The 144179-nt window shown below is 44.2% G+C and overlaps 3 protein-coding genes across 5 annotated transcripts; 1 reads left to right on the top strand and 2 right to left on the bottom strand.

The window, feature by feature from the left end:
- Positions 1-54654: 54654 nt before the first annotated feature.
- Positions 54655-125042, bottom strand: kif23 (kinesin family member 23). 3 transcript variants are annotated; one of them, XM_039017811.1, is made up of 23 exons: positions 124933-125042; positions 124650-124716; positions 123895-124023; positions 121695-121800; positions 116692-116828; positions 116398-116510; positions 110531-110701; positions 107865-107912; positions 100018-100130; positions 97597-97718; positions 92602-92704; positions 90963-91042; positions 87863-87982; positions 86825-86984; positions 84135-84299; positions 82748-82914; positions 77811-77984; positions 64894-65094; positions 62972-63208; positions 60861-60949; positions 58527-58608; positions 55630-55700; positions 54655-54745 (listed from the first exon to the last, which is right to left on the bottom strand). In XM_039017811.1, exons 1-23 carry the CDS (start codon positions 124944-124946, stop codon positions 54730-54732), a joined length of 2685 nt encoding a protein of 894 aa, XP_038873739.1. In that variant the 5' UTR covers positions 124947-125042; the 3' UTR covers positions 54655-54729. The 3 variants fall into 3 exon arrangements, with proteins under 3 accessions (XP_038873739.1, XP_038873741.1, XP_038873742.1); XM_039017813.1 differs by lacking the exon at positions 107865-107912; XM_039017814.1 differs by lacking the exons at positions 54655-54745; positions 55630-55700; positions 58527-58608; positions 60861-60949; positions 62972-63208 and adding an exon at positions 63220-64005.
- A 5003-nt stretch (positions 125043-130045) lies between these two features.
- LOC120066445 (protein FAM180A) lies at positions 130046-134012 on the bottom strand. Its single transcript, XM_039017810.1, has 3 exons — positions 133098-134012; positions 132759-132838; positions 130046-130446 (listed from the first exon to the last, which is right to left on the bottom strand). Exons 1-3 carry the CDS (start codon positions 133204-133206, stop codon positions 130093-130095), a joined length of 543 nt encoding a protein of 180 aa, XP_038873738.1. The 5' UTR covers positions 133207-134012; the 3' UTR covers positions 130046-130092.
- kbtbd4 (kelch repeat and BTB (POZ) domain containing 4) lies at positions 133683-138712 on the top strand. Its single transcript, XM_039017809.1, has 7 exons — positions 133683-133724; positions 134330-134498; positions 134767-134921; positions 135067-135238; positions 135478-135619; positions 135756-135862; positions 136111-138712. Exons 2-7 carry the CDS (start codon positions 134352-134354, stop codon positions 136969-136971), a joined length of 1584 nt encoding a protein of 527 aa, XP_038873737.1. The 5' UTR covers positions 133683-133724; positions 134330-134351; the 3' UTR covers positions 136972-138712.
- Positions 138713-144179: the final 5467 nt, after the last annotated feature.

Here is a 144179-nt window from a genome sequence, read left to right as displayed (position 1 = left end):
ATGTCTGTGTATAATGTAGTAGAGTCTGGTCCAGAGGTGCGTTCAGTTCGCTTGAACGTTTGCTATGTTGCGGAACGGTTTGTACTGAATGACACGTTTTCCCCCCCAAAAATTATTAAATAGACTTTGAGGTATTTTAACTCCCGTTTGGTGGTCGTGGCAAGGTGTGGCTTGAAGTAATGTGTGACGTACTCAAAGGGCGGTGGCCATGCTGACAGCGTTCCCCAACCCACAACCCATCACTTCCTAGTTTGTCAACTGGCCATTCAGTACAGCACCGCTTCCGTTCAATTGAACGTCAACAGAACTTAAAAAACGTGCTGAATGCAGCCCTGGATAAGACTGACTCGTTTTTCTATTTATTTATTCGGTTTTATATACTGCAGTGTCTATTTAATCAGCCAAACACACGGGCCACTTTCCCACTCTATATTGCTATAGAATCATTCCCCCAAAATTCTATCAAAGTATGAAAACGATCAAATGTAAGATGTCACTTCTCAGAAAATGTATTATTCTTCCTGGGGGTGTATATGATTTCATGTGGCTAAAACACTATCAGTTCCACTTTAAAGTCATATGCTATTGAGCTCCTCTAAAGCATGACAAAATGTAATATTCAATAGTTTTATTTTTCTGTATTTTCATTACATCATTCAAAATGTGCCAGAATATAAAGAGGGTTAAAAGAACACCAACCAAACTCAATTTAACTCATTAAGTAAATAACTCAGAAGTGCTTAAACATTTATGGTTCTAGGTGATTGTTCTGCTGGATGGACCGTTGGATCTGCCTCCTCATCCACGTGTCTCATCAATTCTGGAGGGGGTTAGGTGGAGGGGGTTAGGGCTGAAAGGCGGAAGGGGTTAGGGCTGAGAGGTGGAGGGGGTTAGGGTTAGGGCTGAGAGGTGGAGGGGGTTAGGACTGAGAGGTGGAGGGGGTTAGGGCTGAGAGGTGGAGGGGGTTAGGGTTAGGGCTGAGAGGTGGAGGGGGTTAGGGTTAGGGCTGAGAGGTGGAGGGGGTTAGGACTGAGAGGTGGAGGGGGTTAGGGCTGAGAGGTGGAGGGGGTTAGGGTTAGGGCTGAGAATTTATATGTTTATAGTAATGACTAAAGAATTCCACCCTGAAACGTAATTAACTATGTGAAATGTATTAGGATTATTAGACTATAATCCAATAATGTATGTTTGAGACAAGTTAAGGGTGAGAAATGTGTGGTTGAGAAAACAAAGAACAAATTGACCTAAACATGACCTGGTTGGAACTCTGAAGAACCTACGACAGGAAAGAGGCCCTGTCAAGACCCCTCTAATCTAGGGTGAATAGAATGTTTCAGATTTCCTCATTCCACCATGATGATACCTTTCATGCTGTTGATATATTTCTACAGCTACTTATTAATATGAATATTTCTACAGCTAGTTATTATATGAATATTTCTTTAGCTAGTTATTATATGAATATTTCTTTAGCTACTTATTTTCTCTGTTGTCCCGGTTGTGTTGGTTGTGCTCTGGACAAAACACAGAGGTTAGAGTTAGGGTTGGAGATATTTTGTATTTATTAGGATCCCCATTATCTGTTGCAAAAGCAGCAGCCACTCTTCCTGGGGTCCACACAAAACATGAAACATGACATAATACACAACATTAATAGACAAGAACAGCTCAAGGACAGAACTACATAAATTCAAAAATTGCACGCATAGCCTACATATCAATACATACACACAAACTATCTAGATCAAAAAGGGGAGAGGCGTTGTGCCGTGAGGTGTTGCTTTATCTGTTTTTTGAAACCAGGTTTGCTTTTTATTTGAGCAATATGAGATGGAACTGTAGATCTCGTACAACGCTGTGTACTCCCTTCACAGAACAGCGCAAACTGGCTCTAACCAGAATAGAAAGAGGAGTGGGAGGCCCCGGGGCACAACTGAGCCAGAGGACACGTACATTAGAGTGTCTAGTTTGAGAAACAGACGCCTCACAAGTCCTCAACTGGCAGCTTCATTAAATAGTACCCACAAAACCCCAGTCTCAACGTCAACAGTGAAGAGGCGACTCCGGGATGCTGGAGTTGCAAAGAAAAAGCCATATCTCAGACTGGCCAATAAAAAGAAAAGATTAAGATGGGCAAATGAACAGAAAGAAAAACAAGGACATTTCTAAGTGACCCCAAGTTTTCTCAACAACAGGTTATGGTCAATAATATCTAAGGCTGCACTGAAATCTAACAGTACAGCTCCCACTATCTTCTTATTATCAATTTCTTTCAACCAATCATCAGTCATTTGTGTCAGTGCTATACATGTTGAGTGCCCTTCTCTATAAGCATGCTGAAAGTCTGTTGTTCATTTGTTTACAGAGAAATAGCATTGTACTTGGATCAAACACCATTTGTTTCCAACAGTTTGCTAAGAGCTGGCAGCAAGCTGATAGGTCTGCTGTTAGGACCAGTAAAGACCGCTTCACCACTCTTGGGTAGCAGAATGACTTTGGCTTCCCTCCAGGCCTGAGGACAAAGACTTCCCTCCAGGCCTGAGGACAAAGACTTTCCTCTAGGCTCAGATTAAAGATATGACAGATAGGAGTGGCTATAGAGTCAGCTACCATCCTCAGTAGCTTTCCATCTAAGTTGTCAATGCCAGGAGGTTTGTCATGATTGATCGATAACAGTAATTGTTCCCACCTCTCCAACACTAACTTTACAAAATTCAAACTTGCAATTCTTTTCTTTCATTATTAGTTTTTTTATGCAGAAATATAAGGCTGACTGATCGTTGTTGGCATTTTGCCCAAGTTTGCCCACTTTGCCAATGAAATAATCATAAAAATCATTGGCAACATCAAATGGTTTTGTGATGAATAAAACATCTGACTCGATGAAAGATGGAGTGGAATTTGTCTTTCTGCCCATAATTTAATTTAAAGTTTTTTATATCATAATCTGCACATCATAAATTGTAATTATTTTCACCTCTATGGCCTATTTATTGCCTTACCTCCCTACTCTTCTACATTTGCACACACTGTATACAGATTTTTCTATTGTATTATTGATTGTACATTTGTTTATCCCATGTGTAACTCTGTGTTGTTGTTTGTGTCACACTGCTTTGCTTTATCTTGACCAGGTCGCAGTTGTAAATGAGAACTTGTTCTCTACTGGCCGACCTGGTTAAATAAAGGTGACATAAAATAAAAAAATGTAATGTTTATCTTGGCTTCATAATACAGTTTCTTCTTCTTTTTGTTGAGTTTAGTCACATACTTTTTCCATTTGCAGTAAGTAAGCCAGTCAGATGTGCAGCCAGACTTATTAGCCACTCCTTTTGCCCCATCTCTTTCAACCATACAGTTTTCCAATTCCTCATCAATCTATGGAGCCTTAACACTTCTAACATTCAGTTTCTTAACAGGTGCATGTTTATCAATAATTGGAAGAACCAATTTCATAAATTGTGCAGCGTCTGGATGCTCCTCATCAATCACATCACACATTTTAATTAACATCATCCACATAAGAGTCACAGCAAAATATTTTGTATGATCTCTTATACACTATTTTAGGGCCAGCTGTTGGAACTTTCCTAGATATAGCCACTATATTGTGATCACTGCATCCAATGGGTACAGATACAGCATTCAAACAAAGTTCTACAGTATTAGTAAAAATGTGATCGATACATGTGGATGATCTTGTTCCTGTAGTGTTTGTAAACACACTGGTAGGTTGATTAATAACCTGAACCAGATTACAGGCACTGGTTACAGTGAGAAGCTTCCTCTTGAGCGGACAGCTTGATGAAAACCTGTCAATATTCAGGTCCCCAAGAAAGTAGACCTCTCTGTTTACATCACATACACTATCAAGCATTTCACACATATTATTAAGATACTGACTGTTAGCACTTGGTGGCCTATAGCAACACCCCAAAAGAAAAGGCTTTAGATTTGCCAAGTGAACCTGCAACCACAACACTTCAATAACACTTGACATGAGATCTTCCCTAAGCATTACAGGGATATGGCTCTGAATATATACAGTAACACCTCCCCCATAAGCATTACAGGGATATGGCTCTGAATATATACAGTAACACCTCCCCCATAAGCATTACAGGGATATGGCTCTGAATATATACAGCAACACCTCCCCCATAAGCATTACAGGGATATGGCTCTGAATATATACAGTAACACCTCCCCCATAAGCATTTCTGTCTCTTCTATAGATGTTATATCCTTGTATTGCTCCAGCTGTATCATCAAATGAATTGAGGGGTATGTCTCATGATTAACAACTTATGGTGTGATCGTGGTAACATACAGGAAGTCCGGAATACCTCACCATCAAATGCCAACTTCATTGCCTTCTAAGATCATTTTCTTTGGTTATTGTCACTGACGTGTATATTTTCCCCTAAGTCAACACTGCGACGGCTCTCAAGGAACTACGACTACGGCAAACTGAAACAGCATATCCTGAGGCCGCATTTATTGTAGCTGTGGACTATAAAGGAAATCTGAGGAGAACACTATCAACACATATCTATCATATATGATTCTATCTTTCACATATCTATCATATATCTATCTATCTTTCACATATCTATCATCTATCTATCTATCTTTCACATATCTATCTATCTTTCGCATATCTATCATATATCTATCTATCTTTCACATATCTATCATATATCTATCTATCTTTCACATATCTATCTATCTTTCACATATCTATCATATATCTATCTATCTTTCACATATCTATCATATATCTATCTATCTTTCACATGGTAACACACGGAGAGAACACACTTCCTACAAGGCTCTTCCCGCCCTCCCTTCGGCAAATCAGATCACGTCTCCATCCTGCTCCTCCCCACCTATTGGCAGAAACTTAAACAGGAAGCCCCCGTGGTAAGGACTGTTAAACGTTGATCTGACCAATCGAAATCTATGCTTCAAGATGTTTTGATCACGCAGACTGGGAAATATTCCAGCTCGCCTCTGGGAATAGTGTCAGCATATACACTGACTCTGTGACTGGGTTCATCAGGAAGTGGATAGAGGATGTTGTTCCTACTGTGACTGGGTTCATCAGGAAGTGGATAGAGGATGTTGTTCCTACTGTGACTGGGTTCATCAGGAAGTGGATAGAGGATGTTGTTCCTACTGTGACTGGGTTCATCAGGAAGTGGATAGAGGATGTTGTTCCTACTGTGACTGGGTTCATCAGGAAGTACATAGAGGATGTTGTTCCTACTGTGACTGGGTTCATCAGGAAGTGGATAGAGGATGTTGTTCCTACTGTGACTGGGTTCATCAGGAAGTGGATAGAGGATGTTGTTCCTACTGCGACTGGGTTCATCAGGAAGTGGATAGAGGATGTTGTTCCTACTGTGACTGGGTTCATCAGGAAGTGGATAGAGGATGTTGTTCCTACTGTGACTGGGTTTATCAGGAAGTGGATAGAGGATGTTGTTCCCACTGTGACTGGGTTCATCAGGAAGTGGATAGAGGATGTTGTTCCTACTGTGACTGGGTTCATCAGGAAGTGGATAGAGGATGTTGTTCCTACTGTGACTGGGTTCATCAGGAAGTGGATAGAGGATGTTGTTCCTACTGTGACTGGGTTCATCAGGAAGTGGATAGAGGATGTTGTTCCTACTGTGACTGGGTTCATCAGGAAGTGGATAGAGGATGTTGTTCCTACTGTGACTGGGTTCATCAGGAAGTGGATAGAGGATGTTGTTCCCACTGTGACTGGGTTCATCAGGAAGTGCATCATAGAGGATGTTGTTCCTACTGTGACTGGGTTCATCAGGAAGTGGATAGAGGATGTTGTTCCCACTGTGACTGGGTTCATCAGGAAGTACATAGAGGATGTTGTTCCTACTGTGACTGGGTTCATCAGGAAGTGGATAGAGGATGTTCCTACTGTGACTGGGTTCATCAGGAAGTGGATAGAGGATGTTGTTCCTACTGTGACTGGGTTCATCAGGAAGTGGATAGAGGGTGTTGTTACCACTGTGACTGGGTTCATCAGGAAGTGGATAGAGGATGTTGTTCCCACTGTGACTGGGTTCATCAGGAAGTGGATAGAGGATGTTGTTCCTACTGTGACTGGGTTCATCAGGAAGTGGATAGAGGATGTTGTTCCTACTGTGACTGGGTTCATCGGGAAGTGGATAGAGGATGTTGTTCCTACTGTGATTGGGTTCATCAGGAAGTGGATAGAGGATGTTGTTCCTACTGTGACTGGGTTCATCAGGAAGTACATAGAGGATGTTGTTCCTACTGTGACTGGGTTCATCAGGAAGTGGATAGAGGATGTTGTTCCTACTGTGACTGGGTTCATCAGGAAGTACATAGAGGATGTTGTTCCTACTGTGACTGGGTTCATCAGGAAGTGGATAGAGGATGTTGTTCCCACTGTGACTGGGTTCATCAGGAAGTGGATAGAGGATGTTGTTCCTACTGTGACTGGGTTCATCAGGAAGTACATAGAGGATGTTGTTCCTACTGTGACTGGGTTCGTCAGGAAGTGGATAGAGGATGTTGTTCCTACTGTGACTGGGTTCATCAGGAAGTGGATAGAGGATGTTGTTCCCACTGTGACTGGGTTCATCAGGAAGTGGATAGAGGATGTTGTTCCTACTGTGACTGGGTTCATCAGGAAGTGGATAGAGGATGTTGTTCCTACTGTGACTGGGTTCATCAGGAAGTGGATAGAGGATGTTGTTCCCACTGTGACTGGGTTCATCAGGAAGTGGATAGAGGATGTTGTTACCACTGTGACTGGGTTCATCAGGAAGTGGATAGAGGATGTTGTTCCCACTGTGACTGGGTTCATCAGGAAGTGGATAGAGGATGTTGTTCCCACTATGACTGGGTTCATCAGGAAGTGGATAGAGGATGTTGTTCCTACTGTGACTGGGTTCATCAGGAAGTGTATAGAGGATGTTGTTCCCACTGTGACTGGGTTTATCAGGAAGTGGATAGAGGATGTTGTTCCCACTGTGACTGGGTTCATCAGGAAGTGGATAGAGGATGTTGTTCCCACTGTGACTGGGTTCATCAGGAAGTGGATAGAGGATGTTGTTCCTACTGTGACTGGGTTCATCAGGAAGTGGATAGAGGATGTTGTTCCTACTGTGACTGGGTTCATCAGGAAGTGGATAGAGGATGTTGTTCCTACTGTGACTGGGTTCATCAGGAAGTGGATAGAGGATGTTGTTCCCACTGTGATGATTACAACTTATCCCAACCAAAAACTGTGGATAGATGGCAGCATTTAACCACAGCAAGATAACCGGGAACATGGGCGAGTAGAAATAGTCTAGCCATGCCCTCCGTAAAGCAATCAAACACTCTCGTTCCGGCCCAGACTGCATCCCAAGCCGTGTCCTCAGAACATGTGCAGACCAGCTGGCTGGAGTGTTTTATGGACATATTCAATCTCTCCCTATGGCAGTCTGTTGTTCCCACTTGCTTCAAAATGTCAACCATTGTTCCTGTACTAAAGAAAGCGAAGGTAATGGAACTAAATGACTATCTCAACGTAGCACTCACTCCTGTCATCAAGAAGTACTTTGAGAGGCTAGTTAAGGATCATATCACCTCCACCTTACCGAACAGATCCACAGACGATGCAATCACCATCGCACTGCACACTGGTCTATCCCACCTGGACAAGAGGAATACCTGTGTAAGAATGCTGTTCATTAACAACCCTGGGTCTGAACCCCTCCCTGTGCAACTGGGTCCTAGACTTTCTGGCAGGCCGACCCCAGGTGGTGAAGGTAGGTAACAACACCACCAACGTGGGGGTGCCCAGCCCCCTCCTGTATTCCCTGTTCACCCATGACTGCGTGGCCACTCAGGTCTCCAACTCAATCAACAAGTTTGCTGACGACACAACAGTGCTAGGCCTGATTACCAACAACGACGTGACAGCCTACGGGGAGGAGGTGAGAGCCCTGGAGGAGTGGTGGCAGGACAGTAACCTCTTCTTCAATGTTAACAAAACAAAAGAGCTGGTCGTGGACTACATCAGATAGCAGAGAGAGCATGCCCCCATCCACATTAACAGGGAGAGGGTCAAAAGCATGGTGAAGAAGGCGCAAAAGCAGGCTGAAGAAATTTGGCTTGGCCCCTAAGACCCTCACAAACTTTTACAGATGCACCATCGAGAGCATCCTGTCGGGCTGTATTACCGCCTGGTACGGTAATTGCAAATACGTGCAGTCAGCCCAAAGCATCTATCAATTTTGCTATGGGGTTTTGTACTGTTTAAATATTAGTATTCTCGACATAGCTCATGCCCTACAGGACATCTACAGCACCCGGTGTCACAGGAAGGCCAAGAGGAGCATCAACGACCTCAGGAAGGCCAAGAAGATCATCAACGACCTCAGGAAGGCCAAGAAGAGCATCAACGACCTCAGGAAGGCCAAGAGGAGCATCAACGACCTCAGGAAGGCCAAGAGGAGCATCAACGGCCTCAGGAAGGCCAAGAGGAGCATCAACGACCTCAGGAAGGCCAAGAGGAGCATCAACGAACTCAGGAAGGCCAAGAAGATCATCAACGACCTCAGGAAGGCCAAGAAGAGCATCAACGACCTCAGCCATCCGAGCCACGGCCTGTTCACCCCGCTACCATCTAGAAGGCGGAGACAGTACAGGTGCATCAAACCTGGGACCAAGAGACTGATAAACAGCTTCTATCTTCAGGCCATCAGACTGTTAAACAGCTTCAATCTCCAGACCATCAGACTGATAAACAGCTTCTATCTTCAGGCCATCAGACTGTTAAACAGCTTCTATTTTCAGGCCATCAGACTGTTAAACAGCTTCTATCTTCAGGCCATCAGACCGTTAAATAGTCACCACTAGTGTTTAATGCTGTTCCAGGACCAAGTTGCACAGCGCGGGGTTCAGACCCAGGGCCCCAAGCTTAATGATGAGTTTGGAGGGTACTATGGTGTTGAATGCTGAGCTGTAGTCAATTAACAGCATTCTTACAGAGGTATTCCTCTTGTCCAGATGGGATAGGGCAGTGTGCAGTCATGATGGCGATTGCATCGTCTGTGGATCTATTGGGGCGGTAAGCAAATTGAAGTGGGTCTAGGGTGGTCGGTAAGATGGAGGTGATATGATCCTTGACTAGTCTCACAAAGCACTTCATGATGACAGAAGTGAGTGCTACGGGGCGATAGTCATTTAGTTCAGTTACCTTTGCTTGCTTGGGAACAGGAACAATGGTGGCCATCTTGAAGTACTCATATTCCATCAATAATACGTCATCAAATAAAACCACTGTATATTTGGCGTATGGTTACAGGTTACAGTAGAGTATATAGAGTATATACAGGAACATGACATTGCAACGTGTACTATTGAACTAACAATGTGTAACAACCCCAACAGGCTCCTCCCTCACGTCCCACTACCAGCGCCGGATTGGCTACACCAGATCATGTGATTTAACTAAAGATTGTTGCATTACTGGGAGTTGCAGGAGAGGTACTGGTTGGTGAAGCACAAAGCATTTTCAACCAACCACAGTGATACTGTCTTTATGTCCTTGATTCGTGGGGAAACAGGAGTCTCATAAAATGTCTGTGTCCAGATGCAGGTCCGTTTTAAATGTTGCGTTATTCAAAATAAATACTCGTTTTCTAAATTCAAACGGACCCCCTGCTGAGGAGAGGAGACAGGCTTGTTGATTGGATGAGAGGAGGAGAGGAGACAGGCTTGTTGATTGGATGAGAGGAGGAAGGGAGACAGACCTGTTGATTGGATGATTCTTCTGTTCTGCCTGTACATGTTTAGTCATCGTCACTCTGCCTCTGAAAGGCTCTGTTCCAGGAGACTGCAGTAGCAGGGCTGCTCATTGGATGATACTTCTGCCTGTACATGTCCGTCTGAATGGCACTTAGTGCTGACAGGCTGTGATGAAACTGAGGGTCCTGTGTGAATGGAGGTTCAGGCCAGAGCATGTTGCTGTCAGCCTGTTTCTGTTGGTTTAACAGCAGGTTTAACAGCAGGTTACACAATGTCTGCTGCTCCATCTCCTCACGAGATCTATCACCTAGGGATTTCATAACATACTACTCCTCCACATTCCTCTGTCTCTCTCTGCCGTGAAACCATGCTCTCACTGAGAGCACGACATTCAGCGTGGGAATGTGGTTATGAATGTATCTCATTGACCTCATTGTCTTCTTGATGAACTGTGTGTATATCCTGTCTATTTAGAGCGGCAGGTAGCTTAGTGGTTAGAGCGTTGGGCCAGTAACCGAAAGGTTGCTGGATGGAACCCCCGAGCTGCCCATGATTAAAGCAGTTAACCCACTGTTCCCCGGTAGGCCGCCATTGTAAATAAGAATTTGTTCTTAACTGACTTGCCTAGTTAAATAAAGGTTACATTTTATTAAATTTTTTATATAACTTAGCTGACAAAGACTATCTGATTGGTCATAAGGCAGGGGAGCCCTTTGTGACCATCTTCAAGGCAGCGGAGGGTCGGAGGGTCGGAGGGGGGTCCGAGGGGCTTACGACCTGCAGCAACCCCACTGCAATGTGACCACTCCCGCTGTCCTCGGCCCTGTACCCTGGTACCCCTGGTCCCCATCTTGGTCCTACACTGGACCCCACCCTGGACCCCACCCTGGTCCCCACACTGGACCCCATCCTGGTCCCCACCCTGGTCCTACACCCCACCCTGGACCCCACACTGGTCCCCACACTGGTCCCCACCCTGGTCCTACACCCCACCCTGGACCCCACACTGGTCCCAAATAGGGTTGAATATTTTCCCGGTATTTTAGAAATGTTTAATTCCTGGAATAAATCACTTTTCTCATTTGGTAACCCGGTATTTCCTGCCAAAATCATAAGTGTCATTCTAAAGCATTATCAATTTGTCTGGATTTAATTAGAGGTTTGATCAGCATAGTCACACTCTTCCTGGTCTTAGCCAGAGTCTTACACATACCCCTGACCTCCCGACCTGCAGCATAGACACACTCTTCCTGGTCTTAGCCCGAGTCTTAAACATACCCCTGACCTCCCGACCTGCAGCATAGACACACTCTTCCTGGTCTTAGCCAGAGTCTTAAACATACCCCTGACCTCCCGACCTGCAGCATGGACACACTCTTCCTGGTCTTAGCCAGAGTCTTAAACATACCCCTGACCTCCCGACCTGCAGCACGGACACACTCTTCCTGGTCTTAGCCCGAGTCTTAAACATACCCCTGACCTCCCGACCTGCAGCACGGACACACTCTTCCTGGTCTTAGCCAGAGTCTTAAACATACCCCTGACCTCCCGACCTGCAGCATGGACACACTCTTCCTGGTCTTAGCCAGAGTCTTAAACATACCCCTGACCTCCCGACCTGCAGCATAGACACACTCTTCCTGGTCTTAGCCCGAGTCTTAAACATACCCCTGACCTCCCGACCTGCAGCATGGACACACTCTTCCTGGTCTTAGCCAGAGTCTTAAACATACCCCTGACCTCCCGACCTGCAGCATGGACACACTCTTCCTGGTCTTAGCCCGAGTCTTAAACATACCCCTGACCTCCCGACCTGCAGCATGGACACACTCTTCCTGGTCTTAGCCCGAGTCTTAAACATACCCCTGACCTCCCGACCTGCAGCATAGACACACTCTTCCTGGTCTTAGCCCGAGTCTTACACATACCCCTGACCTCCCGACCTGCAGCACGGACACACTCTTCCTGGTCTTAGCCCGAGTCTTAAACATACCCCTGACCTCCCGACCTGCAGCACGGACACACTCTTCCTGGTCTTAGCCCGAGTCTTAAACATACCCCTGACCTCCCGACCTGCAGCACGGACACACTCTTCCTGGTCTTAGCCCGATTCTTAAACATACCCCTGACCTCCCGACCTGCAGCACAGACACACTCTTCCTGGTCTTAGCCCGAGTCTTAAACATACCCCTGACCTCCCGACCTGCAGCACGGACACACTCTTCCTGGTCTTAGCCCGAGTCTTAAACATACCCCTGACCTCCCGACCTGCAGCACGGACACACTCTTCCTGGTCTTAGCCCGAGTCTTAAACATACCCCTGACCTCCCGACCTGCAGCATGGACACACTCTTCCTGGTCTTAGCCCGAGTCTTAAACATACCCCTGACCTCCCGACCTGCAGCATAGACACACTCTTCCTGGTCTTAGCCCGAGTCTTAAACATACCCCTGACCTCCCGACCTGCAGCATGGACACACTCTTCCTGGTCTTAGCCAGAGTCTTACACATACCCTTGACCTCCATACCTGCAGCATAGACACACTCTTCCTGGTCTTAGCCCGAGTCTTAAACATACCCCTGACCTCCCGACCTGCAGCATAGACACACTCTTCCTGGTCTTAGCCCGAGTCTTAAACATACCCCTGACCTCCCGACCTGCAGCACAGACACACTCTTCCTGGTCTTAGCCCGAGTCTTAAACATACCCCTGACCTCCCGACCTGCAGCACGGACACACTCTTCCTGGTCTTAGCCAGAGTCTTACACATACCCCTGACCTCCCGACCTGCAGCACGGACACACTCTTCCTGGTCTTAGCCCGAGTCTTAAACATACCCCTGACCTCCCGACCTGCAGCATAGACACACTCTTCCTGGTCTTAGCCCGAGTCTTAAACATACCCCTGACCTCCCGACCTGCAGCATGGACACACTCTTCCTGGTCTTAGCCCGAGTCTTAAACATACCCCTGACCTCCCGACCTGCAGCATAGACACACTCTTCCTGGTCTTAGCCCGAGTCTTAAACATACCCCTGACCTCCGGACCTGCAGCACGGACACACTCTTCCTGGTCTTAGCCCGAGTCTTAAACATACCCCTGACCTCCCGACCTGCAGCATGGACACAAGGTACAGATCCAAACTAGTGATGGGAGAATACAGTTACAGTAATAGTTAGTCGTAATGTTATTTTTGGAGGATATTATATAGATACTTTGACACAAAGCATCAATTTGTTTAAAAAAAAGTAGGGTTAGCTGCAGCTAGTCTGGTTTGGTAAAACTCTGGTTTGGTAAAACGCTGGTTTGGTAAAACGCTGGTTTGGTAAATCTCTGGTTTGGTAAAACGCTGGTTTGGTAAATCTCTGGTTTGGTAAAACGCTGGTTTGGCAAAACGCTGGTTTGGCAAAACGCTGGTTTGGTAAATCTCTGGTTTGGTAAAACGCTGGTTTGGCAAAACGCTGGTTTGGTAAAACGCTGGTTTGGTAAAACGCTGGTTTGGTAAACTGCTGGTTTGGTAAAACTCTGGTTTGGTAAAACTCTGGTTCGGTAAAACTCTGGTATTTTCCATCCTATAGCCTGTTGTCCATCTTCTTTTTAAATAGTGAGCCAACATGTTTTCAGCACTTTTATTTCCCTGCCTGATCGAAACTAGTTTTCTCAGGGCTCCCTCTTGTCTCTCTGCAGCAGACATATAGTGAGAAATATGTTTGGAACATCAAATCGCAATAAAATCACAGTATCAAATTGCATCGTGACAAATGTAAGAATTGCAATACATTATCGTATCGGGCACCTAAGTATTGGGATAATATCGTGATCATTTCGTATCGTGATCATTTCGTATCGTGATCATTTCGTATCGTGATCATTTCGTATCGTGATCATTTCGTACCGTGATCATTTCGTATCGTGATCATTTCGTACCGTGATCATTTCGTATCGTGATCATTTCGCATCGTGATCATTTCGCATCGTGATCATTTCGTATCGTGATCATTTCGTATCGTGATCATTTCGTATCGTGATCATTTCGTATCGTGATCATTTCGTATCGTGATTATTTCGTATCGTGATTATTTCGTATCGTGATCATTTCGTATCGTGATCATTTCGTATCGTGATCATTTCGTATCGTGAGGTCCCTGGCAAATCCCAGCCCTAATCCGAACCTCAATCAGGCTGACAGTGGTGTGATGGCTGTTGGTTGGTTGTCGTCTTTGGTTTATAGTTTATAATAATATAATGCCTTTTAGCAGATGCTTTTATCCAAAACGACTTAGTCACGCGTGCTAACATTTTAAGTATGGGTGACCCCAGCCCCTTTGGAGCTGTAAGCGCCACCGATGCTAACAAAGTGTTACTAAGGTGTCAAAGATGGCAGTTGTATTGTATAGTTTCATGCTAAATGATAGAGTTGAGATGAAACTGGTCGTCCATGGCGGGGCATCATGGAATAATGGAACAGGTCGTGTGTTTGTCTTAAGATTAGTGTTGCCTAGGAAGTCAGTCCACACCCTTCCCCTCCCCCTCTTCCCCTCCCACACAGTAACAGTAACAGCAGGAGTCAGTTAGCCAAGGTAAATACTGTTCGTCAACACCATGTTCTCTACTGTGAGACAGAGCCCCTCCCATGATTATACCTCTTACACTGCCTTCCGAAAGTATTCATACCCATTGACTTATTCCACATTTTGTTGTGTTACAGCCTGAATTCAAAATGGATGACATTAGTTTTTTCCTCAGCTATCTACACACAATACCCCATAATCAACAATGGAAAACATGTTCTAAGAAGTGTTTGCACATTTGTTGAAAATTAAATACAGAAATATTTAATTTACATACATTTTCACATCCCTGAGTCAATACTTTGCAGAAGCACCTTTGGCAGCGATTACAGCTGTGAGTCTTTCTGGGTAATTCTCTAAGAGTGATTACAGCTGTGAGTCTTTCTGGGTAAGTCTCTAAGAGTGATTACAGCTGTGAGTCTTTCTGGGTACGTCTCTAAGAGTGATTACAGCTGTGAGTCTTTCTGGGTAATTCTCTAAGAGTGATTACAGCTGTGAGTCTTTCTCTAAGTCTCTAAGTGATTACAGCTGTGAGTCTTTCTGGGTACGTCTCTAAGAGTGATTACAGCTGTGAGTCTTTCTGGGTAAGTCTCTAAGAGTGATTACAGCTGTGAGTCTTTCTGGGTAATTCTCTTAGAGTGATTACAGCTTTGAGTCTTTCTGGGTACGTCCCTAAGAGTGATTACAGCTGTGAGTCTTTCTGGGTAATTCTCTTAGAGTGATTACAGCTTTGAGTCTTTCTGGGTACGTCCCTAAGAGTGATTACAGCTGTGAGTCTTTCTGGGTACGTCCCTAAGAGTGATTACAGCTGTGAGTCTTTCTGGGTACATCCCTAAGAGTGATTACAGCTGTGAGTCTTTCTCTGTAAGTCTCTAAGAGTGATTATAGCTGTCAGTCTTTCTGGGTACGTCTCTAAGAGTTTTCCACACCTGGTATGTGCAACATTTGCCTATTATTCTTTAAAGAATTCTTCAAGCTCTGTCAAATTGGTTGTTGGTCCTTACTTTACATTTTCAGGTCTTGCAATAGATTTTCAAGCCGATTTAAGTGAAAAGTGTAACTAGGACACTCAGAAACAATCAATGTCATATTTGATATGATTTTCAATACATTTCAGTTAAAACTGCAACTCAGGAACATGATGCAGCAACCACTATGGAGCGTGGTACTCAGTAATGTGTTGTATTGGAGCGTGGTACTCAGTAATGTTTTGTATTGGAGCGTGGTACTCAGTAATGTGTTGTATTGAAGAGTGGTACTCAGTAATGTGTTGTATTGGAGAGTGGTACTCAGTAATGTGTTGTATTGGCTAGTGGTACTCAGTAATGTGTTGTATTGGAGCGTGGTACTCAGTAATGTGTTGTATTGAATAGTGGTACTCAGTAATGTATTGGATTTGCCCCAAACATAACACTTTGTATTCAGGACAAAAAGTGAATTTCTTTGCCACATTTTGTTGCAAACAGGATGCATGTTTTATTGTATTTATTTATTTAACCTTTATTTAACTAGGCAAGTCAGTTAAGAACAAATTATTATTTACAATGACGGCCGACCAAAAGGCAAAAGGACTCCTGCGGTGACGGGGGCTGGGATAAAAAATAAATAAATACAATATAAATATAGGACAAAACACACATCATGACAAGAGAGAGACCTAAGACTACAACACAACATGGCAGCAACATGGTAGCAACACAACATGGTAGCAACACAACATGACAACATGGTAGCAACACAACATGACAACAACATGGTAGCAACACAACATGACAACAACATGGTAGCAACACAACATGACAACAACATGGTAGCAACACAACATGACAACAACATGGTAGCAACACAACATGACAACAACATGGTAGCAACACAACATGACAACAACATGGTAGCAACACAACATGACAACAACATGGTAGCAACACAACATGGTAGCAACACAACATGGTAGCAACACAACATAACAACAACATGGTAGCAACACAACATGGTAGCAACACAACATGGTAGCAACACAACATGGTAGCAACACAACATGACAACATGGTAGCAACACAACATGACAACAACATGGTAGCAACACAACATGACAACAACATGGTAGCAACACAACATGACAACAACATGGTAGCAACACAACATGACAGCAACATGGTAGCAACACAACATGGTAGCAACACAACATGGTAGCAACACAACATGGTAGCAACACAACATGACAACATGGTAGCAACACAACATGACAACAACATGGTAGCAACACAACATGACAACAACATGGTAGCAACACAACATGACAACAACATGGTAGCAACACCACATGACAACAACACCACATGACAACAACATGGTAGCAACACAACATGACAACAACATGGTAGCAACACAACATGGCAGCAACACAACATGACAACAACATGGTAGCAACACAACATGACAACAACATGGTAGCAACACAACATGACAACAACACAACATGACAACAACATGGTAGCAACACAACATGACAACAACATGGTAGCAACACAACATGACAACAACATGGTAACAACACAACATGACAACAACATGGTAGCAACACAACATGGTAGCATCACAACATGACAACAACATGGTAACAACACAACATGACAACAACATGGTAGCAACACAACATGACAACAACATGGTAGCATCACAACATGACAACAACATGGTAGCAACACAACATGACAACAACATGGTAGCAACACAAAACATGGTATAAACATTATTGGACACAGACAACAGCACAAAGGGCAAGAAGGTAGAGACATCAATACATCACGCGAAGCAGCCACAACTGTCAGTAAGAGTGTCCATGATGGAGTCTTTGAATTCAGAGATTAAGATAAAACTGTCCAGTTTGAGTGTTTGTTGCAGCTCATTCCAGTCGCTAGCTGCAGCGAACTGAAAAGAGGAACGACCCAGGGATGTGTGTGCTTTGGGGACCTTTAACAGAATGTGACTGGCAGAACGGGTGTTGTATGTGGAGGATGAGGGCTGCAGTAGATATCTCAGATAGGGGGGAGTGAGGCCAAGAGGGTTTAATAAATAAGCATCAACCAGTGGGTCTTGCGAAAGATATACAGAGATGACCAGTTTACAGAGGAGTATAGAGTGCAGTTATGTGTCCTACAAGGAGCATTGGTGGCAAATCTGAAAGAGGAGAAAAGAGGAGCGATTACGATAGAGGAAACCAAGTCTAGATTTAACTTTAGCCTGCAGCTTTGATATGTGCTGAGAGAACGACAGTGTACAGTCTAGCCATACTCCCAAGTACTTGTATGAGGTGACTACCTCAAGCTCTAAACCCTCAGAGGTAGTAATCACATCTGTGGGGAGAGGGGCATTCTTCTAACCAAACCACACAACCTTTGTTTTGGAGGTGTTCAGAACAAGGTCAAGGGCAGAGAAAGCTTGTTGGACACTAAGAAAGATTTGTTGTAGAGCGTTTAATACAACATCCGGGGAGGGCCAGCTGAGTATAAGACTGTATCATCTGCATATAAATGAATGAGGGAGCTTCCTACTGCCTGAGCTGTTGTTGATGTAAATTGAGAAGAGCGTGGAGCCTAGGATTGAGCCTTGGGGAACTCCCTTGGTGACAGGCAGTGGCTGAGACAGCAGATGTTCTGACATTATACACTGCACTCTTTGAGAGAGGTAGTTAGCAAACCAGGCCAAAGAACCCTCAGAGACACCAATACTCCTTAGCTGGACCACAAGAATGGAATGGTCTACCGTATCAAAAGCTTTGGCCAAGTCAATAAAAATAGCAGCACAACATTGCTTAGAATCAAGGGCAATGGTGACATCATCAAAGAGTTTTGGAATATTTTTTACAGGCTTCCTTCTTTTCACTCTGTCCTTTAGGTTAGTATCGTGGAGTAACTACTATGTTGTTGATCCATCCTCAGTTTTCTCCTATCACAGCCATTAAACTCTGTAACTGTTTTAAAGTCACCAAGGAAGGAAATCCCTGAGCGGTTTCCTTTCTCTCCGGCAACAATAACTTCACCATGCCCAAAGGGATATTCAATGTCTGCTTTTTTTTTTTTTTTTTTACCCATCTACCAATAGGTGCCCTTCTTTACAAGGCATTGGGAAACCTCCCTGGTCTTTGTGGTTGAATCTGTGTTTGAAATTCACTGCTCGACTGGGGGACCTTACAGATAATTGTATGTGTGGGGTACAGAGATGAGGTAGTCATTCAGAAATCATGTTAAACACTATTATTGTACACAGAGTGAGTCCATGACACTTATTACGTGACTCGTTAAGCACATTTTTACTCCTGAACTTACTTAAGGTTGCCATGACAAAGGGATTGAATACTCATTGACTCAAGACATTTCAGCTTTTCATTAATTCATTAATTTGTAAACATTTTGGAAAACATAATTCCACTTTGACATGGTGGGGTATTGTGTGTAGACCAATGACACAACATCTCAATGTAATCCATGTTAAATTCAGGATGTAACACAATGTGGAAGTCAATAGTGTGAATACTTCCTGAAGACACTGTATATTAATATGTAAACAACTGGTTAAATTGAGAATAGTCTGATGGGTGAGAATATTATCAAGTGCTTGTTAAATTGTGAATGAGAGACCGATCAAATCAAATCAAATTGTATTTGTCACAAGCACCAAATACAATAACCGTAAAATAATTACTTACAAGCCCTTAACCAACAATGCATTTAAGAAAAATAAGACTTAATAAAATATTTACTAAATAAAATACAATAAAAATCAAAGAGCAACAATAAAATAACAGTAACGAGGCTATATACAGGGGGTACCGGTACAGAGTCAATGTGGAGGCTATATACAGGGGGTACCGGTACAGAGTCAATGTGGAGGCTATATACAGGGGGTACCGGTACAGAGTCAATGTGGAGGCTATATACAGGGGGTACCGGTACAGAGTCAATGTGGAGGCTATATACAGGGGGTACCGGTACAGAGTCAATGTGGAGCCTATATACAGGGGGTACCAGTACAGAGTCAATGTGGAGGCTATATACAGGGGGTACCGGTACAGAGTCAATGTGGAGGCTATATACAGGGGGTACCGGTACAGAGTCAATGTGGAGGCTATATACAGGGGGTACCGGTACAGAGTCAATGTGGAGCCTATATACAGGGGGTACTGGTACAGAGTCAATGTGGAGGCTATATACAGGGTGTACCGGTACAGAGTCAATGATGAGGCTATATACAGGGGGTACCGGAACAGAGTCAATGTGGAGGCTATATACAGGGGGTACCGGTACAGAGTCAATGTGGAGACTATATACAAGGGGTACCGGTACAGAGTCAGTGTGGAGGCTATATACAGGGGGTACCGGTACAGAGTCAATGTGGAGGCTATATACAGGGGGTACCGGTACCGAGTCAATGTGGAGGCTATATACAGGGGGTACCGGTACAGAGTCAATGATGAGGCTATTTACAGGGGGTACCGGTACAGAGTCAATGTGGAGGCTATATACAGGGGGTACCGGTACAGAGTCAATGTGCGGGGGTACAGGTTAGTTGAGGTAATTGAGATCATATGTACATGTAGGTAGGGGGGAGTCAATGCAAATAGTCTGGGTAGCCATTTGATTAGCTGTTCAGGAGTCTTATGACTTGGGGGTAGAACCTGTTAAGGAGCCTTTTGGACCTAGACTTGGCGCTCCTGTACCGCTTGCCATGCGGTAGCAGAGAGAACAGTCTATGACTAAGGTGGATGGAGTCTTTGGCAATTCTTCGAGCCTTCCTCTAACACCGCCTGGTGTAGAGGTCCTGGATGGCAGGAAGCTTGGCACCAGTGATGTACTGGGCCGTTCGCACTACCCTCTGTAGCGGTGATGCAACCAGACAGGATGCTCTCGACGGTGCAGCTGTAAAACCCTTTGAGGATCTAGAGGACCCATGCCAAATATTTTCAGTCTCCTGAGGGGGAAAAGGTTTTGTCGTGGCCCTCTTCAGGACTATCTTGGTGTGTTTGGACCATGATAGTTTGTTGATGATGTGGACACCAAGGACATTGAAGCTCTCTACCTGATCACAATAGCCCTGTCGATGAGAATGGGGGCGTGCTCGGCCCTCCTTCTCCTGTAGTCCACAATCATCTCCTTTGTCTTGATCACGTTGAGGGAGAGGTTGTTGTCCTGGCACCACACTGCCAGGTCTCTGACCTCCTCCCTATAGGCCGTCTCATTGTTGTCGGTGATCAGGCCTACCACTGTTGTGTCGTCAGAAAACTTAATGATGGTGTTGGAGTTGTGCTTGGCCACACAGTCATTGTGTGAACAGGGAGTACAGGAGGGGACTAAACACATACCCCTGAGGGGCCCCATGTTGAGGAACAGCGTGGCAGATTCGTTGTTGCCTACCCTTACCACCTGGGGGTGGCCCGTCAGGAAGTCCAGGATCCAGTTGCAGATAGAGGTATTTAGTCCCAGGGTCTTTAGCTTAGTGATGAACTTTGTGGGCACTATGGTGTTGAACGCTGAGCTGTAGTCAATGAACATCATTCTCACATAGGTGTTCCTTTTGTCCAGGTTTGAATAGCATTGTGTAGTGCAATAGAGATTGCGTCATCTGTGGATCTATTTTGGTGGTATGCAAATTCGAGTGAGTCAAGGGTTTCTGGGATAATGGTGTTGATGTGAGCCATGACCAGCCTTTCAAAGCACCTCATGACTACAGACGTGAGTGGTACGGGTCAGTAGTCATTTAGACAGGTTACCTTGGTGTTCTTGGGCACAAGGACTATGTTGGTCTGCTTGAAACATGTAGGTATTACAGACTCGGTCAGGGACAGATTGAAAATGTTAGTGAAGACACTTGCCAGTTGGTCAGCGCATGCACGGAGTACACGTCCTGGTAATCCATCTGGTCCTGCGGCCTTGTGAATGTTAATCTTTTTAAAGGTCTTACTCACATCGGCTACGGAGAGCGTTATCACACAGTCGTCCAGAACAGCTGGTGCTCTCATGCATGCTTCAGTGTTGCTTGCCTCGAAGCGAGCATAGAAGTCATTTAGCTCGTCTGGTAGGCTCTTGTCACTGGGCAGTCTTCCCTTTTGTAGTCCGTAATAGTTTGCAAGCCCTACCACATCCGATGAGCGTCGGAGCTGGTGTAGTAGGATTCAATCTTAGTCCTGTATTGATGCTTTGCCTGTTTGATAGTTCATCGGAGGGCATAGCGGGATTTCTTATAAGGGTCTGAGATAGAGTCCCGCACCTTAACAGAGCAGAGCTCATGCCTTTCATGCGAAAAAATCTAAACATATAGCCCAACGTTGGTAGAACAACTGAGGTTACATAAATAACTCTACATGAAGCATATAGGAATACCTGTTTCTTTGTTAACCGCTGAGCACAGAATAGCCGCATGTGCTCACTCCCTCGGAAATCGTTTGGGAAAAATATTATTTATGTTTTATTCAGCTATGTTCAATTCTATTCTTCTAACTATAAAATCATATAAAATAAAGCCACAGGAATTATAAGCAAATCTTGTCTGCTAAATGAACTAGAGTAACCTACAGCCATATGGAATAGCCAGATCAGGGCCGAACGAAAGGAAAACTCAGAATATGCAATTCTGTTCTTCTGAAATAGACTACATTTTCTTCATATCATAATGCTTCTTTAGACCTGTCTAAAATAAATAATGGATTTATTGTGATGGTGGACGCTATATTACATGGATTTATTAGACTTTTTAGGTCCGCATGGAAGCAGGGAGATGTTAAACGTGTTTATGTTCATTAACGGCAATTACCGGGGGACAAAATGTCATGACCGCAACAGCTCTAGTTGTGTTAGTTTTAAGATAGTTACCTAGGCTGGATGTGGCTGGCTGACAGCATGGTATCACTCTGTCATGTCTGAGTTCTTTCTGACAAAGGACCAACTCACACTCATTCTAATCAGGGTGGATGGACTGTTTGGGGATGAGTCCTAATCAGGGTGGATGGACTGTTTGGGGATGAGTACTAATCAGGGTGGGATGGACTACATGGGATAGTGCAAAACACAGTGTGTGTGACAGGCCACCTGTGACAATAATGATTAAAACCAACCAACCAGGGCTCAGGCCCAAGACTAACACCAACCAACCAGGACTCAGGCCCAAGACAAAAACCAACCAACCAGGACTCAGGCCCAAGACAAAAACCAACCAACCAGGACTCAGGCCCAAGACTAACACCAACCAACCAGGACTCAGGCCCAAGACAAAAACCAACCAACCAGGACTCAGGCCCAAGACTAAAACCAACCAACCAGGACTCAGGCCCAAGACTAAAACCAACCAACCAGGACTCAGGCCCAAGACTAACACCAACCAACCAGGGCTCAGGCCCAAGACTAACACCAACCAACCAGGGCTCAGGCCCAAGACTAACACCAACCAACCAGGACTCAGGCCCAAGACTAACACCAACCAACCAGGGCTCAGGCCCAAGACTAACACCAACCAACCAGGGCTCAGGCCCAAGACTAACACCAACCAACCAGGGCTCAGGCCCAAGACTAACACCAACCAACCAGGGCTCAGGCCCAAGACTAACACCAACCAACCAGGACTCAGGCCCAAGACTAACACCAACCAACCAGGGCTCAGGCCCAAGACTAACACCAACCAACCAGGGCTCAGGCCCAAGACTAAAACCAACCAACCAGGACTCAGGCCCAAGACTAAAACCAACCAACCAGGGCTCAGGCCCAAGACTAACACCAACCAACCAGGGCTCAGGCCCAAGACTAACACCAACCAACCAGGGCTCAGGCCCAAGACTAACACCAACCAACCAGGGCTCAGGCCCAAGACTAACACCAACCAACCAGGGCTCAGGCCCAAGACTAACACCAACCAACCAGGGCTCAGGCACAAGACTAACACCAACCAACCAGGGCTCAGGCCCAAGACTAACACCAACCAACCAGGACTCAGGCCCAAGACTAACACCAACCAACCAGGACTCAGGCCCAAGACTAACACCAACCAACCAGGGCTCAGGCCCAAGACTAACACCAACCAACCAGGGCTCAGGCCCAAGACTAACACCAACCAACCAGGACTCAGGCCCAAGACTAAAACCAACCAACCAGGACTCAGGCCCAAGACAAAAACCAACCAACCAGGACTCAGGCCCAAGACTAAAACCAACCAACCAGGACTCAGGCCCAAGACTAAAACCAACCAACCAGGACTCAGGCCCAAGACTAACACCAACCAACCAGGACTCAGGCCCAAGACTAACACCAACCAACCAGGGCTCAGGCCCAAGACTAACACCAACCAACCAGGGCTCAGGCCCAAGACTAAAACAAACCAACCAGGACTCAGGCCCAAGACTAAAACCAACCAACCAGGACTCAGGCCCAAGACTAAAACCAACCAACCAGGACTCAGGCCCAAGACTAACACCAACCAACCAGGGCTCAGGCCCAAGACTAACACCAACCAGGGCTCAGGCCCAAGACTAAAACCAACCAACCAGGACTCAGGCCCAAGACTAACACCAACCAACCAGGACTCAGGCCCAAGACTAACACCAACCAACCAGGACTCAGGCCCAAGACTAACACCAACCAACCAGGGCTCAGGCCCAAGACTAACACCAACCAACCAGGGCTCAGGCCCAAGACTAACACCAACCAACCAGGGCTCAGGCCCAAGACTAACACCAACCAACCAGGGCTCAGGCCCAAGACTAACACCAACCAACCAGGGCTCAGGCCCAAGACTAACACCAACCAACCAGGGCTCAGGCCCAAGACTAACACCAACCAACCAGGGCTCAGGCCCAAGACTAACACCAACCAACCAGGGCTCAGGCACAAGACTAACACCAACCAACCAGGGCTCAGGCCCAAGACTAACACCAACCAACCAGGACTCAGGCCCAAGACTAACACCAACCAACCAGGACTCAGGCCCAAGACTAACACCAACCAACCAGGGCTCAGGCCCAAGACTAACACCAACCAACCAGGGCTCAGGCCCAAGACTAACACCAACCAACCAGGGCTCAGGCCCAAGACTAACACCAACCAACCAGGACTCAGGCCCAAGACAAAAACCAACCAACCAGGACTCAGGCCCAAGACAAAAACCAACCAACCAGGACTCAGGCCCAAGACTAAAACCAACCAACCAGGACTCAGGCCCAAGACTAAAACCAACCAACCAGGACTCAGGCCCAAGACTAACACCAACCAACCAGGACTCAGGCCCAAGACTAACACCAACCAACCAGGGCTCAGGCCCAAGACTAACACCAACCAACCAGGGCTCAGGCCCAAGACTAAAACCAACCAACCAGGACTCAGGCCCAAGACTAAAACCAACCAACCAGGACTCAGGCCCAAGACTAAAACCAACCAACCAGGACTCAGGCCCAAGACTAAAACCAACCAACCAGGACTCAGGCCCAAGACTAACACCAACCAACCAGGGCTCAGGCCCAAGACTAACACCAACCAGGGCTCAGGCCCAAGACTAAAACCAACCAACCAGGACTCAGGCCCAAGACTAACACCAACCAACCAGGACTCAGGCCCAAGACTAACACCAACCAACCAGGGCTCAGGCCCAAGACTAACACCAACCAACCAGGGCTCAGGCCCAAGACTAACACCAACCAACCAGGGCTCAGGCCCAAGACTAACACCAACCAACCAGGGCTCAGGCCCAAGACTAACACCAACCAACCAGGACTCAGGCCCAAGACTAACACCAACCAACCAGGGCTCAGGCCCAAGACTAACACCAACCAACCAGGACTCAGGCCCAAGACTAACACCAACCAACCAGGGCTCAGGCCCAAGACTAACACCAACCAACCAGGACTCAGGCCCAAGACTAACACCAACCAACCAGGACTCAGGCCCAAGACTAACACCAACCAACCAGGGCTCAGGCCCAAGACTAACACCAACCAACCAGGGCTCAGGCCCAAGACAAATGCTGTCTTTATTTGTGTTTGGTATTTTGACGTCAAGATACCAAACACGTCATGATACACATGTCTAGTTAAATAAAGGTGAAATAAACAAAATAAAAATACCAAACACACGTCACAAAGTTTATAGGGCCCCACTGTTTATTAACTATTATTTGACCAGGTATATTGACAGAAAACATGACTTTCTCTTGTACACTAAGGACCCGGGGAAGAGGAGAAGAATGCGCCTAAAAACAATTGTAGCTCGCTATGTTAATGTTTTATGAAGTATCTCATGCTAGAAAAGGTAGGAGACCCTTGCCCTAGGGAGTGTCTAGTATAGTATCATTCAGTAGGTTGGGTTGCTAAGGAGTGTCTGTTCTATGGTAATTTAAAGGAATGCAGTGAGTTCGGCATAGAGAACGGCTACTCAGGGATATTCAAGGTAACTATCAGACCTGTGTGTGTAACAGTCTACTATTAGGCTACATTGTAGCACAGTGTGTAACAGTCTATTAGGCTACATTGTACCACAGTGTGTAACAGTCTACTATTAGGCTACATTGTAGCACAGTGTGTAACAGTCTACTATTAGGCTACATTGTACCACAGTGTGTAACAGTCTATTAGGCTACATTGTACCACAGTGTGTAACAGTCTACTATTAGGCTACATTGTAGCACAGTGTGTAACAGTCTACTATTAGGCTACATTGTAGCACAGTGTGTAACAGTCTACTATTAGGCTACATTGTAGCACAGTGTGTAACAGTCTATTAGGCTACATTGTACCACAGTGTGTAACAGTCTACTATTAGGCTACATTGTAGCACAGTGTGTAACAGTCTATTAGGCTACATTGTAACACAGTGTGTAACAGTCTACTATTAGGCTACATTGTAGCACAGTGTGTAACAGTGTATTAGGCTACATTGTAGCACAGTGTGTAACAGTCTATTAGGCTACATTGTACCACAGTGTGTAACAGTCTACTATTAGGCTACATTGTAGCACAGTGTGTAACAGTCTACTATTAGGCTACATTGTACCACAGTGTGTAACAGTCTATTAGGCTACATTGTACCACAGTGTGTAACAGTCTATTAGGCTACATTGTACCACAGTGTGTAACAGTCTACTATTAGGCTACATTGTAGCACAGTGTGTAACAGTCTACTATTAGGCTACATTGTAGCACAGTGTGTAACAGTCTACTATTAGGCTACATTGTAGCACAGTGTGTAACAGTCTATTAGGATACATTGTACCACAGTGTGTAACAGTCTACTATTAGGCTACATTGTACCACAGTGTGTAACAGTCTATTAGGCTACATTGTAACACAGTGTGTAACAGTCTACTATTAGGCTACATTGTAGCACAGTGTGTAACAGTCTACTATTAGGCTACATTGTAGCACAGTGTGTAACAGTCTACTATTAGGCTACATTGTAGCACAGTGTGTAACAGTCTACTATTAGGCTACATTGTAGCACAGTGTGTAACAGTCTACTATTAGGCTACATTGTAGCACAGTGTGTAACAGTCTACTATTAGGCTACATTGTAGCACAGTGTGTAACAGTCTATTAGGCTACATTGTAGCACAGTGTGTAACAGTCTACTATTAGGCTACATTGTACCACAGTGTGTAACAGTCTACTATTAGGCTACATTGTAGCACAGCGTGTAACAGTCTATTAGGCTACATTGTACCACAGTGTGTAACAGTCTACTATTAGGCTACATTGTAGCACAGTGTGTAACAGTCTACTATTAGGCTACATTGTAGCACAGTGTGTAACAGTCTACTATTAGGCTACATTGTAGCACAGTGTGTAACAGTCTATTAGGCTACATTGTACCACAGTGTGTAACAGTCTACTATTAGGCTACATTGTAGCACAGTGTGTAACAGTCTATTAGGCTACATTGTAACACAGTGTGTAACAGTCTACTATTAGGCTACATTGTAGCACAGTGTGTAACAGTGTATTAGGCTACATTGTAGCACAGTGTGTAACAGTCTATTAGGCTACATTGTACCACAGTGTGTAACAGTCTACTATTAGGCTACATTGTACCACAGTGTGTAACAGTCTACTATTAGGCTACATTGTACCACAGTGTGTAACAGTCTATTAGGCTACATTGTAGCACAGTGTGTAACAGTCTACTATTAGGCTACATTGTAGCACAGTGTGTAACAGTCTACTATTAGGCTACATTGTAGCACAGTGTGTAACAGTCTACTATTAGGCTACATTGTAGCACAGTGTGTAACAGTCTATTAGGCTACATTGTACCACAGTGTGTAACAGTCTACTATTAGGCTACATTGTACCACAGTGTGTAACAGTCTATTAGGCTACATTGTAACACAGTGTGTAACAGTCTACTATTAGGCTACATTGTAGCACAGTGTGTAACAGTCTACTATTAGGCTACATTGTAGCACAGTGTGTAACAGTCTACTATTAGGCTACATTGTAGCACAGCGTGTAACAGTCTACTATTAGGCTACATTGTAGCACAGTGTGTAACAGTCTACTATTAGGCTACATTGTAGCACAGTGTGTAACAGTCTACTATTAGGCTACATTGTAGCACAGTGTGTAACAGTCTATTAGGCTACATTGTAGCACAGTGTGTAACAGTCTACTATTAGGCTACATTGTACCACAGTGTGTAACAGTCTACTATTAGGCTACATTGTAGCACAGTGTGTAACAGTCTACTATTAGGCTACATTGTAGCACAGTGTGTAACAGTCTATTAGGCTACATTGTACCACAGTGTGTAACAGTCTATTAGGCTACATTGTACCACAGTGTGTAACAGTCTACTATTAGGCTACATTGTACCACAGTGTGTAACAGTCTACTATTAGGCTACATTGTAGCACAGTGTGTAACAGTCTACTATTAGGCTACATTGTAGCACAGTGTGTAACAGTGTATTAGGCTACATTGTAGCACAGTGTGTAACAGTCTACTATTAGGCTACATTGTAGCACAGTGTGTAACAGTCTATTAGGCTACATTGTAGCACAGTGTGTAACAGTCTACTATTAGGCTACATTGTAGCACAGTGTGTAACAGACTATTAGGCTACATTGTAGCACAGTGTGTAACAGTCTACTATAGGCTACATTGTAGCACAGTGTGTAACAGTCTATTAGGCTACATTGTAGCACAGTGTGTAACAGTCTACTATTAGGCTACATTGTAGCACAGTGTGTAACAGTCTACTATTAGGCTACATTGTAGCACAGTGTGTAACAGTCTATTAGGCTACATTGTAGCACAGTGTGTAACAGTCTACTATTAGGCTACATTGTAGCACAGTGTGTAACAGTCTACTATTAGGCTACATTGTAACACAGTGTGTAACAGTCTACTATTAGGCTACATTGTAGCACAGTGTGTAACAGTCTATTAGGCTACATTGTAGCACAGTGTGTAACAGTCTACTATTAGGCTACATTGTAGCACAGTGTGTAACAGTCTATTAGGCTACATTGTACCACAGTGTGTAACAGTCTACTATTAGGCTACATTGTAGCACAGTGTGTAACAGTCTATTAGGCTACATTGTAACACAGTGTGTAACAGTCTATTAGGCTACATTGTAGCACAGTGTGTAACAGTCTACTATTATTGACTATGACCTGTAAAACAGTGTCAGTGATAACACCAGGGTGGGTCCCTAACACATTCCTGAGCTACAGATAATGTGAAACTCTCTCAGAGCTCTAGACATCAGATAACATGAAACTCTCTCAGAGCTCTAGACATCAGATAACGTCAAGCAGCACAGAAAAGTCCAACTCTGCGAGGCTGAAACATTAGTTGGTTGATCTCTCACTCCCTCTGTGGTGCATTCTTTAGTTAGACCCATAAATGGCTGTAGTCGTGGCAACAGAGCAAAGTAAACAACCAAACAGTCATGACCAAACAGTCATGTGAGAGCAGTGAGTCACCACCGGGGTATTCCACTGGAGGAGGAGGAGGAGGAAAATGATTAAAAACATTTAGCTAAAACATTCTGTATTTTCTATTCATCCGTTCTGTGCCTCTGGCAGGTCTTGCGTTTTGACTGGAGTAGACTGTGTTCACTGACATCTTACCTATATAGGAGACAGTGCGGAAGTGTAGTATAGTAGCAGTATAGTGGTGTGGTAGTATAGTAGTGCATTGTAGCAGTATAGCAGCTTAGGAATATAGTATTGTGGTAGTATAGTAGTGCATTGTAGTAGTATAGCAGCTTAGTAATATAGTATTGTGGTAGTATAGTAGTGTATTGTAGTAGTATAGCAGCTCAGTATTATAGTATTGTGGTAGTATAGTAGTGTATTGTAGTAGTATAGCAGCTTAGTAATATAGTATTGTGGTAGTATAGTAGTGCATTGTAGTAGTATAGCAGCTTAGTAATATAGTATTGTGGTAGTATAGTAGTGTATTGTAGTAGTATAGCAGCTTAGTAATATAGTAGTGTGGTAGTATAGTAGTGTATTGTAGTAGTATAGCAGCTTAGTAATATAGTATTGTGGTAGTATAGTAGTGTATTGTAGTAGTATAGCAGCTTAGTAATATAGTATTGTGGTAGTATAGTAGTGTATTGTAGTAGTATAGCAGCTTAGTAATATAGTATTGTGGTAGTATAGTAGTGTATTGTAGTAGTATAGCAGCTTAGTAATATAGTATTGTGGTAGTATAGTAGTGCATTGTAGTAGTATAGCAGCTTAGTAATATAGTATTGTGGTAGTATAGTAGTGTATTGTAGTAGTATAGCAGCTTAGTAATATAGTAGTGTGGTAGTATAGTAGTGTATTGTAGTAGTATAGCAGCTTAGTAATATAGTATTGTGGTAGTATAGTATAGCAGTATATTCGTGTAGTAGTATAGAATTGTAACACTATAGGAGTATAGTAGTGCATTGTAGTAGTATAGCAGCTTAGTAATATAGTATTGTGGTAGTATAGCAGCTTAGTAATATAGTATTGTGGTAGTATAGTAGTGCATTGTAGTAGTATAGCAGCTTAGTAATATAGTATTGTGGTAGTATAGTAGTGCATTGTAGTAGTATAGCAGCTTAGTAATATAGTAGTGTGGTAGTATAGTAGTGTATTGTAGCAGTATAGCAGCTCAGTATTATAGTATTGTGGTAGTATAGTAGTGTATTGTAGTAGTATAGCAGCTTAGTAATATAGTAGTGTGGTAGTATAGTAGTGTATTGTAGCAGTATAGCAGCTCAGTATTATAGTATTGTGGTAGTATAGTAGTGCATTGTAGTAGTATAGCAGCTTAGTAATATAGTATTGTGGTAGTATAGTAGTGTATTGTAGTAGTATAGCAGCTTAGTAATATAGTAGTGTGGTAGTATAGTAGTGTATTGTAGTAGTATAGCAGCTCAGTAATATAGTATTGTGGTAGTATAGTAGTGTATTGTAGTAGTATAGCAGCTTAGTAATATAGTAGTGTGGTAGTATAGTAGTGTATTGTAGTAGTATAGCAGCTCAGTAATATAGTATTGTGGTAGTATAGTAGTGCATTGTAGTAGTATAGCAGCTTAGTAATATAATATTGTGGTAGTATAGTAGTGTATTGTAGTAGTATAGCAGCTCATTATTATAGTATTGTGGTAGCATAGTATAGCAGTATATTAGTGTAGTAGTATAGAATTGTAGTAATTAGTAGTGCATTGTAGTAGTATAGTAGTGTGGTGGTATGCTCGTATAGTATTGTAGTATAGTAATATAGTGGTATAGTAATAGTATTATAGTAGTGTTGTGGTATAGTAGTATAATAGTATAGTATTGTAGTATAGTGGTATAGTAGTATAATAGTATAGTATTGTAGTATAGTGGTGTAGTGGTATAATAGTGTAGTAATAGTAGTATAGTAGTGTAGTGGTATAGTATTGTAGTATAGTATTGTAGTGGTATAATAGTGTAGTAATAGTAGTATAGTAGTATAGTGTAGTAGTGTAGTATAGAGGTATAGTAGTGTAGTAGTGTGGAGACAGTGCTGGAGTGTACTAGTGTCTCGGCCCACAGCAGACAGTCTTAGTAAGACTCTCCACTCCATAACTCAGCTGGTACTCCATCTTGAACAGGAACCACCTGCCGGACACAAACACAGGAAGCTTAACTTACTGATATATTGTTTCTTGGTTTACTAAAGGATTATTAAATGTTTACTCAACATTTACTAATGGTTTCCTAAAGGCAGTGGCGTGTATTTATGGTTGCCAAGGGAAGCAAGGCTTCTGTAATAAATACCATTTAAAATAACACAAGCATATTGCTATTACATTGTTATAACTAACTTCTTTCTAAGCAGGGTTTCTCACACACTTATAAACAGATACAGAGACAGACACACACACACCCAAGGACAGAGGGCTGACGTAAACCTTTCATAAACACTGATAAGGAAAGGCTTTGATCAAAAGAGTGCTTGGGTCCGCATTTCACGAAATAATGAGACACACACACATAACCAAGGACAGAGGGCTGACTACGCACACACAAAATCTCCTGCTTAGCTGAACATTTGATAACAAAGAACTTTTGCTATAAGACTCAGAAGGATGACGCCCAGCTCATCAGGACCAATCTGAGAAGACAACAACCTGTCCAGAACCAACCAAAGGACCAGAACTTCCAGACTCAACCTACTTTCTGTGTTGTATAAAATGTCTATGCATTTCTGTTATCTGGGCTTTTTTCTGGAGATTCTCTATGAGCCGAAGGAACGAGACCGTATACGCTTGTACCAGATATCTTCACTCTGAATAAAACTGTCACTTGTCATACAATTTACCACCTTGTCCGAATCGATCCTTGACCGGCTCACCCTTCTCAATATCCAATTATCAACAAAAACATGGTAAGCAGAGGATGGTTATCTAGATACCCGGTCCAGAGTGGTTGATGTGGATGTGAGGGGGCGAGTTGGTGGAAGGACGGTTCGCGGAGGACAGGTGAAATCTTTGGGGGGAGGTCAACAATCCTGCTCAGCTCGGGGAACTGATCTTCTGGTCGACCAATAAACAAGGTAAGCAAGACCTGTTAAATCAAACTTTGCATATTGTCGTATAGTCTATCCAAATTTTGATCAGTACTACCGAGTGTGAGTATGGATTCTTGAGTAAATTTACATATATAAATGACATGTGAACGACAGTGAAGTGAACATATGTGGGAATAATTTGTAAGTATTAAGATCTATTCATATAGTTCGGCTGTGACCGATGAGGAATAGGCTTAATTTGTGTTAAAAGTGCTATTCATATAGTTCGGCTGTGACCGATGAGGAATAGGCTTAATTTGTGTTAAAAGTGCTATTCATATAGTTCGGCTGTGACCGATGAGGAATAGGCTTAATTTGTGTTAAAAGTGCTATTCATATAGTTCGGCTGTGACCGATGAGGAATAGGCTTAATTTGTGTTAAAAGTGCTATTCATATAGTTCGGCTGTGACCGATGAGGAATAGGCTTAATTTGTGTTAAAAGTGCTATTCATATAGTTCGGCTGTGACCGATGAGGAATAGGCTTAATTTGTGTTAAAAGTGCTATTCATATAGTTCGGCTGTGACCGATGAGGAATAGGCTTAATTTGTGATAAAAAGAACTATTCGTATAGTCCGGCTGTGTCCGGTGAGGAATATAGTAAGCACTATTCAATAGTCCGGCTATTCAGTCGGTGAAGGGTAGGCTTAAAATTGGGATAGGGATTATTCAATAGTCCGGCTATTCAGCCGGTGAAGGATAGGCTTGTTCCATCCCCATCCATATAGTCCGGCTGTGACCGGTGAGGAGTGGGGTAAAGTTTGTCAAGACCTATTCATATAGTCCGGCTGTGACCGGTGAGGAGTAGGCTAGACTTATTCAATAGTCCGGGCGATTGTCCGGTGAAGAATAGTCTATTTGTGTTTGTAGGCGCCAGGTTGAAAAATGTTCAATGTTTAAGTGTAATGTTTCCAATGTCTAAAGTCTAAGTGTTCAACGTCTAAAGGGTAATGTTCATAGTGGGAAAAATGTAAATGTTTAATGTATACATGTAAAAAATTATTGGTGTTGGTTTAAACTGAGAAAGAATATTATTAGGACTGAGAAATTTTGCACGTTCCACAACGCCTGATAAACAAACGATACATAGAAAAATTAAATTCCGAGTGTACGAGGGAGGAGCTCTGAGTTAAGGCAGAGTACTTGTCTCCAGGGATACATTGCTGGATTTTATCCAGTGACGGGCTAAGTACAGTCGGATAGTCAAACATATACACTGATATACGCACACACATTACCAAAACTATTCTGTAATAAATTCCACTGCATTAAAATAAAATATGACGACCCCAAATACTCCAAAGCTAAAATTTAACGATTTTCTAGATCAGAAAGTACAGGACAGGTCAGGGGGAAAAGAACAGTGGAAGTCGATAAGGAAGGTTTGGGAAGGGTTGAAGTTGAAGATAGACACAGGTAGGTTATCTAGGAGGGGGGCCGCCAAGCAGGGTCCAACTGAGTACGATGGAAGGCGGACTGAGAGAGGCAGTGCAGGAAGCTAGAGACAGGGAGGTAGAAAAGAATAAAAGTCATTTGTTTAAGAAGAAAAGGACCACCAAGAGAGGGAGGTCATATGCCCGCTCTTGATGTACACCAGATAGGTATGACTGATTATGTAAGGAAACTGACGGAACTCTCTGTAGCACTCTCTACCCAGGTTCGCAAGGTCCGAGAGGGGAAGCTGCCAGGAGGCACGCCACCACGGAATGTAAAATGGTGACTGGGTGGGGTAAGAGTCCACAAGAGAAAGTGGCTGGAACCCAGGTGGACTGAACTGTACGAAGTGAAGGAGGTTACTTCACACTCAGTTCAGGTCAAAGGTAAATCAGGCGCACCTTGGCACCACCTCACACATTGCACTCTAGCTCCAATTCCTTACAGAAGTCAGAGCCGATTTGAGCGGCCTAAATTCGATTCCAAATTAAGACACTCCTGACTCAGGTGATGCGGCATCAAACTTCGCCTCCCCTGAAAAAGGAACCTCTCCCAGTTAGAGGGATATCTCCCTCCCTGGGCGAGATTAGGGATATCTGGCCCCTTATTTGTGATATTCCTCCACACACTCATAACTCTTAGAATAGTTGGGGGTGGAGAGCTGTACAGAGAATGGACAGAAGATGGCAGTATTGCAGCACTCAACGGTCTCCCAGCAAACGGGAGCCTGTTTGAGTGCTGGTGACAGAAAAAACTTAGAACCAATTCGGAGTAGAGAGAATACATTTAATAATTTATTTAGATTAAATTTACAGACTAATGATAGGGCATGGAAATAAAAGTGATAGAGAGCTTATTAGTAAAGAAAGGAATTTATATGGTTAGCATTTATTTTGGCCATAAGAAGATAGAGATAGGTTTATTAAGGTTATGTAAGGACTTTAGAGATTGACACTATAAGACATGTTGTTAATTTTAAATCCATGATTTTAGATAAAGTCAAAACAGTGAGACACTTAGTTAATGTTTGGGACCAAGCTACAGACAGATAAGGGAAAGGGCAGACAGAGTGGCCCTCCCCGCACTGCTGAGACCTTGAAGGTTTGAGAGCAGAGAAGGGAGTTTTGGAAGGGGCGCCAGGACAGAGATAACAGAATGGGTAGATAACAGTTACTGAATGGAGACAAAAGGGAGAATTGGACATGTGGAAAATGAAAGGGGCGGTCTTACATAATAATGTAGAACATAAGAATATTTTACTAAGTCATTATTTAGAATAGGTAAGGTTGATACCTGGGCAGAGCCAGGTATCAAACGGGGGAGGGGTACATTGTGGTCTAGGATAGGATGGGGCCTATTGGATAATAAACTAATTTAAAAAAAATTCTAGCTAAAAAATAGGCATAGAAGTTAAATATATAATCAGATAGAACAAATGACAAACTGTTTATTAACCAAACCTGTATGTCCAAGATTTTATGCATTACAGGTGAATTAAAGGAGAAGGTGATTCACCCGACCTGGGGGCATATCGCACTTGGAGGGTGAGACACACTGACACTGTCGAATGATCACAGAGTTAAGGAGAAGAACCGTTACTAATAGAGTTCGGGGATCAACTCCTTAATGAAGAATTCCCTGCCCCCGACCTTTCCTCACTGTGTTTGTTCATAGAAGTGAAAGTGTTGCTTGATCTCTGGCTGATGATGTGTTCTCTGGGAGAGGAGGGGGCTTTACAGGATTGCTTGTAGTCCTGAGTTGTCTGTTTAGGATACGATGGGGATGTTACCATCGCAGTGCTGCCAGAACCGCCACCAGTTCCGACAGACCAGGTTCAGCCGGCCTCCTCCACCACTTCAAGACCAAGTCCTACGCCATCACCTGAACTCTACAATCTGGTATAGGTAATAAATGTAAAAGACATCTCAGATAGTGACCAATTGGGGACTGAAACCGGTTATGAGAAAAGGGAGAATATGTGGTTGACCTACAAAACACTTAATAAAAAGGACTGTGTCGTATGTGGACATGCCAGACCTATTCTGGCTGCTCACCCATTTGCCCTAAGTAAGGGGGAAGGTTGGATGTGCATATTGGAAAGTTTAAGTCAAATTCAACCCTGTGTAAAACTCTGAGTCTTGTGTTCCCAGAAGTCCGTCCCCAGAAGACACCATGGGGGGTTAAGGCATATGGGGGATATTACAGCTGTAACACTGGTACAGGTAGAGGTATGGACTATGGGAGGTTCCCTACTGCTGCCTGCATCACTAATGTCACTATTAACTAGAGGTGTTGCTGATGTATGGTGGATGTGTGGACCTGCCAGGCGGTTGACCCCATTTTGAAAGGAGATTATCAGGGAACATGTGTTTTGGACAGTCTGATAAACACCATTGCCTATTATTGAGGTTACAGCTAACCAACTTTTGGGAGCTGCACATGACAGAGGCTTGGGACCAATCCAGGAGACGGCAGAATCGTGACGCTCCTTGGTCCGAGGGTACAGATAACATTCACACCAACCTGTTGGGGGTCCCAATAGGGGTCCCCCACGAATTCCAGACATTAAACAGGAAAGATGGCCTGTGGCATCTGATGCCCATCATTGGCCCAGCTATTGTTGATGCTAAACAAAATGCCTGGGTCAATTATATCTACTATAATTAATAATGATTTGTTAAATACACCCACACAGCACTTACAGGGATGGCTGAACAATTGGATGCTACCTCTCAAACCAGTAGACAAAATAGACTAGCACTGGACATGATTCTGGCCGACCAGGCAGGTGTATGTAACAATACTAGTCCGGATGGGAGCATTTCAAAAGCTCTGAGTGGGTTGGCAAGGTTATCAGTGGAGGTGGGGGGTCTTGCAGGTGTGGAGGAGAGTGGACTGGTCCCTTGGCTGGGTGGTTGGTTTGGTAAGTGCACTGCAGTGATGATTACTGGATTTCTGACACTAGTTGTTGTTTTTCATTTCTGTGCTGCCTGTATCGTACCTTGTTTGAAGAAGTCTGTTACAGATGTGGCAAGGGCCTCTGGTATGATGCCGCTGCTTGATGCTCCAGTAGGATAGGCTGATACGGAATCAAGCTTTCGCAGGAGAGTGGGCCTGACAGAGGAAGACCCTTGGTTCGCTGTAGTTGATGTTGTCGAATGAATAAAAAAGTGATGTTTGTCCTCCCTGTTGTGAAGGTTTGAAGTTCCCGGGTGGCGACGAGCCCACCTGGTACAGGTTGTATAGAGGGATGGACCTGAGGGTTTAACATATTCTCGTTTTTTGGTTACTAATGTGTGATTGGCCACTCCAGGTGTAGTTATTGGAGTGGTCTCCTTTTGGTCCTTGCTCATCCTTATTGGTGACTGAGGAGGCTGGAAAGGCCACCCACCAGAGCTGTGTGGTATGTATGGGGGCCCGTCCACTCCTTCGCATTGTACCGGCTACCCTACCTGACGTATGTCTTCTTCCTGTTATGAAACATGACAACCCAACTGCTCCGTAGGGGACAAGTTTTACCCTATTGTTAAAAGTACTAGAAAGGGCCCGATGTTTTCTTCTCGGGTTGCCAGGGCTAATTTTACTTGTATAAATATGTCCCTTGGCCCTCCAATGCTGGGAGCACTACCTTATGAATGGTGCAATAACACCTATAATCCTAATGCCCCTTTCCAACCTGTGTCTAGAGCTGATGTCTGGTGGTGGTGTGGAGGAAATCATCTATATGACCGCCTGCCAGGGAATGCCACTGGTCTTTGTGCTCTTGTCTCTCTGCTTCTTCCTGTTTCAGTGTATCCTATGGAAGTAAAGGACCTGATGGCCCGTGTAGAGAGGGACGGGGATTTATCCCGGTCCAAAAGATCAACAGGAGTGGATCCTGGAGACCCCACCTATATTGACGCCATAGGAGTCCCTAGGGGGGTGCCAGATAAGTATAAACTCGTAGACCAGGTTGCAGCGGGTTTTGAATCATCATTTTGCTGGTGGTGTACAGTTAATAAAAATGTGGACCGAATCAATTACATTAATTTTAATGTCCAGAAACTGGACAATTGGACTCAACAAGGCTTCGAGGCGGTCCATGGCCAATTGGAAGCTACTTCCCTGATGGCATTCCAAAATAGAATCGCGGTGGATATGTTGTTGGCTGAACGCGGAGGTGTTTGTGCCATGTTCGGAGAGCAATGTTGTACTTTCATTCCCAATAACACAGCAACTGATGGTAGTCTTACTGTTGCCTTAGAAGGTCTTCGTACACTTAATGAGAAGATGAAGCACCACTCCGGGGTTGACACCTCTATGTGGGACTCTTGGATGGATGCGTTTGGGAAATATAAGATGCTTGTTTCCTCCATACTGGTATCTATATCTGTCTTCACTGCGATACTGGTGCTTTGTGGATGCTGCTGCATTCCATGTATTCGAACGCTGACCACTAGGATCATAACTACTGCTATTGATCCCAACCAGGCAGAGAAGGGACAGATGTTTCCTATGCTTGCCCTGGAGGATGCTGAGCCAGGCTATTGGACTGATGACTAATTAAACGCCATTCATAGTTTATGTCACGTCTCTTTGGAGACGTGAAGAGAGGGAATCAAAACTTTCTCTCTGAGAAAGTTTCCCTGGTTGTTTACTTTTGCTTTTCTTACTTTTACCTAGTTTATGTCACGTCTCTTTGGAGACGTGAAGAGAGGGAATCAAAACTTTCTCTCTGAGAAAGTTTCCCTGGTTGTTTACTTTTGCTTTTCTTACTTTTACCTAGTTTATGTCACGTCTCTTTGGAGACGTGAAGAGAGGGAATCAAAACTTTCTCTCTGAGAAAGTTTCCCTGGTTGTTTACTTTTGCTTTTCTTACTTTTACCTAGTTTATGTCACGTCTCTTTGGAGACGTGAAGAGAGGGAATCAAAACTTTCTCTCTGAGAAAGTTTCCCTGGTTGTTTACTTTTGCTTTTCTTACTTTTACCTAGTTTATGTCACGTCTCTTTGGAGACGTGAAGAGAGGGATTTGTAATAAATACCATTTAAAATAACACAAGCATATTGCTATTACATTGTTATAACTAACTTCTTTCTAAGCAGGGTTTCTCACACACTTATAAACAGATACAGAGACAGACACACACACACCCAAGGACAGAGGGCTGACGTAAACCTTTCATAAACACTGATAAGGAAAGGCTTTGATCAAAAGAGTGCTTGGGTCCGCATTTCACGAAATAATGAGACACACACACATAACCAAGGACAGAGGGCTGACTACGCACACACAAAATCTCCTGCTTAGCTGAACATTTGATAACAAAGAACTTTTGCTATAAGACTCAGAAGGATGACGCCCAGCTCATCAGGACCAATCTGAGAAGACAACAACCTGTCCAGAACCAACCAAAGGACCAGAACTTCCAGACTCAACCTACTTTCTGTGTTGTATAAAATGTCTATGCATTTCTGTTATCTGGGCTTTTTTCTGGAGATTCTCTATGAGCCGAAGGAACGAGACCGTATACGCTTGTACCAGATATCTTCACTCTGAATAAAACTGTCACTTGTCATACAATTTACCACCTTGTCCGAATCGATCCTTGACCGGCTCACCCTTCTCAATATCCAATTATCAACACTTCCCCAAAAAATGTACCAAGAAAGAAACAATTTACAAGAAGCTGAATGGAATCTCACTGGAGAAAGCATCTGAGCAGTTGAAAGAGTGTCTCTCTACTGCTCCAAACGGGTATGACATTGTTGCCACCCGTAGCATTGAATGGAAAGCAAGGGAAGCCAGCGAGCATTTGACCTCCCTTGATAATTTTTATTTTTTTTAAGTATAAGAAATTAGCCAATCAGCATTTAGCTAAACTGAGCAGGCTCAACTGTGAATGGTCCTGGCACACCAAAAGAAAGTGTCAAGGGAAGCCAGTTTGGATGTTGGCGTCACTCCAATCAATTCGCATTGAGAGCAAATGTCATTGAAAGAAACAACTTGAATTGTTGCATCTCGTTGTGTTGTTGTCCTCCGGTGGCTCGCTAGCTAGCTAAAGTTGTCCCTTTCCTAAATTAGCCATGGATGGAGATAGGGATTAGGACTCGTGTTTTTACTTAATTCTCCTTACTAGTCAGTGATTATAACTGCGATTCTGAACCAACCAGTCAAATGTTTGGACACACCTACTCATTCAAGGGTTTTTCTTATTTTTTTTTTCTAGTTTCTAATCAATACAAAATGTAATTAAAATGCCTTAATTAGGTTGGCTAAATGAGAAGTAGGCTACAATGGTCAACCAACAGGTAGGCTGCTGTTTCATATGTAGTTGTTGTAGACAAGGACGCCTCAAAATATCCTCAATTAGCCTTGCTACATCAGCTAGCTAGATGGCTAGGCTAACTAAGCTGGCTAATGTAGCTAGCTAGCTTCTTTACAAGGATGTGATGCAGTCAAGACAAGCACTACCAGGTGGTATGAAGTTTGTCTTTAACAGCGCCAGTCGGTCTGGCGACTTTCTCTCCCCCTCCCTCTGTGACACACAAGCATTAAGCTACACTCCCAATCACATCTGCTAACCATGTGTATGTGGCCAATAACATTTGATTTTACATACACCGGCTTCTGCTCCTCCGGCTTCTGCTCCTCTCTCGACCATCAAGAGCACAAGTTAAACTTGAGCGCTTTCAATTGTGACTTTGAGCATCATTGTCCCAGATCACAGAGAAACAGTACATCTAGAAGCTTCCTGCCGTCGGCCAGTCCAGTGTTGTGATTGGCTATTATGAGCCTGTCTGTTTAGTTAGCATGCCGGGTTGACCCTTACAAAAAAAGACTGCGGTTTTGAAACGGTAGTAAAGTGCATTAAATGTAGTCGACTGTTTTAATTTTGGACGCAATAGTTACAGCATCCTGCAGTTATACTGCACTCTAACTGCAATCTGTTTCCGTAAGGTTATCAGCTTGATAACCAAATAGATTTGGGAAATACATTCTAATAGGTACACTCGACTTTGTGTTGAGTGGAATCTACTTGCTAAATTTAGCTTATTACTTTGTTAGCCAGCATAACGAAAAGCAGAGTCAGCTCTAGCAAACACCATCAAAGGAGCCCACTAATTGCAGGCAGGACCCAATATTTAGGGGATTAAGCCCAAGGAAGGACACACACAGCACATTGGGGATTTTTGATTATATACTGAACATATATATATATATATATATAAAACATATACATATAAGGAAATCAGTCAATTGAAATAAATTCATTCGGCTCTATTCTATGGATTTCACATGACTGGGCAGGGGCACAGCCATGCATAGGCCCACCCACTGAGGAGCCACGCCCACCCACTGAGGAGCCACGCCCACCCACTGGGGAGCCACGCCCACCACTGAGGAGCCACGCCCACCCACTGAGGAGCCACACCCACCCACTGGGGAGCCAGGCCCAGACAGCCATAATGAGTTTCCCCCCACAAAAGGGCTTTATTACAGACAGAAATACTCAGTTTCATCTGCTGTCCAGGTGGCTGGTCTTAGACGATCCCGCAGGTGAAGAAGCCAGATGTGGAGGTCGTGGTCTGCGGTTGTGAGGCCGGTTGGACGTACTGCCAAATTCTCTAAAATGACGGTGTAAAGTACTTAAGTCGTTTTTTGGGGGTATCTGTACTTTACTATTTGTATGTTTGACAACTTTCACTTCATGTACTCTTTACTCCATATATCTTTCCTAACACCCAAAAGTACTCGTTACATTTTGAATTCTTAGCAGGACAGGAAAATTGTCTAATTCACACACTTATCACGAGAACATCCCTGGTCATCCCTACTGCCGGATTTAACGGACTCACTAAACACATGCTTTGTTTGTCTGAGTGTTGGAGAGCCCCTGGCTATCCGTAAATAAAAAGAAAATGGTGTCGTCTGGTTTTCTTTATCAAAAGTAATTTTAAAATATGTATACTTTTACTTTTGATACTTCAGTATATTTAAAACCAAATACTTTTAGACTTTTACTCAAGTAGTATTTTACTGGGTGACTTTCAATTGAGTCATTTTCTATTAAGGTATGTTTACTTTTACTCAAGTATGACAAATGGGTACTTTTTCCACCACTGGGTGGACATTCCTGCAGTCAGCATGCCAATTACACAATCTCTCAAATCTGTGGCATTGTGTTGTCACACAAAACCTCACATTGTAGAGTGGCCTTTTATTGTCCCCAGCACAAGGCGCACCTGTGTAACAATCACTGTTTTAATCAGCTTCTTCATATGCCACACCTGTCAGGTGGATGGATTATCTTAGCAAAGGAGAAATGCTCACTAACAGGGATGTAAAAAAAAATTTAGAGAAGCTTTTTGTGCATATGGAACATTTCTGTAAACTTTTATTTCAGCTGATGAAACATGGGACCAACACTTTACATGTTGCGTTTATATTTTTGTTCAGTGTATGAAGACACAAAGGGCAGAATCTATCTGCTACCGTTCATCCAGTACTTAACCATTCCCAAATAATTAAAATGTAAACCAGCTAAACATGTCAGAATCAGATTCATTCACCAAATACATTTACATGTATAGGAATTTGGCTGAACTGGTAAACAAACAGAATATATAGAAAATAAAATATATTGGATGCAGAATTTCCACAGATCCACATACAGGGCATTTGGAAAGTATTCAGACCACTTAACTTTTTCCACATTTTGTTGCATTACAGCCTTTTTCTAAAATGGATAAAATTTTAGACACGGGGAAAGAAACTGTTCAGGTGGTGGGAGGTTTTGGTTGCGATTGACCTGAACTGTTTGACAGAGGGGAATCTTTGGAAGAGGGGGCGGAAGGGGTCTGCGATGATCTTTCCTGTTTCCTTGCCCTGGAGTCGTGACGGACCTCGGTGGAGGGCAGGTGGCAGCCAATGATCCTTTTGGGGGGGGGGTTTTGCCATCTACTATAAGTGGTGTATATTCAAATTTTTGGGGGGCAAATTTAACTTGCAACATGGCCTAACATCCCTTACAGTTTTTAATGAAGCCAGTAACACAATCTCAGTGATTGACAATACACAGTATTGCATGTTGACAAACCAATGGCAGTGAAATTAGATTAAATCTAGTCATGATCAGTTCCATATATTTCATTCAGAAAGAGGCGACCCATCATTCAGGGCAGGCGTTTCAGCCTAGCTCAGTGCTTTCTGTGGTGGGCGGGGCAGCCAGCGGAAAATACATAGCGTAGGGGTTGGTAATGTTTTCTAGTTGTGCCGTGATTGGCTCAGTGTTCTGTCACCGGAAAATCTCCAGGTAGAGCTCGAAAATTCAAGCCCCTTGGGTGCTGCCATAGAGTTACATTAGAAGTGCCCACCCAAGAAAGCTCATTGGTCACACATAAAATGATGTCAAATCACATCTACAGTAGCTTTGATTGGACTGATCATGTCAACATCATACTTTCAAAATCTTGGGAAGCAGTCATCATCATGAATCAAGTCAACAATCTACTGGCATATCCTTTTCAATCCTTATCTTATATTATAGATAAAACGTATCGGTGTTCATCGGCCAAAAACATTACACAACAAGTTGTAAATCCCAAATTCAACAATGAGTGGTTTGGAAGGAATCAGTGGCTAACTGCAAGGGTGCAAAGCAATCACTAGCCTGCTATTCAGTGGAGTGGGTGTGAAGTCCAAGTCTGGGTTTAAGGGTCTCTTTTCCAGGCTTAAAAGGATAAACATTCAACATGCTGTCAATCCAGCAGGACTTCTGCCGTCCTCAAAACAACTGGAAACTCAGTACTGGGAAATCTCAGACTTGAGTGAGTTCAAGACAACTGGGAACTCGGGGGGGGAAACTGACCGTGAAAATACGCTTTGAACGGTCATCCAACTAGGAAATCCAAGTCGGGAACTCGGGCCTCTTTCTAGTGCTCTGACCTGAAGATCACTGATGTCATGATTCAACCTAGTTTCTTTCAGAGTTCCCAGTTGTCTTGAAAGCAGCATCAATCCAGAGAATGACAGACTGATGACTAAATTTGCCCTCAAGACGGACTGCCGCTCCACCTTCCTGTTCAAATGAGCACAACAAGGTGAGTCCAAAAATGTCTTGTATGCTGCTGCATAAATGATGTAATATGCCAGGGAGATATGTATACTGTAGCTAAGAAAGTAATACTAAGTGTATGTTGTGTAGTAAGCTGTCAGTAGCCCATGTGCCTCACCCTAATATGTTGGTCTATTTTCACCTCTTAATTTCACCTACTGTTCTGACTTGGTGGTGCACATGTAGCCTATAGCCTGTTTTAGAGAAATGTAATCATCGAATATTGTAACAGCTTTCATTGTCTGCCCCTTTATTTATTATACGGTTCTGACTTGGTGTACAGGGAGACCACTGTAAGAACGGCCCATTTTCAGAATTCTGTTGTACATTTCAAAAGTGCTGAAAAATATAGTTATATTGACTACGTCCGTTGTCGCTCGCTCATGTCTAAATCGAAATTACAGATGGCCACTTATCCGCTCACCTTATGCCAGTTTGTACATCTCAATTGTCAGTAGAAACCACGTTTATTTAAGCAAGTCAGCCATATCAGCAGTTGTCTTTTTTTAAAGCAGGAAATGAGAATTAACCGTTTCGCTGCCAGACAAGGCTCCGCTGATAGCCAGGTGTAAAAGTGTTGGGACAGCTTTATGTAGGCCCTAACAGTTTGTGGGCACCGTTTGTCACCTTTATAGTGCAATTCATTTATTGTTAAGTGTTGTGTAGTGGCTTTGCTGGCATGCATCTAAAATAATTTTGGGGGAGTTTGCCCAACCAAGATTTACATGGTAAAATAGCCACTGCATTCAGGTAGTCATATCAGAGCTATTATTTCCGTGGCAGAAGGCCACTAGAGAACTCACCTTGAGGCTGATGGTAGGTCTTCGGTGATGTCATGTCTTTGTAATGGGTATAAAGTTCAACTCTTTACTGGCATACCTTGGTATGGTCCATCAACATAACTGCATAGTTGGTTAAGGGCTCGTCACAGTCAGCATTTCACTGTAAGGTCTCGCCGCATGTGACACAATGAGTTGATAGACATGGCATCTTTGAATGTTAAGGAAAGAGCAACAGTAAAATAACAGTACCGAGTCAATGTGGAGGCTATATACAGGGTGTTACGGTACCGAGTCAATGTGGAGGCTATATACAGGGTGTTACGGTACAGAGTCAATGTGGAGGCTATATACAGGGTGTTACGGTACCGAGTCAATGTGGAGGCTATATACAGGGTGTTACGGTACCGAGTCAATGTGGAGGCTATATACAGGGTGTTACGGTACCGAGTCAATGTGGAGGCTATATACAGGGTGTTACGGTACCGAGTCAATGTGGAGGCTATATACAGGGGTTACCGGTACAGAGTCACTATGGAGGCTATATACAGGGTGTTACGGTACAGAGTCAATGTGGAGGCTATATACAGGGTGTTACGGTACAGAGTCAATGTGGAGGCTATATACAGGGTGTTACGGTACAGAGTCAATGTGGAGGCTATATACAGGGTGTTACGGTACAGAGTCAATGTGGAGGCTATATACAGGGTGTTACGGTACCGAGTCAATGTGGAGGCTATATACAGGGTGTTACGGTACCGAGTCAATGTGGAGGCTATATACAGGGTGTTACGGTACCGAGTCAATGTGGAGGCTATATACAGGGGTTACCGGTACAGAGTCACTATGGAGGCTATATACAGGGTGTTACGGTACAGAGTCAATGTGGAGGCTATATACAGGGTGTTACGGTACAGAGTCAATGTGGAGGCTATATACAGGGGTTACCGGTACAGAGTCACTATGGAGGCTATATACAGGGTGTTACGGTACAGAGTCAATGTGGAGGCTATATACAGGGTGTTACGGTACAGAGTCAATGTGGAGGCTATATACAGGGTGTTACGGTACAGAGTCAATGTGGAGGCTATATACAGGGTGTACCGGTACAGAGTCAATGTGGAGGCTATATACAGGGTGTTACGGTACAGAGTCAATGTGGAGGCTATATACAGGGTGTTACGGTACAGAGTCAATGTGGAGGCTATATACAGGGTGTTACGGTACAGAGTCAATGTGGAGGCTATATACAGGGGGTACCGGTACAGAGTCAATGTGGAGGCTATATACAGGGGGTACCGGTACAGAGTCAATGTGGAGGCTATATACAGGGTGTTACGGTACAGAGTCAATGTGGAGGCTATATACAGGGTGTACCGGTACAGAGTCAATGTGGAGGCTATATACAGGGTGTTACGGTACAGAGTCAATGTGGAGGCTATATACAGGGTGTTACGGTACAGAGTCAATGTGGAGGCTATATACAGGGTGTACCGGTACAGAGTCAATGTGGAGGCTATATACAGGGTGTTACGGTACAGAGTCAATGTGGAGGCTATATACAGGGTGTTACGGTACAGAGTCAATGTGGAGGCTATATACAGGGTGTTACGGTACAGAGTCAATGTGGAGGCTATATACAGGGGGTACCGGTACAGAGTCAATGTGGAGGCTATATACAGGGGGTACAGGTACAGAGTCAATGTGGAGGCTATATACAGGGGGTACCGGCACAGAGTCAATGTGGAGGCTATATACAGGGGGTACCGGTACAGAGTCAATGTGGAGGCTATATACAGGGGGTTACGGTACCGAGTCAATGTGGAGGCTGTTACGGTACCGAGTCAATGTGGAGGCTGTTACGGTACCGAGTCAATGTGGAGGCTGTTACGGTACCGAGTCAATGTGGAGGCTGTTACGGTACCGAGTCAATGTGGAGGCTGTTACGGTACCGAGTCAATGTGGAGGCTGTTACGGTACCGAGTCAATGTGGAGGCTATATACAGGGTGTTAAGGTACAGAGTCAATGTGGAGGCTATATACAGGCTGTTACGGTACCGAGTCAATGTGGAGGCTGTTACGGTACCGAGTCAATGTGGAGGCTGTTACGGTACCGAGTCAATGTGGAGGCTGTTACGGTACCGAGTCAATGTGGAGGCTATATACAGGGGGTTACGGTACCGAGTCAATGTGGAGGCTATATACAGGCTGTTACGGTACCGAGTCAATGTGGAGGCTATATACAGGGTATTACGGTACCGAGTCAATGTGGAGGCTATATACAGGGTATTACGGTACCGAGTCAATGTGGAGGCTATATACAGGCTGTTACGGTACCGAGTCAATGTGGAGGCTGTTACGGTACCGAGTCAATGTGGAGGCTGTTACGGTACCGAGTCAATGTGGAGGCTGTTACGGTACCGAGTCAATGTGGAGGCTGTTACGGTACCGAGTCAATGTGGAGGCTGTTACGGTACCGAGTCAATGTGGAGGCTGTTACGGTACCGAGTCAATGTGGAGGCTGTTACGGTACCGAGTCAATGTGGAGGCTGTTACGGTACCGAGTCAATGTGGAGGCTATATACAGGGGGTTACGGTACCGAGTCAATGTGGAGGCTATATACAGGCTGTTACGGTACCGAGTCAATGTGGAGGCTATATACAGGGTATTACGGTACCGAGTCAATGTGGAGGCTATATACAGGCTGTTACGGTACCGAGTCAATGTGGAGGCTGTTACGGTACCGAGTCAATGTGGAGGCTGTTACGGTACCGAGTCAATGTGGAGGCTATATACAGGGGGTTACGGTACCGAGTCAATGTGGAGGCTATATACAGGCTGTTACGGTACCGAGTCAATGTGGAGGCTATATACAGGGTGTTACGGTACAGAGTCAATGTGGAGGCTATATAAAGGGGTTACCGGTACAGAGTCAATGTGCGGGGTACAGGTTAGTCGAGGTAATATGTACATGTAGGTAGGGGTTAAATGACGATGCATGGTTAAAACAGAGTAGCAGCAGTGTATAAAAAGGGGTGGGGGTTAATGCTAATAGCCTGGGTAGCCATTTGATTAACTTTTCAGCAGTCTTATGGCTTGGGGGTAGAAGCTTTTAAGGAGTCTTATGCTTGGAGGTAGAAGCTTTTAAGAAGCCTTTTGGACCTAGACTTGGCAATCTGGTACTGCTTGCCGTGTGGTAGCAGAGAGAATAGTCTAAGACTAGGGTGGCTGGAATCTTTGACAATTTTTAGGGCCTTCCTCTGACACCACCTGGTGTAGAGGTCCTGAATAGCAGCAGGAAGCTTGGCCCCAGTGATGTACTGGGCTGTACACACTACCCTCTGTAGATGATGTGAGCCATGACCAGCCTTTCATAGCACTTCATGGCTACAGACGTGTGTGCTACGGGTCGGTAGTCATTTAGGCAGGTTACTTTGGTGTTCTTGAGCACAGGAACCAAGGTGGTCTTCTTGAAACATGTTGGTATTACAGAATCGGTCAGGGACAAGTTGAAAATATCAGTGAAGACACCTGCCATTTGGGTCAGCGCATGCTCTGAGTACATGTCCTGGTAATATGTCTTGCCCTGCGTCCTTGTGAATGTTGACCTGTTTAAAGGGCTTACTCACATCGGCTACGGCGAGTGTGATCACATAGTCGTCCAGAACAGCTGGTGCTCTCATGCATGCTTCAGTGTTCAAAGTGTACATAGAAGTCAGTTAGCTCGTCTGGTAGGCTCGTGTCACTGGGCAGCTCACGGCTGGGCTTCCCTTTGTAGTCCATAATAGTTTGCAAGTCCTGCCACATCTGATGGGCATCAGTGTAGTAGGATTCAATCTTAGTCCTGTATTTACGCTTTTCCTGTTTGATGGTTCGTCAGAGGGCATAGCAGGATTTCTTATAAGCGTCCGGGTTAGAGTCCCGCTCCTTGAAAGCGGCAGCTCTACCCTTTAACTCAGAGCGGATGTTGCCTGTAATCCATGGGTTCTGGTTGGGGTATGTACTGTGGGGACGACGTCATCGATGCACTTATTGATGAAGCCAGTGACTGATGTGGTGTACTCCTCAATGCCATCGGAGGAATCCCAGAACATTCCAGTCTGTGCTAGCAAAACAGTCCTGTAGCATAGCATCAGAGTCATCTGACCACTTCCGTATTGAGCGAGTCACTGGTACTTCCTGCTTTAGTTTTCGCTTGTAAGCAGGAATCAGGAGGATATAATTATGGTCAGATTTGCCAAATGGAGGGCATCTACTCGTCTCTGTGTTTGGAGTAAAGGCGCTCTAGAGTTTTTTCCCCCTCTGGTTGCACATTTAACATGCTGGTAGAAAATAGGTATAAACGGATTTGAGTTTCCCTGCATTAAAGTCCCCGGCCACTAGGAGCGCCACCTCTGGATGTGCATTTTCATGTTCGCTTATGGCCTCTTAGTGCCAGCGTCGGTTTGTGGTGGTAAATAGACGACAAAAAATATAGATAAATTCTCTTGGTAAATTTTGGATGTTTACATACTGCTTTACTAATCTCATATGTATATACTGTCTTCTATTCTACTGTCTTCTATTCTACTGTATTTTAGTCAATGACACGCCGACATTGCCCGTCCTAATATTTATATATTTCTTAACACCATTTACTTTAGATGTGTATGAATTGTTAGATATTACTGCACTGTTGGAGCTAGGAACACAAGCATTTCTCTACATCCACAATAACATCTGCTAAATATGTGTATGCGATTTGATCTTCCTTAATATTAGATTTGGCGCACGAGCGGTGACTTATCAAATAGACACGCACCACCACCCCTCGTCTTACCGGAGGCAGCTGGTCTCGCTTCCCGATGTCCGGAAAATCCAGCCAGCTGTATGTTCTCTCTTCCCGATGTCCGAAAACCCAGCCAGCTGTATGTTCTCTCTTCCCGATGAACCGTAAACCCAGCCAGCTGTACGTTCTCTCTTCCCGATGAACCGTAAATCCAGCCAGCTGTACGTTCTCTCTTGCCGATGAACCGTAAACCCAGCCAGCTGTACGTTCTCTCTTGCCGATGAACCGTAAACCCAGCCAGCTGTACGTTCTCTCTTGCCGATGAACCGTAAACCCAGCCAGCTGTACGTTCTCTCTTGCCGATGAACCGTAAACCCAGCCAGCTGTACGTTCTCTCTTGCCGATGAACCGTAAACCCAGCCAGCTGTATGTTCTCTCTTGCCGATGAACCGTAAACCCAGCCAGCTGTATGTTCTCTCTTGCCGATGAACCGTAAACCCAGCCAGCTGTATGTTCTCTCTTGCCGATGAACCGTAAACCCAGCCAGCTGTATGTTCTCTCTTCCCGATGAACCGAAAACCCAGCCAGCTGTATGTTCTCTCTTGCCGATGAACCGTAAATCCAGCCAGCTGTATGTTCTCTCTTGCCGATGAACCGTAAACCCAGCCAGCTGTATGTTCTCTCTTGCCGATGAACCGTAAACCCAGCCAGCTGTATGTTCTCTCTTCCCGATGAACCGAAAACCCAGCCAGCTGTATGTTCTCTCTTCCCGATGAACCGAAAACCCAGCCAGCTGTATGTTCTCTTCCCGATGAACCGAAAACCCAGCCAGCTGTATGTTCTCTCTTCCCGATGAACCGAAAACCCAGCCAGCTGTATGTTCTCTCTTCCCGATGAACCGAAAACCCAGCCAGCTGTATGTTCTCTCTTCCCGATGAACCGAAAACCCAGCCAGCTGTATGTTCTCTCTTCCCGATGAACCGAAAACCCAGCCAGCTGTATGTTCTCTCTTCCCGATGAACCGAAAACCCAGCCAGCTGTATGTTCTCTCTTCCCGATGAACCGAAAACCCAGCCAGCTGTATGTTCTCTCTTCCCGATGAACCGAAAACCCAGCCAGCTGTATGTTCTCTCTTCCCGATGAACCGAAAACCCAGCCAGCTGTATGTTCTCTCTTCCCGATGAACCGAAAACCCAGCCAGCTGTATGTTCTCTCTTCCCGATGAACCGAAAACCCAGCCAGCTGTATGTTCTCTCTTCCCGATGAACCGAAAACCCAGCCAGCTGTATGTTCTCTCTTCCCGATGAACCAAAAACCCAGCCAGCTGTATGTTCTCTCTTCCCGATGAACCAAAAACCCAGCCAGCTGTATGTTCTCTCTTGCCGATGAACCGTAAACCCAGCCAGCTGTATGTTCTCTCTTGCCGATGAACCGTAAACCCAGCCAGCTGTATGTTCTCTCTTGCCGATGAACCGTAAACCCAGCCAGCTGTATGTTCTCTCTTGCCGATGAACCGTAAACCCAGCCAGCTGTATGTTCTCTCTTGCCGATGAACCGTAAACCCAGCCAGCTGTATGTTCTCTCTTCCCGATGAACCGTAAACCCAGCCAGCTGTATGTTCTCTCTTCCCGATGAACCGTAAACCCAGCCAGCTGTATGTTCTCTCTTCCCGATGAACCGTAAACCCAGCCAGCTGTACGTTCTCTCTTCCCGATGAACCGTAAACCCAGCCAGCTGTATGTTCTCTCTTCCCGATGAACCGTAAACCCAGCCAACTGTATATTATCCATGTTGTCTTTCAGCCACGACTCGGTGAAACAAGACATTACAGTTTAATGTCCCGTTGGTAGGATAGTCTTGATCGGAGCTCATCCAGTTAATTTTGAGTATGAGGAGAACAACGGTAGATGTTCAGACTACATGTTGATCGAGGGAGAAGGAGAGAGAAGAGGAAGGAGAGGATAGGAGGCATGGCTCGTAAGGAGAGAAGGAGGCAGGAGAAGGACAGAGAAGAGGAAGGAGAGGATAGGAGGCATGGCTCGTAAGGAGAGAAGGAGGCAGGAGAAGGACAGAGAAGAGGAAGGAGAGGATAGGAGGCATGGTTCGTAAGGAGAGAAGGAGGCAGGAGAAGGACAGAGAAGAGGAAGGAGAGAATAGGAGGCATGGCTCGTAAGGAGAGAAGGAGGCAGGAGAAGGACAGAGAAGAGGAAGGAGAGGATAGGAGGCATGGTTCGTAAGGAGAGAAGGAGGCAGGAGAAGGACAGAGAAGAGGAAGGAGAGAATAGGAGGCATGGTTCGTAAGGAGAGAAGGAGGCAGGAGAAGGACAGAGAAGAGGAAGGAGAGGATAGGAGGCAGGAGAAGGACAGAGAAGAGGAAGGAGAGGATAGGAGGCATGGCTCGTAAGGAGAGAAGGAGGCAGGAGAAGGACAGAGAAGAGGAAGGAGAGAATAGGAGGCATGGTTCGTAAGGAGAGGATAGGAGGCAGGAGAAGGACAGAGAAGAGGAAGGAGAGGATAGGAGGCAGGAGAAGGACAGAGAAGAGGAAGGAGAGGATAGGAGGCATGGCTCGTAAGGAGAGAAGGAGGCAGGAGAAGGACAGAGAAGAGGAAGGAGAGGATAGGAGGCATGGTTCGTAAGGAGAGAAGGAGGCAGGAGAAGGACAGAGAAGAGGAAGGAGAGGATAGGAGGCAGGAGAAGGACAGAGAAGAGGAAGGAGAGGATAGGAGGCATGGCTCGTAAGGAGAGAAGGAGGCAGGAGAAGGACAGAGAAGAGGAAGGAGAGGATAGGAGGCATGGTTCGTAAGGAGAGAAGGATCCACATTTCAAACTGGCTCTACAGCTAGCCTAAGCCAATGGCATTACAACTTAGTTATTTTAGAGAGAGATGCAGGCTGGGAGGTTTCTCTTGTGGTGATGGGGGTATTGTTTTAATTACGCATCGCCCCAATCTCTTTTCCCTCCAGAGCATTCTTAGTTCAGGAAGAGAACAGCTGATCCTCTACAGTAAATTACAGTCATTCTTATAATATCCAGTTCTGCCATCTACTGTTCATCCATTGTAATTTACACTTTTTACATTTGTCACTTAACAGATGCTCTTATCCAGAAGGACTTTAGAATTGTGTACCATAAAACAGCTGAAAATCTAAGTTAACACTTCACATGCAAAACTCAATCCATATAAAAAAATAAAAACACAAAAAGGTGTTTTGAAAGGAATTTAATTCCTAAACTACTTTTACAATGAAAGCTGTGGAGATCAGTTTAGTTCAACCCAGAATAAAATATCTTTACAAAACAAGCAGAGAAATATATAAAATATACCAGCTGATTCAAAACTAAAAAGTGAACATGAATGAAGGCTTCAACTTGGTTTCCAAACAGACAGAAAAACATTTCACTGAACAAAATGTATCCCAACATTAGCCTGGTCCCAGATCTGTGTCCTCTTGTCACGCCACAATAACTATAGTATTTAGCAACACAGCACAAACAGATCTGGAACCACGCTACTCTTCACTGACTTGCCTCGATGTGCCACGTAACAAAATACAACTGTCCTTAAAAAAACAAAAAATCACAGAAAAAACGAAAGTAAATCTGAAAACTTTGAACTATTCTTATGTTGTCAACAGGCCCAGTTAGTTATGAACCCTAACAGTCCATCTTTGGCTGAATCATGATGTATTCAGTTAATACTGGCTTTATATGTGATCAGACCACACACCAAAATATTTTACAAAATAAGTATATACACACTACGGTACAAAAGTTGAAATTCACTTAAAAATGTCCTTGTTTAAAAAAACAAAACAAAAAAACACTTTTTTTTGTCCATTAAAATAAAATAACATCAAATTGATCAGAAATACAGTGTAGACATTGTTAATGACTATTGTAGCTGGAAACGGCTGGTTTTTAATAGAATATCTGCATAGGCGTACAGAGGCCCATTATCAGCAACCATTCTGTGTTCCAATGGCACGTTGTGTTAGCGAATCCAAGTTTATCATTTTAAAAGGCTAATTGATCATTAGAAAACCCTTTTGCAATTATGTTAGCACAGCTGAAAACTGTTGTTCTGATTAAAGAAGCAATAAAACTGTCCTTCTTTAGACTAGTTGAGTATCTGGAGCATCAGCATTTGGGGGTTCGATTAGAGGCTCAAAATGTCCAGAGACAAAGAACTTTCTTCTGAAACTCATCAGTCTATTCTTGTTCTGAGAAATGAAGGCTATTACATGCGAGAAAGATTTCATACAACGCTGTGTACTACTCCCTTCACAGAACAGCGCAAACTGTCTCTAACCAGAATAGAAAGAGGAGTGGGAGGCCCCGGTGCACAACTGAGCCAGAGGACACGTACATTAGAGTGTCTAGTTTGAGAAACAGACGCCTCACAAGTCCTCAGCTGGCAGCTCTTGCTCCTGTAATCGAACCCCCAAATGCTGATGCTCCAGATACTCAACTAGTCTAAAGAAGGACAGTTTTATTGCTTCTTTAATCAGAACAACAGTTTTCAGCTGTGCTAACATAATTGCAAAAGGGTTTTCTAATGATTAATTAGCCTTTAAAAATGTTAAACTTGGATTTGCTAACACAACGTGCCATTGGAACACAGGAGTGATGGTTGCTGATAATGGGCCTCTGTACGCCTATGGAGATATTTCATTAAAAATCAGCCGTTTCCAGCTACAATAGTCATTTACAACATTAACAATGTCAACACTGTATTTCTGATCAATTTGATGTTATTTTAATGTTCTTTTCTTTCAAAAACAAGGACATTTCTAAGTGACCCCAAACTTTAACGGTAGTGTATATACACACTGTTTTACATATATAAAAAAGCAATAGGAAATGTTTAAATAGTTGTTACTAAGGCTAAAGATTAAAAATAAATGGTTTACAGAGTGTTAGCTATTGCACACCAGCCGCGTGGGGGTGAGGGAAGGGTTGAGGTGAGGGCTGAGGACGGAGGGAGGGGGTGAGGGCTGAGGAGGAGGGAGGGGGTGAGGGCTGAGGAGGAGGGAGGGGGTGAGGGCTGAGGAGGAGGGAGGGGGTGAGGGCTGAGGAGGAGGGAGGGGGTGAGGGCTGAGGAGGAGGGAGGGGGTGAGGGCTGAGGAGGAGGGAGGGGGTGAGGGCTGAGGAGGAAGGGGGGGGGGGGGGGGGGGTTGAGGACAGAGGGGGAGTTGAGGACAGAGGGGGGTGTATGGAGCAGCCCAGACAGGATCTTCAGGGCTTTCTGCGTCTAAAACACAAAAACAACATGCAACAGTTACTCACTTTAGAAACACAAACCTCTTCCTAATCGGCCGAACCTCTTCCTAATCGGCCGAACCTCTTCCTAATCGGCCGAACCTCTTCCTAATCGGCCGAACCTCTTCCTAATCGGCCGAACATACCAAACCTCTTCCTAATCGGCTGAACATACCGAACCTCTTCCTAATATTGAGTTACTTTTCCCTCAGAACAGCCTCAATTTGTCGGAGCATGGACTCTACGAGGTTCCACTGGCCAATGTTGCCTCCAATGCTTCCTGAGTGTACAAAACAATTCCAACCCTTTTTCCCTCAGAACAGCCGCAATTCGTCAGGGCATGGACTCTACAAGGTGTCCAAAGCGTTCCACAGGGATGCTGGCCCATGTTGACTCCAATGCTTCCCACAGTTGTTTCAAATTGGCTGGATGTCCTTTGTGTGGTGGACCATTCTCCATACGAAACTGTGGAGCATGTAAAACCCAGCAGCGATGCAGTTCTTGACACAAACCGGTGTGCCTGGCACCTACTACCATACCCCGTTCAAAGGCACTTAAATATATTGTCTTGCCCATTCACCCTCTAAATGGCACACATACACAATTCATGTCTCAATTGTCTCAAGGCTTAAAAATCCTCCTTTAACGTGTCTCCTCCCCTTCATCAACACCGATTGAGGTGGATTTAATAAGTGACATCAATAAGGGATCATAGCTTTCACCTAGATTCACCTGGTCAGTCTGTCATGGAAAGAGCAGGTGTTCCTGATGTTTTGTACACTCTCGTGTAATAATTTAGAAACCTTGAAACGTGTCCCTCGAAAGTTCACACATACGTATTTGTCGGATAAAACCTACGGAAGAAATGATACTTACTTCTGATGCCCATGGTGCTGGTAGCCCGGACCCAGGTTAGACCCAGCCCTCATCTCGACAGCCATAGAACACTGGAACACAGAACACACACACACAATGTGGAAGCTTCTAGAACGGTTAACTACAGGTAACTGGCCAAAAATGTTTTAACATCAAGTGTCTTAAAAATGGGTGGCGTTGAGCCACCACGAGCCAGAACAGCTTCAATGCACCGTGGTATAGATTCTACAAGTGTCTGAAACTCTGTTGGAGGGATACGACACCATTCGTCCACATCATTTGGTGTTTTGTTGATGGTGGTAGAAGCTGTCTCAGGAGCCGCTCCAGAATCGCCAATAAGTCTTCTATTGGGTTAAGATCTGGTGACAGACTGCCCACGGCATATGGTTTTCAACCCTTTTTAAGCTCATCCAGTGACCACTCGTGCCCTGTGGATGGGGGCATTGTCATGCTATAGCCACGGTAGTCAAAATAATGGCCTCCCAGCATTTTATACATGACCCTAAGCATGATGGGATGTTAAATGCTTAACTCAGGAACCACACCGGTTTAGAAGCACCTGACTTCGATATACTTTGTGTCCCTCATTGACTCAAGTGTTTCCATTATTTTGGCAGTTACCTGTACCTTACTGTATATCCTACAGTGATGACAGCCTGGTACCAGATATGATTGTACAGTCTTGGTCATTGTCCTATGGTCAGTCACAGGCCAATATGTGACTATGAATACAGTGGTATGTAGCAGGTAGTGGTGTTAGCACACAGTTAGGCCAGGATACACTTCCACACTCCATCCCCCAGGGGGCAGCAGAAGCGTATACACCGATTTCTCACATAAATGCACACATTCATTAAGGTTACAGACCATGTAGCTAGGACACCTAGACATAATGAGTCAGGTTACAGACCATGTAGCTAGGACACCTAGACATAATGAGTCAGGTTACAGACCATGCAGCTAGGACCCCTAGACATAACGAGTCAGGTTCCAGACCATGTAGCTAGGACCTCTAGACATAATGAGTCAGGTTACAGACCATGTAGCTAGGACCCCTAGACATAATGAGTCAGGTTCCAGACCATGTAGCTAGGACACCTAGACATAACGAGTCAGGTTACAGACCATGTAGCTAGGACACCTAGACATAACGAGTCAGGTTACAGACCATGTAGCTAGGACCCCTAGACATAACGAGTCAGGTTACAGACCATGTAGCTAGGACCCCTAGACATAATGAGTCAGGTTACAGACCATGTAGCTAGGACCCCTAGACATAATGAGTCAGGTTACAGACCATGTAGCTAGGACCCCTAGACATAATGAGTCAGGTTCCAGACCATGTAGCTAGGACCCCTAGACATAATGAGTCAGGTTCCAGACCATGTAGCTAGGACCCCTAGACATAACGAGTCAGGTTACAGACCATGTAGCTAGGACCCCTAGACATAACGAGTCAGGTTATAGACCATGTAGCTAGGACACCTAGACATAACGAGTCAGGTTACAGACCATGTAACTAGGACCCCTAGACATAATGAGTCAGGATACAGACCATGTAGCTAGGACCCCAAGACATAATGAGTCAGGTTACAGACCATGTAGCTAGGACCCCTAGACAGTCAGGTTACAGACCATGTAGCTAGGACCCCTAGACATAACGAGTCAGATTACAGACCATGTAGCTAGGACCCCTAGACAGTCAGGTTACAGACCATGTAGCTAGGACGTCTAGACATAGTGAGTCAGGTTACAGACCATGCAGCTAGGACCCTAGATATGAGTCAGGTTCCAGACCATGTAGCTAGGACCCCTAGACATAATGAGTCAGGTTCCAGACCATGTAGCTAGGACCCCTAGACATAATGAGTCAGGTTCCAGACCATGTAGCTAGGACCCCTAGACATAATGAGTCAGGTTACAGACCATGTAGCTAGGACCCCTAGACATAACGAGTCAGGTTACAGACCATGTAGCTAGGACCCCTAGACATAACGAGTCAGGTTATAGACCATGTAGCTAGGACCCCTAGACATAATGAGTCAGGATACAGACCATGTAGCTAGGACCCCAAGACAGTCAGGTTACAGACCATGTAGCTAGGACCCCTAGACATAACGAGTCAGATTACAGACCATGTAGCTAGGACCCCTAGACATAACGAGTCAGGTTACAGACCATGTAGCTAGGACCCCTAGACATAACGAGTCAGGTTATAGACCATGTAGCTAGGACCCCTAGACATAATGAGTCAGGATACAGACCATGTAGCTAGGACCCCAAGACAGTCAGGTTACAGACCATGTAGCTAGGACCCCTAGACATAACGAGTCAGATTACAGACCATGTAGCTAGGACCCCTAGACAGTCAGGTTACAGACCATGTAGCTAGGACCCTAGATATAATGAGTCAGGTTACAGACCATGTAGCTAGGACTAGGACCTCTAGACATAATGAGTCAGGTTACAGACCATGTAGCTAGGACCCTAGATATAATGAGTCAGGTTACAGACCATGTAGCTAGGACCCCTAGACAGTCAGGTTCCAGACCATGTAGCTAGGACCTCTAGACATAACGAGTCAGGTTCCAGACTATGTAGCTAGGACCCCTAGACATAACGAGTCAGGTTACAAACCATCTAGCTAGGACCCCTAGACATAACGAGTCAGGTTACAGACCATGTAGCTAGGACCCCTAGACATAATGAGTCAGGTTACAGACCATGTAGCTAGCCCCACTAGACATAACGAGTCAGGTTACAGACTAGTGAGTGCAGCAAAACCAGTAGGCTTGTTATGGGTTTCGTAACACTAGGACTGGTACGACACAAACTGATCTGGGACCAGACAAAACAGAACAGCCAGTCCAGTGTAGGGAGTGAATCCTGTCTCTTACCCTGGTCTCCACATCTGTCCAGTCTCCCTCCATACGGTCGCCCCCCTGGGCAGTGTTGCCCTCTGACGACCTCCTCTTACGGCTGAATGGAGGAACACACCGTGAGTGTTTGACATCATCATCAGACTAAACAAAAATCACTGATCTTCACCTTATCGTTCTGAGCTATGCAGCACAAAACTATCATTATGTGATCCAAGATTAGACAAGTTTCAGAAATGTTTGCACATTTATAAAAAAAAACTGAAATAACACATGTATATAAGTATTCAGACTCTTTAATTTGTTGAAGGATCTTTGGCAACGATTACAGCTGCAAGTCTTCTTGGGTATGATGCTACAAGCTTGGCACACCTGTATTTGGGGGAATTTCTCACATTCTTCTCTGTAGATCCTCTCAAGCTCTGTCAGGTTGGATGTGGAGCGTCTGAATACTTATGTAAATGTGATTTCAGTTTATTATTTTGAATAAACCTGTTTTTGCTTTGTGATGGGGTATTGTGATGTCATGATGGGGTATTGTGATGTCATGATGGGGTATTGTGATGTCATGATGGGGTATTGTGATGTCATGATGGGGTATTGTGATGTCATGATGGGGTATTGTGTGTAAAGTGATGAGGAAAAAACAATTTAATCCATTTCAGAAAAAGGCTGCAACGTAACAAAATGTGGGAAAAGTGAAGGGTCTGAATACACTATGTATGTATGTATGTATGTATGTATGTATGTATGTATGTATGTACAATGAACAAAAACATAAACGCAACATGGACCAATTTAAAAGATGTGACTGAGTTACAGTTCATGTAAGGAAATCAGTTAATTAAATTAATTAGGCCCTAGTCTATGGATTTCACATGACTGAATTACAGATATGAATCTGTTGGTCACAGATACCTTTAAAGGTTGAGCATGAGAAAACAAGTCAGTATTTGGTGTGACCACCATTTGTCTCATGCAGTCAACACATCTTTCACATAGAGTTGATCAGGCTGTTGATTGTGGAATGTTGTTCCTCTCCTCTTCAATGGCTGTGCGAAGTAGCTGGATATTGGCGGGAACTGGAACACCTTGTCGTACACGTCGATCCAGAGCATCCCAAACATGCTCAATGGGTGACATGCCTGGTGAGTATATGCAGGCCATGGAAGAACTTTAATGCATGGCCCCTGCAACATGGGGCCATGCATTATCATGCTGAAACATGAGGTGATGGCGGCGGATGAATGGCACGACAATTGGCCTCAGGATCTCGTCACGGTATCTCTGTGCATTCAAATCAATAAAATGCAATTGTGTTCATTGTCCGTAGCTTATGCCTGCCCATACCATAACCCCACCACGGGGCACTCTGTTCACAACGTTGACATCAGCAAACTGCTTGCCCACATGACTCCATACACGCTGTCTGCCATCTGCCAGGGACAGTTGAAACCGGGATTCATCCGTGAAGAGCACACTTCTCCAGCATGCCAGTGGCCATCGAAGGTGAACATTTACCCACTGAAGTCGGTTACGAAGCTGAACTGCAGTCTGGTCAAGAACCTGGTGAGGACGACGAGCACACAGATGAGCTTCCCTGAGACGGTTTATGACAGTTTGTGCTGAAATTCTTCGGTTGTGCAAACCCACAGTTTCATCAGCTGTCCAGGTGGCTGGTCTCAGACGATCCTTCAGGTGAAGAAGCCGGATGTGGAGGTCCTGGGCTGGCGTGGTTACACGTGGTCTGAGGTTGTGAGGACGGTTGGCCGTACTGACAAATTCTCTAAAACGACGTTGGAGGCGGCTTATGGTAGAGAAATTAACATAAAATTCTCTGGCAACAGCTCTGGTGGACATTCCTGCAGTCAGCATGCCAATTGCACGCTCCCTCAAGACATGTGGTATTGTGTGACAACTGCACATTTTAGAGTGGCCTTCTATTGTCCCCAGCACAAGGTGCAGCTGTTTAATGATCATGCTGTTTAATCAGCTTATTGATATGCCACAACTGTCAGGTGGATGGATTATCTTAGCAAAGGATAAATGCTCACTAACAGGGATGTAAACACATTTTTGCACAAAATCTGAGAGAAATAAGCTTTTGTGTGCATATGGAACATTTCTGTAGTATTTTAATTCAACTCATGAAAACATGGGATGTATGCATGTATGGAGTAAGTTAGCAGTAACAGTGGTACTAGTACTACTAGTAGCAGTACTAAGTTAGCAGTAGACAGGAAACCTACGTTCTTCCAGATGGGAAGCTCCGGTCTCAGTCTCTATGTAGTAGTAAGTTAGCAGAAGCAGTAAGTTAGCAGACATTAAAATGGCAGTAGACAGGACACCTACCTTGGTCCAGTGGGCAGCTCCTGTCTCAGAGTTTCTATATCAGTGAACTGGACTGACTGTCCTCCACCTCGTGTCTTGAAAACTTCACCCTTAAAGTTCACAACACAGGCATCAGAACACAGGCATCAGAACACATTTACATTTTAGTCATACCCCTGCACATCGACTCCGTACTGGTACTCCCAGTATATAGCCAAGTAATCGTTACTTATTGTGTATTTATTCTACTATTTCTCCGGCAGTCAGCATTTCACTGTTAGTTTACACCTGTTGTTTACCAAGCATGTGACAAATAACATTTGATTTGAATTGATTAGGCCACAGGCGGCATCAGGCCACAGGCGGCATTTGGAATGGTCCGGGGACACTTAAGGAAAAGTCACGTCGAGATTGTTTCATTTGGTGACCTCATGAAGGACAGTATACACTTCTCAATTTAATTTGATTTATTTCACCTTTATTCAATGATGGGGTTAGCATCTGAATGTGGGAAAAAATAAATTATCTTTCCAAAAGTCTATGTGATGTTAATCTTCTAAATGAGAATTGTTTTTCATATTAACTTAGGATCAGTCAGTGGCCACGCCCCCGCGAGCCACAGACATTACACGGAACGCCCACGCGAGCCACAGACATTACACGGAACGCCCCCGTGAGCACAGACATTACACGGAACGCCCCCGCGAGGTCACATACATTACACGGTGTCATGGAACACCCCCTTTTCCACTAAAAGTTTTAAAAAACACTTGACAAAATGTACATTAGACCAGAAAACATGGAAGCTGTCGCTACATGTTGAAATGGTTGGCAACTCTACCAAAAGGACAAGAACAGAGAATGTGGAGATCATTCCCATTTTGAAATGGCTAAGAACTCTATAAACTAAAGAACAATTATTCAGACTGCAGCAGTTTTAATACTTTAGTCTGGTAAATGCAACCGGCCGAACGATCGAATAGTACTCTGACGTATCCTTTATAACAAGCTACAACTCCGTAAGACTGATCGCTGGTGGACAAAACAGAGACTGTCGACAATCTATCCAGCAGACGGACCAGTGATCGCAGAGAGCAACAACAAAGGCATACACTCGTAAATATGTAAATTGCAATTTATTTTCGGATGAGTGGTTGTTCATGTTCAAAGTACAAGCATGTCCATGAGTGTGGTGTATGTACGGGGGTCCACTCCGAGTTTCCCGCTCTTGAGCTGGCCCCACCCCTTTCCTTTGTCTACAAAGCCGTCATATCGGCTTATCCCACTAGGGACATAGCAGTGTATCATGTCAGCAACCAATGATTAACTATTGCGTGTGTGTTTTATGTAATTGATTAGTTAGTAAATAAATAATTAAGCCAATTTGTATATCGCTGATTCATGATTTTTGATGCGAGGGTTCGTGCAGATATCCAAGGGTTTGTGACATTCAGGAATGAGACTGACGAGGTAATAATACATTAATAGAAGACTAAATCGATAAGATATGAAAATATCTGAAGAGTTCATCCGGGAAATAGACTAAACATTTTCCCGTGGTGCCCCAACTTCCTAGTTAATTAAAGTTACATGATTAGTTTAATCACGTAAGGAATAATTACACATAGAGAATTGATTTGATAATATAACAATCTTCACATGACAGCAAACGCTACGACACCAGGCATCGGCACACATTTCAGCAAATAAACACCGTGTCAAATAAACGGCGGGTCTAAATGAACTGATTTCAAGGTTACAAATGGACAACTCTGATATTCCCACGGGCATTAAAAAAATATTCACTACTCGCTGCCAGCCATGGTGTCAACTAAAAGAAAATGACATCAAATTCAAGCTAGCAGTGATCAAATTGGCAGAACAACATTTGGGTGAGGCAACAGCCAGGCAATCTGGAATCGATCCAAAACGAGTGAGAGAACGGCGAAGTCAAAAAGTGGAAAATCAGAAGAGGGCGAGACTGCAGGGTGGGGGTGGGGGGGTTAGTAAGGAAATAGAAGCCTGTCTCTAATAAGCGCTGGTTGTGTTCAGTGATTAAAGCAAATTAACCGCCAGGCTATTAATTGAAATTTAACGGTAGAGAGCTTTTTGCAAGTCTGGCCGGTACGTACCTTAATGAGTTTGGTCTGTATCTCTCCATCAGAGGCCACGTCTTGGTGAGTGAGCATGTACTTGTCACACTTGGCCAGGGCCTTCTCGCTGGGGGCAGAGACCTTAATGGCGTTGGAACCCAGGATGGGCTGCATCACCGTGTCCAGCTCCACGTTCGACGACGGCTTGTGGTTCACCCACCTCTCCCCGCCCGCAGAGTGGGAGCGCCTGTGGACCGCACGCACCGGGGTACCCGTCTGGTCGTCGACGGAAACGAAGCAGAGGGGACAGCCAGAGTCAGAGCATCATGTGTTGCTAACAATAAAACCATTCCATTGCTGGAGTTAGTGACAGTAATAGAACATCAACTCTACAGGAAGTACAATCTAGCCAACCAAACCACTCAATCTGATTCCATCAGGGATCAGTCATCATGGTGGTAGAAATCGACTGAAACATGGTTTGATAGTGGACATGTTGTTATACATTGATGTTTTAGGAGGAACAACCAATCCTGTTACGTTAGAAAATCATTTTATTTCGGTCTAAAGTGTAAACAAGAACATAGTACCAGTTATATAGAGGGAGGAGCGTTCACAAACCTAAAGGTCAGCTGATGAGCTGGTTAGAGTAATCTACTGCAGTTCTGCTACCTACCAGATGACCTTACCACCTTAGTCTGTTGAGACTCACTGACCCTGTAATCTCCTTCCTGCTCCTCTAGGTCTAGATCACAGGTCTGGTCAGGAACCTCTCTCTCTTCCTCTCTGTCCCAACACCTGCCTCTCCTCCTGCTAAGGCTGCTGGGTAGACCCTGGGTCTGAGCTAGGGTTCTAGTCTTAAGGGTCCGGTACTGGGCCGGGTTAGCGATAGCGTGTCTGTCCTGAGGGACTCTCTGCTCCCACTCTGAGATGCAGGAGGTTACAGAGGGGGAACTGGTGCTGTCACTCTGCGGAGGGGAGGTGGGGTGGGAGCCCGGCCACCGCCTGACCTGCTGAGGATGGGGAGGGGCGTACACTGGGTCTAGGGCCTGGCTGGACCTGGAGTGGACGGGCTGCAGGGCAAAGTATGGTGGTGGTGCAGATAGACAAGTCAACCAGCTAGTTGGGATACATAGCATCCATCCATCCATTACATACCATCCATCCATTTACATACCATCCATCCATTACATCCATCCATCCATCCAATACATGGCTGCCTGCACACACTAACAAACATACACAGGCTGCATACACACCAGATAGACAACACACAATTACATAATGTTACATCTAATCAAAGTCAGTGGATTCATATAAACCTTCCACAAAAGGTCAGGGTCAGTAAATTGAAATCGTTAAGTCCACATTGTAAAATAACAAGTAGATGTGTTTTCACATCATGATTAACAGACCAGTCAGTAGATGTGTTTTCACATCATGATTAACAGACCAGTCAGTAGATGTGTTTTCACATCATGATTAACAGACCAGTCAGTAGATGTGTTTTCACATCATGATTAACAGACCAGTCAGTAGATGTGTTTTCACATCATGATTAACAGACCAGTCAGTAGATGTGTTTTCACATCATGATTAACAGACCAGTCAGTAGATGTGTTTTCACATCATGATTAACAGGCCAGTCAGTAGATGTGTTTTCACATCATGATTAACAGACCAGTCAGTAGATGTGTTTTCACATCATGATTAACAGACCAGTCAGTAGATGTGTTTTCACATCATGATTAACAGACCAGTCAGTAGATGTGTTTTCACATCATGATTAACAGACCAGTCAGTCAGCTGAGGCTGGTCAACCTGTTAGCAGTAAAGGGGGAAACAGTAGTTTGTTTTGGAGAGGGGATTCCGTTTGCTTCCTTTGATTAGGAAAACACTTCAGTAGGGTATATTAACTGGATGAGTCAGTGCTCTAGAAGCACCATGTCGTGGTAACGTACGGGAACGGGTGACGGCGAGGCCGATCTCTTGGCGGGGACGCGGTCCTTCTCCCGGGAGGGGCGCTGGGGCTTGTCGGGGGCGGGGCGCTGGTCTGAGGGGGTCTTGCTCTCCGTCACGATGGCCTTCAGCTGCTTCAGCTTCTCGTCTTTCACCCACAGCTTGTTCTGCATCTCCAGCTGCTTGGCACACACACGACGCTCCTGGAAACACAAACCAGAACCAGCGTTAATACACCTACTACAGGTGATTGTTGTACCGGTTAATACAACTACTACAGGTGATTGTTGTACCGGTTAATACACCTACTACAGGTGATTGTTGTACCGGTTAATACAACTACTACAGGTGATTGTTGTACCGGTTAATACAACTACTACAGGTGATTGTTGTACCGGTTAATACACCTACTACAGGTGATTGTTGTACCGGTTAATACACCTACTACAGGTGATTGTTGTACCGGTTAATACAACTACTACAGGTGATTGTTGTACCGGTTAATACACCTACTACAGGTGATTGTTGTACCGGTTAATACAACTACTACAGGTGATTGTTGTACCGGTTAATACACCTACTACAGGTGATTGTTGTACCGGTTAATACACCTACTACAGGTGATTGTTGTACCGGTTAATACAACTACTACAGGTGATTGTTGTACCGGTTAATACACCTACTACAGGTGATTGTTGTACCGGTTAATACAACTACTACAGGTGATTGTTGTACCGGTTAATACAACTACTACAGGTGATTGTTGTACCGGTTAATACACCTACTACAGGTGATTGTTGTACCGGTTAATACAACTACTACAGGTGATTGTTGTACCGGTTAATACAACTACTACAGGTGATTGTTGTACTAGTTAATACAACTACTACAGGTGATTGTTGTACCGGTTAATACACCTACTACAGGTGATTGTTGTACCGGTTAATACAACTACTACAGGTGATTGTTGTACCGGTTAATACAACTACTACAGGTGATTGTTGTACCGGTTAATACAACTACTACAGGTGATTGTTGTACCGGTTAATACACTCGCCCAGGTGATTGTTGTACCGGTTAATACACTCGCCCAGGTGATTGTTGTACCGGTTAATACACCTACTACAGGTGATTGTTGTACCGGTTAATACAACTACTACAGGTGATTGTTGTACCGGTTAATACAACTACTACAGGTGATTGTTGTACCGGTTAATACACCTACTACAGGTGATTGTTGTACCGGTTAATACAACTACTACAGGTGATTGTTGTACCGGTTAATACACTCGCCCAGGTGATTGTTGTACCGGTTAATACACCTACTACAGGTGATTGTTGTACCGGTTAATACACCTACTACAGGTGATTGTTGTACCGGTTAATACACTCGCCCAGGTGATTGTTGTACCGGTTAATACACCTACTACAGGTGATTGTTGTACCGGTTAATACAACTACTACAGGTGATTGTTGTACCGGTTAATACAACTACTACAGGTGATTGTTGTACCGGTTAATACACCTACTACAGGTGATTGTTGTACCGGTTAATACAACTACTACAGGTGATTGTTGTACCGGTTAATACAACTACTACAGGTGATTGTTGTACCGGTTAATACACCTACTACAGGTGATTGTTGTACCGGTTAATACACCTACTACAGGTGATTGTTGTACCGGTTAATACACTCGCCCAGGTGATTGTTGTACCGGTTAATACAACTACTACAGGTGATTGTTGTACCGGTTAATACAACTACTACAGGTGATTGTTGTACCGGTTAATACAACTACTACAGGTGATTGTTGTACCGGTTAATACAACTACTACAGGTGATTGTTGTACCAGTTAATACAACTACTACAGGTGATTGTTGTACCGGTTAATACAACTACTACAGGTGATTGTTGTACCGGTTAATACACCTACTACAGGTGATTGTTGTACCGGTTAATACACCTACTACAGGTGATTGTTGTACCGGTTAATACACCTACTACAGGTGATTGTTGTACCGGTTAATACAACTACTACAGGTGATTGTTGTACCGGTTAATACAACTACTACAGGTGATTGTTGTACCGGTTAATACACCTACTACAGGTGATTGTTGTACCGGTTAATACACCTACTACAGGTGATTGTTGTACCGGTTAATACAACTACTACAGGTGATTGTTGTACCGGTTAATACACCTACTACAGGTGATTGTTGTACCGGTTAATACACCTACTACAGGTGATTGTTGTACCGGTTAATACAACTACTACAGGTGATTGTTGTACCGGTTAATACACCTACTACAGGTGATTGTTGTACCGGTTAATACACCTACTACAGGTGATTGTTGTACCGGTTAATACAACTACTACAGGTGATTGTTGTACCGGTTAATACAACTACTACAGGTGATTGTTGTACCGGTTAATACAACTACTACAGGTGATTGTTGTACCGGTTAATACAACTACTACAGGTGATTGTTGTACCGGTTAATACACCTACTACAGGTGATTGTTGTACCGGTTAATACAACTACTACAGGTGATTGTTGTACCGGTTAATACAACTACTACAGGTGATTGTTGTACCGGTTAATACAACTACTACAGGTGATTGTTGTACCGGTTAATACAACTACTACAGGTGATTGTTGTACCGGTTAATACACCTACTACAGGTGATTGTTGTACCGGTTAATACACCTACTACAGGTGATTGTTGTACCGGTTAATACAACTACTACAGGTGATTGTTGTACCGGTTAATACAACTACTACAGGTGATTGTTGTACCGGTTAATACAACTACTACAGGTGATTGTTGTACCGGTTAATACAACTACTACAGGTGATTGTTGTACCGGTTAATACAACTACTACAGGTGATTGTTGTACCGGTTAATACAACTACTACAGGTGATTGTTGTACCGGTTAATACAACTACTACAGGTGATTGTTGTACCGGTTAATACACCTACTACAGGTGATTGTTGTACCGGTTAATACAACTACTACAGGTGATTGTTGTACCGGTTAATACAACTACTACAGGTGATTGTTGTACCGGTTAATACAACTACTACAGGTGATTGTTGTACCGGTTAATACAACTACTACAGGTGATTGTTGTACCGGTTAATACACCTACTACAGGTGATTGTTGTACCGGTTAATACACCTACTACAGGTGATTGTTGTACCGGTTAATACACCTACTACAGGTGATTGTTGTACCGGTTAATACACCTACTACAGGTGATTGTTGTACCGGTTAATACACCTACTACAGGTGATTGTTGTACCGGTTAATACAACTACTACAGGTGATTGTTGTACCGGTTAATACAACTACTACAGGTGATTGTTGTACCGGTTAATACAACTACTACAGGTGATTGTTGTACCGGTTAATACAACTACTACAGGTGATTGTTGTACCGGTTAATACAACTACTACAGGTGATTGTTGTACCGGTTAATACACCTACTACAGGTGATTGTTGTACTAGTTAATACACCTACTACAGGTGATTGTTGTACCAGTTAATACAACTACTACAGGTGATTGTTGTACCGGTTAATACAACTACTACAGGTGATTGTTGTACCGGTTAATACACTCGCCCAGGTGATTGTTGTACCAGTTAATACACCTACTACAGGTGATTGTTGTACCGGTTAATACAACTACTACAGGTGATTGTTGTACCAGTTAATACAACTACTACAGGTGATTGTTGTACCGGTTAATACAACTACTACAGGTGATTGTTGTACCGGTTAATACAACTACTACAGGTGATTGTTGTACCGGTTAATACACTCGCCCAGGTGATTGTTGTACCGGTTAATACACTCGCCCAGGTGATTGTTGTACCGGTTAATACACCTACTACAGGTGATTGTTGTACCGGTTAATACAACTACTACAGGTGATTGTTGTACCGGTTAATACAACTACTACAGGTGATTGTTGTACCGGTTAATACACTCGCCCAGGTGATTGTTGTACCGGTTAATACACCTACTACAGGTGATTGTTGTACCGGTTAATACACCTACTACAGGTGATTGTTGTACCGGTTAATACAACTACTACAGGTGATTGTTGTACCGGTTAATACACTCGCCCAGGTGATTGTTGTACCGGTTAATACACCTACTACAGGTGATTGTTGTACCAGTTAATACACCTACTACAGGTGATTGTTGTACCGGTTAATACAACTACTACAGGTGATTGTTGTACCGGTTAATACAACTACTACAGGTGATTGTTGTACCGGTTAATACACCTACTACAGGTGATTGTTGTACCAGTTAATACAACTACTACAGGTGATTGTTGTACCGGTTAATACAACTACTACAGGTGATTGTTGTACCAGTTAATACAACTACTACAGGTGATTGTTGTACCGGTTAATACACCTACTACAGGTGATTGTTGTACCGGTTAATACACCTACTACAGGTGATTGTTGTACCGGTTAATACAACTACTACAGGTGATTGTTGTACCGGTTAATACACCTACTACAGGTGATTGTTGTACCGGTTAATACACCTACTACAGGTGATTGTTGTACCGGTTAATACACCTACTACAGGTGATTGTGTGTACCGGTTAATACACTACTACAGGTGATTGTTGTACCGGTTAATACACTCGCCCAGGTGATTGTGGTACCGGTTAATACACCTACTACAGGTGATTGTTGTACCGGTTAATACACCTACTACAGGTATTGTTGTACCGGTTAATACAACTACTACAGGTGATTGTTGTACCGGTAATACACCTACTCCAGGTGATTGTGTACCGGTTAATACAACTCCTACAGGTGATTGTTGTACCGGTTTAATACACCTACTACAGGTGAATTGTTGTACCGGTTAATACACCTACTACAGGTGATTGTTGTACCGGTTAAACACCCTACTACAGTGATTGTTTGTATTCCGGTAATCCACGCAGGTGATTGTTGTACCGGTTAATACAACTACTACAGGTGATTGTTGTACCGGTTTAATACAACTACTACAGGTGATTGTTGTACCGGTTAATACAACTACTACAGGTGATTGTTGTACCGGTTAATACAACTACTACAGGTGATTGTTGTACCGGTTAATACAACTACTACAGGTGATTGTTGTACCGGTTAATACAACTACTACAGGTGATTGTTGTACCGGTTAATACACCTACTACAGGTGATTGTTGTACCAGTTAATACACCTACTACAGGTGATTGTTGTACCGGTTAATACACCTACTACAGGTGATTGTTGTACCGGTTAATACACCTACTACAGGTGATTGTTGTACCGGTTAATACACCTACTACAGGTGATTGTTGTACCGGTTATACACCTACTACAGGTGATTGTTGTACCGGTTAATACACCTACTACAGGTGATTGTTGTACCGGTTAATACACCTACTACAGGTGATTGTTGTACCAGTTAATACACTCGCCCAGGTGATTGTTGTACTAGTTAATACACTCGCCCAGGTGATTGTTGTACCGGTTAATACACCTACTACAGGTGATTGTTGTACCGGTTAATACAACTACTACAGGTGATTGTTGTACCGGTTAATACACCTACTACAGGTGATTGTTGTACCGGTTTAATACAACTACTACAGGTGATTGTTTGTACCGGTTAATACACCTACTACAGGTGATTGTTGTACCGGTTAATACAACTACTACAGGTGATTGTTGTACCGGTTAATACAACTACTACAGGTGATTGTTGTACCGTTAATACAACTACTACAGGTGATTGTTGTACCGGTTAATACACCTACTACAGTGATTGTTGTACCGGTTAATACAACTTACTACAGGTGATTGTTGTACGGTTAATACAACTACTACAGGTGATTGTCTGTACCGGTTAATACACCTACTACAGGTGATTGTTGTGTACCGGTTAATACAACTACTACAGGTGAATTTGTTACCGGTTAATACACACTTACCTACAGGTGAATTGTTGTAACCCACGGTTAATTACACTACTACTAGGGTGATTGTTGTACCCGGTTAATACAACTACTACAGGTGATTGTATGTAACCGGTTAATACACCTACTACAGGTGATTGTTGTACCGGTTAATACACTCGCCCAGGTGATTGTTGGTACCGGTGTAAATTACAACTACTACAGGTGATTGTTTGTACCGGTTTAATACACCTACTACAGTGTGGATTGTTTGTATACGGTTAATACAAACTAATACAAGGTGATTGTTTGTAACGGTAATACAACTACTACAGGTGATTGTTGTACCGGTTATACACCTACTACAGGTGATTGTTGTACCGGTTAATACACCTACTAAGCAGGTGATTGTTGTACCGGTTATACAACTACTACAGGTGATTGTTGTACCGGTTAATACAACTACTACAGGTGATTGTTGTACCGGTTAATACAACTACTACAGGTGATTGTTGTACGGTTAATACAACTACTACAGGTGATTGTTGTACCGGTTAATACAACCTACTACAGGTGATTGTTGTACCGGTTAATACACCTACTACAGGTGATTGTTGTACCGGTTAATACACCTACTACAGGTGATTGTTGTACCTGGTTAATACAACTACTACAGGTGATTGTTGTACGGTTAATACAACTACTACAGGTGATTGTTGTACCGGTTAATACAACTACTCCAGGTGATTGTTGTATCCGGTTAATACAACTACTACAGGGATTGTTGTACCGGTTAATACACCTACTACCAGGTGATTGTTGTACCGGTAATACAACTACTACAGGTGATTGTTGTACCGGTTAATACAACTACTACAGGTGATTGTTGTACCGGTTAAATACACCTACTACAGGTGATTGTTGTACCGTTAATACACCTACTACAGGTGATTGTTGTACCGGTTACTACAACTACTACAGGTGATTGTTGTACCGGTTAATACAACTACTACAGGTGATTGTTGTAACCGGTTAATACACCTACTACAGGTGATTGTTGTACCGGTTAATACACTACTACAGGTGATTGTTTGTACCGGTTAATACAACTACTACAGGTGATTGTTGTACCGGTGAATACACTCGCCCAGGTGATTGTTGTACCAGTTAATACTACCCCAGGTGATTGTTGTACCGGTAATACTCCCACAGGTGATTGTTGTACCGGTTAATACACTCGCCAGGTGATTGTTGTACCGTTAATACAACTACTACAGGTGATTGTTGTACCGGTTAATACAACTACTACAGGTGAGTTGTTGTACCGGTTAATACACCTACTAGGTGATGTTGTACCGTTATACAACTACTACAGGTGATTTGTTGTACCGGTAATACACCTACTACAGGTGATTGTGTACGGTTTAATACACCTACTACAGGTGATTGTTGTACCGGTTAATACAACTACTACAGGTGATTGTTGTACCGGTTAATACACCTACTACAGGTGATTGTTGTACCGGTTAATACAACTACTACAGGTGATTGTTGTACCGGTTAATACACCTACTACAGGTGATTGTTGTACGGTTAATACAACTACTACAGGTGTGTTGTACCGGTTAATACAACTACTACAGGTGATTGTTGTACCGGTTAATACAACTACTACAGGTGATTTTGTACCGGTTAATACACCTACTACAGGTGATTGTTGTACCGGTTAATACAACTACTACAGGTGATTGTTGTACCGGTTAATACAACTACTACAGGTGATTGTTGTACCGGTTAATACACCTACTACAGGTGATTGTTGTACCGGTTAATACAACTACTACAGGTGATTGTTGTACCGGTTAATACAACTACTACAGGTGATTGTTGTACCGGTTAATACAACTACTACAGGTGATTGTTGTACCGGTTAATACACCTACTACAGGTGATTGTTGTACCGGTTAATACAACTACTACAGGTGATTGTTGTACCGGTTAATACACCTACTACAGTGATGTGTTGTACGGTTAATACACCTACTACAGGTGATTGTTGTACCGGTTAATACAACTACTACAGGTGATTGTTGTACCGGTTAATACACCTACTACAGGTGTGTTGTACCGGTTAATACAACTACTACAGGTGATTGTTGTACCGGTTAATACAACTACTACAGGTGATTGTTGTACCGGTTAATACAACTACTACAGGTGATTGTTGTACCAGTTAATACACCTACTACAGGTGATTGTTGTACCGGTTAATACACCTACTACAGGTGATTGTTGTACCGGTTAATACAACTACTACAGGTGATTGTTGTACCGGTTAATACACCTACTACAGGTGATTGTTGTACCGGTTAATACAACTACTACAGGTGATTGTTGTACCGGTTAATACAACTACTACAGGTGATTGTTGTACCGGTTAATACACCTACTACAGGTGATTGTTGTACCGGTTAATACACCTACTACAGGTGATTGTTGTACTAGTTAATACACCTACTACAGGTGATTGTTGTACTAGTTAATACACCTACTACAGGTGATTGTTGTACCGGTTAATACACCTACTACAGGTGATTGTTGTACCGGTTAATACAACTACTACAGGTGATTGTTGTACCGGTTAATACACCTACTACAGGTGATTGTTGTACCGGTTAATACACCTACTACAGGTGATTGTTGTACCGGTTAATACAACTACTACAGGTGATTGTTGTACCAGTTAATACAACTACTACAGGTGATTGTTGTACCGGTTAATACAACTACTACAGGTGATTGTTGTACTAGTTAATACAACTACTACAGGTGATTGTTGTACCAGTTAATACACCTACTACAGGTGATTGTTGTACCGGTTAATACACTCGCCCAGGTGATTGTTGTACCGGTTAATACAACTACTACAGGTGATTGTTGTACCGGTTAATACACCTACTACAGGTGATTGTTGTACCAGTTAATACAACTACTACAGGTGATTGTTGTACCGGTTAATACAACTACTACAGGTGATTGTTGTACCGGTTAATACACCTACTACAGGTGATTGTTGTACCAGTTAATACAACTACTACAGGTGATTGTTGTACCGGTTAATACAACTACTACAGGTGATTGTTGTACCGGTTAATACTCGCCCAGGTGATTGTTGTACCAGTTAATACTCGCCCAGGTGATTGTTGTACCAGTTAATACTCGCCCAGGTGATTGTTGTACCAGTTAATACTCGCCCAGGTGATTGTTGTACCAGTTAATACTCGCCCAGGTGATTGTTGTACCAGTTAATACTCGCCCAGGTGATTGTTGTACCAGTTAATACTCGCCCAGGTGATTGTTGTACCAGTTAATACTCGCCCAGGTGATTGTTGTACTAGTTAATACTCGCCCAGGTGATTGTTGTACTAGTTAATACTCGCCCAGGTGATTGTTGTACCAGTTAATACTCGCCCAGGTGATTGTTGTACTAGTTAATACTCGCCCAGGTGATTGTTGTACTAGTTAATACTCGCCCAGGTGATTGTTGTACAAGTTAATACTCGCCCAGGTGATTGTTGTACAAGTTAATACTCGCCCAGGTGATTGTTGTACCAGTTAATACTCGCCCAGGTGATTGTTGTACTAGTTAATACTCGCCCAGGTGATTGTTGTACTAGTTAATACTCGCCCAGGTGATTGTTGTACAAGTTAATACGGGTCCTGAGTTCTTGGTTTTTAATGCTTAATGGAGTAAGTTAACTAACGAGTAGGAAAACAGATGAAGCACCCTGATGAAGTCTGCTCTACGTTTCTACGTTACTTGTGTTCTTCAAAGTGCTTGCCACCAGTTGATAGCCACCAGTTGATAGCCACCAGTTGATAGCCACCAGTTGATAGCCACCAGTTGATAGCCACCAGTTGATAGCCACCAGTTGATAGCCACCAGTTGATAGCCACCAGTTGATAGCCACCAGTTGATAGCCACCAGTTGATAGCCACCAGTTGATAGCCACCAGTTGATAGCCACCAGTTGATAGCCAGCTGCTCTGACCAACTACAGTGAAGTCTAACAGAGCATTCTACTTTATTTGTTTCTTTCTAATTAATTGGAGCCACCCGGCTAGTGCTGGGACTGTATTTCCAGACCCGAGTGCACACCATCTGTGCATATACAAGCTAGCCATGACTGAAGATGGTAGCCAGTCTACAAAAGCCATGAAATGTGAGAACTGTAAATTATGTTTGTTTTAGTGTAAAAGAAGGACCCTCGCCACCTTCCTTTGTGAAAAATGCAAAGACATTTGTGACTTAAAGGGTGGGATGATTTGGCCTCACTTGGAGAACAAGGAGCTTCAGGAGCGACCGGCCTTACTGAAGGATGCTACCCAATAACAGGAGGCATTTGAGAGCGCCACCCTGAACGATCAGGCCAAGCACCAATCAGACGGGGTTCCTCAGCTATAGTGGCAGAGGGAGGGAGTGCTCAGGAACCATTCTGACAAATACTACCTGCTAAACAAATCAAAATGGGGCCTTCACACGCCTCACAGGCTGCCTGCGCTACCCCTCATCCAGCGGAGCATTGTTGAAGGTGCCCACGGTAATTCACAGCGGTTACTCACGATTCCATCAGACCCGGATCTGCGGCTGTTTAACCACTATCCACCACTATTTTAATAATGTGAAATGTTAGAATAATAGTAGAGAGAATTATTTATTTCAGGTTTTATTTCTTTCATCACATTCCCAGTGGGTTAGAAGTTTACATACACTCAATTAGTATTTGGTAGCATTGCCTTTAAATTGTTTAACTTGGGTCAAACGTTTTGGGTAGCCTTCTACAAGCTTCCTACAATAACTTGGGTGAATTTTGGCCCATTCCTCCTGACAGAGTTGGTGTAACTGAGTCAGGTTTGCTCGCACACACTTTTTCAGTTCTGGCCACACATTTTCTATAAGATTGAGGTCAGGGCTTTGTGATGGCCACTCCAATACCTTGACTTTGTTATCCTTAAGCCATTTTGCCACAACTTTGGAAGTATGCTTGGGGTCATTGTCCATTTGGAAGACCCATTTGCGACCAAGCTTTAACTTCCTGACTGATGTCTTGAGATGTTGCTTCTATATATCCACATAATTTCCCTCCCTCATGATGCCATCTATTTTGTGAAGTGTACCTGTCCCTCCTGCAGCAAAGCACCCCCACAACATGATGCTGCCACCCCCGTGCTTCACGGTTGGGATGGTGTTCTTCAGCTTGCAAGCCTCCTCCTTTTTCCTCTAAACATAACGATGGTCATTATGGCCAAACAGTTATATTTCTGTTACATCAGACCAGAGGACATTTCTCCAAAAAGTACGATCTTTGTCCCCATGTGCAGTTGCAAACCGTAGTGTGGCTTTTTTATGGCGGTTTTGGAGCAGTGGCTTCTTCCTTGCTGAGCGGCATTTCAGGTTATGTCGATATAGGACACGTTTTACTGTGGATATAGATACTTTTGTACCTGCTTCCTCCAGCATCTTCACAAGGTCCTTTGCTGTTGTTCTGGGATTGATTTGCAATTGTCGCACCAAAGTACGTTCATCTCTATGAGACAGAACGCGTCTCCTTCCTGAGCGGTATGACGGCTGCGTAGTCCCATGGTGTTTATATTTGCGTACTATTGTTTGTACAGATGAACGTGGTACCTTCAGGCGTTTAGAAATTGCTCCCAAGGATGAACCCGACTTGTGGAGGTCTACAATTCTTTTTCTGAGGTCTTGGCTGATTTCTTTTGATTTTCCCATGATGTCAAGCAAAGAGGCACTGAGATTGAAGGTAGGTCTTGAAATACATCCACAGGTACACCTCCAATTGACTCAAATGATGTCAATTAGCCTATCAGAAGCTTCTAAACCCATGACATTATTTTCTGGAATTTTCCAGAAAGGCTCAGTAAACTTCTGACCCACTGGAATTGTGAAACAGTGAGTTATAATTGAAATAGTCTTATTGTCTGTAAACAATTGTTGGAAAAATGACTTGTGTCATGCACAAAGTAGATGTCCTAACTGACTTGCCAAAACTATAGTTTGTTAACAAGAAATTTGTGGAGTGGTTGAAAAACAAGTTAATTGACTCCAACCTAAGTGTACGTAAACTTCCGACTTCAACTGTATATATATATATATATATACACACACACACACACAATAATCTATAATGACAACATGTTTGCTATTTTTTATATTATATACATATAAAAAAATAGCAAACATTTTGTCATTATAGATTACTGTGTGTAGATTGATAAGAAAAATGTTTTAATTAATCCATTTTAGAATAAGGCTGTAACAAAATGTGGAAAACGTCAAGGGGCCTGAATACTTCCTGAATGCACTGTATGCAGGAATCCCTTTGCCGATTTAAAACTTGAGCAAAACTAAATACACTGTTTTTAAAGTCTGGTAAGAATGTTCCAGATTAACTGCATTTTCATTAGACGGTTCTCCAATGGAACGTGTTCCTGCAGATAAATACTGAGGCCTTTGGATTGATCTGGATTGGACGTTTATAAAACATATAGATGAGCTGGTTAACTTCTTCTGGCTGAGGAAGCTAAGGTTTAAAGTGGTCTTTTTCTACAGAAACAGATGGTGTCTTTCTCTAAGCGGTAGGAGGCAGATTATTCAGTCAACCTTTTTATCGGTTGTTGATTATGGTGATGTTATTTATCAAAGTGCAGCTGCTACTACTGTTAAACCTTTAGATGTCATCTCCCATAGTGCCCTTCGTTTTGTTACAGGTGAAAGTTGATACTCATCACTGTTTCCTGTATCAAAAGTTTGGCTGGACTTGGATAAAGCCCCGTAGATCTCTCCATTTCTCCGTTTTTGTTTACAAGCCCCAGGGCAAAGATCCCCCTCCTGCGGCACAGAGAGAGATCCTCCTCCTCTAGTCTACTCACACACTCCTTCTCCCACTTGTGTTTGGTGTCCTGGACCATGCCCTGCATGCGTTGCTCCATGCGTCTCTTCTCCGTCTGCTCTCTCTGCAGACGCTGCTCTCTGCTCTCCAGCTCCTGCTGCAACGTACGCTTGTCATCCTCATAGATGTTGGTGGTCTTCTGCAGGATCTCAATCTGACGGAGAGCGAGAGAGAGATGTTAAGTGACAGTACATGGCACTACAGACCAGGAAATACCTGACCGGTTCACTAGGGCTGATCCCATTTAGTCGACTGGTTGATTGATTGGTGGACAAAGACTAACTGCATTGTGTGAATTGTTTGCGTTTGAGTGTCTATCAATTCTCCATTACATATAATCACCAGCAGTACATTCTCTGTTAACCAAATAAACATTTGTAAATGATAGGAGTTATGGTAATTTATGTAAATACATTCACTATATTATTATTCCAGTCTTACTGTTGTCATTGTCTGAGAGGACACGTTGTTTGTAGAGCCTATGCTACACTTTTGAGGAAAAAGTTTGTTTATTTCATCGTTGTCAATTTAGTCATGGTCTTTGGAGAGCCCTTGTCAATGTTGAATAAGGAAGAGCACCTGGTTACACATAGAAGTAAGCCTATAGGCTACCCGGTTACACATAAAACTAGGCCTATAGGCTACCCGGTTACGCACAGAACTAGGCCTATAGGCTACCCGGTTACGCACAGAACTAGGCCTATAGGCTACCCGGTTACGCACAGAACTAGGCCTATAGGCTACCCGGTTACGCATAGAACTAGGCCTATAGGCTACCCGGTTACGCATAGAACTAGGCCTATAGGCTACCCGGTTACGCACAGAAGTAAGCCTATAGGCTACCCGGTTACGCACAGAAGTAAGCCTATAGGCTACCCGGTTACGCACAGAAGTAAGCCTATAGGCTACCCGGTTACGCACAGAAGTAAGCCTATAGGCTACCCGGTTACGCACAGAAGTAAGCCTATAGGCTACCCGGTTACGCACAGAAGTAAGCCTATAGGCTACCCGGTTACGCACAGAAGTAAGCCTATAGGCTACCCGGTTACGCACAGAAGTAAGCCTATAGGCTACCCGGTTACGCACAGAAGTAAGCCTATAGGCTACCCGGTTACGCACAGAAGTAAGCCTATAGGCTACCCGGTTACGCACAGAAGTAAGCCTATAGGCTACCCGGTTACGCACAGAAGTAGGCCTATAGGCTACCCGGTTACGCACAGAAGTAGGCCTATAGGCTACCCGGTTACGCACAGAAGTAGGCCTATAGGCTACCCGGTTACACATAAAACTAGGCCTATAGGCTACCCGGTTACACACAGAGAACTAGGCCTATAGGCTACCCGGTTACACACAGAGAACTAGGCCTATAGGCTACCCGGTTACACACAGAGAACTAGGCCTATAGGCTACCCGGTTACACACAGAGAACTAGGCCTATAGGCTACCCGGTTACACACAGAGAACTAGGCCTATAGGCTACCCGGTTACACACAGAGAACTAGGCCTATAGGCTACCCGGTTACACACAGAGAACTAGGCCTATAGGCTACCCGGTTACACAGAGAACTAAGCCTATAGGCTACCCGGTTACACAGAGAACTAAGCCTATAGGCTACCCGGTTACACAGAGAACTAAGCCTATAGGCTACCCGGTTACACAGAGAACTAAGCCTATAGGCTACCCGGTTACACAGAGAACTAAGCCTATAGGCTACCCGGTTACACAGAGAACTAGGCCTATAGGCTACCCGGTTACACAGAGAACTAGGCCTATAGGCTACCCGGTTACACATAGAACTAGGCCTATAGGCTACCCGGTTACACATAGAACTAGGCCTATAGGCTACCCGGTTACACATAGAACTAGGCCTATAGGCTACCCGGTTACACATAGAACTAGGCCTATAGGCTACCCGGTTACACATAGAACTAGGCCTATAGGCTACCCGGTTACACAGAGAAGTAAGCCTATAGGCTACCCGGTTACACAGAGAAGTAAGCCTATAGGCTACCCGGTTACACAGAGAACTAGGCCTATAGGCTACCCGGTTACACATAGAACTAGGCCTATAGGCTACCCGGTTACACATAGAACTAGGCCTATAGGCTACCCGGTTACACATAGAACTAGGCCTATAGGCTACCCGGTTACACATAGAACTAGGCCTATAGGCTACCCGGTTACACATAGAACTAGGCCTATAGGCTACCCGGTTACACATAGAACTAGGCCTATAGGCTACCCGGTTACACATAGAACTAGGCCTATAGGCTACCCGGTTACACATAGAACTAGGCCTATAGGCTACCCGGTTACACATAGAACTAGGCCTATAGGCTACCCGGTTACACATAGAACTAGGCCTATAGGCTACCCGGTTACACATAGAACTAGGCCTATAGGCTACCCGGTTACACATAGAACTAGGCCTATAGGCTACCCGGTTACACATAGAACTAGGCCTATAGGCTACCCGGTTACGCATAAAACTAGGCCTATAGGCTACCCGGTTACGCACAGAACTAGGCCTATAGGCTACCCGGTTACGCACAGAACTAGGCCTATAGGCTACCCGGTTACGCATAGAACTAGGCCTATAGGCTACCCGGTTACGCATAGAACTAGGCCTATAGGCTACCCGGTTACGCATAGAACTAGGCCTATAGGCTACCCGGTTACGCATAGAACTAGGCCTATAGGCTACCCGGTTACGCATAGAACTAAGCCTATAGGCTACCCGGTTACGCATAGAAGTAAGCCTATAGGCTACCCGGTTACGCATAGAAGTAAGCCTATAGGCTACCCGGTTACACATAGAACTAGGCCTATAGGCTACCCGGTTACGCACAGAACTAGGCCTATAGGCTACCCGGTTACGCATAGAACTAGGCCTATAGGCTACCCGGTTACACACAGAACTAGGCCTATAGGCTACCCGGTTACACACAGAACTAGGCCTATAGGCTACCCGGTTACACACAGAACTAGGCCTATAGGCTACCCGGTTACACACAGAACTAGGCCTATAGGCTACCCGGTTACGCATAGAAGTAAGCCTATAGGCTACCCGGTTACGCATAGAAGTAAGCCTATAGGCTACCCGGTTACGCATAGAACTAGGCCTATAGGCTACCCGGTTACACATAGAACTAGGCCTATAGGCTACCCGGTTACACATAGAACTAGGCCTATAGGCTACCCGGTTACACACAGAACTGGGCTTATAGGCTACCCGGTTACACATAGAACTAGGCCTATAGGCTACCCGGTTACACATAGAACTAGGCCTATAGGCTACCCGGTTACACATAGAACTAGGCCTATAGGCTACCCGGTTACACATAGAACTAGGCCTATAGGCTACCTGGTTACACATAGAACTAGGCCTATAGGCTACCTGGTTACACACAGAACTAGGCCTATAGGCTACCTGGTTACACAGAACTAGGCCTATAGGCTACCTGGTTACACATAGAAGTAAGCCTATAGGCTACCTGGTTACACATTGAACTAGGCCTATAGGCTACCTGGTTACACAGAACTAGGCCTATAGGCTACCTGGTTACACATACGCCTATAGGCTACCTGGTTACACAGAGAACTAGGCCTATAGGCTACCTGGTTACACATAGAAGTAAGCCTATAGGCTACCTGGTTACACATTGAACTAGGCTTATAGGCTACCTGGTTACACATAGAAGTAAGCCTATAGGCTACCTGGTTACACATAGATGTAAGCCTATAGGCTACCTGGTTACACATTGAAGTAAGCCTATAGGCTACCAGAACTGTAGGCATATAAATGTGCCCATCTGGGGATCTGATAGTATTTCTTAACGCACCACCATCTCAAAGTAATGTTTTCACCTCAAAACAGCAAGTAAACAAAGTCTGTTTTTACATCTATTGAAAATGACAATAGTTCTTCAATGTATTAGAAAAATCTTTCCATCCCTCTTCCTTTCAATAACCACTCAATGTGAAAGGGAAAACATGTCATGCTCTGATCCAGGGGAAACTTCATGAAATAGGCCTGCCCACCTCATTACATCTTAGTCCTTACGCAAATAGCCTACAGCTATGTGTCCTGAGCTCAGTGGTGGGGAAACTCAGTCTGTCATGGCAAAAAGTTCCCCAGCCGCTGCATCGAAATGGCTGTCTGCCTGTCACCGACCCGACCGGTACACTCAATATGGCCGCCTGTATCTACCTGACTGGTACACTCATTATGGCCGTCTGTACCTACCTGACCGGTACACTAAATATGGCCGCCTGTCACCTACCCGACCGGTACACTCAATATGGCCGCCTGTACCTACCCGACCGGTACACTCAATATGGCCGCCTGTCACCTACCCGACTGGTACACTCCATATGGCCGCCTGTCGCCTACCTGACTGGTACACTCCATATGGCCGCCTGTCACCTACCCGACTGGTACACTCAATATGGCCGCCTGTACCTACCTGACTGGTACACTCCATATGGCCGTCTGTACCTACCTGACTGGTACACTCAATATGGCCGTCTGTACCTACCTGACTGGTACACTCAATATGGCCGCCTGTCACCTACCTGACTGGTACACTCAATATGGCCGCCTGTCACCTACCCGACTGGTACACTCCATATGGCCGCCTGTCACCTACCCGACTGGTACACTCAATATGGCCGCCTGTACCTACCTGACTGGTACACTCCATATGGCCGTCTGTACCTACCTGACTGGTACACTCAATATGGCCGTCTGTACCTACCTGACTGGTACACTCAATATGGCCGCCTGTCACCTACCTGACTGGTACACTCAATATGGCCGCCTGTCACCTACCTGACTTTGGAGCTTGTTCTCTGTCATACCTTGTAGTGATTGGTGAAGGCCAGCAGTATAGTCTGTACTATTTCATTGTGTTTACCTTGTACTCCAGCATCTTGGACTTCTTCTCCAGACGGTCTATCTCAGTCTTCTGGCTATGAAGGGTCTTGTCCTTCTCCCCCAGTTGACCTCTCTGGTCCTGGATGAAGTTCTCCTTGGAGACCAGGCTACTGTCCAGCTCCTGGAGCATGGACTTCAACATGTCGGCTGGATGGGGAAAGGGGAGGAAAGAGAAGGAAAGGAAAGAGAAGGAAAGGAAAGAGAAGGAAAGGAAAGAGAAGGAAAGGAAAGAGAAGGAAAACAAATTAAGACGTGATCAAAAAGCCGTAGAACCAGCCCTGTTGTACTCCTGGGTCCCCATCCTACCAGCCCTGTTGTACTCCTGGGTCCTCATCCTACCAGCCCTGTTGTACTCCTGGGTCCCCATCCTACCAGCCCTGTTGTACTCCTGGGTCCCCATCCTACCAGCCCTGTTGTACTCCTGGGTCCTCATCCTACCAGCCCTGTTGTACTCCTGGGTCCTCATCCTACCAGCCCTGTTGTACTCCTGGGTCCCCATCCTACCAGCCCTGTTGTACTCCTGGGTCCTCATCCTACCAGCCCTGTTGTACTCCTGGGTCATCATCCTACCAGCCCTGTTGTACTCCTGGGTCCCCATCCTACCAGCCCTGTTGTACTCCTGGGTCCTCATCCTACCAGCCCTGTTGTACTCCTGGGTCCTCATCCTACCAGCCCTGTTGTACTCCTGGGTCCTCATCCTACCAGCCCTGTTGTACTCCTGGGTCCTCATCCTACCAGCCCTGTTGTACTCCTGGGTCCTCATCCTACCAGCCCTGTTGTACTCCTGGGTCCTCATCCTACCAGCCCTGTTGTACTCCTGGGTCCCCATCCTACCAGCCCTGTTGTACTCCTGGGTCCCCATCCTACCAGCCCTGTTGTACTCCTGGGTCCTCATCCTACCAGCCCTGTTGTACTCCTGGGTCCTCATCCTACCAGCCCTGTTGTACTCCTGGGTCCTCATCCTACCAGCCCTGTTGTACTCCTGGGTCCTCATCCTACCAGCCCTGTTGTACTCCTGGGTCCTCATCCTACCAGCCCTGTCGGTACTCCTGGGTCCCCATCCTACCAGCCCTGTCGGTACTCCTGGGTCCCCATCCTACCAGCCCTGTCGGTACTCCTGGGTCCCCATCCTACCAGCCCTGTTGTACTCCTGGGTCCCCATCCTACCAGCCCTGTCGTACTCCTGGGTCCCCATCCTACCAGCCCTGTCGGTACTCCTGGGTCCCCATCCTACCAGCCCTGTCGGTACTCCTGGGTCCCCATCCTACCAGCCCTGTTGTACTCCTGGGTCCCCATCCTACCAGCCCTGTTGTACTCCTGGGTCCCCATCCTACCAGCCCTGTTGTACTCCTGGGTCATCATCCTACCAGCCCTGTTGTACTCCTGGGTCATCATCTGCCTGATCTTGTGTCTCTTCTCCAGCGCCTCTATGAGGCGGGGCAGAGTGACGTCATCATGGGGGTCCGTGATCTCGCTGGCAGGCAGAGGGGGAAGGTTCTGGAGCAGTTGGTGCATCACTGACTGGGTGGATTCTAGACCCAGAGGGGGAAACAGAACACAGTTCAGAACTAAAACACATTGGATAAGACCGTGGCACCTAGCGACCCATCATTTACCCCACTATCAGATAACATACTCCTACGAGAAACAAAACGTAGTGTCTTCAGCAAGTGTTCACACCTCGACTTTGTTGGATTCGACATTTTGATCATTGAGATATTAAAGACGTGATAGATCAGACGCATAGTATATTAAGGAGAGAAACAGACTGGGTCTCTGTAGAAGGACAGATAGCTGTGGAACGTGTTGGGGGACGGGAGCAGAGCACCATGTTGATACAGGGGAGACAGATGGACATCTGTGGATTAGGTGAAGGAGGGGTTGAGGTCAGGAGGTGAGGACAGGTCACCTGAAGGGAGTAATAAGGGTTTGGGATCTTGTTACTCTTTTCCTGTTAAACCATAAGAAGGATTGGAGAGAAGGAGGAGTGTCTTAAGTGGGATATGAATATCTGGATGGGACACATGTTGGGTTGTCTGAATTACAGCTGTACAGAACCTTTGGGAAGAATTAAACTTGGGTAAGCTAGTGTCTGAGTTATTTACTCTGAAAAATAAGCTCCTAAACAACTTCTAACACATTATTGTTACAGCCTGAATTGCCACTGGCCTACACACAATACTCCATAATGTCAAAGTAGAATAATGTTTTCCCCAAAAAAATTATGTCTTGAGTCATTAAGTATTCAACCCCTTTGTTATGTCAAGCCTTAAGTTCAGGAGTAAATATGTGCTTAACAAGTCACATAAGTGTCATGGACTCACTCTGTGTGAAATAATAGTATTTAAGATGATTTCTGAATGACTACCTCATCTCTGTACCCCACACATTCAATTATCTGTAAGGTCCCTCAGTCGAGCAGTAAATTTTAAACACAGATTCAACCACAAAGACCAGGGAGGTTTCCCAATGCCTTGCAAAGGGCACCTATTGGTAGATGGGTAAACATTTTAAAAAAGCAGACATTGAATATCCTTTTGCGCATGGTGAAGTTATTAATTACACTTTGGATGGTGTATCAATACACCCAGTCACTACAAAGATACAGGCGTCCTTCCTAACTCAGTTGCCGGAGAGGAAGGAAACCTCTCAGGGATTTCACCATGAGGCCAATGGTTACTTTGAAACAGTTACAGTTTAATGGCTGTGAAAGGAGTAAAACTAAGGATGGATCAACAACATTGTAGTTACTCCACAATACTAACCTACTTGACAAGTGAAAAGAAGGAATCCTGTACAGAACAAAAACATTCCAAAACATGCATCCTGTTTGCATCAAGGCACTAAAGTAATACTGCAAAAAATGTGGCAAAGAAATTCACTTTTTGTCCTGAATACAAAGTGTTATGTTTGGGGCAAATCCAATACAACACATTACTGAGTACCACTCTCCATATTTTCAAGCATAGTTGTGGCTGCATCATGTTATGGGTATGCTTGTAATAATTAAGGACTGGGGAGTTTTTCAGGATAGAAAATAAACGGTATTGAGCTAACGACAGGCAAAATCCTAGAGGAAAACCTGGTTCAGTCTGCTTTCCACTAGACACTGGGAGATTAGTTCACCTTTCAGCAGGACAATAACCTAAAACACAAGGTCGAATAGACACTGCTTACCAAGAAGACATTGAATGTTCCTGAGTGGCCAAGTTGAAAATCTATGGTAAGACTTGAAAATGGTTTTCTAGCAATGATCAACAACCAATTTGACAGAGTTTCAATAATTTTGAAAATAATAATAATAATAATTAAAAAAAAAAAAAAAAAAAGGCAAATATTGTACAATCCAGGTGTGAGCTCTGAGACTTACCCAGAAAGACTCAAATCGCTGCCAAAGGTGATTCTAACATGTATTGACTCGGAGGTGTGAATACTTATGTAAATTAGATAGCTGTATTTTATTGTCAATACATTTCTAAAAACATGTTGTTGTCACTTTGACATTATGGGGTAGTGTGTGTAGACGGGTGAGAAAAACAATTTAATCCATTCTGAATTCAGGCTGTAACAAAACGTAGACTAAGTCAAGGGGTATGAATACTTTCTGAAGTCTCTGTATACCGTCACTGTGCCGTGAGTGACTTATACCGTCACTGTGCCGTGAGTGACTTATACCGTCACTGTGCCGTGAGTGACTTATACCGTCACTGTGCCGTGAGTGACTTATACCGTCACTGTGCCGTGAGTGACTTATACCGTCACTGTGCCGTGAGTGACTTTGAATAAAACAATTTAATCCATTCTGAATTCAGGCTGTAACAAAACGTAGAATAAGTCAAGGGGTATGAATACTTTCTGAAGTCTCTGTATACCGTCACTGTGCCTTTGAATAAAAGCTTCTGGCAAGTGGCATGATAAATATTATTACTCAAAGTGCAACAGCCACCCTCTCTACCTGCATTGACAGGACCTCCTCGTTCCTCCAGGCGTCGCGGGTTGGTGGTTCTGACGGAGAGTAACCTAACCCTAACCCTAACCCTACAGCCACCCTCTCTACCTGCGTTGACAGGACCTCCTCGTTCCTCCAGGCGTCGCGACAACTCGTCTTTGAAGGCTTGGTTTTTCTGCCGGCGCCCAGCAGCTAAGCCACAGATGGGCCTGTCCACGGGCCTCGCTACCTCTACCTCCTGGGTCATCTCAGCAAAACGCATCACCAACTGCAGAAACAAACACAGATCAGACAGATCCCCAGCCACAGAAACACAGACAGATCCCCAGCCACAGAAACACAGACATATCCCCAGCCACAGAAACACAGACAGATCCCCAGCCACAGAAACACAGACAGATCCCCAGCCACAGAAACACAGACAGATCCCCAGCCACAGAAACACAGACAGATCCCCAGCCACAGAAACACAGACAGATCCCCAGCTACAGAAACACAGACAGATCCCCAGCTACAGAAACACAGACAGATCCCCAGCTACAGAAACACAGACAGATCCCCAGCTACAGAAACACAGACAGATCCCCAGCTACAGAAACACAGACAGATCCCCAGCTACAGAAACACAGACAGATCCCCAGCTACAGAAACACAGACAGATCCCCAGCTACAGAAACACAGACAGATCCCCAGCTACAGAAACACAGACAGATCCCCAGCTACAGAAACACAGACAGATCCCCAGCTACAGAAACACAGACAGATCCCCAGCTACAGAAACACAGACAGATCCCCAGCTACAGAAACACAGACAGATCCCCAGCTACAGAAACACAGACAGATCCCCAGCTACAGAAACACAGACAGATCCCCAGCTACAGAAACACAGACAGATCCCCAGCTACAGAAACACAGACAGATCCCCAGCTACAGAAACAGACAGATCCCCAGCTACAGAAACAGACAAATCAACAATGGACCGGTGTGGCTCAGTAAGTAAAAGCATGAAGCTCAAAGCCAAGACTGTGGGTTCAATCAGTCAGTCATTTTGGCACCATAGAAAAATGTCAGGCACAAAGACACATACACTCCTGAAAACAACACCTAAAGAAGAGAATTATTCCAAGTAGGGGATAATGGACTCACCATGGTTTCTTCGTAGTCGTCGGCTTTAGGATTGACACATACAACCATCCGTACTTTACCCTCCCCGTCGAAGTAGTTCTTGAACAAGTGAGTCACCTTGGAGTCACGGTATGGAACCATCTGGAAGAGAGAGATTTACATTAGGCCTGTTCATAGTGTCTTGTTCTTAGCCCCAGGCTAGACTGGCTCTGGGCTGGATTAGCATGTAGTCACACGTTGTTAGCCCCGGGCTAAACTTTAGCCCAGTCCTAAGGATTCACACAGACCAACAACCCCTCTGACACGCGACCAATGTTACTATAAGCAATACGACACGTATTAACACACAGCTTCTAGCCTAGCATTGGATTTCCAACAGTTATGGTTTGTATAAACCTTGCTGTCCGCCTGACCTCGGAAAACCATGTTTCCCTTTAGAAATTCAACCTGGCCTGTACAGAGAATGCTGTGTATGTTTCCTGATCCAGGAGAAATCATACAACATTATCATGGATATATCAAAGTAAATAAAAAGCTATGAAACTAGACAAAATGGAGTTTGCTCATAAAGATCCTATTAAATTACTAGCTGAATTCCTAATTCAATGCATTTGCTGCCCTTCCAACTGTAGACATTTGTAGCTTCAGACGTTAGCCAGCCTGCATAGCAACCATTTTTGTTGGGCACTAACCTGCATAGCAACCATTATGTTGGGCACTAACCTGCATAGCAACCATTTTTGTTAGCCACTAACCTGCATAGCAACCATTTTTGTTAGGCACTAACCTGCATAGCAACCATTATTGTTAGCCACTAACCTGCATAGCAACCATTATTGTTAGCCACCAGCCTGCATAGCAACCATTTTTGTTAGGCACTAACCTGCATAGCAACCATTATTGTTAGCCACTAACCTGCATAGCAACCATTATTGTTAGCCACTAACCTGCATAGCAACCATTATTGTTAGCCACTAACCTGCATAGCAACCATTATTGTTAGCCACTAACCTGCATAGCAACCATTATTGTTAGCCACTAACCTGCATAGCAACCATTTTTGTTAGCCACTAACCTGCATAGCAACCATTTTTGTTAGCCACTAACCTCGTTTCCATCCACAGTGTAAAGTCATGACAGCTGTGATGGAAACTGGAACTTTCGGTACCATTTTATAAATGCCAAACAGATTTGTTCAACATGGTGGGACCTTTATTGTGTCTGTAAAAATTAATTATGCGAGAAATGGCGGTGGAAATGCTTTTATGCACAAATATTGATATAATAACCATCTCATGGAAGTGAACTTGAGTCCTCCCCCTTTGATTTAGGAAAGCAGGCAGTTTATTAAGCTGCAGATGCAATAAGTGATGAACTTCACAGGGTGGTGAAAGAGCACGGTGGTGATCTTGATGCTCCTGTCCAATAAATATCGAGGGTCTTATTCTGGTGACATGACGACGGATGCTTGACTAATAAAAAATATCCTCACTCTTATCCATAATAAACTCATCATGTAGACTAGGCTACCAGCACTATCTGCCAGCTGTTAGCTACAGAGCACATGTCAAGACCAGAGGAGACACATTTGCTATTTAATGCAACAGTTGTGACTAAACTAACAGTAGCGTTGAAAATGTGATGGAAACATATTGAACTTTACATCTTTATTTTGGTACATGAAAACATACGTGAATAAGTACATTTTATGCACTACGCCATCACTGATTGATATAGTCCATTTGGTGGGAAAATTTGCCGCCTAATTGGATGGAAAAACAGCTATAGCAACCAAAGTTTTTGCACAGATTAAAATATTTTGGTTTTTGTCCTCGGATGTATTTAGCTACTTATCAACATAAATGTGCAGAAGGTATTACAGGCATCACAAGCATATGATAATACAGCATGGCCTGTCTACTCTGCCAAATACAGACCCTATGATGCAGCATGGCCTGTCTACTCTGCCAAATACAGACCCTATGATGCAGCATGGCCTGTCTACTCTGCCAAATACAGACCCTATGATACAGCATGGCCTGTCTACTCTGCCAAATACAGACCCTATGATACAGCATGGCCTGTCTACTCTGCCAAATACAGACCCTATGATGCAGCATGGCCTGTCTACTCTGCCAAATACAGACCCTATGATACAGCATGGCATGTCTACTCTGCCAAATACAGAACCTATGATACAGCATGGCCCGTCTACTCTGCCAAATACAGACCCTATGATACAGCATGGCCCGTCTACTCTGCCAAATACAGACCCTATGATACAGCATGGCCCGTCTACTCTGCCAAATACAGACCCTATGATACAGCATGGCCTGTCTACTCTGCCAAATACAGACCCTATGATACAGCATGGCCTGTCTACTCTGCCAAATACAGACCCTATGATACAGCATGGCCTGTCTACTCTGCCAAATACAGACCCTATGATGCAGCATGGCCCGTCTACTCTGCCAAATACAGACCCTATGATGCAGCATGGCCCGTCTACTCTGCCAAATACAGACCCTATGATGCAGCATGGCCCGTCTACTCTGTCAAATACAGACCCTATGATACAGCATGGCCTGTCTACTCTGCCAAATACAGACCCTATGATACAGCATGGCCTGTCTACTCTGCCAAATACAGACCCTATGATACAGCATGGCCTGTCTACTCTGCCAAATACAGACCCTATGATACAGCATGGCCCGTCTACTCTGCCAAATACAGACCCTATGATGCAGCATGGCCCGTCTACTCTGCCAAATACAGACCCTATGATGCAGCATGGCCTGTCTACTCTGCCAAATACAGACCCTACGATACAGCATGGCCTGTCTACTCTGCCAAATACAGACCCTACGATACAGCATGGCCTGTCTACTCTGCCAAATACAGACCCTACGATAGAACATGGCCCATCTACTCTGCCAAATACAGACCCTATGATGCAGCAAGGCCAATTACAGAGCGGTACAGTATACTGCCAGATAATGTGGTGCAGTACAGATGCATATCCCCAAATGTACCTAGTTGGTTCCACTGCCTACAGCCTCATATACACAAGGGTAGTATGGAGTACATATATGGTCCAGAATGTATGACATGCAATCCGAACCTTGTTTGTGCCACACATTTGATTCTCCCGAAGCACTTCCATACACGTCCTCAAAGTCATGAGCGACTGGTTGATGTTACCTGCAATCAGAAATATACATTTGAACTTAAAAAGCAGAAAAGGAATATTTCCTGAAGAAAATGTGAGCTTTCTTCAGCAGCCCAACTATAAACAACGTTTTCTGGTAGTGGATAACATTTATACTCGGGGTTCTCCACAAAGAATTCCCTATTTATACTCGGTGTTCTCCCCAAAGAATTCCCTATTTATACTCGGGGTTCTCCACAAAGAATTCCCTGTTTATACTCAGGGTTCCCCACAGAATTCCCAGTTTAATAACAACATTTATACTCGGGGTTCTCCCCAAAGAATTCCCTATTTATACTCAGGGTTCCCCACAGAATTCCCAGTTTAATAACAACATTTATACTTGGGGTTCCCCACAGAATTCCCAGTTTAATAACAACATTTATACTTGGGGTTCCCCACAGAATTCCCAGTTTAATAACAACATTTATACTCGGGGTTCTCCCCAAAGAATTCCCTATTTATACTCGGGGTTCTCCACAAAGAATTCCCTGTTTATACTCGGGGTTCTCCAAAGAATTCCCTGTTTAATAACATTTATACTTGGGGTTCTCCCCAAAGAATTCCCTGTTTAATAACATTTATACTCGGGGTTCCCCAAAGAATTCCCTGTTTAATAACAACATTTATACTTGGGGTTCTCCCCAAAGAATTCCCTGTTTAATAACATTTATACTCGGGGTTCCCCAAAGAATTCCCTGTTTAATAACAACATTTATACTTGGGGTTCTCCCCAAAGAATTCCCTGTTTAATAACAACATTTATACTTGGGGTTCTCCCCAAAGAATTCCCTGTTTAATAACAACATTTATACTCGGGGTTCCCCAAAGAATTCCCTGTTTAATAACAACATTTATACTTGGGGTTCTCCCCAAAGAATTCCCTGTTTAATAACAACATTTATACTTGGGGTTCTCCCCAAAGAATTCCCTGTTTAATAACAACATTTATACTTGGGGTTCTCCCCAAAGAATTCCCTGTTTAATAAGATTTATACTTGGGGTTCTCCCCAAAGAATTCCCTGTTTAATAACATTTATACTTGGGGTTCTCCCCAAAGAATTCCCTGTTTAATAACATTTATACTCGGTGTTCCCCAAAGAATTCTCTGTTTAATAACAACATTTATACTTGGGGTTCTCCCCAAAGAATTCCCTGTTTAATAACATTTATACTCGGGGTTCCCCAAAGAATTCCCTGTTTAATAACATTTATACTTGGGGTTCTCCCCAAAGAACTCCCTGTTTAATAACAACATTTATACTCAGGGTTCCCCAAAGAATTCCCTGTTTAATAACAACATTTATACTCAGGGTTCTCCCCAAAGAATTCCCTTTAATACCATTGAAGGCTCCCTTTGTTTAATACCATTGAAGGCTCCCTTTGTTTAATACCATTGAAGGCTCCCTTTGTTTAATACCATTGAAGGCTCTAGATGACAGATGCAGGTGTTCAAAAGGACCTCCCCCCCACAGTACTCAGAAGCCCCACCTTGTTAAAACATCCCGGGGAGAACCCTGACATTGATGAATGGAAAGTGACTAGAACCCACCTGCTTCTCTGAGGCGGTTGCCCTCTGCCCGGGTCCTGCTCGTGCGCTCACTCCCCGCCAAGTCAACCAGGCACAGCTGACTGACGCTCACCTGGTTCTTATCCTGAGCACACAAAGTAAAACATTTATACATATTTACTCTTCAACTAGACAGTTATTTTTACCCCCCCTATAGTCAATGTCCATACCCCCACAGAAAACAAATTATCAAAATAAAATAAAAGACAAATGAATCTGTTTAGGCTAGAGATATCAGCCTTTCACATCTGCGGTGGAAGGTGGCAAAGCTACAGCAGTGTTTGGCAAGACCAGGAGACATCCCGAAAATCGGTCTTCTCACGGAAACGTGACGGGACTCGTTTGAAGTCGGTACCACCGATCTGCCAACTTCCAGATAGCTAAAAGATCGTATGTATGACCATCTTTTAAAATAAAATCCATAGGTTAGCGTAGCACGCACGGGAAATACAAAACCATACTGCAGAGGAGTGATCAGTGGACTCAGAGGAAACCATTCTTATCCCCTTCCCTTGGCTGTGCATGTTTCTAACAGAAGACAGCATCGGTGTCCCACACCAGTTCTGACTGCTCACCTCCGACGCTCGGAAGAGCCCTTTGGGACCTACTTCCCGATCCGTTCGGCTCAGTTGACATGCCAGTAAGTGAAATCGAACAGCTGATCGAGCCGTCATGTGACCGACTGCTGCAGATAACACATTCCCGGGTCACTACGGAGGAGTTTTGGGTCCTGAATCAAGGGGAACACCCTGCCGTCTCCCTCTGAGCATTAATGCAGCGTTCAAAACCACTGGGATCCCAGACCTGAGAAATCTTAGACTTCCAACTCCATTAAAACTCATGGTACACGTCGCCAGCTCATATCGGTGTGAAGCTGGATTCAGTGCTCTCGTCTGCATTAAAACCAAACATCGATCCAGGTTGGATGTGACAGCAGAGATGAGGTGCCCACTGTCGACCTCCTAACTTTGAGAAGTTCTGACACAACATGCATCAAGCCACACCCATCTCATTAGTGGTGGTGAGATAAGATACATAATGTAAGACTAGTTTGAAATTGACTATCATCATAGCCCCACATTAACAGTATGTGATGGTGAGTTGAGAAGACAAAAATACTGTTAATGTTTTTCAATTGACTGCTATAGCCCCAACTAAAAAAGTCAACATTGGCTGCTGTTAACATTTTTCCCCCACATGGTTGGGGTCACAAGAATTTTTCAATATCAAATTGGGGTCATGGGACAAGACAGTTTGTAAATGCCTGATGTAAACATTAAAGTGACCAGTGTCCAATGTCTATGTGCATAGTTTCCATTAGCCATAATAGCTGGCTTTTGGACGTTATTTATTTTTGCCAATAAATCAAATTGGCGACTGCCAATTGTTCGGATCGAAGGGAAAATAAATCCCAATGCGAAATAATGAATTTTAGCCTCTTCATTGGTTGAAATGCCAGTGGATGTAGAGCAGCAGCCGGGCGCTACGGCCCCAAAACAACAGCCGGGCGCTACGGCCCCAAAACAGCAGCCGGGCGCTACGGCCCCAAAACAACAGCCGGGCGCTACGGCCCCAAAACAACAGCCGGGCGCTACGGCCCCAAAACAACAGCCGGGCGCTACGGCCCCAAAACAACAGCCGGGCGCTACGGCCCCAAAACAACAGCCGGGCGCTACGGCCCCAAAACAACAGCCGGGCGCTACGGCCCCAAAACAGCAGCCGGGCGCTACGGCCCCAAAACAACAGCCGGGCGCTACGGCCCCAAAACAACAGCCGGGCGCTACGGCCCCAAAACAACAGCCGGGCGCTACGGCCCCAAAACAACAGCCGGGCGCTACGGCCCCAAAACAACAGCCGGGCGCTACGGCCCCAAAACAACAGCCGGGCGCTACGGCCCCAAAACAGCAGCCGGGCGCTACGGCCCCAAAACAGCAGCCGGGCGCTACGGCCCCAAAACAACAGCCGGGCGCTACGGCCCCAAAACAACAGCCGGGCGCTACGGCCCCAAAACAACAGCCGGGCGCTACGGCCCCAAAACAACAGCCGGGCGCTACGGCCCCAAAACAGCAGCCGGGCGCTACGGCCCCAAAACAGCAGCCGGGCGCTACGGCCCCAAAACAGCAGCCGGGCGCTACGGCCCCAAAACAGCAGCCGGGCGCTACGGCCCCAAAACAGCAGCCGGGCGCTACGGCCCCAAAACAGCAGCCGGGCGCTACGGCCCCAAAACAGCAGCCGGGCGCTACTGCCCCAAAACAGCAGCCGGGCGCTACGGCCCCAAAACAGCAGCCGGGCGCTACGGCCCCAAAACAACAGCCGGGCGCTACGGCCCCAAAACAGCCATTTCTTGCTACTGGAGTGAAACTCACAGTAAAAAAGTCACAGTAGGAACAACATCCTCTAGCCACTTCCTGATGAACCCAGTCACAGTAGGAACAACATCCTCTAGCCACTTCCTGATGAACCCAGTCACAGTAGGAACTACATCCTCTATCCACTTCCTGATGAACCCAGTCACAGTAGGAACAACATCCTCTATCCACTTCCTGATGAACCCAGTCACAGTAGGAACTACGTCCTCTATCCACTTCCTGATGAACCCAGTCACAGTAGGAACAACATCCTCTATCCACTTCCTGATGAACCCAGTCACAGTAGGAACTACATCCTCTATCCACTTCCTGATGAACCCAGTCACAGTGGGAACAACATCCTCTATGTACTTCCTGATGAACCCAGTCACAGTGGGAACTACATCCTCTATCCACTTCCTGATGAACCCAGTCACAGTGGGAACAACATCCTCTATGTACTTCCTGATGAACCCAGTCACAGTGGGAACATCCTCTATCCACTTCCTGATGAACCCAGTCACAGTAGGAACAACATCCTCTATCCACTTCCTGATGAACCCAGTCACAGTAGGAACAACATCCTCTATCCACTTCCTGATGAACCCAGTCACAGTGGGAACAACATCCTCTATCCACTTCCTGATGAACCCAGTCACAGTAGGAACAACATCCTCTATCCACTTCCTGATGAACCCAGTCACAGTAGGAACAACATCCTCTATCCACTTCCTGATGAACCCAGTCACAGTAGGAACAACATCCTCTATCCACTTCCTGATGAACCCAGTCACAGTAGGAACAACATCCTCTATCCACTTCCTGATGAACCCAGTCACAGTAGGAACAACATCCTCTATCCACTTCCTGATGAACCCAGTCACAGTAGGAACAACATCCTCTATTCACTTCCTGATGAACCCAGTCACAGTAGGAACAACATCCTCTATTCACTTCCTGATGAACCCAGTCACAGTAGGAACAACATCCTCTATGTACTTCCTGATGAACCGAGTCACAGTAAGAACAACATCCTCTATCCACTTCCTGATGAACCCAGTCACAGTAGGAACAACATCCTCTATCCACTTCCTGATGAACCCAGTCACAGTAGGAACAACATCCTCTATGTACTTCCTGATGAACCCAGTCACAGTAGGAACAACATCCTCTATGATGCACTTCCTGATGAACCCAGTCACAGTGGGAACAACATCCTCTATCCACTTCCTGATGAACCCAGTCACAGTAGGAACAACATCCTCTATTCACTTCCTGATGAACCCAGTCACAGTAGGAACAACATCCTCTATCCACTTCCTGATGAACCCAGTCACAGTGGGAACAACATCCTCTATCCACTTCCTGATGAACCCAGTCACAGTGGGAACAACATCCTCTATCCACTTCCTGATGAACCCAGTCACAGTAGGAACAACATCCTCTATCCACTTCCTGATGAACCCAGTCACAGTGGGAACAACATCCTCTATCCACTTCCTGATGAACCCAGTCACAGTAGGAACAACATCCTCTATCCACTTCCTGATGAACCCAGTCACAGTGGGAACAACATCCTCTATGTACTTCCTGACGAACCCAGTCACAGTGGGAACAACATCCTCTATCCACTTCCTGATGAACCCAGTCACAGTAGGAACAACATCCTCTATCCACTTCCTGATGAACCCAGTCACAGTAGGAACAACATCCTCTATCCACTTCCTGATGAACCCAGTCACAGTAGGAACAACATCCTCTATCCACTTCCTGATGAACCCAGTCACAGTAGGAACAACATCCTCTATCCACTTCCTGACGAACCCAGTCACAGTAGGAACTACATCCTCTATCCACTTCCTGATGAACCCAGTCACAGTAGGAACAACATCCTCTATACACTTCCTGATGAACCCAGTCACAGTAGGAACAACATCCTCTATCCACTTCCTGATGAACCCAGTCACAGTAGGAACAACATCCTCTATACACTTCCTGATGAACCCAGTCACAGTGGGAACAACATCCTCTATCCACTTCCTGATGAACCCAGTCACAGTAGGAACAACATCCTCTATCCACTTCCTGATGAACCCAGTCACAGTAGGAACAACATCCTCTATCCACTTCCTGACGAACCCAGTCACAGTAGGAACAACATCCTCTATCCACTTCCTGACGAACCCAGTCACAGTAGGAACAACATCCTCTATCCACTTCCTGACGAACCCAGTCACAGTAGGAACAACATCCTCTATCCACTTCCTGTGGAACCCAGTCACAGTAGGAACCCAGGCACAGTAGGAACAACATCCTCTATCCACTTCCTGATGAACCCAGTCACAGTAGGAACAACATCCTCTATCCACTTCCTGATGAACCCAGTCACAGTAGGAACAACATCCTCTATCCACTTCCTGATGAACCCAGTCACCAGGTCATTGTATACGTCAGTGTTATTCTCAGAGTCAACACAGAACATTTCCCAGTCCACGTGATCACCATCACCTTGAAACATGGATTCCGATTGGTCAGACCAACAGAGTGGTTAAGGAGTGGGATTCTTGTCTTGATTCCATTGAAGAGAAGGAGATGAGATAAAAGAGCCATGTATTATATATGATATTACCTGTAAGATGTTGTCCCCATCTGCATCCAGGGGAGCCTGGGCCAGCTTGATGATGAAGACACTGTGGGAGCGACTGGACTCTCTGTTGAGCTGAGTGTTGGCTATACGTCTCTTCTTCTGTCCTGTAACATAACCAGACAGTCAGCCTAACATCAATACAACATCACACTGTGGGAGAGACTCTCTGTTGAGCTGAGTGTTGGCTATACGTCTCTTCTTCTGTCCTGTAACATAACCAGACAGTCAGCCTAACATCAATACACCTATACAACATCACACTGTGGGAGAGACTCTCTGTTGACCTGAGTGTTGGCTATACAACATCACTGTGAGAGACTGGACTCTCTGTTGAGCTGAGTGTTGGCTATACAACATCACTGTGAGAGGGACTCTCTGTTGAGCTGAGTGTTGGCTATACAACATCACTGTGAGAGACTGGACTCTCTGTTGAGCTGAGTGTTGGCTATACAACATCACTGTGAGAGACTGGACTCTCTGTTGAGCTGAGTGTTGGCTATACAACATCACTGTGAGAGACTGGACTCTCTGTTGAGCTGAGTGTTGGCTATACAACATCACTGGGAGAGACTGGACTCTCTGTTGAGCTGAGTGTTGGCTATACAACATCACTGTGAGAGACTGGACTCTGTTAAGCTGAGTGTTGGCTATACAACATCACTGTGAGAGGGACTCTCTGTTGACCTGAGTGTTGGCTATACAACATCACACTGTGGGATAGACTCTCTGTTGACCTGAGTGTTGGCTATACAACATCACACTGTGGGAGAGACTCTCTGTTGAGCTGAGTGTTGGCTATACAACATCACTGTGAGAGACTGGACTCACTGTTAACCTGAGTGTTGGCTATACGTCTCTTCTTCTGTCCTGTAACATAACCAGACAGTCAGCCTAACATCAACACACATATACAACATCACTGTGAGAGACTGGACTCTGTTGAGCTGAGTGTTGGCTATACAACATCACTGTGAGAGACTGGACTCTCTGTTGACCTGAGTGTTGGCTATACAACATCACTGTGAGAGACTGGACTCTCTGTTGACCTGAGTGTTGGCTATACAACATCACTGAGAGACTGGACTCTCTGTTGAGCTGAGTGTTGGCTATACAACATCACACTGTGGGAGAGACTCTCTGTTGAGCTGAGTGTTGGCTATACAACATCACACTGTGGGAGAGACTCTCTGTTGAGCTGAGTGTTGGCTATACAACATCACACTGTGGGAGAGACTGGACTCTCTGTTGACCTGAGTGTTGGCTATACAACATCACACTGTGGGAGAGACTGGACTCTCTGTTGACCTGAGTGTTGGCTATACAACATCACACTGTGGGAGAGACTGGACTCTCTGTTGACCTGAGTGTTGGCTATACAACATCACACTGTGGGAGAGACTGGACTCTCTGTTGACCTGAGTGTTGGCTATACAACATCACACTGTGGGAGAGACTCTGTTGACCTGAGTGTTGGCTATACAACATCACACTGTGGGAGAGACTGGACTCTCTGTTGACCTGAGTGTTGGCTATACAACATCACACTGTGGGAGAGACTCTCTGTTGACCTGAGTGTTGGCTATACAACATCACTGTGAGAGACTGGACTCTCTGTTGACCTGAGTGTTGGCTATACAACATCACTGTGAGAGACTGGACTCTCTGTTGACCTGAGTGTTGGCTATACAACATCACTGTGAGAGACTGGACTCTCTGTTGACCTGAGTGTTAGCTATACGTCTCTTCTTCCGACTTATAAACAAGGAACAGGAGATCAAGTTCGACCAAATCACCCAACCAACCTCAATAACCTACTCAGGAACATGATAAGGCCCGGGTCAAACACAGAATGGATGGGTTGTGATAGTAGGAACATGATAGGGCCCGGGTCAAACACAGAATGGATGGGTTGTGATAGTAGGAACATGATAGGGCCCGGGTCAAACACAGAATGGATGGGTTGTGATAGTAGGAACATGATAGGGCCCGGGTCAAACACAGAATGGATGGGTTGTGATAGTAGGAACATGATAGGGCCCGGGTCAAACACAGAATGGATGGGTTGTGATAGTAGGAACATGATAGGGCCCGGGTCAAACACAGAATGGATGGGTTGTGATAGTAGGAACATGATAGGGCCCGGGTCAAACACAGAATGGATGGGTTGTGATAGTATGAACATGATAGGGCCCGGGTCAAACACAGAGTGGATGGGTTGTGATAGTAGGAACATGATACTTGGTCTCTGGGTGGCTGGGACGAGTAAAGCACTTTAAGAAAACAGTATTGCTGTAAAAAGGGCTTTAATGGCGGCATAAATTGTGCAAACGGTCAGAATCGGGCTGCGCCCTTGAAGAAAATGGAATTGATTACGTGTTTAGTGAAGGTTTGAGACAATCTTACCTCTCCAGAACACCTCAAAGGCCTCTTCTGTAGACTTAACTTCTACCTCGGTGCATCCGGCCACATACATGTTGTGGTTCTGGTCCTCTCTTAGGAGCTTAGACTGAGGCGCTCTACAGAGAGAGACAGAGTCAACTGACTGATAATGCTGAGCGAGCCTGGTACAACATCGGTTTGTGTCGTCTGGCCAACAACTATGGTCATTCGTAACAGAACAAACAGATCTGGGACCAGGCTAATGCTGTGTATTATGACAGCCACAGAAAGCATTAGACAGTCAAGACTAAAGCAACATAGAAAGACAAGCAACAGACCATTCAACAGACCAAACAGACCAAACAGAGCATTCAACAGACCAAACAGAGCATTCAACAGACCAAACAGAGCATTCAACAGACCAAACAGACAGACCATTCAACAGACCAAACAGACAGACCATTCAACAGACCAAACAGACAGACCATTCAACAGACCAAACAGACCGACCATTCAACAGACCAAACAGACCGACCATTCAACAGACCAAACAGACCGACCATTCAACAGACCAAACAGACCGACCATTCAACAGACCAAACAGACCGACCATTCAACAGACCAAACAGACCGACCATTCAACAGACCAAACAGACAGAGCATTCAACAGACCAAACAGAGCATTCAGACCAAACAGAGCATTCAGACCAAACAGAGCATTCAGACCAAACAGAGCATTCAACGGACCAAACAGAGCATTCAACAGACCAAACAGAGCATTCAACAGACCAAACAGAGCATTCAACAGACCAAACAGAGCATTCAACAGACCAAACGGAGCATTCAACAGACCAAACAGAGCATTCAACAGACCAAACAGAGCATTCAACAGACCAAACAGAGCATTCAACAGACCAAACAGAGCATTCAACAGAGCATTCAACAGAGCATTCAACAGAGCATTCAACAGACCAAACAGAGCATTCAACAGACCAAACAGAGCATTCAACAGAGCATTCAACAGACCAAACAGAGCATTCAACAGACCAAACAGAGCATTCAACAGACCAAACAGAGCATTCAACAGAGCATTCAACAGAGCATTCAACAGAGCATTCAACAGAGCATTCAACAGAGCATTCAACAGACCAAACAGAGCATTCAACAGAGCATTCAACAGACCAAACAGAGCATTCAACAGAGCATTCAACAGACCAAACAGAGCATTCAACAGACCAAACAGAGCATTCAACAGACCAAACAGAGCATTCAACAGACCAAACAGAGCATTCAACAGACCAAACAGAGCATTCAACAGACCAAACAGAGCATTCAACAGACCAAACAGAGCATTCAACAGACCAAACAGAGCATTCAACAGACCAAACAGAGCATTCAACAGACCAAACAGAGCATTCAACAGACCAAACAGAGCATTCAACAGACCAAACAGAGCATTCAACAGACCAAACAGAGCATTCAACAGACCAAACAGAGCATTCAGACCAAACATTCAACAGAGCATTCAACAGACCATTCAACAGAGCATTCAACAGAGCATTCAACAGAGCATTCAACAGACCATTCAACAGAGCATTCAACAGAGCATTCAACAGAGCATTCAACAGACCATTCAACAGACCATTCAACAGAGCATTCAGACCAAACAGAGCATTCAACAGACCAAACAGAGCATTCAACAGTCCAAACATACCATTCAACAGTCCAAACATACCATTCAACAGTCCAAACATACCATTCAACAGTCCAAACATACCATTCAACAGTCCAAACATACCATTCAACAGTCCAAACATACCATTCAACAGTCCAAACATACCATTCAACAGTCCAAACAGACCAAACATACCATTCAACAGTCCAAACAGACCAAACATACCATTCAACAGACCAAACATACCATTCAACAGACCAAACATTCCATTCAACAGACCAAACATTCCATTCAACAGACCAAACATTCAACAGACCAAACATTCAACAGACCAAACAGAGCATTCAACATACCATTCAACAGACCAAACATATCATTCAACAGACCAAACATACCATTCAACAGAGCATTCAACAGACCAAACATACCATTCAACAGACCAAACATACCATTCAACAGTCCAAACATACCATTCAACAGTCCAAACATACCATTCAACAGTCCAAACATACCATTCAACAGTCCAAACATACCATTCAACAGTCCAAACATACCATTCAACAGTCCAAACATACCATTCAACAGTCCAAACATACCATTCAACAGTCCAAACAGACCAAACATACCATTCAACAGACCAAACATACCATTCAACAGACCAAACATACCATTCAACAGACCAAACATTCAACAGACCAAACATTCAACAGACCAAACATTCAACAGACCAAACATTCAACAGACCAAACAGAGCATTCAACATACCATTCAACAGACCAAACATATCATTCAACAGACCAAACATACCATTCAACAGAGCATTCAACAGACCAAACATACCATTCAACAGACCAAACATACCATTCAACAGACCAAACATTCAACAGACCAAACATTCAACAGACCAAACAGAGCATTCAACATACCATTCAACAGACCAAACATACCATTCAACAGACCAAACATACCATTCAACAGACCAAACATACCATTCAACAGACCAAACATTCAACAGACCAAACATTCAACAGACCAAACAGAGCATTCAACATACCATTCAACAGACCAAACATACCATTCAACAGACCAAACAGAGCATTCAACAGACCAAACAGAGCATTCAACAGACCAAACAGAGCATTCAACAGACCAAACAGAGCATTCAACAGACCAAACAGAGCATTCAACAGACCAAACATTCAACAGACCAAACAGAGCATTCAACAGACCAAACAGAGCATTCAACAGACCAAACAGAGCATTCAACAGACCAAACAGAGCATTCAACAGACCAAACAGAGCATTCAACAGACCAAACATACCATTCAACAGACCAAACATACCATTCAACAGACCAAACATTCAACAGACCAAACATTCAACATACCATTCAACAGACCAAACATACCATTCAACAGACCAAACATACCATTCAACAGACCAAACATACCATTCAACAGACCAAACAGAGCATTCAACAGACCAAACAGAGCATTCAACAGACCAAACAGAGCATTCAACAGACCAAACAGAGCATTCAACAGACCAAACAGAGCATTCAACAGACCAAACAGAGCATTCAACAGACCAAACATTCAACAGACCAAACAGAGCATTCAACAGACCATTTAACAGACCAAACATTCAACAGACCAAACATTCAACAGACCAAACATTCAACAGACCAAACAGAGCATTCAACATACCATTCAACAGACCAAACATACCATTCAACAGACCAAACATACCATTCAACAGACCAAACATTCAACAGACCAAACATTCAACAGACCATTCAACAGACCATTCAACATACCATTCAACAGACCAAACATACCATTCAACAGACCAAACATACCATTCAACAGACCAAACAGAGCATTCAACAGACCAAACAGAGCATTCAACAGACCAAACAGAGCATTCAACAGACCAAACAGAGCATTCAACAGACCAAACAGAGCATTCAACAGACCAAACAGAGCATTCAACAGACCAAACAGAGCATTCAACAGACCAAACAGAGCATTCAACAGACCAAACAGAGCATTCAACAGACCAAACAGAGCATTCAGACCAAACATTCAACAGAGCATTCAACAGACCATTCAACAGAGCATTCAACAGAGCATTCAACAGACCATTCAACAGAGCATTCAACAGAGCATTCAACAGAGCATTCAACAGAGCATTCAACAGAGCATTCAGACCAAACAGAGCATTCAGACCAAACAGAGCATTCAACAGTCCAAACAGAGCATTCAACAGTCCAAACATACCATTCAACAGTCCAAACATACCATTCAACAGTCCAAACATACCATTCAACAGTCCAAACATACCATTCAACAGTCCAAACAGACCAAACATACCATTCAACAGACCAAACATACCATTCAACAGTCCAAACAGACCAAACATACCATTCAACAGTCCAAACAGACCAAACATACCATTCAACAGTCCAAACAGACCAAACATACCATTCAACAGACCAAACATTCCATTCAACAGACCAAACATTCAACAGACCAAACATTCAACAGACCAAACAGAGCATTCAACATACCATTCAACAGACCAAACATATCATTCAACAGACCAAACATACCATTCAACATACCATTCAACAGTCCAAACATACCATTCAACAGTCCAAACATACCATTCAACAGTCCAAACATACCATTCAACAGTCCAAACATACCATTCAACAGTCCAAACATACCATTCAACAGTCCAAACATACCATTCAACAGTCCAAACATACCATTCAACAGTCCAAACATACCATTCAACAGTCCAAACATACCATTCAACAGTCCAAACATACCATTCAACAGTCCAAACAGACCAAACATACCATTCAACAGACCAAACATTCAACAGACCAAACATTCAACAGACCAAACATTCAACAGACCAAACATTCAACAGACCAAACATTCAACAGACCAAACAGAGCATTCAACATACCATTCAACAGACCAAACATATCATTCAACAGACCAAACATACCATTCAACAGAGCATTCAACAGACCAAACATACCATTCAACAGACCAAACATACCATTCAACAGACCAAACATTCAACAGACCAAACAGAGCATTCAACATACCATTCAACAGACCAAACATACCATTCAACAGACCAAACATACCATTCAACAGACCAAACATTCAACAGACCAAACATTCAACAGACCAAACATTCAACAGACCAAACAGAGCATTCAACATACCATTCAACAGACCAAACATACCATTCAACAGACCAAACAGAGCATTCAACAGACCAAACAGAGCATTCAACAGACCAAACAGAGCATTCAACAGACCAAACAGAGCATTCAACAGACCAAACAGAGCATTCAACAGACCAAACAGAGCATTCAACAGACCAAACAGAGCATTCAACAGACCAAACAGAGCATTCAACAGACCAAACAGAGCATTCAACAGACCAAACAGAGCATTCAACAGACCAAACAGAGCATTCAACAGACCAAACATACCATTCAACAGACCAAACATTCAACAGACCAAACATTCAACAGACCAAACATTCAACAGACCAAACAGAGCATTCAACATACCATTCAACAGACCAAACATACCATTCAACAGACCAAACATACCATTCAACAGACCAAACATACCATTCAACAGACCAAACATACCATTCAACAGACCAAACAGAGCATTCAACAGACCAAACAGAGCATTCAACAGACCAAACAGAGCATTCAACAGACCAAACAGAGCATTCAACAGACCAAACAGAGCATTCAACAGACCAAACAGAGCATTCAACAGACCAAACAGAGCATTCAACAGACCAAACATTCAACAGACCAAACAGAGCATTCAACAGACCAAACATTCAACAGACCAAACAGAGCATTCAACAGAGCATTCAACAGACCAAACAGAGCATTCAACAGACCAAACAGAGCATTCAACAGACCAAACAGAGCATTCAACAGACCAAACAGAACATTCAACAGACCAAACAGAGCATTCAACAGACCAAACATTCAACAGACCAAACAGAGCATTCAACAGACCAAACATTCAACAGACCAAACAGAGCATTCAACAGAGCATTCAACAGACCAAACAGAGCATTCAACAGACCAAACAGAACATTCAACAGACCAAACAGAACATTCAACAGACCAAACAGAACATTCAACAGACCAAACAGAACATTCAACAGACCAAACAGAACATTCAACAGACCAAACAGAACATTCAACAGACCAAACAGAACATTCAGACCAAACAGAGCATTCAACAGACCATTCAACAGAACATTCAACAGACCAAACAGAGCATTCAACAGACCATTCAACAGAGCATTCAACAGACCATTCAACAGAGCATTCAACAGACCAAACAGAGCATTCAACATACCATTCAACAGAGCATTCAACATACCATTCAACATACCATTCAACATACCATTCAACATACCATTCAACAGACCATTCAACAGAGCATTCAACAGAGCATTCAACAGACCAAACATTCAACAGACCAAACATTCAACAGACCAAACATTCAACAGACCAAACATTCAACAGACCAAACATTCAACAGACCAAACATTCAACAGACCAAACATTCAACAGAGCATTCAACAGACCAAGCATTCAACAGAGCATTCAACAGACCAAGCATTCAACAGAGCATTCAACAGACCAAGCATTCAACAGACCATTCAACAGAGCATTCAACAGACCATTCAACAGAGCATTCAACAGACCAAACAACAGAGCATTCAACAGACCAAACAACAGAGCATTCAACAGACCAAACAGAGCATTCAACAGACCAAACAGAGCATTCAACATACCAAACAGAGCATTCAACATACCAAACAGAGCATTCAACATACCATTCAACATACCATTCAACAGACCAAACATTCAACAGACCAAACATTCAACAGACCAAACATTCAACAGACCAAACATTCAACAGACCAAACATTCAACAGACCAAACATTCAACAGACCAAACATTCAACAGACCAAACATTCAACAGACCAAACATTCAACAGACCAAACATTCAACAGACCAAACATTCAACAGACCAAACATTCAACAGACCAAACATTCAACAGACCAAACATTCAACAGACCAAACATTCAACAGACCAAACATTCAACAGACCAAACAGAGCATTCAACAGACCAAACAGAGCATTCAACAGACCAAACAGAGCATTCAACAGACCAAACAGAGCATTCAACAGACCAAACAGAGCATTCAACAGACCAAACAGAGCATTCAACAGACCAAACAGAGCATTCAACAGACCAAACAGAGCATTCAACAGACCAAACAGAGCATTCAACAGACCAAACAGAGCATTCAACAGACCAAACAGAGCATTCAACAGACCAAACAGAGCATTCAACAGACCAAACAGAGCATTCAACAGACCAAACAGAGCATTCAACAGACCAAACAGAGCATTCAACAGACCAAACAGAGCATTCAACAGACCAAACAGAGCATTCAACAGACCAAACAGAGCATTCAACAGACCAAACAGAGCATTCAACAGACCAAACAGAGCATTCAACAGACCAAACAGAGCATTCAACAGACCAAACAGAGCATTCAACAGACCAAACAGAGCATTCAACAGACCAAACAGAGCATTCAACAGACCAAACAGAGCATTCAACAGACCAAACAGAGCATTCAACAGACCAAACAGAGCATTCAGACCAAACAGAGCATTCAACAGACCAAACAGAGCATTCAACAGACCAAACAGAGCATTCAACAGACCAAACAGAGCATTCAACAGACCAAACAGAGCATTCAACAGACCAAACAGAGCATTCAACAGACCAAACAGAGCATTCAACAGACCAAACAGAGCATTCAACAGACCAAACAGAGCATTCAACAGACCAAACAGAGCATTCAACAGACCAAACAGAGCATTCAACAGACCAAACAGAGCATTCAACAGACCAAACAGAGCATTCAACAGACCAAACAGAGCATTCAACGTGATTAAATGAAGCACATCTGCTACTACAAAGTACAAGGAGCACAACAGACAATTCCATACAGCTAATGAACACTTCCTGGTTGCAACATTCAAGCTTCCGTATTAGGGTATATATATTATACATGTAGCTAAATGAGTACGCTCTATATGTGACATACATGAACTCCTGGTTGGGCTGCCTCTGAGGAGTACCTCCACCATTCCACCTAACAAAGTAAGGAACACAGGAACATTTACATCTGACTGTAACAACTACTTTAATATGAAACTATACCTTACAGTAGCCAGTAGGACCAGGAGATAGCTACGACTCTGACGGGACCAGGAGATAGCTACGACTCTGACGGGACCAGGAGATAGCTACGACTCTGACGGGACCAGGAGATAGCTACGACTCTGACGGGACCAGGAGATAGCTACGACTCTGACGGGACCAGGAGATAGCTACGACTCTGACGGGACCAGGAGATAGCTACGACTCTGACGGGACCAGGAGATAGCTACGACTCTGACGGGACCAGGAGATAGCTACGACTCTGACGGGACCAGGAGATAGCTACGACTCTGACGGGACCAGGAGATAGCTACGACTCTGACGGGACCAGGAGATAGCTACGACTCTGACGGGACCAGGAGATAGCTACGACTCTGACGGGACCAGGAGATAGCTACGACTCTGACGGGACCAGGAGATAGCTACGACTCTGACGGGACCAGGAGATAGCTACGACTCTGACGGGACCAGGAGATAGCTACGACTCTGACGGGACCAGGAGATAGCTACGACTCTGACGGGACCAGGAGATAGCTACGACTCTGACGGGACCAGGAGATAGCTACGACTCTGACGGGACCAGGAGATAGCTACGACTCTGACGGGACCAGGAGATAGCTACGACTCTGACGGGACCAGGAGATAGCTACGACTCTGACGGGACCAGGAGATAGCTACGACTCTGACGGGACCAGGAGATAGCTACGACTCTGACGGGACCAGGAGATAGCTACGACTCTGACGGGACCAGGAGATAATGCTTCATATCAGAGTAGTAGCTATCACACAGTGCCTTCAGAAAGTATTCATACCCCTCGACCTATCCACATTGTTGTGCTACAGCCTGAATTCCAAGTGGATGAAATAATTGATCTACACACAATACCCCATAATGACATCACAATACCCCATAATGACATCACAATACCCCATAATGACAAAGTTTTAAAAAAAATATATATATATATGTTTACAATTAAAAAAAAATGAAATACAGAAATCTAATTTGCATAAGTATTCACACCCCTGAGTCAATACTTTGTAGAAGCACCTTTGGTGGCGATTACAGCTTTGAGTCATCTTGGGTATGTCTGTATCAGCTCTGAGTCGTCTGGATTTGGGGATTTCCTCCCATTATTCCTTGCAGATGGGAAGCGGTGGTGAACTGCATTCTTCAAGTCTATCCACATATTTTCAATGAGATTCAAGTCTGTTCTTTGGCTGGGCCACTCAAGGACTATCCAAATTCAATTGATTGGACATGATTTGGAAAGGCACTCCCCTGTCTATATAAGGTCCCACAGTTGACAGTGCATGTCGGAGGAAAAACCAAGCCATGAGATCGAAGGAATTGTCCGTAGAGTACAGAGACAGGATTGTGTTTAGGCACAGATCTGGGGAATGATACCAAAACAAGAAGCTGATGGTCACTCTGACAGAGCTCCAGAGTTCCTCTGTGGAGATAGGAGAACCTTCCAGAAGGACAACCATCTCTGCAGCACTCCACCAATCAGGCCTTTATGGTAGAGTGGCCAGACAGAAGCCACTCCTCAGTAAAAGGCACATGACAGCCTGCTTGGAGTTTTCCAAAAGGCACCTAAAGGACTCTGACAATGAGAAACAAGATTCTCTGGTCTGATGAAACCAAGATTCAACTCTTTGGCCTGAATGTCAAGCGTCACGTCTGGAGGAAACCTGGCACCATCCCTACGGTGAAGCATGGTGGTGGCAGCATCATGCTGTGGGGATGTTGTGGGGATGTTTTTCAGCGGCAGGGACTGGGAGACTAGTCAGGATCGAGGGAAAGTTGAACGGAGCAAAGTACAGAGAGATCCATGATGAAAACCTGATCCAGAACCTCAGACTGTGGTGAAGGTTCACCTTCCAACAGGACAACGACCCTAAGCACACAGCCAAGACAACGCAGGAGTGGCTTCAGGACAAGTCTCTGAATGTCCTTGAGTGGCCCAGCCAGAGCCCGGACTTGAACCCGATCTAACATCTCTGGAGACCTGAAAATAGCTGTGCATCGACGCTCCCCATCCAACTTGACAGAGCTTGAGAGGATATGCAGAGAAGAATGGGATTAACACCCCAAATACAGGTGTGCCAAGCTTGTAGCGTCATACCCAAGAAGTCTTGAGGCTGTAATCGCTTCTAAAGGTGCTTCAACAAAGTACTGAGTAAAGGGTCTGAATACTTATGTAAAATGTGATAGCTGTATTTTATTTAACAAATTAGCAAACATTTCTAAAAACTTGTTTTTGCTTTGTCATTATGGGGTATTGTGTGTAGATTGATGAGGATTTTTTAAATCCATTTTAGCATAATGCTGTAACGTAATAAAATGTGGAAAAAGTGAAGGTGTCTGAATACCTTCTGAATGCACTGTATTTTAGGAATTAGCCTCATCTAGGGTTATTCTGAGAAATTAAATATGCTAGGGCAGGATTTTAATCCATAATTTCACTAGTTATGCTTGCCATATCTACAGACCGAAACATGAAAAATAAAAAACAATATCCATTCTATCTGCTGTAACTGTCTTACTTGGGTTTGATGGGGTCGTAGGGGGCTTCTTCCAGCAGATCATAGATATAGTTGTTGTATATCTCGATGTAGGACACAAACACACTGTAGCTACTGTCCTCGTCCACCCCGTCCGCCCCGCAGGCCTCCTCTGGGTTGATCATGTCGGCAAACTCTGGGTCCAGCCTCTGCCTGGAAACCAGGGGTTGGAACCAAAATTACATTTGGAATCGTTCTGTTCTGAACAGAACCATAAATATTTTTTGTTCAACCGTTCCGACACACAAAAATAAAGTTCTGAACCGGATTGAACACACAAAAAAAATACCGGTTTATATTGTGCCTTTGTTCCATTTTAAACCTCTGAAAGAATAATTTATTCACCTTCAGCTCAACATTAAATGACTTCACCAATCAGTGCGGATAGAGCAGCTTGCTATGGCGCGTGCAAAGCTGTATTTGTTTACATGGGCGATAGACAGGTGTAGAACGTGAGACGCGACTGACATTTTGCAGGTGGGGAGAGAGCAAGTGAGGGTAGCGGAGGAGGCTTGAAGCACTGGGCATCTTGTTATGACATCATTATCTGAATTAGGTCCACAGAATTATACCTAAGAGGAGCGTCTTCTATGGAGGAACGTTGAATGTCTGAACTTCCTGGAGTTCACTTAATGATGGACCAGAGCTAGCTAGCTAATAAGCGGCACCAGGCTTAAAAAACAAATTTTAAACTTCGTTTAGTTAATAAATCCAACGTGAAACATAACTATAATATCCTTAAATAGCATTGAAAAAGTAATTAAATTTCTCTAATAAATTGTTTCCCCCTAACGTCAGTACAGCAGGCTGTGCTCCGGAGGGGGAGGGGCTACAGTAGGCTGTGCTCCGGAGGGGGAGGGGCTACAGTAGGCTGTGCTCCGGAGGGGGAGGGGCTACAGTAGGCTGTGCTCCGGAGGGGGAGGGGCTACAGTAGGCTGTGCTCCGGAGGGGGAGGGGCGGGTAGCCTACACACCCCCTGGTAAAGATTCAGCTGGCAGGCAGACACTGGAACAAGTTCCTGAGTGACAGAGTGAGGACTTTCCATAGACACTTTGTTGCATTTTTTGTGGGACTGAAAAAAAATACCCAGAACGTAAAATAATGTTATCAAGTTATAGATAGATAAAATAACGGTTCTGTTCTGGAACAGTATAGATCACTTCTGTCTCCGGTTCAGATTCCTCTAAAAATGAAAATTTCTAGTTGCCTGAACCGGTTCCAACCGCTGGTGAAAACACATTGTTTACCATACAGTATTGCACAATGGATATCTCTGGATCCACCCAGCCTCTGCCTGGAAACACCAGACACATTCAGTTTACCATACAGTATTACCAGGGCATAAAATGTACTTTCTGTTCCACCTGCCACTGTGATATTTAACCAGTCAAAATCTACCAGCCACTGTGATATTTAACCAGTCACTGTGATATTTAACCAGTCACTGTGATATTTAACCAGCCACTGTGATATTTAACCAGTCAAAATCTACCAGCCACTGTGATATTTAACCAGTCAAAATCTACCAGCCACTGTGATATTTAACCAGTCAAAATCTACCAGCCACTGTGGTATTTAACCAGTCAAAACCTACCAGCCAGTGATATTTAACCAGTCAAAATCTACCAGCCACTGTGATATTTAACCAGTCAAAATCTACCAGCCACTGTGATATTTAACCAGTCAAAATCTACCAGCCACCGTGATATTTAACCAGTCAAAATCTACCAGCCACCGTGATATTTAACCAGCCACTGTGATATTTAACCAGTCAAAATCTACCAGCCACTGTGATATTTAACCAGTCAGAATCCACCAGCCACTGTGATATTTAACCAGTCAAAATCTACCAGCCACTGTGATATTTAACCAGTCAAAATCTACCAGCCACTGTGATATTTAACCAGTCAAAATCTACCAGCCACTGTGATATTTAACCAGTCAAAATCTACCAGCCACTGTGATATTTAACCAGTCAAAATCTACCAGCCACTGTGATATTTAACCAGTCAAAATCTACCAGCCACTGTGATATTTAACCAGCCACTGTGATATTTAACCAGTCAAAATCTACCAGCCACCGTGATATTTAACCAGTCAGAATCTACCAGCCACCGTGATATTTAACCAGTCAGAATCTACCAGCCACTGTGATATTTAACCAGTCAGAATCTACCAGCCACTGTGATATTTAACCAGTCAAAATCTACCAGCCACTGTGATATTTAACCAGTCAAAATCTACCAGCCACTGTGATATTTAACCAGTCAAAATCTACCAGCCACTGTGATATTTAACCAGTCAAAATCTACCAGCCACTGTGATATTTAACCAGTCAAAATCTACCAGCCACTGTGATATTTAACCAGTCAAAATCTACCAGCCACTGTGATATTTAACCAGTCAAAATCTACCAGCCACTGTGATATTTAACCAGTCAAAATCTACCAGCCACTGTGATATTTAACCAGTCAAAATCTACCAGCCACTGTGATATTTAACCAGTCAAAATCTACCAGCCACTGTGATATTTAACCAGTCAAAATCTACCAGCCACTGTGATATTTAACCAGTCAAAATCTACCAGCCACTGTGATATTTAACCAGTCAAAATCTACCAGCCACTGTGATATTTAACCAGTCAAAATCTACCAGCCACTGTGATATTTAACCAGTCAAAATCTACCAGCCACTGTGATATTTAACCAGTCAAAATCTACCAGCCACTGTGATATTTAACCAGTCAAAATCTACCAGCCACTGTGATATTTAACCAGTCAAAATCTACCAGCCACTGTGATATTTAACCAGTCAAAATCTACCAGCCACTGTGATATTTAACCAGTCAAAATCTACCAGCCACTGTGATATTTAACCAGTCAAAATCTACCAGCCACTGTGATATTTAACCAGTCAAAATCTACCAGCCACTGTGATATTTAACCAGTCAAAATCTACCAGCCACTGTGATATTTAACCAGTCAAAATCTACCAGCCACTGTGATATTTAACCAGTCAAAATCTACCAGCCACTGTGATATTTAACCAGTCAAAATCTACCAGCCACTGTGATATTTAACCAGTCAAAATCTACCAGCCACTGTGATATTTAACCAGTCAAAATCTACCAGCCACTGTGATATTTAACCAGTCAAAATCTACCAGCCACTGTGATATTTAACCAGTCAAAATCTACCAGCCACTGTGATATTTAACCAGTCAGAATCTACCAGCCACTGTGATATTTAACCAGTCAGAATCTACCAGCCACTGTGATATTTAACCAGTCAGAATCTACCAGCCACTGTGATATTTAACCAGTCAGAATCTACCAGCCACTGTGATATTTAACCAGTCAGAATCTACCAGTCACTGTGATATTTAACCAGTCAAAATCTACCAGTCACTGTGATATTTAACCAGTCAAAATCTACCAGCCACCGTGATATTTAACCAGTCAAAATCTACCAGCCACTGTGATATTTAACCAGTCACTGTGATATTTAACCAGTCAAAATCTACCAGCCACCGTGATATTTAACCAGTCAAAATCTACCAGCCACTGTGATATTTAACCAGTCACTGTGATATTTAACCAGTCAAAACCTACCAGCCACTGTGATATTTAACCAGTCACTGTGATATTTAACCAGTCACTGTGGTATTTAACCAGTCAAAACCTACCAGCCAGTGATATTTAACCAGTCAAAATCTACCAGCCACTGTGATATTTAACCAGTCAAAATCTACCAGCCACTGTGATATTTAACCAGTCAGAATCTACCAGCCACTGTGATATTTAACCAGTCAGAATCTACCAGTCACTGTGATATTTAACCAGTCAAAATCTACCAGCCACTGTGATATTTAACCAGTCAAAATCTACCAGCCACCGTGATATTTAACCAGTCAAAATCTACCAGCCACTGTGATATTTAACCAGTCACTGTGATATTTAACCAGTCAAAACCTACCAGCCACTGTGATATTTAACCAGTCACTGTGATATTTAACCAGTCAAAATCTACCAGCCACTGTGATATTTAACCAGTCAAAATCTACCAGCCACTGTGATATTTAACCAGTCAAAATCTACCAGCCACTGTGATATTTAACCAGTCAGAATCCACCAGCCACTGTGATATTTAACCAGTCACTGTGGTATTTAACCAGTCACTGTGGTATTTAACCAGTCACTGTGGTATTTAACCAGTCACTGTGGTATTTAACCAGTCACTGTGGTATTTAACCAGTCACTGTGGTATTTAACCAGTCAAAACTTACCAGCCAGTGATATTTAACCAGTCAAAATCTACCAGCCACTGTGATATTTAACCAGTCAAAATCTACCAGCCACTGTGATATTTAACCAGTCAAAATCTACCAGCCACCGTGATATTTAACCAGTCAAAATCTACCAGCCACCGTGATATTTAACCAGCCACTGTGATATTTAACCAGTCAAAATCTACCAGCCACTGTGATATTTAACCAGTCAGAATCCACCAGCCACTGTGATATTTAACCAGTCAAAATCTACCAGCCACTGTGATATTTAACCAGTCAAAATCTACCAGCCACTGTGATATTTAACCAGTCACTGTGATAATTAACCAGTCAAAACCTACCAGTCACTGTGATATTTAACCAGTCTGTGATATTTAACCAGTCACTGTGATAATTAACCAGTCAAAATCTACCAGCCACTGTGATATTTAACCAGTCAGAATCCACCAGCCACTGTGATATTTAACCAGTCAAAATCTACCAGTCACTGTGATATTTAACCAGTCAAAATCTACCAGTCACTGTGGTATTTTTTTGCCATAATTTCATTCGTGGTATACAGTCTGATATACCATGGCTGTCAGCCAATCAGCATTCATGGCTTGAACTACCCAGTTTAAAATATGGAAATATAATGCTTAATGTTGGGCTCCCGAGTGGCGCAGCGGTCTAAGGCAATGCATCTCAGTGCAAGAGGCGTCACTACAGTCCCTGGTTCGAATCTAGGCTGTATCACATCCGGCCATAATAGCGAGTCCCATAGGGCGGGCGCACAATTGGCCCAGCGTCGTCCGGGTTTGGCCGTCACTGTGAATAAGATCTGTTAACTGACTTGCCTAGTTAAATAAACATTTTTACAAAATGCTTATACTGTAGAGCCCTGCAAATTGACCACCCGCCAACGTGGCTGGTGAAATAGACATTCTCACCTGCCAATTCCTAAATCTACCCACATTTGGCAGGTGGTCATTTGAATCCCTTAGTATTACATAGGGCTGGGAATTGCCAGTTGACCTCACAATACGATATTATCACCACACTTAGGTGACGATACAATATGTGTATTGCGATTCTATATGATTGAATTGCAATTCCTATAAAATACATTTGTTTCCGTTTACGTGTCCACACTGTTTTTCTTTAGGTTATTCGTAAGCAAAAATCACCTGTGTTTTTGGAAAAGCTTATCCATCTACCAGAAGACTTTTCATTAGCATGATCGCTAACGGCTACATAGTTGAAAGTTGCAGGAAATATGAATCACTGATGCATTCTACTCATGTCTTATGATCAACTTGGACAAATTAATTCATTTTCAATACATTTAGTTGATTGCCTACTAAGTTCAATACATTTGAATATTGTTTAATGATGTTTTAATGTCTTGATTCCGTGATTCTGTCCACATTCTCCGCATCGCAACAATTATTTTTTTATATATAGGGCCCTAAATTAAACACATTCCATTGACATACAGTATTACAATCACACGGGGAAAATATGTTTGAGGATCATTGCTATAAAGACAGATTGAGTTTCAGGCTTCCTCGTTAAAACCTCACCTGGAGGGTGTTTTAGGGACAACAGTTGGCTGGTTCTCCCTCTTCTGGCGCTCCAACAGAGCATCCACCTGAGTCTGGACCTCCACACCATTCTTATCATCGGTCTTTAACACCTGCACATCACAGTGGAATTAAATAGTGCCAGTCTGTCCCATTCAATATGGATCCAAGCTGGGAGATTTCTCTAACCAAAGTCTCAAGATCATTTAAAACACATGGTATGTATTATAGACTTTAGACCAGCTTTGAAGACGAAAACGTATATAAAATCAAAATGTTTCTTATTTCTCTTACGAATCGTTTGGCCTGGTAAGGGCCGATGCTGTTGAAGATCATGTCTAGGGAGCGGGGCAAGAGCCCCCCCTGTCCTGGAGCCCCAGTCATAGTGAAGGTCTTCCCACTGCCCGTCACCCCATAGGTAAACAGCAGACCTGGAGGAGGAAAAGAATAGACATCCTGATTAACAGACATGCAACACGAGACGGCAAGACATTCCAGGGTCGTACATACATTAGTGCACACCGTAGCAAAACATTTTGAAATGGAAAACAAGTTTTTATTAAAATGGACAACTTCAGGTAGTCCTTCCCCGTTTCCTCCGGTTTAGTTCCAAGTGTATAGACAGGTTAGCTGACAACGTCACAAAAACAATGAGTACTCTTCAAAATGGGGCAGAAGTCAGTGGGTTATTACGGTTCTGGATGGCCAGACAGCTAGCAACAATGACAACAAGCTGCCATGTGTTGTTACGGTTCTGGATGGCCAGACAGCTAGCAACAATGACAACAAGCTGCCATGTGTTGTTACGGTTCTGGATGGCCAGACAGCTAGCAACAATGACAACAAGCTGCCATGTGTTGTTACGGTTCTGGATGGCCAGACAGCTAGCAACAATGACAACAAGCTGCCATGTGTTGTTACGGTTCTGGATGGCCAGACAGCTAGCAACAATGACAACAAGCTGCCATGTGTCGTTACGGTTCTGGATGGCCAGACAGCTAGCGACAATGACAACAAGCTGCCATGTGTCGTTACGGTTCTGGATGGCCAGACAGCTAGCGACAATGACAACAAGCTGCCATGTGTTGTTACGGTTCTGGATGGCCAGACAGCTAGCAACAATGACAACAAGCTGCCATGTGTTGTTACGGTTCTGGATGGCCAGACAGCTAGCAACAATGACAACAAGCTGCCATGTGTTGTTACGGTTCTGGATGGCCAGACAGCTAGCAACAATGACAACAAGCTGCCATGTGTTGTTACGGTTCTGGATGGCCAGACAGCTAGCAACAATGACAACAAGCTGCCATGTGTTGTTACGGTTCTGGATGGCCAGACAGCTAGCAACAATGACAACAAGCTGCCATGTGTTGTTACGGTTCTGGATGGCCAGACAGCTAGCAACAATGACAACAAGCTGCCATGTGTTGTTACGGTTCTGGATGGCCAGACAGCTAGCAACAATGACAACAAGCTGCCATGTGTTGTTACGGTTCTGGATGGCCAGACAGCTAGCAACAATGACAACAAGCTGCCATGTGTTGTTACGGTTCTGGATGGCCAGACAGCTAGCAACAATGACAACAAGCTGCCATGTGTTGTTACGGTTCTGGATGGCCAGACAGCTAGCAACAATGACAACAAGCTGCCATGTGTTGTTACGGTTCTGGATGGCCAGACAGCTAGCAACAATGACAACAAGCTGCCATGTGTTACGGTTCTGGATGGCCAGACAGCTAGCAACAATGACAACAAGCTGCCATGTGTTGTTACGGTTCTGGATGGCCAGACAGCTAGCAACAATGACAACAAGCTGCCATGTGTTGTTACGGTTCTGGATGGCCAGACAGCTAGCAACAATGACAACAAGCTGCCATGTGTTGTTACGGTTCTGGATGGCCAGACAGCTAGCAACAATGACAACAAGCTGCCATGTGTTGTTACGGTTCTGGATGGCCAGACAGCTAGCAACAATGACAACAAGCTGCCATGTGTTGTTACGGTTCTGGATGGCCAGACAGCTAGCAACAATGACAACAAGCTGCCATGTGTTGTTACGGTTCTGGATGGCCAGACAGCTAGCAACAATGACAACAAGCTGCCATGTGTTGTTACGGTTCTGGATGGCCAGACAGCTAGCAACAATGACAACAAGCTGCCATGTGTTGTTACGGTTCTGGATGGCCAGACAGCTAGCAACAATGACAACAAGCTGCCATGTGTTGTTACGGTTCTGGATGGCCAGACAGCTAGCAACAATGACAACAAGCTGCCATGTGTTGTTACGGTTCTGGATGGCCAGACAGCTAGCAACAATGACAACAAGCTGCCATGTGTTACGGTTCTGGATGGCCAGACAGCTAGCAACAATGACAACAAGCTGCCATGTGTTGTTACGGTTCTGGATGGCCAGACAGCTAGCGACAATGACAACAAGCTGCCATGTGTTGTTACGGTTCTGGATGGCCAGACAGCTAGCGACAATGACAACAAGCTGCCATGTGTTGTTACGGTTCTGGATGGCCAGACAGCTAGCAACAATGACAACAAGCTGCCATGTGTTGTTACGGTTCTGGATGGCCAGACAGCTAGCAACAATGACAACAAGCTGCCATGTGTTGTTACGGTTCTGGATGGCCAGACAGCTAGCGACAATGACAACAAGCTGCCATGTGTCGTTACGGTTCTGGATGGCCAGACAGCTAGCGACAATGACAACAAGCTGCCATGTGTTGTTACGGTTCTGGATGGCCAGACAGCTAGCGACAATGACAACAAGCTGCCATGTGTTGTTACGGTTCTGGATGGCCAGACAGCTAGCGACAATGACAACAAGCTGCCATGTGTTGTTACGGTTCTGGATGGCCAGACAGCTAGCAACAATGACAACAAGCTGCCATGTGTTGTTACGGTTCTGGATGGCCAGACAGCTAGCGACAATGACAACAAGCTGCCATGTGTTGTTACGGTTCTGGATGGCCAGACAGCTAGCAACAATGACAACAAGCTGCCATGTGTTGTTACGGTTCTGGATGGCCAGACAGCTAGCAACAATGACAACAAGCTGCCATGTGTTGTTACGGTTCTGGATGGCCAGACAGCTAGCAACAATGACAACAAGCTGCCATGTGTTGTTACGGTTCTGGATGGCCAGACAGCTAGCAACAATGACAACAAGCTGCCATGTGTCGTTACGGTTCTGGATGGCCAGACAGCTAGCAACAATGACAACAAGCTGCCATGTGTCGTTACGGTTCTGGATGGCCAGACAGCTAGCAACAATGACAACAAGCTGCCATGTGTTGTTACGGTTCTGGATGGCCAGACAGCTAGCGACAATGACAACAAGCTGCCATGTGTTGTTACGGTTCTGGATGGCCAGACAGCTAGCAACAATGACAACAAGCTGCCATGTGTTGTTACGGTTCTGGATGGCCAGACAGCTAGCAACAATGACAACAAGCTGCCATGTGTTGTTACGGTTCTGGATGGCCAGACAGCTAGCGACAATGACAACAAGCTGCCATGTGTTGTTACGGTTCTGGATGGCCAGACAGCTAGCAACAATGACAACAAGCTGCCATGTGTTGTTACGGTTCTGGATGGCCAGACAGCTAGCAACAATGACAACAAGCTGCCATGTGTTGTTACGGTTCTGGATGGCCAGACAGCTAGCAACAATGACAACAAGCTGCCATGTGTTGTTACGGTTCTGGATGGCCAGACAGCTAGCAACAATGACAACAAGCTGCCATGTGTTGTTACGGTTCTGGATGGCCAGACAGCTAGCAACAATGACAACAAGCTGCCATGTGTTGTTACGGTTCTGGATGGCCAGACAGCTAGCGACAATGACAACAAGCTGCCATGTGTTGTTACGGTTCTGGATGGCCAGACAGCTAGCAACAATGACAACAAGCTGCCATGTGTTGTTACGGTTCTGGATGGCCAGACAGCTAGCGACAATGACAACAAGCTGCCATGTGTTGTTACGGTTCTGGATGGCCAGACAGCTAGCGACAATGACAACAAGCTGCCATGTGTTGTTACGGTTCTGGATGGCCAGACAGCTAGCAACAATGACAACAAGCTGCCATGTGTTGTTACGGTTCTGGATGGCCAGACAGCTAGCAACAATGACAACAAGCTGCCATGTGTTGTTACGGTTCTGGATGGCCAGACAGCTAGCAACAATGACAACAAGCTGCCATGTGTCGTTACGGTTCTGGATGGCCAGACAGCTAGCAACAATGACAACAAGCTGCCATGTGTCGTTACGGTTCTGGATGGCCAGACAGCTAGCAACAATGACAACAAGCTGCCATGTGTTGTTACGGTTCTGGATGGCCAGACAGCTAGCAACAATGACAACAAGCTGCCATGTGTTGTTACGGTTCTGGATGGCCAGACAGCTAGCAACAATGACAACAAGCTGCCATGTGTTGTTACGGTTCTGGATGGCCAGACAGCTAGCGACAATGACAACAAGCTGCCATGTGTTGTTACGGTTCTGGATGGCCAGACAGCTAGCAACAATGACAACAAGCTGCCATGTGTTGTTACGGTTCTGGATGGCCAGACAGCTAGCGACAATGACAACAAGCTGCCATGTGTTGTTACGGTTCTGGATGGCCAGACAGCTAGCAACAATGACAACAAGCTGCCATGTGTTGTTACGGTTCTGGATGGCCAGACAGCTAGCGACAATGACAACAAGCTGCCATGTGTTGTTACGGTTCTGGATGGCCAGACAGCTAGCAACAATGACAACAAGCTGCCATGTGGAGAATCCTAGGTAGCTCATTTCATCTCGTTGTTGATATCATGTCTTGTTTTGAGGTGTTGACTGATGTCATGTCTATGCTAATTATGGCTAAAATGATCTATCTAGGTACCCAACAACCATAACGATGTACTGAGACAAGTGCTCATTGTGCAAATGGATTTGTTTTCAATAAACATTGGAGACAAATTATAGTTTACATGTTGTCAATCTCAGCCAACCCAGTCTGTTATTTTACCATAGTTGAGGTTTTGTTGCTAAACAATCCGTCTAGAACTCTTGTACGCAGTTCACCTCCATTAACGTACAAGTCAAGTCGTGAACGAGAGAGAAATACAGACACACTTGAATGCACCCTCAGGTTTTATTGACCCTGACCTTGTAATAACATTCCACTGTATAAAACTGCAGGGGCCTGTTAATCTTCCTGTCAAACAGCAGCTGAAGAGTGGTTCTGATCACAGATGACCAGCTGTTGGCAACAGAACAGAAGATGAACCGGTTTTTCCCTTACCATTTTTACTGTGAATGAGGTCATCAACGAGGGGCTTGGCAACATCCTGAAACAATTCCATCTGGGACGTCTTGATGCAGAACACCTTCTTGAAGGAGTACTGCGTCTGTCAAAGCAAAGTGGATGTCAGAGATTTGGCCGATAGCCTTCTGTCTGATCCCACTACACATACAGCACCTTGTTAAGCGTCAATGACAGACATGAAAAACAGGGTAACAGTGTCTGCAGGAAGTATTCATACCCCTTGACTTATTCCATATTTTGTTGTATTACAGCCTGAAATCAAACTGGACTAAATATATTTTTTCCACACAAAACTCCATGATGACAAAGTGAAAACATGTTGAGAATATTTTATAAATACATTGAAAATTAAATACAGAAAACTCATTTACATAAGTATTCACACCCCTGAGTCAATACATGCTAGAATCACCTTTGGCAGCGATTACAGCTGTGAGTCTTTCTGGGTAAATCTCGAAGAGCTTTGCACACTTGGGTTGTACAATATATGCAATCCAGGTGTGCAAAAACCGTCAAGCTCGGGTCAAGTTGGTTGTTGATCATTGAAATGCATAACCATGGTAGAACTTCGTTAGTGTGCACAGTTCCCAAGTCATTTCAATGCACCTTTATGACTCAAAGAAGAGTCTTCAACTTAGCTGTGCAGATGAGGAACCAGAAGAAGCACATACGTAGTTTTGTTTACAACACAACCCTGCATCTCCACCATCACCCCCTTTTTTTTTTTACACAATCCCAAAAACGGTCTATTATAAACTCAATCTGGGTCCGGTAGGAATCATTTGAAAGCATGTTATATTGCCAATATGACTAGCTGAATTATGATCTTAGTGTTGTCTTTCACAATGAAATTGAGCGAAAGTGATAATTGTGGTGTGCATAGAAAGGAGTCCTTCAGGTGTGTGGGCCGCGGCCGCTGTTTGACATCAAAGCAGTATTTATTATATTCCTCAACGTCTCATCTTTCAAAATACATAAAGTCTTCTTAATTTCCCAGCATTTCCCTCAGACAACAAAACATTTTGCTAAAGTTGCCAAATTAGCAGGAGGGATGGGACGGCTGTCAGACAAAACAAGTACAAATCTAATTGTTTTGCCAACATACACATATTTAGCAGATGTTATTGTGGGTGTAGTGAAATGCTTGTGTTCCTATCTAACAATTCACAACAATACACACATATCTAAAAGTAAAATGGAATTAAGAAATATGTAAATATTAGGACGAGCAGTATGTAAACATGATTAAAGTGACAGCGACCTGAAGCGCAGAGCCAGAGCTCTGTCGTCATGCATAGCATGTTACTGTACAGCCACTGCATTCCAATTTAAGCATTAATCAGTGCCCAAATATGCCATGTACAACCCGTATATGGGTAAGGGTTAATCAGTGCCCAAATATGCCATGTACAACCCGTATATGGGTAAGGGTGTAATGGGTTAATCAGTGCCCAAATATGCCATGTACAACCCGTATATGGGTACGGGTGTAAAGGGGTAATCAGTGCCCAAATATGCCATGTACAACCCGTATATGGGTACGGGTGTAAAGGGTTAATCAGTGCCCAAATATGCCATGTACAACCCGTATATGGGTACGGGTGTAAAGGGTTAACCAGTGCCCAAATATGCCATGTACAACCCGTATATGGGTACGGGTGTAAAGGGTTAACCAGTGCCCAAATATGCCATGTACAACCCGTATATGGGTACGGGTGTAAAGGGTTAATCAGTGCCCAAATATGCCATGTACAACCCGTATATGGGTACGGGTGTAAAGGGTTAACCAGTGCCCAAATATGCCATGTACAACCCGTATATGGGTACGGGTGTAAAGGGTTAATCAGTGCCCAAATATGCCATGTACAACCCGTATATGGGTACGGGTGTAAAGGGTTAACCAGTGCCCAAATATGCCATGTACAACCCGTATATGGGTACGGGTGTAAAGGGTTAATCAGCACTCCTACATTCTTAGGGTGTCTGTCAACTCATGCTTTTCAGTTTCTTCTTCTTCAGCAGCAGAGGAAAAAGCAAAGGTTTCACAAATACACGTCACACAGAGGTGTCACAGACAGACACACAGAGGTGTCCCAGACAGACACACAGAGGTGTCCCAGACAGACACACAGAGGTGTCCCAGACAGACACACAGAGGTTTCACAGACAGACATACCTCCTTGAACTCTCCATTCCTGTTGGCTTTGAGTCCGTCAGGAGCGTGTAGCTGGATGGTGGTGTTGCTGATCACCTCAATACAACACTCCTCATCCTCCACTCCAAGAGGTCTCACACGACAGTAAACCTGAGACAACACCAAAACAATACAATAACTACAGCTAACACAATGTGATGAACCTCAGACTGGTCCTGTGGGAGTGGCCAGAGGTCCCCCAACTCTTTCTCTAGTAGTGCATAAAGTCTGAGTTCCAAATAGCAACATATTCCCTATTTAGTGCACTAATTCTGACCTATATAGTACACTTGTTTTGACCAGGAAGCATAGGGCTCTGGTCAAAAGGAGTGCACTATGTTGCTAATTGGTTGCCATTTGGGACACACTTTATCCAACACTTACAGGCATGGTTTTCATTGGCTTAAGGTGGCTGAATCATATAGCTAGCCAATTTGCTAATTAGATTAATTCCATGGACACAAGTTCAATGTGATGATGAAGCAAGATCAGGTCCCCAACACACCTGTCTCCAGATATACAATACATGAATGTGGCTCTGCTGTAACTTTATCATAGAACTTGAGTAACTCATATATATAACTGTATGTTTGCAAATGGATTAAAAGTTAAGTTATTGTTGCCATGCAAGAGAATTGTGGAAATCATGAACCCAATCAGAGTTTTCAACTCAGTGGCAGATACATTTTTCAAAATGTGCTGACTAGTTAGTAAGGAATGTTCTGTCGTTTACTTACACCAACTGGATCTTTCTGGTTGCTGGATGGCTTCTTCGGAGCAGGTCTACGGGGGGTTTTAGGCTTCCTAAACAATCAAATGAAAACCCCAAAACAGGTAACCATGTTAGCGAGTTAGCGACTAGCCAATTTAGCCTTAGTTGACCTGGTTGGCTAGAATTAGCAAACTAACGACAACTGGACGACGTTAGATTACGAAACTAGCTGGCTAAAGATATTGGTTATTTGCAAATCACTTTAATAATAAATCATTATTTATTGAAATCGTAACATTTCTACTCACGTAGGTCGTATCATGGTGAATTGTTATCGTTTGATTTTCTTTCAACTCGTCCTTCTCGCTTCCTGCTCCTCCAGTTCGAACGTTCCCTCCACTCACCTCGCGGACTAAATATTTTTCAAATTCAACCAATCAGCGGAGACTGAACCAACGGAAGTTCCTCCCAACTATTTCTGGTAAACGAAAAAAGTGCGGAACTTCCAAATAGCCATTTAGCCATTTATACAACACTGCCGCCTACTGGGTAGAAGCTGTAACTCACAGAGAAGGTACTAAACACGTGTGGTGGATGCATGGTAATTGCCAAAAAACGAAGAACAAGGAGAACAAGCTCAACAAATATGGTAATGTATTTTAAAGTAATTTGAAGAACACACATTACATAGCCAGTCTGGCTGTCTGCCCTTGCCCCCTACCCTTGTCGTTTGTTCTTGTGCAACCATCTAGCTACAGTAAATGTGAGTTTAATAAGCTATGTCGATCCGTGTGGTTGATTCCAATTTTGTTCCTATATTAAAGTGATAGTTACCAAAAAGTGTGTATGTTTTGTATTCGTGTTGAGATAAGTCCATTTCATCAGTCACAAATTAATTGGAAAGGTCTAATTTTCAGTGGTGGAAAGTACTTAAGTAAAAATACTTTAAAAGTACTACTTAAGTCGTTTTTTCTGGGTATCTGTACTTTATTTTACTATTTATATTTTTGACAACTTTTACTTCACTACATTCCTAAAGAAAATATTGTACTTTTTACTCCATACATTTTCCCTGACACCCAAAAGTACTCATTACATTCGGAATGTATGGAATGCTTAACAGGATAGGAAAATGGTTCAATTCATCCCTGGTCATCACTACTGCCTCTGATGCGGCAAATTGACATGCACATTTGTGGCCTGCTGGAGGTCATTTTGCAGGGCTCTGGCAGTGCTCCTCCTTGCACAAAGGCGGAGGTAGCGGTCCTGCTGCTGGGTTGTTGCCCTCCTACGGCCTCCTCCACGTCTCCTGATGTACTGGCCTGTCTCCTGGTAGCGCCTCCATGCTCTGGACACTACGCTGACAGACACAGCAAACCTTCTTGCCACAGCTCGCATTGATGTGCCATCCTGGATGAGCTGCACTACCTGAGCCACTTGTGTGGGTTGTAGACTCCGTCTCATGCTACCACTAGAGTGAGAGCACCGCCAGCATTCAAAAGTGACCAAAACATCAGCCAGGAAGCATAGGAACTGAGAAGTGGTCTGTGGTCACCACCTGCAGAATCACTCCTTTATTGGGGGTGTCTTGCTAATTGCCTATAATCTCCACCTTTTGTCTATTCCATTTGCACAACAGCATGTGAAATTTATTGTCAATCAGTGTTGCTTCCTAAGTGGACAGTTTGATTTCACAGAAGTGTGATTGACTTGGAGTTACATTGTGTTGTTTAAGTGTTACCTTTATTTTTTTGAGCAGTGTATATAACTGTTAGGTCATAATGGCCATCGTTATGTTTGAAGGAAAAAGGGAAAGGCTTGCAAGCGGAAGAACACCATCCCAACCGTGAAGCACGGGGGTGGCAGCATCATGTTGTGGGGGTGCTTTGCTGCAGGAGGGACTGGGGCACTTCCCAAAATAGATGGCATCATGAGGGAGGAACATTTGGTGGATATATTGAAGCAACATCTCAAGACATCAGTCAGGAAGTTAAAGCTTGGTCGCAAATGGGTCTTCCAAAAGGACAATGGTCCCCAAGCATACTTCCAAAGTTGTGGCAAAATGGCTTAAGGACAACAAAGTCAAGGTATTGGAGTGGCCATCACAATCATATAGAAAATGTATGGGCAGAACTGAAAAAGCGTGTGCGAGCAAGGAGGCCAACAAACCTGACTCAGTTACACCAGCTCTGTCAGGAGGAATGGGCCAAAATTCACCCAACTTATTGTGGGAAGCTTGTAGAAGGCTACCCAAAATGTTTGACCCAAGTTAAACAATTTAAAGGCAATTCTACCAAATACTAATTGAGTGTATGTAAACTTCTGACCCACTGGGAATGTGAGGAAAGAAATAAAAGCTGAAATAAATCATTCTCTTTACTATTATTCTGACATTTCACATTCTTAAAATAAAGTGGTGATCCTAAATGAACTAAGACAGGGAATTTTTACTCTGATTAAATGTCAGGAATTGTGGAACAACGGAGTTTAAATGTATTTGGCTAAGGTGTATGTAAACTTCTGACTTCAACTGTATGTCCGTGACATGTTGTATTAATATTCCTTTTGTAAATGTTGTATAGGCAACATCCACATCGAGCTAAAGGCTAGAGCTGCTGCTTTCAAGGAGCGGGACACTAATGCGGACACTTATAAGAAATCCCGCTATGCCCTCAGATGAACCATGAACCAAGCAAAGCGTCAATACAGGATTAAGATCGAATCCTACTACACCGGCTCTGACGCTCGTTGGATGTGGCAGGGCTTGAAAACTATTACGGACTACAAAGGGAAACCCAGATATGAGCTGCCCAGTGACGCAAGCCTACCAGAGGAGCTAAATGCCTTTTATGCTCGCTTCAAGGCAAGCAACACTGAAGCATGCACGAGAGCACCAGCTGTTCTGGATGACTTTGTGATAACGCTCTCAGTTGCCGATGTGAGCAAGACCTTTGAACAGATCAACATTCACAAAGCCAGATGGATTACCAGGACGTGTACTCAAAGCATGCGCTGACCAACTGTCAAGTGTCTTCACTGACATTTTCAACTTCTCCCTGACTGAGTCTGTAATACCTACATGTTTCAAGCAGACCACCACTGCTGTTACTCGCGGTTTATTATCTATATCTATCAGTCCCTTCACCCCTACCTACATGTACAAATGACCTCTAACCTGTACCCCCTGTATATAGCCTCCACACTGACTCGGTACCGGTACCCCCTGTATATAGCCATCACACTGACTCGGTGCCGGTACCCCCTGTTTACAGCCTCCACACTGACTCGGTACCAGTACCCCCTGTATATAGCCTCCACACTGACTCTGTACCGTAACACCCTGTATATAGCCTCCACACTGACTCTGTACCGTAATACCCTGTATATAGGTGTTATTAGGCCTCATTATTGTTATATTATTGTGTTACTTTTTATAATTTTTTTACTTTAGTTTATTTGGTAAATATTTTTTTTAAACTATTTTTGAACTGCACTGTTTAAGGGCTTGTAAGTAAGCATTTCACAGTAAGGTCTACACTTGTTGTATTCGGCGCATGTGACAAATAAAGTTTGATTTGATATGAATTATTATATTTTAGTTGTTCGAACCATGTTTTTTTTTATTCAAAACTTCCATTGACAAACAAAGCAAATGCTGGAATAGAAATAAACATGGACAATCATGATTGACACCACAATAGATAGAAACCCACAAATGTTTGAAATATGTCTTACAATGTTGATCACTGTGTTTCAAAGTATTGGTTGTGTTTCAGGTGTTCTGTATACCTCTGTTGCTGATGATAATTGGTTTAAACAAATATATACAGTACCAGTCCAAAGTTTGGACACACCTACTCATTCAAAGGGTTTTCTTTATTTTTACTATTTTCTACATTGTAGAATAATAGTGAAGACATCAACACTATGAAATAACACATATGGAATCATGTAGTAACCAAAAAAGTGTTAAACAAATCAAAATATATTTTATATTTGAGATTCTTCAAAGTAGCCACCCTTTGCCTTGATGACAGCTTTGCACACTCTTGGCATTCTCTCAACCAGCTTCACCTGGAACGCTTTTCCAACAGTCTTGAAGGAGTTCCTACATTTGCTGAGCACTTGTTGGCTGCTTTTCCTTCACTCTGCGGTCCAACTCATCCCAAACCATCTCAATTGGGTTGAGGTTGGGTGATTGTGGAGGCCAGGTCATCTGATGCAGCCCTCCATCACTCTCCTTCTTGGTCAGATAGCCCTTACACAGCCTGGAGGTGTGTTTTGGGTCATTGTCCTGTTAAAAAACAAATGATAGTCCCACTAAGCACAACCCAGATGGGATGCCTTGAATTCTAAATAAATGACTGACAGTGTCACCAGCAAAGCACCCCCCAACCATCACACCTCCTCCTCCATGCTTCACGGTGGGAACCACACCATCACACCTCCTCCTCCATGCTTCACGGTGGGAACCACACATGTGGAGATCATCCATTCACCTACTCTGCATCTCACAAAGACACGGCGGTTGGAACCAAAAATCTCAAATTTGGACTCATCATACCAAAGGTCAGATTCCCACCAGTCTAATGTCCGTTGCTCGTGTTTCTTGGCCCAAGCAAGTCTCTTCTTCTTATTGGTGTCCTTTAGAAGTGGTTTCTTTGCAGCAATTCGATCATAAAGGCCTGATTCATGCAGTCTCCTCTGAACAGATGATGTTGAGATGTGTGTGTTACTTGACTCTGTGAAGGATTTATTTGGGCTGTAATCTGAGGTGCAATCTGAGGTGCAATTAATTGCCGAGGTAACTCTGGGTCTTCCTTTCCTGTGGCGGTCCTCATGAGAGCCAGTTTCATCATAGCTCTTGATGGTTTTTGTGACTGCACTTGAAGAAACTTTCACATTTCTTGAAATGTTCTGGATTGACTGACCTTCATGTCTTAAAGTAATGATGGACTGTCGTTTCTCTTTGCTTATTTGAGTTGTTCTTGCCATAATATGGACTTGGTCTTTTACCAAATAGGGCTATCTTCTGTATACCACCCCTACCTTGTCACAACACAACTGATTGGCTCAAACGCATTAAGGAAATAAATTCCACAAAATAACTTTTAACAAGGCACACCTGTTAATTGAAATGCATTCCAGGTGACCACCTCATGAAGCTGGTTGAGAGAATGCCAAGAGTGTTCAAAGCTGTCATCAAGGCAAACAGTGGCTACTTTGAAGAATTTCAAATATATTTTGATTTGTTTAACACTTTTTTTGGTTATTACATGTGTTATTTCATAGTTTTGATGTCTTCACTATTATTCTATAATGTAGAAAATAGTAAAAATAAAGAAAAACCCTTGAATGAGTAGGTGTGTCCAAACTTTTGACTGGTACTGTATATATCCTTTTGTATACTGTATTAAAAAGATAATTACACGCTTGGGACCAGGCTAATGAACAGTCTGTATCCTAATCTAAGTGAATTTTGTGATGGTCTCCGGTCTACGCAGCTCGTTGACTGTAATATTAGCCAGACGTATCAGCACCTCTCCCCATTTCTCCTGGACCTCCTCTCTCTCCTGGAGCTTGGCCTGGTGAGCAGAGTAGACCATGCCCAGGATGAGGCTCTCAAAGCGGGGTTGGGAGAGAGGGAGAGGCCCTCTCTTGTCCTCCAGGTCCTTCACCATCTGCTCCATAGAAGAGAGCGTCTTGGGGATGTTGTCGTTGATGTGAGCCAGGAAAGCTCGTCCCTGCCTCATAGATGCCATCTCCATGTCCAGCAGGGCGATGTTGTTGTCTTTGTCGATCTCTACTCCACCCAACAAGAACTGTATGGAGAGGTAAGAATCAAATGTGGGTAGATACACTATATATACAAAAGTATGTGGACACCCCTTCAAATTAGTGAATTCGGCTTTTTCAGCCACATCCGTTGCTGACAAGTGTATAAAATCGAGCACACAGCCATGCAATCTCCATAGACAAACATTGGTAGTAGAATGGCCTTACTGAAGAGTTCAGTGACTTTCAATATGGCACCGTCATAGGATGCCATCTTTACAACAAGTTAGTTTGCCAAATTTCTGGCCTGCTAGAGCTGCCCCGGTCAACTGTAAGTGTTGTTATTGTGAAGTGGAAACGTCTGGGAGCAACAACGGCTCAGCCGCGAAGTGGTAGGCCACACAAGCTCACAGAACGGGAACGTTGAGTACTGAAGCGTTTAGTGCATAAAAATGTGTGCGTAAATATCGACTGTCTTCGGTTGCAACTCTCACTACCAAGTTCCAAACTGCCTTTGGAAGCAACGTCAGCACAATAACTGTTCATCGGGAGCTTCATGAAATGGGTTTCCATGGCCGAGCAGCCGCGCACAAGCCTAAGATCACCATGCGCAATGCCAATCGTCGGTTGGAGTGGTGTAAAGCTTTCCGCCATTGGACACTGGCGCAGTGGAAATGCTTTCTCTAGAGTAATGAATCACGCTTCACCATCTGGCAGTCCGACAGACAAATCTGGGTTTGGCGGATGCCAGGAGAACGTTACCTGCTGGAATGCATAGTGCCAACTGTAAAGTTTGTTGGGAGGAGGTTCAGGCTAGGCCCCTTAGTTCCAGTAAAGGGAAATCTTAATGCTACAACATACAATGACATTCTAGATGATTATGTGCTTCCAACTTTGTGGCAACAGTTTGGGGAAAGCCCTTTCCTGTTTCCGCATGACAATGCCCCTATGCACAATGCGAGGTCCATACAAAAATGGTTTATCGAGATCGGTGTGGAAGAACTTGACTGGCATGCACAGAGCCCTGACCTCAACCCCACCGAACACCTTTGGGATAAATAGGAACGCTGACTGCGACCAGGCCTAATTGCCCAACATCAGTGCCTGACCTTGCTAATGCTCTTGTTGCTGAATGGAAGCTAGTCCCCGCAGCAATGTTCCAACATCTAGTGGAAAGCCTTCCCAGAAGAGTGGAGGCTGTTATAGCAGCAATGTTCCAACATCTAGTGGAAAGCCTTCCCAGAAGAGTGGAGGCTGTTATAGCAGCAATGTTCCAACATCTAGTGGAAAGCCTTCCCAGAAGAGTGGAGTCTGTTATAGCTGCAATGTTCCAACATCTAGTGGAAAGCCTTCCCAGAAGAGTGGAGGCTGTTATAGCAGCAATGTTCCAACATCTAGTGGAAAGCCTTCCCAGAAGAGTGGAGGCTGTTATAGCTGCAATGTTCCAACATCTAGTGGAAAGCCTTCCCAGAAGAGTGGAGGCTGTTATAGCTGCAATGTTCCAACATCTAGTGGAAAGCCTTCCCAGAAGAGTGGAGGCTGTTATAGCAGCAATGTTCCAACATCTAGTGGAAAGCCTTCCCAGAAGAGTGGAGGCTGTTATAGCAGCAATGTTCCAACATCTAGTGGAAAGCCTTCCCAGGAGAGTGGAGGCTGTTATAGCAGCAATGTTCCAACATCTAGTGGAAAGCCTTCCCAGAAGAGTGGAGGCTGTTATAGCAGCAATGTTCCAACATCTAATGGAAAGCCTTCCCAGAAGAGTGGAGGCTGTTATAGCAGCAATGTTCCAACATCTAGTGGAACACCTTCCCAGAAGAGTGGAGGCTGTTATAGCAGCAATGTTCCAACATCTAATGGAAAGCCTTCCCAGAAGAGTGGAGGCTGTTATAGCAGCAATGTTCCAACATCTAGTGGAAAGCCTTCCCAGAAGAGTGGAGGCTGTTATAGCAGCAAAGGGGGGGACCAACTCCATATTAATGACTTCCCAGAAGAGTGGAGGCTGTTATAGCAACAAAGGGGGACCAACTCCATATTAATGCCTTCCCAGAAGAGTGGAGGCTGTTATAGCAGCAAAGCGGGGGTCCAACTACACGTTAATTCCCATGATTCTGGAATGAGATAGATGAGCAGGTGTCCACATACTTTTGGTCATGTAGTGTAATAACATATGTACAATAAAGAAGTTGAGGAAACAGATGGTGGGGCAAAACAGAAACTACTCAAGAGAAAATACAATATGCTCATATACATGTAGCCTGGTCCCAGATCTGTTTGTTCTTTCTTGCTGACTTTGATGGTAATTGTCAACAAGACCGCACTAACTGATCTGGGACCAGGCTAATAGAAGTGTAACTCCAACCTCAAACATCAGATTTGCATCGCTGATAGATTGGCCCAAGCCCTGGGGAGGAAGACCGCCGTATACGGCACCGGACACATCTGAAAGAGAGAGAGAGAGTTGTTATTTTCATGATAAAAATGAATAATGTTACTCTCGGAAATATAGGACTTAATTTAACTCAACCTCCACTTAGAACCTGTTGTGGTATTCAATTACATGCAAATGTAAATCTTGATATTCAATCCAATACAACTTTAATGACTTAATCAACTATTTTCTATCAATTTATGAATGCATTCCATTCAAAACACAACATATCTTTCCTTCCAAGTTAGTTTTAAAACAATTATAACTCACCTTCTAAAAGATCTTGACACCACAAAGTCGCTACGGCGACCCATATGAGAACTCTTAGTCGGAGTTTTGTCACCATCTCTCTTTTATGACTGTATAACTCTGATGGCATGATGATTTCACTGTCTCCCTCTATCCTTTGCTACTCTTCAATAATATAAAAAAAACCTCAGTCCGATAACCACGAGTCTAGGCTAAAATGCCGTACATTCTTCCACCTAGGAAAAAAGGCACGAGGGCCAGTTGGCTCAAACGTTTACAGACTTACTAGTGTTGTTCAATCCTGGTTCCAAGGGGCCTACTGGGTGTGCAGGCTTATGTTCCATCACGTTAGTAGGCCTACACACCCGATTCAACTATTCAACTACGGTCATCACTTAGCCTATGACTGAGTGTGTTGTAGTTAAACAAAGTTCGGGCACACCCTGTGTACCCCAGGACCAGGATTGGAGACCTGCGATTTACACACACACAAAAATGAAGTAGACTGTTGTAACATATCTCCGCCACACGGTGGCAGCACCTACCGCTGGCATCAGCGTCAGCTGGCCAGAGAAAAAGGTTTGTTTACTTCCGGTGAATATTTCTCCGTCTTCCGTGTGATGAAATAGATCAGATAGTGGAGCAAAGGTAGGCTGAAAAGATTTACTAGCCAATAAATGATATCTTAAACCATAATCTGATACTGATTAAACTGTTAGTTAAACAACTCGGCGTGATTGGTGTCAGAATAGTGGCGCTGCAAGGATTTGTAACGTTTGGTTGCGTCGCTAGCTACAGTAACTAACTTTTACTGACAGTCAATGAATGAGCATTATCTATTTTTCGGGTTTCGTAAACCAAAACAATACGTAACGTTAGTCCAGTTAAAACCAGTGTGATTCTGAAACCACTGGGGGTCTTTTGTTAAAACAATACGTAACGTTAGTCCAGTTAAAACCAGTGTGATTCTGAAAGCACTGGGGGTCTTTTATTAAAACAATACGTAACGTTAGTCCAGTTAAAACCAGTGTGATTCTGAAACCACTGGGGGTCTTTTGTTAAAACAATACGTAACGTTAGTCCAGTTAAAACCAGTGTGATTTCAGTTCGCATAGAAACACGAACCAGCATGTTTTAAATCTCTGCAGATTCGCAAAGTCTATAGTCTGTTTTTTAGTTTTTTTTTTGTCTTTACCGGCAGTGTTTCTAACTATACGCACTAACTGTTGTGTTTGTCGATGGTTCTCATGTAGCCTAACCCTGCTAGCTGGTGAGATGGAGTCAGGTGAGGCCAGGTTCGGGGGACAGAGTGTAGGAGCAGGCTCATTGGTGGCAGAGGAGAACTACTTCCTAGGTTACACCTTTACAGACCGCTCCCACTCCAGCCGCGTGGTGCAAAGCATCATGGACCTATGTCTGCAGGTAAGGAATCTCAATTCACCTTTCTCTGATTCCTCGCATCCTATCTCCTCGTCTCCTCAAACCTTATTAGAGGTGAAGGTTCCCTCCCCTCAGGCCTTCATCTCCAATGGGGTTTTGAGGAGGAGGCAAGGAGAGAGGATGCGAGTAATCAAGGAAAGATGAATTGAGATACGCTCCATTCATTTGAAGTCTGTCTCCCAGTGCAGCATTAGTTTCGGGGGTATGATGACATCGACGGTTCCTCCATCTTATATCCCTGTGTCTTCAGGACGGCCTGTTTGCTGACGTGACGGTGAAGGTGGAGGGGAGGGATTTTAACCTGCACCGCCTGGTACTGTCAGCCCAGAGCAGCTTCTTTAGATCCATGTTCACATCCAACCTGAGAGAGGCTCACACACGTAGCATCCAACTGAAGGACGTCAGGTAGGGCTGGTAGGGCTGCTGGCCTCTAATCCCTGGTACCATCACCTGCCGTTGTGCCCTTGCACATGGCACTTGACACATAAACTGCTCAATGAGCTGTTTCTCACCAATTGGGACAATAAAGTCTATTTTCTATTCTATTCAGCGCATCAGTGTTCCAGCTGCTGGTAGACTACATCTACCACGGGACAGTGAAGCTGACAGTGGAGGAGCTGCAGGACACCTATGAGATGGCTGACATGTACCAGCTGACTGCTCTGTTTGAAGAATGCTCCCGCTTCCTGTCACGCACCGTAGATGTCAAGAATTGCCTACAGGTGAGCTGATTGGCTGGGTTTCTATTTTCCTGGACCTGATACAGCCAATCATTGGTGTCTGAAGTAATGAGCAAATGTGTGTTCCCTTTGTAGATAGGAAGGACTCAGATAGAAATGTGAATTCTATTAGTCAAGGTACTGGATCTGTGTAGCTGCTGTCAATCTGACCATCTTGTCATCTTGTTCCACACAGTAGCTTTTTGAAGTAGTGTCAGTTGATTCCCTTCTTCCTGCTGTAGGTGATGTGGCTAGCAGACAGGCACAGTGACCAGGAGTTGTATACTGCAGCCAAACATTGTGCTAAGATCCACCTGGTCCAACTTCACCAGACTGATGAGTTCCTCAACCTGCCACTCTGTCTCCTCATGGACATTATCAAAGGTACTTATTGATTTCTTGCTTGATTTGATTTACACAGTAACGGGGGAAACTTACCCCACCGCCATATTTATCACCCGCCTGGGTAATGCCACGGCGGCCATTTTGTCAGGCCCTTACCCGTGTTGCTGTTCTCCAGATGATGTTCCAACCTCTCAGAACGCCACGGCAGCCATCCAAACCTGGATCAACCACAACAAGGTGGAGAGAGAAGAGTTCTCCACTGTTCTCCAGGAGAACCTCAAGGTACAGTGTTCTCATTCTAGAACCCTAAACTCCACTGCACGTCTCTCTTTCATATTTCTATCAGATTGGGGGGACTTTTTCGGGGGGACTTTTTTGGGGGGGACTTTTTTTTGAGATGCACCCAGTTTTACGGAGGTCATAGCTAAAACATGTTCACCTACACAAATGTGTTTCCCCCTACAATTTTAGAATATATCATTCTAGTTATCCATGTAGTGACTATTGATTTCCTCGCTGTGTCTTTGCAGGAGATCGGTGAGAAGGTGCACATCTACCTGATAGGTAAAGAGGAGACGAGGACCCACTCCCTGGCCGTTTCCCTGCACCGTGACGAGGACGATGCCATCAGCGTCAGCGGCCAGAACAGCCTGTGTCACCAGATCACAGCAGCCTGTAAACACGGGCCTGACCTCTACGTGGTAGGGGGGTCCATCCCTCGCCGCATGTGGAAGTGTAACATGCAGACCATGGACTGGGAGCGCTGTGCCCCGCTGCCCCGAGATCGTCTCAGCCACACCATGGTCTCAGTCTCTCTTCAGGATGCCGTCTATAGTCTGGGAGGTAAGACGCTCCAGGACACACTGTCCAACGCCGTCATTTACTACACGGTGAAGGACAACGTGTGGACGGAGACTAGCCAGCTGGATACGGCGGTGTCCGGGGCGGCGGGGGTTAACCTGGGAGGAACCATCTACATACTGGGGGGGGAAGAGAACGACATGGACTTCTTCACCAAGCCGTCACGACTCATCCAGTGCTTCGACACACAGACTCAGAAGTGCCAATTGAAGCCTTACGTTCTGCCGTTGGCGGGAGTGATGCACGCCGCCGCCCACATGGACCTGCTGTTCATCGTAGCGGAGGGGGACTCCCTGGTGTGTTACAACCCGCTGTTGGAGAGCTTCACCAGGCTCCGCTTCCCCGAGGTCTGGAGCTGTGTGCCGTCCCTCTGGAAGGTGGCCAGCTGTAACGGCTCCGTCTACGTGTTCAGAGAGAGGTGTACGAAAGGAGACGCGCACACGTTGAAGTTTAACCCCGCTACGTCAGCCGTGACTGTTATCAAGGGGATTAAGATCCTACTGACCAACTGGCAGTTTGTTCTGGCCTAAAGTTTAAACTCACTAAGGTGACCAACTGGCAGTTTGTTCTGGCTTAAAGTTTAAACTCACTAAGGTGAGGGCATGAGGGATTTGAGAATATACACTGGAAAATATTCAGACCCCTTTACTTTGACCACATGTTGTTACGTTACAGCCTTATTCTGTCAATCTACACACTACACCCCATAATGACAAAGCAAAGCAGGTTTTTGGATATTTTTGCTAAGTTATAAACCCCCCCCCCCCAGAAATATCTTATTTATAAAGACTCCTAATGTTTAGGGCCTGTGCCACTCCTAATGTTTTGGGCCTGTGCCACTCCTAATGTTTAGGGCCTGTGCCACTCCTAATGTTTAGGGCCTGTGCCACTCCTAATGTTTAGGGCCTGTGCCACTCCTAATGTTTTGGGCCTGTGCCACTCCTAATGTTTTGGGCCTGTGCCACTCCTAATGTTTTGGGCCTGTGCCACTCCTAATGTTTTGGGCCTGTGCCACTCCTAATGTTTAGGGCCTGTGCCACTCCTAATGTTTAGGGCCTGTGCCACTCCTAATGTTTTGGGCCTGTGCCACTCCTAATGTTTAGGGCCTGTGCCACTCCTAATGTTTTGGGCCTGTGCCACTCCTAATGTTTAGGGCCTGTGCCACTCCTAATGTTTAGGGCCTGTGCCACTCCTAATGTTTTGGGCCTGTGCCACTCCTAATGTTTTGGGCCTGTGCCACTCCTAATGTTTTGGGCCTGTGCCACTCCTAATGTTTAGGGCCTGTGCCACTCCTAATGTTTTGGGCCTGTGCCACTCCTAATGTTTTGGGCCTGTGCCACTCCTAATGTTTAGGGCCTGTGCCACTCCTAATGTTTTGGGCCTGTGCCACTCCTAATGTTTTGGGCCTGTGCCACTTCCATTGTTTTGGGCCTGTGCCACTTCCATTGTTTTGGGCCTGTGCCACTCCTAATGTTATGGGCCTGTGCCACTCCTAATGTTTTGGGCCTGTGCCACTCCCAATGTTTTGGGCCTGTGCCACTCCCAATGTTTTGGGCCTGTGCCACTCCTAATGTTTTGGGCCTGTGCCACTCCTAATGTTATGGGCCTGTGCCACTCCTAATGTTTTGGGCCTGTGCCACTTCCATTGTTTTGGGCCTGTGCCACTCCTAATGTTTTGGGCCTGTGCCACTCCCAATGTTTTGGGCCTGTGCCACTCCCAATGTTTTGGGCCTGTGCCACTCCCAATGTTTTGGGCCTGTGCCACTCCCGATGTTATGGGCCTGTGCCACTCCTAATGTTTTGGGCCTGTGCCACTCCCAATGTTTTGGGCCTGTGCCACTCCTAATGTTTTGGGCCTGTGCCACTCCTAATGTTTTGGGCCTGTGCCACTCCTAATGTTTTGGGCCTGTGCCACTCCTAATGTTTTGGGCCTGTGCCACTCCTAATGTTTTGGGCCTGTGCCACTCCTAATGTTTTGGGCCTGTGCCACTCCTAATGTTTTGGGCCTGTGCCACTCCTAATGTTTTGGGCCTGTGCCACTCCTAATGTTTTGGGCCTGTGCCACTCCTAATGTTTTGGGCCTGTGCCACTCCTAATGTTTTGAGGCTGTGCTTTGCCTCTTGAGTGTTTTGACGTCAGAGAAAGGTTTTACCGTGTTATTGTCACTAGAACTCACTGCTGTCAGCGTGGGCTGAACTAGATAGCTACAGTAACTAACCAACAACCACTGGAATGTCACAGTCAGCTTTCAGCAGCATTTCAGTCAAAAACACTCACAAACACTCACTTCCTTATGTCTGCCGAATACAGCAGGTGTAGACCTTACCGTGAAACGCTGAGTACAACAGGTGTAGTAGACCTTACCGTGAAACGCTGAGTACAACAGGTGTAGTAGACCTTACCGTGAAACGCTGAGTACAACAGGTGTAGTAGACCTTACCGTGAAACGCTGAATACAACAGGTGTAGTAGACCTTACCGTGAAATGCTGAATACAACAGGTGTAGTAGACCTTACAGTGAAATGCTGAATACAACAGGTGTAGGTAGACCTCACAGTGAAATGCTGAATACAACAGGTGTAATAGACCTTACAGTGAAATGTTGAATACAACAGGTGTAGTAGACCTCACAGTGAAATGCTGAATACAACAGGTGTAGTAGACCTCACAGTGAAATGCTGAATACAACAGGTGTAGTAGACCTTACAGTGAAATGCTGAATACAACAGGTGTAGTAGACCTCACAGTGAAATGCTGAATACAACAGGTGTAGTAGACCTTACAGTGAAATGCTGAATACAACAGGTGTAGTAGACCTCACAGTGAAATGCTGAATACAACAGGTGTAGTAGACCTTACAGTGAAATGCTGAATACAACAGGTGTAGTAGACCTGACAGTGAAATGCTGAATACAACAGGTGTAGTAGACCTCACAGTGAAATGCTGAATACAACAGGTGTAGTAGACCTCACAGTGAAATGCTGAATACAACAGGTGTAGTAGACCTTACAGTGAAATGCTAAATACAACAGGTGTAGTAGACCTTACAGTGAAATGCTGAATACAACAGGTGTAGTAGACCTTACAGTGAAATGCTGAATACAACAGGTGTAGTAGACCTTACAGTGAAATGCTGAATACAACAGGTGTAGTAGACCTTACAGTGAAATGCTGAATACAACAGATGTAGGTAGACCTCACAGTGAAATGCTGAATACAACAGGTGTAGTAGACCTGACAGTGAAATGCTAAATACAACAGGTGTAGTAGACCTCACAGTGAAATGCTGAATACAACAGGTGTAGACCTTACAGTGAAATGCTGAATACAACAGGTGTAGTAGACCTTACAGTGATATGCTGAATACAACAGGTGTAGTAGACCTTACAGTGAAATGCTGAATACAACAGGTGTAGTAGACCTTACCGTGAAACGCTGAATACAACAGGTGTAGTAGACCCTCCCGTGAAACGCTGAATACAACAGGTGTAGTAGACCTTACAGTTTCGTCTAAAATGACATACCCGATTCTAACTGCCTGTAGTTCACGACCTGAAGCAAGGATATGCATATTCTTGATACCATTTGAAAGAAAACACTTTTGAGTTTGTGGAAATGTGAAATGAATGTAGGAGAATATAACACATTAGATCTGGTAAAAGATAATACAAAGGGAAAAAAACCTACGTTTAAAAAAACAAACATTGTACCATCATCTTTGAAATGCAAGAGAAAGGCCATAATGTATTATTCCAGCCCAGGCGCAAATTATATTTTCGCCACTAGATGACAGCAGTGTATGTGCACATTATTAGACTGATCCAATGAACCATTGCATTTCTGTTCAAAATGTTCTATCAGGACTGCCCAAATGTGCCTAACTGGTTTATTAATAACTTTTCAAGTTCATAACTGTGCACTCTCCTCAAACAATAGCATGGTATTATTTCACTGTAATAGCTACTGTAAATTGGACAGTGCAGTTAGATTAACAAGAATTGAAGCTTTCTGCCAATATCAGATATGTCTATGTCCTGGGAAATGTTCTTGTTACTTACAACCTCATGCTAATCACATTAGCCTGCGTTAGCTCAACCGTCCCGTGGGAGACCCACCCATCCTGAAAAGGATTTAATTAACCAACAATGCAATTCAAGAAAGAGTTAAGAAAATATTTACTAAATAAACTAAAGTTTAAAAAATTATAAAAAGTAACACAATAAAATAACAATAACAAGGCTATATACAGGGGCTACAGAGTCAATGTGTGGGGGTACAGGTTAGTCGAGGTAATTTGTACAGGTAGGTAGAGGTGAAGTGGTACAGCTTGTTGTGCGGGAGCAGAGAGAACAGTCTGTGACTTGGGCGACTGGAGTCTTTGACCATTTCTTGGGCCTTCCTCTAACACCGCCTGGTGTAGAGTTCCTGGATGGCAGGAAACTTGGCTCCAGTGATGTACTGGGCCATACGCACTGCCCTCTGTGGCGCCTTACGGTCAGATGCCGAGCAGTTGCAATACCAGGCGGTGATGCAACCGCTCAGGATGCTCTCGATGGTGCAGCTGTAGAACTTTTTGAGGATCTGGGGACTCATGCCAAATCTTTTCAGTGTCCTATTGACTACTATTACAGACTAAACTAAAGGCTATAGCTAGAGTGCCATTATTGATGACATGTCCACCCCTCTTTTCAATGTAAACACAGCTTCCCTGTTGAAGTTGTCAGTGATATGGAGAATGTTCCAGTATCTTTTGGAGACCTACATAGACTTCTATTGTAAGTTGACAGTTTATAAACCTGTATCAGTCCTTTATCAAACCTGTTACCTGTATCAGTCCTTTATCAAACCTGTATCAGTCCTTTATCAAACCTGTTACCTGTATCAGTCCTTTATCAAACCTGTATCAGTCCTTTATCAAACCTGTTACCTGTATCAGTCCTTTATTAAACCTGTATCAGTCCTTTATCAAACCCGTTATGATCCAGATCTGAAAAGACTGTAACAAATTGTTGTTGCTGGCACTGCTTGTGTAGTTGTCATGACAACCTAAAGTCACCAACAAAGTTGATTATAAAGGTTTGCCAGAAGAGGTTCTCGTGCGAAGCAAAGACCTGTGGGCTGATTGCTGTATTGCACTCTGGGGTTTGTTTGTGGACCAGATCATTGTTTTACAGCTTGAGTGCCTGCCTTACATGATTCAGATTCTTAACGGGGGGCTGAACTTCCTAATGCAGCCTTGTTCATTTTGCAGTGTGGTTTGATATGGGTGTCTCGTGTGTGTGTGTGTGTGTGTGTGTGTGTGTGTGTGTGTGTGTGTGTGTGTCTCGTGTGTGTTTGCAGATGGGAAGAGTTAGCCAAATTATTTCACCAATTAGCTTCAGTTGGCTGGTGTGCAACCGTGGCAAAATTGTTTTTACTTTGGATAGTCTATCTCCGGTGCTAGTTGGGGACCGTCAATACATTTAGTTACACAATGTAAATGAGAGAATATTTTCCACGTTGCACACCTTTTAGTTCTGTCGTTAAATGCTTTCTATATTTGTATATGAATTTCTAAAATGTACAGTGCCTTTGGAAAATATTTAGACTTGCCTTTTTCCACAATTTGTTACGTTATGGATGAAAAAAACATATATATCCTCATCAATCTACACACTATACCCCATAATGACATCACAATACCCCATAATGGCATCACAATACCCCATAATGACATCACAATACCCCATAATGACATCACAATACCCCATAATGACAAAGTGAAAATAGGTTTAGATTTTTTTGCAAATGTATTAAAAATAAAAAAAACAGTAATACCTTATTTACATAAGTATTCAGACCCTTTGCTATGAGACTTGAAATTGATCTCAGGTGCATCCTGTTTCCATTGATCATCCTTGAGATGTTTATACAATTTGATTGGAGTCGACCTGTGGTAAATTCAATTGATTGGACATGATTTGGAAATGCACACACCTGTCTATATAAGTTCTCCCAGTTGTCAGTGCATGTCAGAGCAAAAACCAAGCCATGAGGTCGAAGGAATTGTCCGTAGAGCTCTGAGACGTGATTATGTCGAGGCACAGATCTGGGGAGGGGTACTAAAAAATGTCTGCAGCGTTGAAGGTCCCCAAGAACACAGTGTCCTCCATCATTCTTAAATGGAAGAAGTTTGGAACCACCAAGACTCTTCCTAGAGCTGGACGCCCGGCTAAACTGAGAAATCGGGGAAGAAAGGGTCTTGGTCAGGGAGGTGACCGAGAACCCGATGGTCACTCTGACAGAGCTCTAGAGTTCCTCTGTGGAGATGGTAGAACCTTCCAGAAGTACAACCATCTCTGCAGCTGTCCACCAATCAGGCCTTTATGGTAGTGTCCAGACGGAAGCCACTCAGTAAAAGGCACATGACAGGCTGCTTGGAGTTTGCCAAAACGCACCTAAAGACTCTCAGACCATGAGAAACAAGATTCTCTGGTCTGATGAACCCAAGATTGAACTCAATGGCTTGAATGTCAAGCGTCACATCTGGAGGAAACCAGGCACCATCCCTACGGTGAAGCATGGTGGTGGCAGCATCATGCTGTGGGGATGTTTTTCAGCGGCAGGGACTGGGAGACTAGTCAGGATCGAGGGAAAGATGAATGGAGCAAAGTACAGAGAGATCCTTGATGAAAACCTGCTCCAGAGCGCTCAGGACCTCAAGACTGGGGTGAAGGTTCACCTTCCAACAGGACAACAACCCTAAGCACAACCAAGACAACGCAGGTGTGTAAAGGCTCTGAATACTTATGTAAATATGATATTTAAGTATTTTTTTTAATAAATTAGCAAAGACTTCTAAAAATCTGTTTTTGCGTAGTCATTTTGAGGTATTGTGTGTAGATTGATGAGGGGGGAAAATGATTTAATCAATTTTAGAATGAGGCTGTAACGTAACAAAATGTGGAAAAAGTCAAGGGGTCTGAATACTTTCCGAAGTGTGTGTGTATGTATATATATTAGTTGATTTGAGGTTTTTAAGTAATTTTAAATTTGGAGCTATTGGAATTTTAACATTGTCCCATGTACATTGTGTAATTTACTAACTGTCCTTAACTAGCTCCATAGCGGACACAGATGTACCATTTCAATCGGGTCGCTAGCAGCTGCTCTCTGAATTGATTACTTCTGTGCTGCCAGCTGTGGGCAGGTTTGAAATGAACTTAACCTTCATTTTGTGACGTACTCTGGTACGAAACTCTGTTCTGGATGAGACTTTATGACCAAAATGATCCTATTTAAACTTTGTAGTCCATTTTGGCAGAATAAATGTTTCTGACTCATATCGATGCCATAATAGACTGTTTTCTAAATGAGATTGTTTTTTTAATGGGCAGTTGCTCTTCAACATTATATTTCTGTCTCAACCTCAGGTTTCCTCAACAAGGAAAAGAAGTTGGTTCTGCTCTTCCGGTTCCACATGACAGTAAACCCGACATAACAACTTGCAACTCTGAGAACATTTTCATTACTCCCTCCCTCTTATTGAAGTGACCCATGAAAATAATTTGTTGTCCAAGCAGAACAATATCCCAGTGTGCATCTAACTCCACCAGACCCCCCCCCCCCCCGTCTCCATGGTGATCAACCCCAGCTCCCCATATGTGGAGGCCAGTGGGCATCTGGCTCCACCAGACCCCCCCCCCCCCCCTGTCTCCATGGTGATCAACCCCAGCTCCCCATATGTGGAGGCCAGTG

This window comes from Salvelinus namaycush, chromosome 21 (assembly GCF_016432855.1).
Source record: "Salvelinus namaycush isolate Seneca chromosome 21, SaNama_1.0, whole genome shotgun sequence".
NCBI lineage: Eukaryota > Metazoa > Chordata > Actinopteri > Salmoniformes > Salmonidae > Salvelinus > Salvelinus namaycush.
This window is presented reverse-complemented; position numbering and strand designations above follow the sequence as displayed.

What these genes read in the sequence shown, in the direction of transcription:
- kif23 (XM_039017811.1), bottom strand. An exon ending in ACCAGAAAGATCCAGTTGGT is followed by an intron (nt 124,024 to 124,649) that starts GTAAGTAAACGA and finishes GTGTTGTCTCAG; the next exon opens with GTTTACTGTCGTGTGAGACC. An exon ending in GTCCCTAAAACACCCTCCAG is followed by an intron (nt 110,702 to 116,397) that starts GTGAGGTTTTAA and finishes CCTGGTTTCCAG; the next exon opens with GCAGAGGCTGGACCCAGAGT.
- LOC120066445 (XM_039017810.1), bottom strand. Translation starts at nt 133,206, where the DNA reads ATGCCATCAGAGTTATACAGTCATAAAAGAGAGATGGTGACAAAACTC. An exon ending in GTGTCAAGATCTTTTAGAAG is followed by an intron (nt 132,839 to 133,097) that starts GTGAGTTATAAT and finishes TCTCTCTTTCAG; the next exon opens with ATGTGTCCGGTGCCGTATAC. An exon ending in ATGCAAATCTGATGTTTGAG is followed by an intron (nt 130,447 to 132,758) that starts GTTGGAGTTACA and finishes CTCTCCATACAG; the next exon opens with TTCTTGTTGGGTGGAGTAGA.
- kbtbd4 (XM_039017809.1), top strand. Translation starts at nt 134,352, where the DNA reads ATGGAGTCAGGTGAGGCCAGGTTCGGGGGACAGAGTGTAGGAGCAGGC. An exon ending in TCATGGACCTATGTCTGCAG is followed by an intron (nt 134,499 to 134,766) that starts GTAAGGAATCTC and finishes CTGTGTCTTCAG; the next exon opens with GACGGCCTGTTTGCTGACGT. An exon ending in ATCCAACTGAAGGACGTCAG is followed by an intron (nt 134,922 to 135,066) that starts GTAGGGCTGGTA and finishes TATTCTATTCAG; the next exon opens with CGCATCAGTGTTCCAGCTGC.